General features: G+C 38.5%; 5 protein-coding genes and 1 pseudogene across 17 annotated transcripts; 1 reads left to right on the top strand and 5 right to left on the bottom strand.

Annotated features, from left to right (window-relative positions):
- The first annotated feature begins 15031 nt into the window (after window positions 1-15031).
- On the top strand, window positions 15032-30736 carry LOC148844803 (sm-like protein LSM7). The gene is made up of 6 exons (XM_088954114.1): window positions 15032-15179; window positions 15484-15565; window positions 15684-15765; window positions 18196-18267; window positions 18868-18920; window positions 30359-30736. The coding sequence occupies exons 2-6, from the start codon at window positions 15563-15565 to the stop codon at window positions 30446-30448; spliced, it is 300 nt and encodes a 99-aa protein (XP_088810240.1). The 5' UTR covers window positions 15032-15179; window positions 15484-15562; the 3' UTR covers window positions 30449-30736.
- Window positions 30737-33127: 2391 nt separating this feature from the next.
- LOC148844802 (serine/threonine-protein kinase UCNL-like) lies at window positions 33128-34907 on the bottom strand. Its single transcript, XM_088954113.1, has one exon. The coding sequence runs from the start codon at window positions 34582-34584 to the stop codon at window positions 33370-33372; it is 1215 nt and encodes a 404-aa protein (XP_088810239.1). The 5' UTR covers window positions 34585-34907; the 3' UTR covers window positions 33128-33369.
- Window positions 34908-60010: 25103 nt separating this feature from the next.
- Window positions 60011-61024, bottom strand: LOC148844801 (zinc finger A20 and AN1 domain-containing stress-associated protein 5 pseudogene; annotated as a pseudogene). The gene has a single exon (XR_016102114.1). The product of XR_016102114.1 is annotated as a zinc finger A20 and AN1 domain-containing stress-associated protein 5 pseudogene (transcript).
- A 2079-nt stretch (window positions 61025-63103) lies between these two features.
- Window positions 63104-66147, bottom strand: LOC148844800 (AP2-like ethylene-responsive transcription factor PLT2). Its single transcript, XM_088955561.1, has 10 exons — window positions 65865-66147; window positions 65583-65771; window positions 65155-65509; window positions 64992-65074; window positions 64849-64857; window positions 64636-64724; window positions 64439-64512; window positions 64255-64305; window positions 64085-64161; window positions 63104-63991 (listed from the first exon to the last, which is right to left on the bottom strand). The coding sequence occupies exons 2-10, from the start codon at window positions 65728-65730 to the stop codon at window positions 63219-63221; spliced, it is 1659 nt and encodes a 552-aa protein (XP_088811687.1). The 5' UTR covers window positions 65731-65771; window positions 65865-66147; the 3' UTR covers window positions 63104-63218.
- A 13532-nt stretch (window positions 66148-79679) lies between these two features.
- Window positions 79680-83487, bottom strand: LOC148844799 (Leucine-rich repeat receptor-like protein kinase family protein). Its single transcript, XM_088954112.1, has 2 exons — window positions 81002-83487; window positions 79680-80269 (listed from the first exon to the last, which is right to left on the bottom strand). Exons 1-2 carry the CDS (start codon window positions 83478-83480, stop codon window positions 79878-79880), a joined length of 2871 nt encoding a protein of 956 aa, XP_088810238.1. The 5' UTR covers window positions 83481-83487; the 3' UTR covers window positions 79680-79877.
- Window positions 83488-92147: 8660 nt separating this feature from the next.
- On the bottom strand, window positions 92148-102791 carry LOC148844798 (uncharacterized). 12 transcript variants are annotated; one of them, XM_088955297.1, is made up of 7 exons: window positions 102656-102791; window positions 101426-101921; window positions 98516-98823; window positions 98359-98415; window positions 93917-94392; window positions 93048-93331; window positions 92148-92473 (listed from the first exon to the last, which is right to left on the bottom strand). In XM_088955297.1, exons 2-7 carry the CDS (start codon window positions 101851-101853, stop codon window positions 92428-92430), a joined length of 1599 nt encoding a protein of 532 aa, XP_088811423.1. In that variant the 5' UTR covers window positions 101854-101921; window positions 102656-102791; the 3' UTR covers window positions 92148-92427. The 12 variants fall into 12 exon arrangements, with proteins under 12 accessions (XP_088811423.1, XP_088811429.1, XP_088811426.1 ...); XM_088955303.1 differs by having other exon boundaries at window positions 93048-93328; XM_088955300.1 differs by having other exon boundaries at window positions 101426-101937; window positions 102656-102717.
- Between the last annotated feature and the right edge of the window lie 14874 nt (window positions 102792-117665).

The raw sequence follows: 117665 nt of genomic DNA, 5'->3' as shown, positions 1-117665 counted from the left end.
GGTTGTTTGATCAAAGATGATATTTCTTATTTGAAAAATTTTGTGCCATTTTTGCAGCACCACCATACAATAAAAAAAAAAAAAACTTAATAGTTATCCTCAATTTTCAATTTTTGGTTCTCATATGTATAATGAATTAAAAGCAAATAAACATTGTGTTTTACATACAAAGATGGACGATGTGTCACAATTTGACTCGTCTAACCTGGACAGTTGAACTGTGACCTATGGCCTATGACCTTAAGGGAAAAACCATTCAGCCTTCAAGTTGGCTTTCAAAACACCGATTTTATTTGTTGGGTGAAATAAGTAATATTTATTCTGAAATGTAAATTACTTGATTAATTAACTTAAAATTAATTATTTTTTAGATGGAAGTAGATTATTTAGCCTAATAACGTGTCATTGAATATCTCCATTTCAATATAATTAATTTTTATCAATAATTACAATTTATTGTAAACATATGTAATGTATATTAAATTACAGTTAAATTGAAATTTATATAGGTATATATAAAGTTAATGTATTTTTGGCAATTTAATGAAGTAAAGGAGAGGAGAGAGAATTATGGCATGAGTTATTGACGGAGAGAGATATGACATAATTAATGAGGAAAGATAATTAAAATAGATAATGAAATAAAGTTAATGGTAAATTAATGAGGAGAGTTAAAAGTCTTAAAGGTGATTTACCATTTGAGTTATTTTGTTCAATTTTAATATTAGAAAAATAAAAAAACCCATGAAAAGGATAAGTGCCTTTGAGAAGAAATCAAAAAGCAAGAAAGTGCCAATTTGGCACATTCCATTTTAACATATAGATACTAGTTGGGGCTCGTCCGGTGCACAGGAAATCTGAAGGATTTAATAATTTTATTTACTATTAATTAATATTAAATTAATAATCAAAATTTGTTGTTAATTAACTAAAAGTATTCAAAGTTATTGTTAATATCTAAAATTTTAATAATTGTATTTTTCATTTATTGTCGATTTACAAAAAATAATTATTGTTAATTTAATATGAATAAATAATTTTTAACAAATTTAGTTTTATTAATAATTTGTAGTAATTTTAACAATTTATTGTTTTTAAAATAAATTTTAATTAGTTTTAAATAAATAAAAATAATTATAAAATCTAACACTTTATTAATTTCACTAATAATTAACAATTATATAGGAATGACTATAGGGTGGAGCACCCCATCCCTCTCCCTGCCCCATAGTCAAAACACTCTACTCCACCCCCGCCCCGACCAGAATGTCAGGCGGGTTCAGGGCAACGCAACCACTCCCTCCCTTGAGATAATTTGGCGGGTCGGTTCGGCATGGCCCACGGCCCGAGCCTGCACAGGCCCGTGCCATGCCATGGGCTGAGCCTTGGGCCATGCCTGGCTGCAAATCGGGTCAAGTTATGAGAGGTCCATTTTTAAAAAATTTGAAAAAGATGTTTAAATTTTTATTTCATATGATTTTTGATTTATACAATTCTTTATATATACAATTAGACCTACTCATGGGTCGGGTAGAACGAAGGCCTATCCTGGCCTGACCCATTATTTTTCAGGCTTGGACAAAATTTCAAGCCCGTGGGCTCGAGCTCAGGCTTTCTCAAATAAGCCCAGCCCAGTACTATTACATATATAAAAAAGCACTTATGTTATATAAATTAGTTTATTATTTTATTAAATTATTACTAAATTAATATAATATTAGTTTATAAAAGTATACTAAAAATAATATATTTTGTGTACAGATTGAGCTTCGGGCTCAGGCTCGAGCTTTGAGCATTATATAAGGGCTAGGCTTGGGCTCAAGATCTAGGCCCAATGGTCGGGTAGGGCTAGGGCTCGGGTTTGCACATTTTCTATTGATAAAGAGGCCCATGTTGATTATAAAACTATGATTTGTTACAAATTAAAATTTTCATTTAATTTACTATGGTTTAAAAATATATAACATTTCTATATATATTAATAAAAAAATTGTTATTTAAATATTATATAATAAAATTTACCATATATGCATATAACTTCTAAGTTGAACTTATTTGGGGTTATTTAGCTTGGGCCCTATTTGCTAAAACCATCATTGGACTCCAAAAGTTTGACACCCAATTAGACTTCATATCTGATTATCCCTCATAATGCGTGGGCATGGTGTATATTTGAGCTAGACCTAACTTAAAAGAGAATATTTGTTTGAGCATGCAAATTTATAGATCTAATAGTTGCTTAAGCTATAAATGATTTGTTACATTTTATTAATTATTAAAATATTGTTAGATATTAAATTATTGTAATTATTAAATTACTGTATTATTTAAAATACAGTAATTTATGGAAATTATCATAATTTTAGAAATATTGCTAATTTCTTGGCTAAAACTAATTAAATGTAATTTCCTGGTAATTAAATATAACTTTTTGGTAATTAAATGTAATTTAATACTATTTATAGCTTAAATTATGATTACTATTAATTACAATTAAAATTAATTATTGTTAATTATATTACTATTAATAATTAAAATGCATAATTTTGTCATTATTATTCAGTATTTTTTTGCAATAAAATACAATTAAATTTTAATTGTTTTTAGTATTTTAATTAAGCTTTAGGTTTTCAGAACTTTTTGATTTTTTGATTTTTCATTATTATTCAGTAATTTTTGCATATGAGTATTTTTCAATAGTTTTCGGTATTTTCAGCATTTAGTTTTGCATATTAGTCACTAAAAACTAATTTGCACGTACTTTCAGTAAAAATGAATTAAATAACTAAATAAATACCATAGTTAATAAAAAATGCAACTAATTTATGGCTTGGGTATTTTTTTAATAATTTTTTGTATTCTTTAATAATAAAATACTATTAATTGTACTTTTTAAATTATTTTTCAATAAATACCCTTATTAATATAAAGTATTGTTAAATTTCAATATTTTTTAATTATTTTTAGTATTTTAATTATGTTTAGGTTTTTCATAATTTTCTGGATTTTCAATTAATTTTGCAATAAAATATTGTTAATAAAATATATTCTTCATTTTAAATTTTCATTAATTTTTTCTCAACTCATAAAATTATTAATAAATTAAAAATGCAATAATACAAAGTTATCTAATAATATTATTAAAACTATTAATTAATATTTTCATATTTAAATTTCTTATTTTTAATTATTTGTTTGTATTTTTTTATTATTATTCAGTAATTTTTGCAATAAAATATTGTTAATAAAATGGGTTATGCATTTTTAATATTTGCAAAGTTTTGTTAATATTTGTTTTTAGTGAATGTTTAGTGGATTTTTAAATTAATAAGTTTTTTATTGTTTAACTTCAACTTATTTATATTATTACTACTCTGCCTCTCTCTCTCTCTCTCTCTCTCTCTCTCTCTCTCTCTATTTGTCTCTCTTAAATGTTTTTTTTAAATGTAATAATAACATGCATTCAAATAAGAGGCATTGGAAAACCCAAAGGTCTCTTTCTAACAGTGTGCAACTTTATTAATCTAATCAAGATAATCAATGATTACTGTTTTATATTTTTAAAACAAAAGAAAATAAGAAAAAATGCAAAAAATGAAGAAAATAGATGAATAGCTTCTTTCAAAGGAGAGACATGCTTACATGGACAGACCAATTTTAATATATATACTAGCGGAGACCTGTGCGATGCACGAGAAATCTAAAAGATTTAATAATTTTATTTATTATTAATTAATAATCAAAATGTATTGTTAATTAACTAAAAGTATTCAAAGTTATTGTTAATATTTAAACTTTTAATAATTGTATTTTTCATTTATTGTTGATTTACATAAAATAATAATAATTATTTTAATATGAATAAATATTTTTTAATAAATTTAGTTTTATTAATAATTTGTAGTAATTTTAATAATTGTTATTATTTTAAATGAAAATTTAAATAAATAAAAATAATTATAAAAGCTAACATTTTTATTAATTTCACTAATAACTAACAATTCTATAAGAATGATACCGGGGTGGGTTCAAGGCAAGGCACCCCATCCCTGTCCTTGCCCCATAGTCAAGACATTCAACTCCATCCCTGCTCCGTCCCTAGTGTCAGGTGGATTCAGGGCAAGGCAACCACTCCCCGATGTTAGGCAAGTTTATGGTCAAGACACCCCACTCCTCATCAAGGATGGGGAATCCCCGAATTTCCCCGCCCCATCCCCAATATTGGATAAGTTCAAGCAGAGGTGTAAATCGGGTCATGTTGGGCCGACACGGCACGACCCGCATGTGGCCCGCACAAAAGCGTGGGTCGTGTCGTGCTGGCCCATAGGGCATCCTAGGCCGTGCCTCCTTCCCCTGGATAATTTGGGGGATAGTTCGGCATGACCCACGGCCCGAGCCCGCATGGGCCCATGTCATGCCGTGGGCCAGGCTAGTCCATGGACTGAGACTTGGGCCAGGCTAGGCCGCGGAAAAGGCCAAGCTATGAGTGGTTCATTTAAAAAGAATGAAAAAGATGTTTAAATTTTTATTTCATATGATTTTTTATGTATACAAATGTTTATATATACAATTATACCTATTCATGGGCCGGGTAGCCCAACGGCCTGGCCCAACCTGACCCGTTATTTTTCAACGTTGGACAAAATTTCAAGCCCGTGGGCTCGAGCTCGAGCTTTCTCAAATAATTCCAGCCCGATACTATTACATATATAAAAAAGTACTTATGTTATACATAATATATATATGCTTCTTAAATTATTAATAAATATGAATTTACTATTAGGAAATATAAATTAGTTTATTTTATTAAAATATTACTAAATTAATATAATATTAGTTTATAAAACTATACTGAAACCGAACTAGCCGGTTTGGTTTCGGTTCGGTGTTTTTAAAAAATCAAAGGTATCAGTTCATTTTCAGTTAACCAATTTAAAAAACTAGTGATTAATCGAATTGACCAGTATACATGTTTTTCTATATATTTATGTATATTATATATATATATATATATATATATTATAAATTAATAAATATGTAGTATAAATATATATATATAAATATATAATAAAAAATTATAAATATATACCGATTCGGTTCACAAAAAAGGTTCATGGTTTGGTTACCCAAACCGTGAGCACCCCTAGTTATTTATCTTGAACCCTATCCGCTAAAGCCATCATTGCACTCCGAAAGTTTGACACCCAATTAGACTTTGAATCTGATTATCCCTGATAATGTGTGGGCATGGTGCATATCTAATCTAGACCTAACTCAAAAGAAAATAGTTGCATGAGCCTGCAAATTTATAGATGAATAGTTGTTTATGTTATAAATGATTTGTTACTTTTTATTAATTATTAAAATGTTGTTATCTATTAAAATATTGTAATTATTAAATTACTGTATTTATTTAAAAGACAATAATTTCTGGAAAGTATAATATTTTCAAAATTATTGATAATTTCTTGGCTAAAACAAATTAATGTAATTTTCTTGTAATTAAATATAACATTTTGGTAATTAAATGTAATTTTCTACTATTTATAGCTTAAATTATAATTACTGCTAATTACATTTAAAAAATAATTATTTATAATTATATTACTATTAATAATTAAAATTCATTATTTTTTTTCATTATTGTTCAATATTTTTTGCAATAAAATACAATTAGTTTAATATTATAAGTATTTTTAGTATTTGAATTAAGATTTAGATTTTTTAGAATTTTTGGTGTTTTTTCATTATTATTATTCAGTAATTTTTGCATATGAGTATTTTTTTAATAATTTTCAGCATTTATTTTTGCATATTAGTCACTACAAAATTATTTTGCATTTGCTTTCAGTAAAAATAAATTAAATAACTAAATAAATACCATAGTTAATAAAAATATAGCTAATTTTCAATATTTTTCAATAATTTATGGCTTGGATTTTTTTAATAATTTTTTGTATTTTTCAAGAATAAAATAATATGAATTGGACTTTTTAATTACTTTGAGTAAATAACCTTATTAATATAAAATATTATTAATTTTGAATATTTGAATTATTTTTATTATTTTAATTATGCTTAGGTTTTCTGAATTTTTAATTAATTGTTGATATTTTTTCATTATTATTCAGTAATTTTGCAATAAAATATTGTTAATAAAACATGTCCTACATTTTAAATTTTCATTAATTTCTATCATTTTAAATGAGTTCATTATGCACAATAAAGGTCTCAAATCATAAAAATTATTAATTAATTAAAAATGCATTAATACAAAGTTATCTAACAATGTTATTAAAACTATCAATTAATATTTTTATATTTAAATTTCTTACTGTTAATAAAATGGGTTATGTATTTTAAATTTTCATTAATTTTTATCATTTTTAATGAGTTCATTATGCACAATAATGGTCTCAACTCATAAGTTATCTAATAATATTATTTAAAGTTTAAAACTATCAATTAATATTTTTATATTTAAATTTGTTATTTTTATTATCATTTATTAAGTTTGATTTTTAAGTAGAATTGAAACACATTTTTAATATTTACTAAGTTTTGTTAATATTTATTTTTAGTGAAAGTTTAGTGGATTTTTAAATTAATAATTCTTTTTATTGTTTAACCATAACCTATTTATATTATTAATATTCTTTCTCTCTCTCTCTCTCTTAAATGTCTTTTTTAAATGTAATAATAACATGCATTAAAATAAGAGGCTTTGAAAAACCCAAAGGTATCTCTCTAATGGTGTGCAAATTTATTAATCTAATCAAAATAAGCAATGATTATTGTTTTATATTTTTAAAACAAAAGAAAATAAGAAAAACATAAAAAATGGAGAAAATAGATAAATAGCTTATCTCAAAGGAGAAACATGCTGACATGTATATATATATATAGAGAGAGAGAGAGAGAGAGAAAGAGAGAGAGAGAGAGAGAGAGAGATGGCGCCTAATGGCCCTTGGTTGTCAAAAAATGCTAAAAAATGTTTTTCAACCACTTTTTTCTCATTTTTTCAAGAAAATGTCTTGCAAAACATTCATTTAATAAATGATAGTGGAACTAAACACCCCCTAAGTAAGACCAAATAACTAATTGGAGGGGGGGGGTTTGCTTAATTGATGTACCATTGTGGATTAATTGATTCATGTAATTTAACTCTAGACGATGGATTGCAAGATAGTGTGGTTTTACATGTTATATTGTCAAATCAATGCTATTGAAGATATGATATGAATAGAAATTAGTCATCCGCAATCTAATCCATAGTACTAAACACCCACTAAATTGTTTCCATTGGTTAAAGTCTTAATTTCTTGGGCAAACAAAAAATTAAGAAATAGAATCCGCTTAGGAGTAGGAAAATTATCGGACCAAGTTTCATTAGCCAAAAATAGGAGTGAACATGAACCAAGTTATAAAGTGAGCTTGAACAGATCTCAAATTCAATATATAGCCTCATTTGCTAATTGAGCTATACTTGGCTCATGAAAAACTTGATTTAGCTCGGTATACAGTGAGCTTCAGGTTGAGCTCAAAACCAATATATAGTCTCATTTGTTAATTGAGCTAACCTCAAGCCCAATAAAACTTGTAAACCTAATTGAGCTCATATTATATATAATATGCTTTTTCTTTTTTTTTTTTATATAATTTATAGTTTTTTATCTGTATATGAATTTTGGTTCATTGTTGACCTTGGGCCAAGCTGAGCTCGAATATCAGAGCTTTTAAGTCAAGTCAATTTCAAGCTTTGCTTGTGAAAAGTTTGATTGAATTTAATATAAAGTAAACTTCGAGTTAAGCTCAAGCCCAATGAAACTTGTGATCCTAATCGAGGTTATATTATATTACATTTTTATATATAATTTTATATTTATAATTATAATTTCTATTTTATATCAATTTTGGTTCATTATTGAGCTTGGGCCAAATTTAACTCGAACATATGAGCTTTTTAGTCAACTCAAATAGCTAAATATATAATATATTTCTTCTATAATACATTGCATGACGACAAAGTAGTTTGCCTGTTTCAAAGGGGGAGGGGGCCGTTCGACGACTGTTGGTGTTGTTGATGTTAGTACATTTACAATGATTTTTATATATTAAAAATAAAAGAAAAACATTTATTTCTGTAATGTTGATGTTAATACATTTGCACTCCAACTTAATGCGCTTGGATTTTATATAAGAACAGTTACCAATTCTGGAAAAAAAATTAAAATATCAATATAATACATTCATATCGGGGTGTATCGAATTTCGGGTATTAGACAATTTGATATACATTAAATGCTTTTTTCCCTCTTTTTCACCGAGTATGAAATTTCTTGTATGGAGATTTATATAGAGAGTTTTGATATGTTCTGCATGGTCTGATCAAAAGCTGTTAAACGTTGAAGACAAAAAGCAATGCTTTTGTATGCTTTAAGCACAAGAACATGTCACAAGAGATTTCCCATTCACAACTAAGAATACATGCCACACTGTGCATAAATAATTCTCTGGGCATTAACAACTACAATATTTGGTTTGAACTTGCTTACTTCCAAAGGTACTTAGACATGTCACATGGTTCACTGAAAAATAATTTCTTGAAAGCTATAGCTTTCTTTGTCAACTTTTCATGTAATTTTCTCTCTTAAATCCTTCCATATTCCATTTAGTCTTTTTTTTTACCACATTTGATTGTATACAGGCATCCTTCTCATGTAAAGCACTTGGTTATGATATCATTCAGAGAAGAAATTAGCTGATCTACAGTATGTTAAGTTGAACTTCATGTGAATCTATTTATGGTTTAATAACCTGGTAATGAGAACTGACATAAAGCTGGCATTGTCTTATTGTCTTTGTTTTGTTATCTCTTGACTGAAACTTTTATACACTACCACTTTTTTATTATGAAAATTTTCATATATTTAGGATTCTCTTGGGATTTGAAATTTTTAGGATAGTTTGTTTTTAGTTAAGTTTTGTCTTGATTAACCCAAATTATGAGACTTGAGTTGTTAATTAAAAAAAAAGTTTTCATTACTTGGTTAACATGGGATATTTTAGAAAATGGGAACAACTGGAGTGATTGAACCAAATGACTTATTGCTTTGTCATTTATGGGAATAAGTCATTAAGTCCCTGTTTGATTTCACTTTTAAGAAGTAGTTATTTCAACAAGTACTTTTAAAATATGAGAACACACATTAAGTGGTTTTTAAGTACTTATGGGTGTTTGGTAAAAAAAGGGGTATGAAATACTTGTTGTTTAAAAAATTACTTAAAAAAGTGATATGGATGTAGCTTTTTTTTCAACACTTTTTGAAAAGTAATTCTTTATTCAAATGGGACAAACCTGTCCCTATTTTATTTCTTTAATGACAAAACTACCCTCACTCGAGTTTATCATCTTCTTCCATTTGAAACCCTACAACAACAGGCTGCAGCGGCGTTTGGTTGCAGGTCCACTGGCAACACTCGACGATGAGCAAAAAATAGCCGGCAGACCTACCGTTTTGTTCTTACCTTTATGTTTCTTTAGTATTCCATTGATTTGTGAATTTTTTTTTTGCGTTTTTCTGAAGTCTAAAATTCTCTTTTTCTCTATGGTCACAAATCTATGTTTGGGCGATTTCAATGGCATATCCCACCGTCTAGCCACTGGCGACCAAAGGTGAGGTCGCCCAAACTCCTCCCCTCCATGTTTGGTATTTTTTTTGGATGGTTAATTCTCTGGTTCGATTTTTTTGTTGACAAATCCAATATTCTTTAGGGTTTTTTTTTGTTATAAATCATGCAAACAATTTGCATGAGTTGGATGAATATTTGTGTGAAAATTTGCTGAAGTTGAATGAATATTTGTGTGAATATATTACATTCAATTGTGATTGATTTTTTTTTCTTTATTTGATATGAATATTTGTGTGAATATATTCTCCAAGTGTGAATATTTGTGATTTTTTCATGAATTATTGTTGGTATTAATTTTAATATTATCTAGCCTATTTTATTTTCTTGAATAATCCAAATTTAGTCATCCTATTTTATTTTTTTAATTTGATATTGGTGGTGTTTTTCTTTTTTCTTGAATAATATGAATTTCCTATTATTGATTTATATGTATAGTTAAAATTATCATATTTTAATTTTTTTGTTGATTTATATGCATAGTTAATATTATCCTATTTTATTTTTTTGAAAAATCTGAATTTAGTCATCCTATTTTATTTTTTTAATTTGATATTGGTGGTGTTTTTTTTTTATTTTCTTGAATAATCTGAATTTCCTATTATTATTATTATTATTATTATTATTATCATTTGGGCCTACATGTCAATTCACGTGTGGGTCCAGGTGGGCTCTCAGTTGTCATGATGTGGCATTTTTTCATTGAAATGTATAGTATAACATGTGAAAAGTATTGTATATATGTATGAGTGAAATGAGGGTCAAAATTGTCATTTGTGTCAATATAAGCACTTATGGGAAAAGTATCTTACCAAACATCCCCACCCCAATAAGTGCTTAAAAACATAATAAGTGATTTTGCAAGTAGGTCACCAAACAACCTTAAGTGATTGTTAAAATAAGTACTTCTAAAAGCTTAAAAATATAATAAGTGATGATTTTGCAAGTAGGTCACCAAACAGCCTTAAGTGATTGTTAAAATAAGTAGTTCTAAAAAGTACTTATTTTAACAACCACTTAATCATCAAATAGAGCCTAAATTGTTCCAAAGACCTTAATGACTAAACAGCACGTAGGATAACTATTATAATCATATAATATATAGGAGAATTAGTGTGCAATGTACTATTTTCTCTTTGTATTTTTTTCCTGTTTTTCCCCAAAACTTCTAATTATGGCAGATTTGTAAATTAAAATAAAAGCAAAATCCTCTAATTTTTTTTATACTGAAATGTCAATTTTGCCCTCCCAAATCCCAACTATTAGTCACATCATAAATAAATAAATAAATTTGGTTAGGTGGGACTCACAATAAAAGCATGCTTGGGAAAGGAAAAGGAATCATGAGAAGATTTCAGATGACGGAAAAAAATGGGTTAGGGTTTGGATAGAGGGGGATATTGATGAGGGCCCATGAAACGTTATTATTATTATTTTTTAATATTTGATATAACTTTTAGGGATGTTAGTGGGTCGGATTAAATGGTAAATCCGGCTTAACCTGGTCTTATAGGCTCGGGTTTTGTTTCTTCAACCTGAGTCAGGTTTGGGTTTTGGTTGACCCAGCCACCGGGTCATGGTACCCTGCATATATACAAAATATTCTTGTAACTTTTTGACTTGTAACTCTATAGTTTAAAAGTTTAAAATTTATTTACATGTTGGTTTTGATTTTTTTTTAATGGGAAAAGTGACATCTTAGATTCTATAAAACAATTTCCTAACTTAAATTGATGAATTTTATCATTTTAGGTCTTCAAAGTGTGTTAAAAAATATAATTAAATGCTACGGGTCAGGTAGGGTTGGTATCGGATTAGGCCCTATAGGGTCGGGTCGGTTTGAAAATCATGCATTTTGACACAGGTTGGGTCATGTTTAGGTTGATGCACTATAGGGTTGGGTTTGGGTTGAGGCAAGCCCGTGCCAAACCCAACCCAAAATTTTTGAACCGTTGTTGACTTGGACGGTTGGACCATTCGGCCTGGGAACTTGCCAGGCAAGCGGTTCCGTTTTACCCCAAACCCAGAATCTGGTAAAAAACTGTTGAAAAAGTCAACAAACCATTGACCTGAACAGTCGAACTATTGACCCGTCAACCCATTCAACGATTTTGACCTTTTTTATTTTTTAATTTGCTGTTAGAATGGGTTGTCATTCAAACCATTGACCCAACCTGGCTTCCGTGGGCCAAAACCCAATAATCTTCCAAAATGAAAGAAAATAGTTTTTTAATGGATTAAATATAAATATTCATTACATGAAAATGAGGATTTATATCCCAAGGCCTCAATCCAGTGTTTTCAAACCCGAAATGGACCGGACGGTCAGGTTGGAAAAAATGGGACTCAGTCACTTGATTGGTTTTGTTTCACCCCAAAATCATTTTTTGGTAAAAAATTGTTGATTTCTTCAGTAAACTACGGTTTTTTCGTCATTTTTATTATTATTTTATTATTTTTTGTCAGAGTGAACCATCCATTCGAACTGGACGATCGGACCATTCGACCTGGAAACCAAAACCCATAACGATACCCTGTCCAATCTAGTTTTAAAAACCTTGCCTCAACCTTACCTCTTAACTTTTTTCTTTCTTTTATATTATATAATTTGCATTATATGCTTAATTTTGAAAAGAATATAAATACAAATATATATAGTATAAATGAAAACAAAATAATACAAAATACAAGATTTTGCGCGCTACTGAGCAGGACTTTGAGACGAGGACAAAGCAAGGTACATGTAAGGCCTGCTGACTAGGGGTGGATTCAAGCCGAGCCGAGCCGAATAGTACTAGGCTCGAGCTCGAGTTCGGTTCGAGCCAGAACTTTGAGCTTGAGCTAAGCTCAAGCTCGATTTTGAGAAAAAATATTTTATAAAAATAAAAATTATATATAAAAATATTTTTTATTTGATATTAAAAAAATTAAGAATTATAATATTTTTATTATATATATTATTATATTTTATAATAGATATATATATATATATATATATATATATATATCTCGAGCCGGCTCGCGAGCCTCACGAGTCGAGCTCTAGTAGGCTTGAGCTCAGCTCGTTTAATAATCGAGCCAGTGAATTAGGCTCGAGCTCGGTTGAAACTGAGCCGAGCTGAGCTCGAGCAGCTCATGAAAAGCTTGGTTCATTGCCACCCCTACTGCTGACCATTTCAACTGCTAAACATTGACACCTTAACCAAATTTTCAATCAAACTCGATCCAATCCTACTTTTTCGAAATGTGTTTGGGCAAACCTAGTCCAAATTGTGCCTCTTGTTTACAAGTAGATGTGTTCATGGGTTAGGCTCGACCCTATTTTTTGCCAAAATTCTAATAGGCCAATATGAAGTCTGAGCCTAAAACAGTGTAAAGTTGAGCCAAAGCCTAGCCCGTGAACATGTTTATTCACAGGTTGTATGTTTGGTATCATTGCTACATATCAAAATAAATGTGCCACGCTAGTGCTAGAGGTGTAAATCGGGTCATGCTGCCTGTGACCTGGCATGATGGTCCATGCTGTGCTGGGGCTAGGGTTTTAGGTCCACAGGCCGTGCCGGTACAACACGACCAAAATTCTATATATAAGCAATTATATACATCAAAATTCATCTAAATTAAAATTTGAAGTTTTTCAATATTTTTTAAATAAATAGGCAAAAATAACTTTGGCTCGGTTTATGGCCCTGCTTGGGTCAAGGCTTGGCCCATGGGCCAGCCCGGCCCACGGCACAACACGACACGATACGGCATGGGTCCGCATACGCTTGGGTCGTGGGCCTTGCTAGGCTGACTCCCAAACTTTTCATTGAGGAGAGCGGCACGGCTCGTGACGGTCCATGGGCCAGTACGGCATGACCCGCACTTTGGCTCTTAACGGAGCATGGGTCCGCATAGGCTTGGGTCGTGGGCCTTGCTAGGCTGACTCCCAAACTTTTCATTGAGGAGAGCAGCATGGCTCGTGACGGTCCGTGGACCTTGCTAGGTTGACTCCCAAACTTTTCATTGAGGAGAGCGGTACGGCATGACCGGCACGGCTCATGCCGTACTGGCCCATGGACCGCCCGCAGGCCATGCCGTGCCGGCCCACTTTACACCTCTAGTTGGTCTCATACTCCTCTATTTTCGTGGATTTTCCATATGAGCATTTCAAATTATTGAAGAAGGAAGCACTATTCTGACATTTAAAAAAAAAACCTCTGTTTCCACAAGACCTGAAGACGAAGATGAGAAATGGGTTAAAATATGAACACAGTCCAAAATGATAATTTATTCTCTTTACCCCGTTCTTGGAAACCAACTTGTTGTCACTTTACCACCTAGAATCTTACATAGGCAACTCGTCGGAGGGAGAACTCCCAGAGATCGATTTGTGAGATTCTCCCAAAAATGTATTTTACAGGGACAAAAATGATAAAGAGGGATTAATTGAGATACCTCTAGCATGGTTTTCAAAACCAGATCGAAAACTGGGAACCAATCAGGTGATTGGTTTCGGTTTTCCTCAAAATTGGAAATTTGCCCAAAACCATTGATTTTGGTCAGCAAACCGCTGACCCGGGCATTTAATCGTTCAAATGGTTTTAACTATTTTTTATTTTTTTAATTTTTAAACTTTTTAATTTTTTTGGTCAAACTGTTTGGTTCGAACGGTCGGCCTGTTTGAAGTGGACAATCTAATTGAAAATCGACATTTCTCCTATCGGAGCTTGAAAGGAAATGCTGTTTTTTTTTTTTTAATTTTGGAAAAGTATGGACAGGCGACAGGCCCCATGCAGATTTCTGAATTCCAATGCAGATTTATACACATTTAAAATGTCAAATACTCACACTCTATGCATCAACACTCGCCCATGAATTGACATCAATTCCAAGCTGACACCTACCCCAACAATACTTTGAGCCTACAAATTCTGACCCTGGGCTGAACCGTCATCCTCCATTTTTTTCCTAGTTAATGTCAAATTCAATTAACACAGGTTAATTAAATATAGAAATCTCCCTTTTTAAATAATAAATGATAAATAATATATTATAAATATATATTTATATATAATATATATTATTAATTTATAATATATATAAAATATACATAAATATATATAAAAATATATAATATACATAAATATATAAAATATGCAAAAATATATGTATACTGATCGGTTCGATTAATTGTCGATTTTTTTTTTTTTTTATATTGGTTAATCAAAACTGAACCGATACCTTCAGTTTTATAAAAACACCGAATCGAAATCGAACCGACCGATTCGATTAACCGATTTTTCGATTCGGTTTCGACCGATTTTTTCGGCCGGTTCGATTTTTGTGTTTTTTTTTTGCTCCCCCTAGCCTCGGATTGTAAATTACCGCCTCAAAGGCTCAGTGTTAAGGTTAGCGTCGTCTTAACGTTACCCGTCACAGACGTAGCGGGAAAGAGAAGACGAAGCCTGCCGCTCGTGCTTCTCTCACTATAACGGAACACAGAAGTAAATCTCCAACTCTTTTTCCATCATCCTCCATTTGATCCCGTTTGATGAAATCTGCTCTGTCTATTTATTTATTTTTTTGTTACTAAGTTTCCTGAATTTCATCCAAGTAATAAGTTGATTATCAGTTCTTCTTTGTTCATCTTCACGAGATTATCACTCGTATAAACGGAGATTTTTCTTCATTTAGCATATTCTGTTTGCTTGTTATTGTTGGTTTTAAGTCTTCCACACATATATCATTCTTTTCTATGCGCCGTTGGTTTGTAAGGGTTTAGGGTTTATTGATTTATGTCCAAAACAGGGAGGGGCGGTCGCATTACGGGCAACCCTTTGTTGGTATTTTCTGAAGGCTCGAGTGGCAACTGCGAGTGTGCAAAAATATGGTACGTATATGTGTATGTGTATGCTTGTTTTTTAATATAATTTGGTCTATCTAGAACAGTAGAATTTTTCAGGTATTCCTGTTGCCAATTTATGTTTCTACTTGTACTGTTGTTTCAGTCAGGCCGTAAAGAAACTGTTTTAGATCTGGCAAAGTTTGTTGACAAGGGTGTCCAAGTCAAACTAACTGGTGGAAGACAAGGTCAGTTGTGTTTTTCTGGTTTTCCGTTTCTATATTTTGTTTCCTCTGTAGACATGCGGGCTAGTTTGTTCTGTTTCGTGAAAACTTAAGCTCTGCCACTTTTTGTTTTACTCTCAGTTATTAAACAGAAAATCAGATGCCCTTTTTTCGACAATCAACAGTAATAGATTAAAGGAAAATTAAAGCTCAATATAATTCTGCTGTCCTGAATGGGGATAACAGAAAACAACAAAAAACGGTATTATATAGGGAGCAGGACAAAACTTTTGTATCATACTCATAGTCCCATAGTTAAATAGTAAGTTTAAGTTCTTATTTTGCCTAAAAAAACAATAAAAATGGTATGCATCTTACGATAGAAACTTGATAAGTTTAGTCCTTGCAGTAGGGCCAACAGCTCTGCTCTTAAAGATGAACCAGTCCCGTCCGGGCCAAAGAAACTTAATAATATATTATCACCATCATTTCCTACTGCTTGGCTTATATTTTTTTCATACTCTCATTGTTAGACTTTTAACTACTCTTTAGACCTTTTGCATGTGGCAGGAATTAGATATTATCTGTGTTTGTAACTCGTAGAAAATAACTACAGCAATGCTTGCAGTTTTCAATTAGTTTCTCTCTCTCTCTCTCTCTCTCCTCCTCCTCCTCCCTCTCTTATTTTATCCCTTGAGAACAATAAGGTCTCATTGTGAATTTCTAAACTTAAGAAGATGGTTTTGCAAATATGTGGCTAAAGCATAATAACCATCCAAACATTGTCTTCAATGTGGTTAAAAAAGGGTAGGTCTTCTAGAGAAGAAGTCTAGTGGACTTGTTTTGATGGGGTTAACATTCCATGTACATTGTGCTACCTTGCAAGCATGGTTTTGAAAACTGGACCAGTCGGACTCTTTGACCCAGGAACCAGTCATCGCTCTGGGTCCGGTTTTGGACCCCCAAACCGTTTGACCAGGGTTGACCAGATGGTTGGACCGTTCGACCTGAGAACCAGTGGTCAAAGCGGTTCTGTTTCTGGGTTGTTTTTTAAAACCATGCTTGCAAGAGTTATATTTGAATTTCTTGGTTGTATTACTGTAGTTTTTCATGTTTATGCACTATTTAGTAATTTGAATATTCCCAACTTAGTTTTGGTCATGACATGTTATATTTTCTTGTGGATTTGACATTGCTTACTTCAGTATTTTTGTTCATTAATATTTCTCATGATGTTTGAAACATCTACGTCATGTCCTTCCAAATTTCAACTCTTGAGTTGACTCCAAAGGATGGGGGCCAAGTCATGGTGGTGACTCCTTTTGTGTATGTTTTCTTTGAGCCAAATGATACATTCCAGTGACTCCTTTGATTCCCAGGCAAGTCAACTTTCATTGATTCCTAGAAGTGACTTATTTCACTAGTCAGATGTACACTATGCAATTTAAAATGAATAAATTGGTGTTTGAGGATTTAAAAGCTCAATATAGGTTTTTTTGATAGGTAATAAAGATTTATTCCATTTTCTGTTCAAATAAATTAATGAAAAAAATCCTAATTAGATTAGTCATTAAAACCATAGATGATCCACCTGTTTTTGCGACATGGAAAACTGCCCATCAGATAGGGAATCCTCTTAATTGACCAGATGCACAATTTCACTGTCTACATTATCTATATATTTAGCCTTGTATTGGAGTTTTTTTTTTTTTTTTGAAAAGGTAAGGTAAAGTATTGTATTAAGTATCGAAAGTATAAAGATCTGTACAAGAGGCTGTACACACAGTATTAGAGCCCCCCAAAAAAATTAACCCTCAAAAAAGAACCGGAGCTAAACACATCAGAAGTAGACAACCAGCTCCTCAGCTCTTCCACTACAAAGTTGATCACCCAGCTTCAGATTTGGCTTTCTGTTCAAATAACCTGTTATTCCTTTCTAACCAGATTGCCCACATAACTGCAGCTGGAATTACAGATCACACAAGCTTCCCTTCTTTGGACAAACCATCCAATAAATCTATGATTTCTGATTTTGAGAACTTTAAACCTATTATGAAATATGAATATAAAATGTAATGCCACATAAGCATAACTTAATAAAATGGCTCCCTGAGTCAACTCTATGACTCCTAGGTTGCCTCGGCTATGATACATCTGTTCTTTTGTTTTTGTTTTTGTTTTTGTTTTGTTTTGTTTTGTTTTGTTTTATGGTGCTACACAACCGCGGGGGAGTAGCCTGATCCCGAACCTATAATCCCCTGAACCCTGGTTGCAGTGGGATTTGATCCTAAGTCTCCACTACAATAAGCAACAACCTCACCAACTGAGCCAGTTGGCACCATCATCTATGATACATCTTACATCCTTATGCATGTGCCTAAGTATATAGTATTAACTATTTTATCTTTTTGGTCCAGTATGTGGTATCTGATTGAGTACTATTTTCTCTTGCAGTGACAGGGACATTGAAAGGATATGACCAGTTACTGAACCTTGTACTGGATGAAGCTATAGAATTTCTAAGAGGTATTCACTTAATGCATATAAAAATTATTTGGCAACTTTTTTTTTGCAATTTTCTTGATCTTTTCTTTATCCTATCTATCTATATTTATTCATTTATTTGAAAAGGAAGGCACTTGATTGATTGCATTGAGATGTATCAAAAAAGATCTTTATGCACACATTTAAGAGCACATGTACCAATATACATCAACTTCATGTTATAAACAAAGGGTTGAAATAAAAAAAGGAGTGAGAATGAGGGAAGTTTTTCAACCGCAAAAGGAAGAGGTAGAGGGTGTTGGGCTGAAGGCCTCTTGGCAACATGTTTGTTTGCTTGTGTTAGAGTGAAGGTTTCAAATTTTGAAAAATTCATCCATTTAAGGCTCTACTATCAAAGATGGAACTTTTTGATGGTTTAAAATTTCGAGGGAAACATTGGGGTTTCAGTTTTGATCATTTTATTTCAAAACTCACTTTCTAGAGGTTACTGCAATTTTTTTCACTTCTAGCAGCCCTTGTTGCAACATTGCATACTTGTACTTTTATATTCCAACATAGTGGTTGCTTCTGATAGAGTGAGTAAAAGGTTAAGCAGTTTTGCTTGTTAACCTTGCACTGCAGATCCGGATGATCCACTGAAGACAACTGATCAGACACGTCGTCTTGGTTTAATAGTATGTTCTCTTCCACTATTTCTAATTTTTATTCACGTAGAATCTCTTTTTTTCTTGTTATGAGGAATCATTTTATAGAAAGTTCTTAATGATTGTAAGCACTTTAACCTTCCCAGTTCATTGCTGAAGCTATTTCATTGCACTCATAAGAAGAAGTGATTTGTTGCAAGTTGAAGGGATCTAGAAGGGCTAGGGGTAGACCAAAGAGGACTTGGGTAGAAGTAGTAAAAGATGATTTTAACTTCCAGGAGAGTTGGTTCGGCCTAGAAAGGAGTTGGAAAGAAAGAAAACAGGCTCGGGTGAGGAGAAAACCGAAACAGGGAGAAAGGGGGATTCAATCTTTTGTAAAGACCAGGGAATGGGTGCTTGTACGGTGTGTGTTGGCAATCTGGTTCCAAGCAGAGCTATAAACTGCCCGTTTCCCACTGCAATCAATCCAGATCTTGATTTCGAGGGTCCTATTCCCAACGAAAGTCAAACAAAAGGGGTTCAGGCTATTCCAGCAACTCATATTGCGTCTTCTTCCTCCCAAGGTTTGGATTGTTTTCAGGTTCAGTTTTTGGTTACTAACTCTGTTTCCCCAAGTCCTGTGTGTCTGGCCTATAGGTGATTCCAGCCCAGTTATGAAGTCTGCCAATTTGTTTGATTCAGGACAAGTGCCAGAGGTAGTGGGTGAGATAAATTCAGAAGCAGAAGAGAGAGAACTAGGGGACAAAATTTGGGAGTTGATCTTGGAACCATTTAGAATCAGAATGGAAGAGGAGCTGAATGTGAAAGAGGGTAGGGTTTGAGGAGGAGATTATTCAATTTCCCAATATAGTGGAGAAAAGTGGATATAGTGGAAAATCAAAAGGACAATGGAAAAAGAAGAAGGGGTCAGGTAAGAAACAAGAGGGAAATGAGAAGGTGGAAGAGTCTAGTAAGAAGGTAGGAGAGCTTTCTAAGAAGAGGAAAAAAAAGCTGAGTGAGGTGGAGAGGTTGAAGAGTGGGGTGGTTTATGATAAAGCGAGTACGGGTAGGAAGGATGGAAAAAAGGAGTATAGAGGGTGGTTGGGGCTACCTGAAATGTTTGTCCATGAAGTTAATAAGCTGGAACGTAAGAGGCTTGGGGAGTTCAAAGAAAAGGTGAGTGATCAAAGACTTCTTGAGAAGAGAAAAGCCAGATGTGGTCTTAATACAAAAATCAAAATTGACTGAAGTGGACAAGAAATGGGTGAGGAGCATATGGTCAACAAGAAATTTGAGTTGGGCCTTTGTACAATTGTGGGGAGCTTCAAGGGGAATTATTACTTTGTGGAGAAATGAAGACTAGGAGTGTGAAGAAGAATTAATTGGGAGCTTCTCGGTGTCAATAAAATTGAAGAGAAATGTAGATGGGTGGGCTTGGGTGCTAACTAATGTCTATGGTCCCACCTCTTACAAGGAAAGGGAAGGTTTCTGTAAGTACTAGTAGCCATTAGGGGTTTGTGGGATGGCCCTTGGTGTTTGGGTGGGGATTTCAGCCTAATAAGATTCTTGAACGAGTCCAATAACCCTAGTCATAGGATTACATCTAGCATGAGGAAGTTTAATCTCTTTGTGGAGAATTTTGCATTGCGGGACCTTCCTCTTCAGCAAGCAAATTTTACCTGGTCAAACTTCCAAGAAAACTCTACCTGTTGTCGATTGGATAGGTTCCTCTTTACAGTGGATTGGGAAGGTGAATGGGGGATTTTAGGTGTTACAGCATTGCCGAGACCTATTTCAGATCATTGCCCAATCAGGTTGTCTTAAGAAAGACTAAATGGAGGCTTGTGCCTTTTTAGGTTTGAAAACATGTGGTTACTTCACCCAGAGTTTCTAGCTAAGGTAAAAGAATGGTGGGAAGTGGACCAAGTGGAATTCCGATGGAAGGGGTATAGGTTTTACAAGAAACTACAACTCTTGAAAGCTAGACTCAAGATTTGGAATAAAGGGGTTTTTGGTAGATTAGAGAAAAGGAAAGTGGAAATCAGTCAGAGAGTGCAGGAGCTAGATGGACTAGAAACTGAAAGAAGGTTGGGGGAAGAGGGTAGGGTGGAAAGATGGAATTTGAAACAGGAATTGGAAGATCTTCTTAGGAAGGAGGAGATAAGTTGGAGGCAAAAATCCAGGTGCAAATGGCTAAAAGAAGGGGACATCAATACAAGGTTTTTTCATTTGTTGGTAAATGGGAGGAGAAGGAAGAATTTTGTTTCAAAATTGGAGTGGGATGGGTAATTGCTGATAAAGGAAGATGATATAGCTCAAGCTTTGGTTAATCACTTCAAATTAGTGTATGACAACCCAGGGAGACCTAGTGAGAGCTTAAAGGACTTGGAGTGGAGGGTGGAAGGTAGTGTCTTATTGGAATCTTTGGAAAAAAGATTTGAGGCCCAAGAAGTGAGAAATGCAATCTTCTCCATGGATCGAGCTAAAGCTCCTGGGCCTGATGGTTTTTCAATGGCCTTCTATCAAGATTGTTGGGAGATAATTAGAGAGGATTTGTTGGAGTTTTTGAAGAGTTCTATGAGAGAGGCAAATTTAACTCGGGAGCAAATGCAACTTTTATTGCCTTGGTTTGTAAGAAGAAGGATGCTCTCCAACCAAAGGATTTCAGATCTATAAGCTTGGCGGGAAGCATGTATAAGATCATCTCTAAGGTCCTAGCGCTAATATTAAAAAAGATTCTTCCGTCTCTAATCTCACCGTATCAAGGGCCTTTGTAGAAGGAAGACAAATTGTAGATCAAATACTTATTGCCAATGAATGTGTTGAGGTGAAGAGGAGGAGAAAGGAAAAGGGGTTGGTTTGCAAATTAGATCTTGAAAGGGCATATGAAATGGTGGACTGGGATTTTTACTAGAGGTTCTCAAGCGGAGAGGGTTTGGGGAGAGATGGTGCATTTGGGTAAAGGGATGCATTTCTTCATGTCATTTCTCAATATTGTTGAATGGTGTAGCTAGGGGTTTCTTTCCTGCAAGGAGGAGTATTAGGCAAGGAAATCCATTGTTCCCATTCCTCTTTACCCTAGTAGCTGATGTGTTGAGTGCCATGATTTCGAGGACCGATGCTAACAATTTGATAAGAGGTTGGAGGATTGGTAGGGAGGAGGTGGTGGTCACACACTTACAATTTGCATATGACTTCATCTTGTTTTGTGACGGGGAGGAAGGGGAATTATGGAACTTAAAGTGTCGGCTTCAATTTGAAAGGAAGTCCAATCTTAAATTGAAGTGGGGAAAAAGTTGTGTGGTAGGGCTTAATTTAGGGGGAGAGGAGGTGGATTCCCTAGCTAGGATTTTGGGGTGTGAAGTGGGGGGCTGGCCTTTACAATATTTGGGGCCTACCATTGGGAGGGAACCCAATGGTTGAGAGTTTTTGGTACCCTGTAATTGAAAGATTCTCCAAGAGGTTAGCAAATTGGAAGAGGAATTACATCTCTTTAGGGGGTAGGATAACCTTAATCAAGTCAACCTTAGCCAACCTACCAGTTTATTTCATGTCTGCCTTTAGAGTACCAATGAAAGTAGCTAACCAATTAGAGAAGATAATGGGGGATTTCTTATGGGAACCAGGGGATACTTAGAAGGATCACTAAGTGAAGTGGGAAGTGGTTTCTAGGAGTAGGGATGATGGAGGCCTTGGGCTAGGAAATATAAGATTTAGAAACACGGCTTGGCTGGGGAAATCGATTTGGAGACTACCGATGGAACATGACAAACTTTGGTCTAGAGTGATTGTTAGTGTTCATAGATTGGCAGATAACGGCTGGGATGTAGGACTTGACCCTAGGGCTTCTCAGTGTTCTCCTTTGAAGCTATTCAATGTATTTTGCTTCTTATGCTTCCTTATTTCAAATATGATGTTTGCGCTGAAAATAAAGTCTTGTTTTGGGAAGATGTTTGGGTTGGTGAAAACTTCCTTAGAGATAGATTTCCTTCTATTTACTCCTTGTTTGAAAACAAAAGGAAAGTGATCTCTTTAGTGTTTGTTGATAACTCCTGGGATTTGGGCTTGAGGAGAGGTCTAAGGGATTCTGAAATGGGGATGGTTGATGATTTGATCACTCAGTTGGAAACCTTCCCCCTTTGGTTTCTTCAATTGCTCTTCTTTCTATAACGTTTTGCTTCAGACCTCTAACCTTATAGGGAACCTTCCTTCAAAGGAGGTGTGGGGTAGCCCTGTACCCCCTAAAATTCAGGCCTTTTGTTGGGAAGTGGTACTCCAAAAAATCAACACCTTGGATTTATTGTGGAAAAAGAGGCCAAATATGTGCCTCTCCCCCCATGTTTGTTGCCTCTGTTTGGGCTCTGGTGGAACAATTTCACATTTACTAATCTCATGTCCCTTTGTGTTCTTTATTTGGTCTTTGTTCTCTTCTCTCTTTGGCTGTAGGTGGACTCCCTCCTTGAGCGTGGTGAACCTCTTTGATCCAGCATTTTACAAGCAACCAACGGTTTGTGGAAGGATTATGTGGAGAGCCACTAGAGCTATTGTATTGTGGTCAATGTGGGAGGAAAAAAACAATAGGATCTTCAAAGGCAATTGTAGATCGAAGGAAGAGGTTGTGGAAGGAATAACTACTAAGGTTAGTCATTGGTTGAAATCTTGTGATCTTTTTAAGGATTTCTCAATTGAAGACATTTATAGAAGTTGGGGTACTGTGGCATCTACTACTACTTCCAAAGCTATGATACAGGAAGTTTGGTCCCCACCTTCACAACAAAGGGTGAAATTGAACTTTGATGGAAGCTCTATAGGTAATCTAGGCCCATCTGGTATAGGAGGTGTTTTTAGAGATAATGAAGGCAAGATAATGGCTTTGTTTTCAGGTCCAATAGGAGTTGGAGATTCCTTAAGAGCGGAAATCTTGGCACTACATCAAGGTTTAAAACTGGGCAAACAATTGGGGCTACAACAGATTGAGATAGAGGGAGACTCCAAGTTGGTAATTGGGTGGATGCAATCAGGGAAGCTGGGAATTTGGCAATATAGACAAATGATAAGGGAAATTCTTAGCATAACAAGGGAGGTGGGTGTTTGGTTCAAGTGGGTAAGGAGATCAGCAAATGGTTTTGCCGACGCCCTAGCAAAACAAGGGACTGTAAGGGAGAGTCTTTATTGGGCAGTGCTGTAATGTTTGATGTTTATTGGATCAACCTTTTCTGATAAGGGTTGAATTCTGTATTTCATTTTAATTTATCTCTAGTGAAAGTTATCGTTTCTGATAAAAAAAATAATTTAAGAATGGATATGGCTTTAAAGAGAACAAAATGGCAAAATAGGATTCGTGTAGTTGATCCCATATAGTTGGAGTAAGGCTTGGATGACAATGATGGTGATGATGACCTGCATTCAAGTATCTATACATTCTCAACCATCTTTTGGACTATTTGGGATTTTAGTTTTAGAAGGAGCTTTTGGGAATGGAAGTGAGGAGGTGATGAAGCTCATCAATACCCCTAGAGTTGTTTTATGTGGCAAAAACATCTCTAGAGAATATCTGATTACTTATTTATGCTTTTCATCACCGAGTAGCATGACATTTTATTTAAATCAAAGTTTGGGGAATCCCTTGGTAATCTAGATCAGTTTGGAGCATATGGGGGTCAGACAGTGACAAGTAGAGGAAATTGGTCGGATGCCATTATAAGAATGGCACAGATCTTCATCATTTGGGAGAGAAAGAGAGAGCTGGATACAAAGAAATTGGGAAAGGTGCTTTGGGGTCAAAGAAATATAAGCATTTTCTAAAGCTCATCAATACCCCTAGAGTTGTTTTATGTGGCAAAAACATATCTAGAGAATATCTGATTACTTATTTATGCTTTTCATCACCGAGTAGCATGACATTTTATTTAAAGCAAAGTTTGGGGAGTCCCTTGGTAATCTAGATCAGTTTGGAGCATATGGGGGTCAGACAGTGACAAGTAGAGGAAATTGGTTGGACGCCATTATAAGAATGACGCAGATCTTCATCATTTGGGAGAGAAAGAGAGAGTTGGATACAAAGAAATTGGGAAAGGTGCTTTGGGGTCAAAGAAATATAAGCATTTTCTAAAACAAAGTTTGTTTGGAAGAGATGGTGGCAAAAAAGATGTGTTGTATGCTATATTCTTGGTTGGTAGTCTACAAATAATTCAGGAGAAAACATCCTACAATTATTTTCTTCTGAAAATTATTTGTGACTAATTAAAGCCTTGCTGTGAAAGTTCTTTTTCTACACTCGCATTGTACATTACCTTTTCAGAAAAAAAGGTGTTGGGGGCTTTGGGTCTCTATTTTTGGTGTTGGGGTTGGCAAATAATTTGGAATTGAACAATTGCTATGTTGAGCAGTGGCAGATGATTTTCTTTTGGTGTTGAGTGATGTACAAGTGTCCAAATGTCCAGCCTGGCAGAAGCCCACTTTGGAGGTTTTGTGAAATTTTATAAACAAAGGTGGGAAAAGAATTGTCAAGGGTTTCAGGAATTTTAATTTAGGTTTGGAGATAGATACAACCTAGACCTGTTCATGGACCGGGTCAGGCCAGGTTTGGGCTGGGCTTTGTCTCTATATTAACAAAATATACTCAAGCCTGAGCCCGGCCCGACTATCGGGCCTAGGTCTTGAGACCAAGCCTGAATCCTAGGCCCAAGCCCGACTCTAACTAGAAAATTGGAAAAAGATTTTTTTCTTTTTTATTCTATAAAAACTGTTGTTTATATTAGAAGACCTCAAAACCTAAAAAATAATGAAAGATCTCACTATTACTTGAAAAAAGAGAAGAATAATAACGAAAAAAATATTATGTATATGAATATTTACTATATAAAATATATTTTTATTATATAATACATTATCAAGTCGGGCTCTGGCTCGACTTTTTTGAGAAAGCCTGAGCCTGGCTTAAAAAAAGGTCGGGCCCGGTGTTTTAGGCCTGAGCCCGAGCCCGAGCCCAGGGGCCTGAAATCCTGTCCAAGCCCAACTTAGATCGTGCTAGGCCAGGCTGGCCGTCGGGCTACCCGGCCCATGAACAACTCTAATACAACCCAAACACATTTTTCTCCAGAATGCACACTCTACAAGGTCAGATTAGGAACAAGAAAGATAAAAACCTGGTTTGTTGTAAGCTTGATAGGTTTCTTACAATGTTGTAAGACTCATATTGGACACAAAACTAGAATGTATGCAGGGCCATGGGTCAAACAGTTTGAATGCCTGTGGGTCAAACAGTCTAACCATAATGGTTGGGTTGCTCCATTGCAACCTGGGTGACCAGGGTTCAAATCTTGGAAATAGCCTCTCTTATGTGCAGGGGGTAAGGTTGCATACATCTGTCCCTCCCCCAACTCCAGGGGGAGTTTTGAGGAATTAGGAAGGACATATCATTGCCACTTTCTAGGCCCGATGGGGGTGGGAGACTCTAATAGATCTGAGTTGTTTGCAATATTACAGGGAATGCAAATTGCAAGTGAATCGAACTTGGAGAAGTTGGTAATTGAATGTGATTCTAAGGTGGTAGTGGTGGGATGGTTAAAGGAACCGAAAGCTGTAATTTGGGGTTACAGAAATGAGATGATGAAATTTAAATGGCTTACGAGAAAGGAGAAACATGGCCTTGAGAATTCAGTGGGTGAGGACAGCCAATGCTTTTGCTGATACTCTAGCTAAGCAAGGGGTTACTAGGGCATGAATGTATTAGGTGCGGACGTAATTGTTTTTGCTTTTTTTGCTGATTGAGAGAATTTGCACCTCACCTCTCTTTGGGAAGCCTGTATTGGTAATACCTGTACTATATATTGTATTTTATAACATATGTAAGCAGTGGTTAGATGGTCTATTTCTTAACTTTTGATACTAAGTGACTAGGGTTCAAGTCTCCTAATTTACATTTTATTCAAAATTATCTGTATCTAATCAATATAAATATTAATGACACAGAATAAACACAGAATAAACACAAACAATGTAATAGATCAATGGTAGCATATCATCATATCTAAGAAATAGGTCACAGGTCCAAGTCACCTTAATGTTATTTTAAAGTTCATGCCAATTTAATGTCTTTGTTCAGCACAAGGTTTTAAAAGGCTAAAGGCATGGTTGTGGCGTAATGGCCCAAAAAGGTGAGGCATAAGCCTCAAGGCGTAAGCCACAAAGTTTAAGGGAAAAAATAATTAAAGTTTGTAAAATGATGAAAATAACATATAATATGCCAAATTAAAATGATATAAAGTACACAAATCCATAAACTAGAAGTTTATAAGCAATAATTTTCAGCATTTAAGAATTAAATAAAATAATAACTAATAAACTAACAATTATAAACATTTTACATTTCATGTAAAAAACCAATTTAGAAGAATGGAAACAACTTAGTTGATTTGATAAAATGAGAAAAATAACAAAATTGGGACATTACATTTAGTATATAAGAAAAATCTCACTTAATTTATCTAAAAGAAACTAAGAGCTTGATTAGTCCTTTTTTGCATTTAACTCTCTTAAAACATCCTGAAAAACTAATAGAATTTGATTTGCCTTATTGGTTTTTCTCTTTTATTTTTTATTTGGCCTATAATTATTAAAATGTTTTTCTTTAAGTTTTAGATTATAAAAATGTATATTTTTTTGCATTAATTCACTAAGTAATCATTGATACTTGAGCCTTATGCTTTTTTTATGCCTCAGGATACACCTCACGCCTTGAGGCTTGAGGCTTACACCTCATTCTAACAAAGGCTTAAGCCTCACATCTCACATCAAAATTGTGAGGCTTAAGCCTTGAGGCAAAATCTGTGCGCCTTGCCTCTTGGCATACGGCTCACACTTCAAGGCTTAAGCCTTTTAGAACAATGGTTCAGCATGTACTGAAATCCAATCGAAGATTTGATCGAGAGAATTAAATCCATATTGTGTGGGTCCATTTGAATTGATATCTAACCTATTGGGCTTTTAGAAATTAGCCCATTTTTTTGGAACTTAACTCCAATCATTGACTTGTTATTAGGCTTAAGGCTTGGTGGAGCAACTTTGTGGGCCCAGTGAATGGGCCTAGGTTCATATTGGATTTGTGAATACCTAATTGCTGGCTGGTCTTGATTCATGAGAGCTACAGGCCCTTAGCCTCTAGCACCACATAATTCATCCCTGGATGGTAAGAATTCATCCTCAAGTTTTAAAGAACTTTTAAGGATGAAAGTGAGTTTGGATCTGCTACCAACACAGGGTGCCAACAATGTCCCAGCCAGCCATTGCAGCTGCGGGAACATCTTCCCATGAATGACAAGGGAGATGTTCCCAAAGTGGGGCTACAGTGGATTGTTGGGACGGGTTGGTAGAGTTTTGTTGGTATCTGATCCCTGCCTGATGAAAACTGGCTTGCTTCCTAAGTTTGGTTGAAGAGTGATGCTAGGAGTTTCAAAAATGGTTCATGGGAAAGTTCAATATAAACTGTGGCTGTAACATAACCAGGAAAAGATATTCAAAACAATGCACTCCTAAATGACAATTTACTCCATATCCATTATTTTGTTGATTTGAGTCTTTTTCCTTGTAGATCTAAAACTTCTTTTTCCTTTTTAATTGATTCATCACCTTTTTTAGGTTAATATCGATTGTTCCATTACTTGGTAAATCTTCATAGTGGTTATCGACATATTCACATCTTGGTTTGAAGCCTTGTCTGCAACTTTAACTTTAGTTTCATTGCTCCACTACATTATGCCATCTTGTAGAACATCAATCATAGACTGGTCAAGAACTGGGAAACACTCTTCGAAAACAACTTCAGCCCCTTTCTTGTAGTACCATGCTGAAGATTTTGGATTCCTTAATGTTAGATCAAACCAAATTTCCTTTTGTAGAGCCATTGGCTCTTGAATGTTTTCCCTTGTAGGAAATGTTGGTGGTTGTTTTTTCCCCTCCATTAGATATTTTAGCTTTGACAGAAAGTGCTTTAGAAAACCCCTTCCTTTTTCCAATTATTCACACGTTGGTTCAAATTACCCACATGTTTAGTGTGTGATTCTGTTTGCTGTTAGTGAATCGGGACCCATGGGATTGCCAATTATCAATGAACCAAAGCCCATAGAATCTACAACCAGACAGACCCACAAGTTAAAAATGATGGCAAACCACAAAGACTTTTGCTTGTTTAGCTGGAAGTAACTAAAAAGTCTGAAGTTAATTTTTTTTTTCTATCAATAAAGTCTGAAGGAATTATTATCAAACTGGAAGCGGATGACAAAGCGGCATGGTTGTTTGACTTCAACTTACCCTCAGCTTGCTTTTTCTAGACTTGGCTTAAACTTAGCCATCAAAAATGCTGCATAAAACTTAGTCTTTGTTTGGTTTGTGGGATGGGAAGAGAACAAGGATTACTCTTGAATATTCTTCCCTTCCCATGTTTGGTTTGTGTTATGCCATGAGATGACTTGGGAAAAAGCTAGGATTACATTTCTCAATTCTTTAGTGGAATCACACCATTTTGGTGTTAAAAAGTGGGAAAGGAGGGGGAGACTTGTATCACATGAAAAAAACCCTTCCTAGCAGTATTTTTAAGACCAATCTGGAATGGGACCATATTTCTGTCTAGGTGTTGCTGCGTTGGGTTAGTGGTTCAACCATTTGGGTCAAATAGATCAACCTATGGATGTCATAATTAAATAATAAAAATATAATAAATAGATAAAATTTAAACAAATATGAGAAAATACAGAACTTTTACAGAAAAAATTAGCATATTTCTAATATTATATATTCATTATGTAAGACAAAAATAAGTGTGAAGAAGTAATATTTTTTGTTAATGATGAAAAAATCTAAAAATATGCAAAAAAGCAAGAGAGAGATGTTTAAGGATTTGGGAGGGATGTTCTGTTTAAGGATTATAAATACTTAATAACGGAAATACCAATGAACAAAGGAAGATAGTGAGGGAATAAGAGAGGAAGTAAGATTCAGGAGGGATGTTTTACTATTTAAAGAAAAAAATGTCAAGTGTATGTTTAATTCTAAGAGTGGCCACTTTGTGCCAAAAAGGGTAATGACCTTTTAACTTTCCTATTCAAATAAAATATTTTTCCCTGCCACTCCTATGCAACATTACAGAAAACCCACCATTAAGGAGTAGTTCAGTGAAGAGCATTAGTTATCAACTATTTCTATAAGACTTTATTAATCAGATGGCATTTCAGTCATATCTGAAATGTATATTGTGAAAGAAAGCAGAAATGTGGTTTCTTGGGAACTCAGACAGCATTCAGTTTTCAGCCTTCCCTGAAGCAAAGCAGTCACTAAAACTTATCCAGATATCAAAAAATAAATAAAAACTTTAAACACATCCCTATGGTTGCTCATTTCCATACTCAGACACACGAACACAATGAATGGAGAATTCATGTTAGCAAGGATTTTGTCATCAATTACTGCACTGACTGCTAAATTTATTGCAGGTATGTAGGGGAACAGCGGTGATGCTTGTATCCCCAACAGATGGTACAGACGAGATAGCCAATCCCTTCGTCCAGCCAGATGGGGCTTAATCTATATCTAATAATCCCTTTAATTACGAACCCTGCTAAGTAAATGCTAGTGTTCCCTGCTCTTGAATTTGTATCTATCAGTTAATTTTGAGTTGTCAGTTTGTTCAAAGGCAGGGGGAACCCAACTAGAACACACCTGGAATGAAATGATGTTGGGCCTCGTGATATTTAACATGCAAATATGCAGTACATTTTCTGATTTTCATGTAAATTGGTTGCTGAAATTCCAGTGCTGAATGAGAACTGTTCCCCGGCAGAATATTGATTTTGCTGGACGCCTTTGACTAATCCAACGGTGCCTAGAATATTTAAGATATGGTTATTTACTTATCAATCTTTTTTAAGTACCCCCTAAGTAGAAATCCAACTAATGATGTGCGACTTGTTTGCTAGGATCGATCTCTGTTCTTGGTCGTAGTTTATTCAATGGCATTAATTAATTCAGTATGCGATAATTGCAGTGGGATCAGGTTTCGGTTACGTAAATGTCAAGTCAAGGTTCCAAGCATAGGTTGTCAAATGGGAGCATTGCATTGCGGAAGCAAGCGTGGTGGTAGGGCAGTTAAGAATGGTTCTTGTCTGGTGATGCGTGTGATGATCTCTAGTCCATCCATCCGGTTGGCTTTTGGCTTTAATTGTGGAAGCACCTAGTTGTTGTATGTAGCTACTGGGGAAGAGGCAGAATTGATGGTGGAACAAGCTCAACAGTGTTAGGGGGTCATCGACATACACAAGACGTCGGAGATTCAGCAAACCATAACATGGTGGACCACCCCTTCCAGGGGAGTGTATACACGACTGGCTTTCGCTACGTGGCCGGAATTAGCCGAATATGTGCAGGGAGGAAGAAATGCACATGGGTACCTTTTAACCCCCTTTTTTGTACCTCTGAAATCAGGGGAAATTGGGAGGGATATTAGATGAAATGAGAGAGGGTGGGTGTCATAAAAGGAGGAGCAACTAGCAAGATATGAATGCAGACACAGGCTAGTGGGGACGTCTGTTGTTACCTATCAGGGAAATGCAAGGCGCCAAGGCCCAGCCTTCCCTTTGGGTCTTATGCCTTAATCAGATTCAAGTTGTCTGCTCTGCTGTGAGGTTTCAAGGCCCAATACATTGCTTCACACTTGCAACAGTAAGGAGGAAGACAACAGAAGCTTTTGGTTGGTAGCGGCTGTGGGGCATCATCAAACAGTGGCAAAGCGGAGTCACGAGAGATGTAATTCTTTGACAATCATCAATCACTGAGATATAATACCCGATTCCCTGATTCTATTCCCTGGTTTAGCCAGAATTTTTCGATGCTCAGAGACTCTCTCTCTTTTCTCTGCTGGAGAAAACTGGCGAATTCGCGTTGGAATGAGACCAGTCATCAGATGGGGGCCTCCACATATTTTATTTTATGCAACGAATCCGTTGGCACTAGGGACTAAAAACAGTCTCCCCCTTTTGGACCTTGGGAGTAGAAGTGTAGAACTGCTGAAAGTCGTTATGGTCTGTGCTTCAGTAAGCTCTGAATGGGTCCCTCCCGGCCACATGATTGCCTCGATCTTAACCATTTGATTGGCATGCAAAAGTGGGCCCTCTGAGTCACCGGTTTAACGGTTTGACCATCCGATCCGGGTCTGACAACACTGGTTCAGGTTGCTTGCCCGGTTGAATTGATTTAAATCATTTGGCGTGGCGCTGCTGCGTTTGCACAGTCTGCACTGCACGGAGAAAATAACTCATCAGTTCAGTCTTAGTTGTTTTAAACTTTGGTCTGAGCCGGTCGCCTCATTGGATCATTTCTCGATTTACTACTTTTCCTACCTTTCTTTCCTTTGGCGGAATGGAAGTATGGAACCGGAACTGGTGCGGTGGGACCAGCCCCAGGGAGAGAAATCATGCGCTGTTGGATGTGGAATTATGATGCCATATATGTCCCATAATAGCGTCATTATTCCCTCATCCAACGGCTTGCATTTTACGTGTGCATGGCTGAGGAGCGATTCCAAATGGACGCTCCACAGTGGGCCAGGATCCAACGGTGCAAGATCAAAAGTTACACTGAGGCGTCTTCTGATGAGGGTCGAGCTTATGTGAAGATGGTCCCGGACTCTCGGTGGATTAAAAAGGGGGACTTACCGTCCTGCCTGCGCGTGAAATGTGGGGGTGTGGGGACGACCTCTTTTGCCGTTAAAGGTAAGATAGGATTAAGATGTAAGTGTGCGTTGCCACCTTTTTACCGTTCGATAAAGCTGCCGATCGTCAGGCATGAGCTGGGCTCCACCCAGTTTTGGTGTATCGCTAAGCGCCAGATCGCCTCTACCTAGCCCTGAATTCAGAGTAGTACGTACTACGTAGTTCTAAAAGTTCTCTTCTCTTCTCTATTTCACCCACCCTAAGCTGTCCTACCCCGTGTCTCACTGTAGCCTTACCCCAGAGCTCAAAGAAAGTGCCAGCGGTACGACCCTCTTGTTCTAACTTCTAAGCCTGGGGCAGATACCAGATACACGTGGCATACGCTGCATGTATCCATGCAAAATGTTAGATGCGTACAGGTAGATCGAAAATATATCGCACACATCTGGAACATTTCGTAACGTCCCACTGTGGGTCCCACTTATGAGTGTAATTAGTGGTGATTACACAACGTATAATATTCCGGATATGTGGTTGTGATTAAGACAGACGGTAGGAGTTAAAAGAGTTAGAGGAGGATTAAAACTAAAAAGTAAAAAAGTACAAAGAGAGCTTTTTTAATGCAACATTAACACAGCCAAAGCCAAACTCTCCCTAACATCAATTACTCGCGTTCGTGAGTCGTGGCCGTGGTGGAGGTGGGGGGGGGGGGGGGGGGGTTGTACTTGCTCAGTTTGCTCTTTTTCTTGTTCTATGTACAAACCGGAGAAGATAACTAACTTTTACACTTGTAGGGGTTAGAACTCGGCCAACGACGCTTCTTTCCGGCACTCCGACGATGGCGACGGAGGCACTGACCGTGGCGCTCTTAGGTTCCGGAAGTAATCCCTAATGTCAATGGTGGTCGCCGGCATTTGCTCCGGTCGTGAGTCCTCGTCCTCCTCGTCCTCCTCCATTAACGCCAGAAACGGTGGCCGTGACACCTCCGTTAGCAGGTCCCACCTTAACCCGCGAAAGAAGGCATGCTCTTTGATCTCCACCGCACCCCTGTTATATCCTAAACGTCGAGTAGGGTCTTTCTCTAGCAACCGTCTGATCAAATCCGTTAGAGCTGTTCGTCTGCCGATGAACTCAGGGGATTTCATCAGTACGTTACGAAACGTTTCCTTTCGGTTCTTCCCCCGAAATGGGGTTTTCCCATACATCATCTCGTACGTCAAAATCCCGAGTGCCCACCAATCGACGGCGAACTCGTGCCCGTCACCTCTTACGACCTCGGGCGATACGTACTCTTCTGTGCCCACGAACGAGTTGGACCGTTCTCCATTAGAGAAGCTTGGTTTCCGGCGGCTCACCGGAGAAACACGGGCTGACCTTACTTTCTTCAACCCTTTCTCTGTCATTACAGACACGAGGCGAGTCAAATTCCGTCGATGCTTGGGCCTAGCATCAGGAACCACCACCTCCACGAAATCTGGCGTGTTTGTTGGCTTCGGCTTTCTGGGGTTTAGAGTCCGGGAGAGGTCGAAGTCGGTGAGGGTGACATGGCCGGATTGCTGTATCAGTACGTTCTCGGGCTTGAGGTCGCGGTATACGATATTCATACCATGGAGATGCTCCAGAGCGCATACGATTTCGGCGACGTAGAAGCGTATGACGGTGGGTGAGAACACGCGGTCGGTCTGGTGGTAGCGGAGCACATTGAGGTCACCGCCGGGACAGTAAGGGACAGCCCAAGCTAAGAACTCGCCCGTCTCGAGGCTGCCGAGGAGGGTTGGAAGGAAAGGGTGGTTGAGACGGGAAAGAACTGAAACCTCCCAACGGGCACGTCGATCAGCGTCGAATTTGCAGTGGAAGCTGCATTTCTCCACGACTTTGAGCGCGAAAGGGTGGTGCGCAGACGGGTCTGCTTCCTTTTCGTAAGCTAAGAAGACGGTGCCCATGGCTCCTCTGCCCACTACCCTTATCGCTCTCAACTTGTCGAGGTCCAGCTCCGGCGGACTTGTCTCCATTGCGACAGCGATGGAGAGAGACTCGAGCGACGATGAAGATGTAGAAAGACTCTCTCAGAGAAGGGAGGGAAGGAAAGGAGGTGGTTTTGATTTGAGGTCTCTCTCGTTACTGGGTTTCTATTTATTTTCTTTTTCTGTTTTTTCTGGCTTTTCCATAATAAAAGTATTTTAATGGCAAATGTTCGCTAGTCCCGTCACCATTGGAACTTATTCTACAACTGGGCTTCTAGGTGGCGCCACCTATGATAGTGGGACCCATGACTGACTGTCTAAACCGTCTGATCGGACCTGCTTAACTGATTGAACCGTTATGATGACGCGGATTGGCTAAAATTATGATCTTAAATCATTGGACGGATTCGGTGTATGATAGGTGTGAGGAGTTGAGGGTATGCTACAATGATTCCCAATTTTGGGGCTTTTTAGTTCCGGTGAGTTGGTTAAAGAGTAGGCTTTCGTTCTAGAACAAAGGAGGGAATGTACACGTGTGAGGTGGCAGGACGCACGAGGGCAGAAATGTCAAATTGGGATGGAGGCCTGGAGCGGGTTTTTTTCGTTTGGGAAACGGATTTTGGGATTTTACCATTTGTATCCATACGGGCTATACGGCATTAGGGTAAACCCGATCCTCCGGAGCCGTATATTAAATTTACTAAAATATTCGTATATTGAATATATTGAATTTACACGTGTGAGGTGATAGGATATATGAGGGCAAAACTGTCAAATAAGCATTGGAATGATCCTTCCCGATTTACTAAATTATGCGTATAATAAATATATTGAATTTATACGTGTGTTGTTGTAGGACATACGAGGGCAAAAATGTCAAAGTAAAGTTGTGGGGCCGTCACATGGGTCTCGCTATTAATCCAAGGGTCTCCATGGTGTACTGTGTGAGGGGTGGGGGTCCGTTACCTTAGTTTTTTAAGGCCATTTAATTCTTGCTTTATTGCTTTATAATCCCAATATTTCTATTTTTAATATTGCTATCGTTGTTGTTTCTAACAGTTTTTTTTTTCAAATAATTAGTTGGCAGCGGCACGTGTTTGCATTAAAACGAAATATATAAAAAAACAGAGGTCTGATCTCTGATCATAGAGATCTCAAATGGCTTTTTAGTTGTAATGTATTAGACAAATGGGGTGTTATTTTGTTCCTTGTAGTTAAGTGAGATGTAAATTTGTTCCTTCAGATTGAGTTTTTGGGTCTGAGTTTGTTCCTTCTAATTGGGATTTGTTTGGAATTTGGTGGGGTTTGGTTTAGTTAAGCAGGTCATGAACTCAAGGATTTGCTTGTTTTATTCAATTAGGCGTTACTGATTGAAAATTCTTCAATAATTAACCTACTAAAAGATAGCAATAAGTTGAAGCAAAAAACCAAAGGAAAAGAGAGAACCCATAATGCCTTGAGCTTTCTTGGTGGTGAGTTGTGCTTTTGCTTATGCCTTGAGGGAATTGGAATTTGATTCCTTTATTTGTGTAGTCTGGCCAATCCAACTTCATTCCTTGGAGTTGGAGGGTAAGAGGGTGTTCAGTTTACCAAAACAGAACAAATATTCTTGACAGAGGATTCTCCACTCATTTTTGTTTCTTCCCTTTGCCATCAGTAACTGACAAAAAACCTAAAGTAGAAGATTCCAAAATCCAAATACGAAATTCCCTGTCTTTTAGGTAGTGATTTGGGCACCCCTGTTTCTGATGATGAGAAGAGATAATGTAATAAAAGTACTACTCAAGAATAGGACATTTGAATACCCAATTCCCTTCTCTTAATAAGGGTTTGAGTTGCTTAACTAGAGAGAGAGAGAGAGTCTTAATCTTTGGTTACTCTAGTAGTTGCATGAAATGGAGGAGACATATCTAAGAACTTGATTCCATTTCTTTGATGTTTCAACAGTTGGTTCCACCATTTATTTTCTTGGGGGGAAAGCACATGCTATGCTTGAGATCATAAATGTGAGTTGGGCTTGAAGCAGAGCTTTTGCTTCACAAATCACAATCCAAATTTTAATTGATACCGAAAAGATGCCAGCTAGAAACAGTTGGTTAAGCTATGCTCAATAACAACCTAACCTGCACGGCCCATTGGCCCAACTAGGGGAAGGATTCCCATCTAGCCAGTGGGACCCACAATAGATCCAAATGTTGCCACTTGTTATGTGCCTGCTAGCTAGTCTCCTTGAGCCTTGTATTTGTACTTGGCCTACGGGGTTCCAAGTCTCCACTAGGGGCCAAAGCCACAATTCCCTCGAATCAAGGAAAAAGAATTCCTTTACACTCATTTGGTTAGGTTTTCTTAAATCATTTTGTGGCCTTATTTTATTTAGGCTTTCATTTTGATGAAACAAACTGTGTTGGGTTTCGTTACAACAAAACTATATTGAATTAGATTAATGGCTAATAGATGATTAACTCTATGGCCACTTTTCCTCTTTCCAAAGTCCAAACTACAACACAGACTGTCCTCCTTAGCCTAAAATCACTAGATTTGGATTTCTTAGGGGGAGGGGTTTATGGGTTGATTGAGGTTCTACTTCTATGAATGAGAATGTGGGCTTTGTGAATTGAGACAGAAGACTTCTGTAATCTGTACTTTAACAATATCCCTCAAGTAAAAAGGTCCAAACCCAGTAGTTTTGGCCTGAGAAGGACCTGATTTGTCCCTCCCCAGAGAAAGTATCCATCAGAGCTCATCCAAATCCTAAAGAAGGCATTTAGATAGATAATCAGTTACTACATCTTCCTAAAACACTTGTAGTAGGTTGGGTTATTAAATCAGTGTAATGATTATGACAAACCCAGAAAATTTTCACTTGTAGACTGACAAAGACTTTTCTAATAGGTTTCCATGTCCCACAGTTTTTTAAATCCATCAAATAAGAGATTCTAAGGTATCAATGCTATCATTCTAATTGTTTAAGTGAGTATTTAACAACCCAAATACCCGTGATTACTTTTGTTATTTTCTGATTTACATCTCTCTCTCATTAATAAGCCTACTAGGCTACTGCATAATCTATAATGCCACATTGACATGGTCTGCTTCATGTGGGTGAAAGGACCTTAAATGCCTTATATCAACCTAAATCTCTCAATATCTACAGAATAAACTGCTAAGATTGCCCCAGGCCCCCAGCATGAGGACTCAACCCTTGACCTGACCCTTCAATGAGTTCAATCCCCTTGAGGCCCTGCAAAACCTGCTTTTACACTTTGGTTACATTTTTCAACCGGGCCCACATAAGCATCTGGACTGAGCTAATCTCTTGCAGAATGCTTGAGCAGTAGCTCACTTCCAATATACCCAACTGCACTCTTTGCTACTTGAGTCCTGCATCTGATAAAACTGAGATTCAGTTTTCAGCTACAGTTTTCAGGTCAGATAATATTAACCATCTGATCTTATTTATTGTTTTGGATTGGATGTCCAAGATAATTTCATCAATTGTAAAGTGGGTCCACAAAAATCAGATTTTATTAATAATTCCTCAGCTGAAACAAATTGAAGAGAATCTGTCTGTGTGTTTTTTTTTTTCTTTTGTGGCAAGGGAGTTGGTTCTTACTGTTGAGGAATGTTCATCTGTTAGGGTTCTTTTGTTCAAAGACATGTGGCCTTGTTCCTCTTATCGGCCAGGGGTTTTTGTCTTGCTCCTTGTAACATTGTTCAATTATTCCTGTATTCACAAGATACCAATCAAGTCAGTTAAGGTGGTTTTATGGGCCCTATTGACTCACATGATTGAATCTATATCCCTAAGTTGAAGTAATCCACCACTTTATTACATATAAAATCTTTCTTTTGGCTGTTTTCAGCCCCATTAAGTTAATTATGCCTAAATTTGAAGAGTCAAATTTCATGTGAAATACAAGACAAGACACTAATATTGATTACTGTCTTGATTATGATTAAATAGACTAACAACCATTAACATCACTGAAGTAATCCATCCCTTTCCTCTAATCCTTGATAACTTTGAAATGTTACTCAGCCTGGAATTGCTAATTAATTAGTTTGAAGCTCCAAATCCTCAGTTCTGTTTTCCGGTTTCTCCACCAGTTTATATATTCTCAAAATTTTGACAAAGATTACACTAATCAAGGACGATGTGAGACCACCAATCTTATCTAAAAGGGAGTCTTCGTTAGGTTAGGTAATGGATTCTTGTTTAATTTTCGCAAGCTTACTTATGACTTCCAACTCTACCAAAGTTGCACAAACAATTACTTCTTTGTTTACTACAAAAGCCATGGGGTCTATTGTAGGCCATATCGATGGATTTCTATTGGTTTTGGCTGGAGAGAGAGAGAGAGAGAGGTGACCCCTATCTTTGTTCCATGTAATGGGTTTCTTTAACAATTTCTTCTTTGTTTACTAGAAAGCCCATGTGGTCTATTGTAGGCCATGTTGATGGATCTCTCCTTAGCCACTGTTGAGGACAAACTTAACATCTTCTCATTGGTTTTGGCTTAGGTTGGAAAGGGAGAAAGAGAAATGTGCGACCCCTCCCTCTTTGTTCTATGTAATGGGTTTCTTTGGAGAAACGGGTCCTCCTAGCTAGACCCACCTCTCCCCTACTTTATGTGACACAATATCTTTTAGACTGTTTTCTTTTTGGTGGCTTTCTTGAGCGTGTAATGAACATGACAACCCCACCAAGAAAATTTCAAAAACTCTATATGGTTACTAAGTTTCATAAAATGTGCTCTGGTCGGCCATCATTATGTGGGAGAAAAATGCAAGCTTCCACCTAAGTTAAAGTAACTAAACTTACTAATCTTTATTCCTCCATCCATGTCAAAGCTAGCAACTCTCTGTACTTTTAAAAATCTTTAAACAGAAGGGCATGTATTCGTTGAGGAGGATGCCATGGTCGGCCATGATTCTTCTCATATTGAAAAGGATTCTTTGTTTTATGATTGACAGTGTGCTCTCATCATGTAAGGGCAAACATCAGGAGATTATTTATACATGCATTTGATATATGTCTATTCCTTTCTTTCACCTCCTCTTGTCATTGCTGACCTTGAAGCCCACAGTGGAGGGCTGACATGGAAAATCTAGACCATCCCATTGGATACATGACAACGATTCTTTGCCACGTGTCGAATGCATTTTCGACCCATTTTTTTTAATACTTTCTAAGTGGAATAATTGGATCAGATGAGTTTAATCAAATTAAAAATTGATGAGGAAGACTTGGCCTAATAACACTCATTTGATCATTGAAAAACTATAAAAGAATGGTTTCATTCATTTTAATGGGTGGTTTCTGGTTTGGCTTACTTGAGAGGATCCTTGTGTAATGGCTAAAGTGGGCAACACGCATACATTTCTTACTTTCTTTTATCATGTCCACACGGATGCACGATGGGTCAAATAGGTACCCACAAAGTACCCTTTTGTGCTTGCATGTTCTGAATCTCAGCCTTGTTTTGCTTTACTCTGGTCTTTCTATTTCCAGGGTGTCCACAATCCAAATTGCTAACCAGTACAGCAGCAGTCTGAGTCTTCCGTACCCAAAGTTTTTCATCATAGATAGACTAGTCCATTAATGGTGGGTGGTCATCTACTGCTGAAGCCTGAAGAGGGGGGAGCCTCAAGACTTAAGAGCTCAACTCTCAGCCTAATTAATTAATATAATACCCCTTATTAAGCAAGTTGGATTAATTTGTTGATGGTGGTGAGCTGGTCCCTAGGCCCATCATTTGGTGTCAGCTGCTTGAATCTCGGCCACTGAAAACATGATGCATATTTTGGGTGGTTTAGATTCTAGGATTGGGCCCTAATGCAAAGAAAAAGGGGGAGCTAGTCAGCTAGCTTAGACCAAGTACAAACAAAGAAACCTGAATACAAGGAGAGATTTGTTAAAATATGTCCCAGAAACAAACAGGGTTACTTCTATTTCACGAATAGTACCCAAGAAACATTTTAATATGCACAGATAATCAAAATTATTTTTCTCAGGTAAGAGTCATTATTTGGTGTAATAAAAAATCTTATTAATTTTAGATTTATCCACATTTTTAATAATCTATATCTGTATCTACATTACTTATCAAATAATATCAAGTTCTTAGCTTATCATTCCTTGTACCAATCTAATCTTTGATTCTAATACTTTAAAAAAAGATCATTTTTAATTACACAAAGACAAAAGTTTCTTCCCCACAGGCTGGGTTTAAGGGGATGGGCCTTGGCCCATCATGATCACCATTGTCATCATCATCATTTAAACCCTGTCTCAACTCTCATCTATATGGGGTTGGCTATATTAATCCTGTTTTGTCGTTATAGGTGCTTAAATTATTTATTATTATTTTCATTCAAATCTTTTTCCATTTGCCCTTAGTTATTCTAGCCCCTTTAACTTATAACTTGTAATAGATCATTTTTTCTAATGGGTGTTATAAATGGTCTTTTATGCACGTGATCAAACTATCTCAACCTATTAGGTTCCTTTGAATGATTTCATTGAAATGATAATTTGATAAATTTTGAACTGGTCCAAGTGGGAGATTCCTGTCAGATGCAATTCAAATTCAACCCCAAACTATTTAATCTGATCATCACAACATTTTGAGTTTTCTTAGGCCCAGTTTATACAGTTTGACCCAAAACTTGTATTTTATTGAATTGTTTCATATGAACAATAACTTTTCTTCATTGTTTTTTCTGAGAAATAAAAAGAAAAACATATTCTCTTTGTTAAGTGGAAAGGGCTATTTTTCTGAAGCTTGCCACATGGAAAGGCAACAATGTGAGGTTGAGCATAGTGGGCCCCTTTGATTTTGATTTTGTCAGCTCAGCCACATGGATGAAGGAGCCCCCACTTCTGGGAATAGCCTCCAATTTCATGGAAAACTTCAGATCCTATGATTGAAATCAAGGGATGACAATCAACATAGCTGATGCTGAAAGAGAAAGCATGTATGGGCGGGCCTAAAAGGTCAGCCTATGTTATTCAGGAACCAGACTGCAGATTTTGCTTCCTTCAAAGTGAAAAAAAAAAAAAAAAACAAAGGAATTTCTGAAGAAAGTTGAGAGCAACTATCTTGCCTTGTAAGTCCTGTGCAATCAATAACGAGGGAGAGCGATAGTAAAAACGTAGTAGTTTTCACTCAGAGGTACAAATCGCCATGATTGGCTTGTTGCAGGGAGTCGTCTGTGCCACTCCTTGGGATCTAAGTTCTGAAAACGAAGATGTCTCAAGAAACTAGTCTAGAAGTTTCCAAGGCCTAGGCTACTATTGGGCCAGGCCTGGATCTGGTTTACCAAACCAAAACATTGTGATTGCTTTAGAGTTAATCTTATTAGCCATTAGATAAGACTGGGCCTAAAGGCCCAACTTATAGTTACTTTAGGTATATATGTATGAAAATTTGACATTTTATTCAGGGGGGAAAATGATTATTTTTTTCTTTAAAAATAAATCCCAACTTTGATCGATTTTAATTTTTTTTTGCTATTCTGTAGCAAAAATTTTCACAAAAAAAAATGTAGAAAACTTTTCAGCCCGAAATCTGGTGATTTTGATTTCTTGCACCTCAAAAGAAATGCAATTTGGATTCAAAAAGTCATTCTCCAACTCAAAATGTATACTCAGGATCAGGACCTACTCTCCACCAACTCTCAAACAAAAGGACACCCTTATCAAACCAAGACCGACATAAGTACTGATGTGGGCCAACACCTTCTAGGAAAAATAGCCCATCAACTGGAACAAAAGGGCTGCCTCAAGAGGAGGTTATAGAACTGAATTGACACCATGAAACCTGTGCCTTGATCCTTTGAATGTGCAAAATGCATAGCAAATGAGGGCCCAAATTGGTTGTAATCTTTCAGACCCAAACCATAGATTTTCTTTTTGGCCCACAGTGAAAGTAATGGCAATAGGCATACTAGACAGCCCGTTTTGTCGCCTAACATTGTGGCCCAGGTCTACCTTGATCACTGCCAAATGGGTCTCTGTGGAACATGTTTAGGGTTGACGAATTATGGTTACCTTCAAGTTCTATTTAGTCAGTAGAAAGAATGAAGTAACTGTAACAAAAAGAGAATAGTAACCTCTTGGCTCACGTTAATGAAGTTTCAAAGTAATCCGAGAGTAAATTTTGGGTTAAAAAAATCCATTGAAATCTGTCATATGTGATCCCTTTCATTTTCATCACTCACTCACATGACATGAGTGATGAAAATGGTAGGATTCCCATGTTTATTCAGCATGATCGATATGGAATCAGATTTGCTCCTCACAGAGTATTTCTTAAACCAACCTTACAGAACATCATAAACGCGAATTGGGAACATCTCTCCATGAATGATAATACATGTTCATAATGCATGGCTGTAAATGCTATAAGATTGGTGTGAGGAGCACTCTGTGAAGAGCAATTCCAATTTTGTATTGGTCATGCTGAGCAAATTCAGTTTGACCAATATCATTAGTCAAAAATTTGGATCATCATCATCATCATTTGTTAAAAACATCTAATTTGATTGTACTGTTCACTTTCTATGTTCAACTGTGCTTGAAACTGGCCATGTTATATGGAAGTAGGTTAGTCCCTTGCCTTAAAAAGGGGAACTAGGTTAGTGGGTTTCCAACCAAAGGAAGAAAACGCAAGTTGCAACAACAAGAAAGAGAACAGTGGGAAACAGTCCTTGTGCCTTGCCAAAATGTAGCAATTGACCATCAATCCTTCTGCATTTGCTGAGGTTTTCAACCTTAGATCCTTGAAAAAGAAAAGTGGGAAAAAGAAGCAAACCAAAAGAGAAAGAGACAAAAGATTTTCCTTTATTCTATAATTTTTTACAACTATTTTAATTTCCCTTTTCCTTTATTTGGTTCTAAGAAGCAAAGGAAAAGCAAACAAGCTAAGAAGAAAAAGGGGGAAGAAATAGTTTACTGGCTAGATGGAAGGACAAAATGCTAAGCATGTGTGCTATGTTTTGTTTTGGTTTTTTAGGCAGTTCAAGTTCAATTTCAAAAGAGAGAAAAAAAACCTAGGTTCTTGTGTTGTTTCTCACATATAGCATTGAGTTTTGAACCAAGAGGTCCAAGACAAAGTTTTTTTTTTTTTTTGAGAGAGAGAGAGATGAGAAAAGCCCAATTTTAAGGAGGGGGAGGGGTGAGATTCTAGGAACCCATCCATCAATCATGCATTAAATCATTTTCTTTTACTTCTTTTATTATAAGGACTCACGGGTTAACCCGGATGGGTCACTCATACCTGACCCTATTGGATTCGGGTTGGTCAACCTTAACAGGTCAGCTGTGGCCTATGGGTTTAGGTCGACCCATGCCTAACATGGTGTGTGGTATTATTCTTGAAATATTAGTAGATTTGATTTCATTTAGCTGGGTAGGGATCATAATCAGCACGGAGTGACTTCAGGTCAGGTTCGGGCTGACCCAAATCGTTGGCATCCAGGTTTAATGAATCAATTTATGAGATCTATAGAAATTCACATACAAGTTGTGTTTGTAACAGTAGATCACATAATGATTATAGTAAATGGAAGAGCTAGCTAACTTGGTAGAGAGGTTGATGGATTCTTATTTGCTTCCACTAAATAAGTATAAATATGAAATAATTAAGGTTGTATTTGGTATTATTGTCATTTGCTTTTAATGAGCTGATCAATACAAATCCGCCAGACATGTTTTATCACATCATATAACGAGATTCATTTCAACTAAAAATTGCATGTGCCATTGCTGTTTATTGGTAAAGCCTCAAACTCTAAATGGGACTGAATAGTCCTCCACATGCCTTTTCTAGTAGAGATGACTCTCTTATGTGATGTGATGACATATTTTTCTTATCAGTTTGTATTATTCAGTGTCAAATGTCTCGAGAAGAAATAATAATGGAATCAAATACAACCTAAATTAAAAAAAAAAACATGAAATAATACAAATTAACTTAGAGGCTATGTTAATGACTCAAAAAATCAGGGTTTTTCTTTAGGCTCAGTTTGGAAGGAGTATAAATGTAAACATGTAGAGTGCAAAATCTTATATTTTGTATTATTTTATATGTATTTATATTGTATATATTTGTATTTGTATTCCTTCCAAACTGAGCCTTAAAGATTATAAGTTTTGTCTGGTATGAGTCTTATGAGAATTGAGATAGAGATTTCGGGGCCATTTGACAAATCTTTTTGGGAAGGTCTTCTTGTAGCTCTGACGGTCAAAAGATGTATTGAACTTTTGCATTCAGATCTGAGCAGCCTGAAGCCCATTTAGTTAAGGTGTGTCTTCCCACATGAAGACGAATAAAAAAAAACACAAAAACTCCATTTAAAACTTCCCAAAATTGCCTGTTTTGGGCTTATAACATCTTTTTGACATGTCAATTTTTGGCGGTTAAATCTAACTGGTAAAGTCAGTGGACCTCGCATGATCCTGCTCTGTTCCCAGCCTTGAAGCCCAATCAAATGTATTTTTATGCATATACACTATGCTTCTTCACATATTGTATGCAAATATTTTGAGCTTCCAGACAAGATCATTCATTATCTTTAGTGGTTAACAGGTTAAGACAGCATTACCTCAAGTTTTAGGGTTTGGGTTTAATTAATCTACACTACTTTGATCATGTGATGTCTGTTTTAATGTTTTTGAAAGGTTTGTTGGGCTAACCGCCCGGTTCAATCATCAAACCCACTACCCAGGCAACTTTCTGGGTTGACTTCCGGGCTCAAAAAGACCTTGATTGCTAGACCTTCATTGATGAAATGCTACAGGTAAGCCCATAACTGCAAGAAAATTGTAGGTTAAACATTGGTGGCCGTTGAGGAATCAGAGTTCTTTCTAATGACACGTGGCATGAAAAAGCTGAATTCAAATGAGATAAGAATGGGCCGGACAGGCCAGACTAGAGAGTCGAGGTTTAGTAATTAAAGGTTTGGTTGGGCTGGGTCTGGACTGTACACCTACCTGCCGCTTGGCCCAATACAATTGGCATTTATTCAAGTTGGGTACCTGATTTCATTGGTCCCTTTAGAAGAAAATAAAGATCATAAATTTGAAATATTTGTAGATTCAATCTATAAGCATTGTTGGATGCTATACCAATATGACTTAAAAAGATTAGTTTCAGGCTTGGCTGTTTGGTTCAGATTTTCATGCTGGGCCGGGCCGGGCCTGGTTGAATTTTCTGATTTTCTGATTTTGTTCTTTACTGTCATGGAAAAGCGACAACGGCTTCCCTCTCAAGTGTTTTATGTTGCCAACTGGCAAAACTTTCAAGTAAATTCGCTCTGACTGTTCCTATGAACTTTCATCATTAGACGAGATGAGGACTGATGGGATTGGAGATGCTTCTGGACCCAAAAAAAAATAGTGGCTTGGCCTTTGAAATCTGGAAGAGGGACTTCTCCTATACATTAGAAGTTGCTTTGGTGGACTTTGTTGCGGCAACTGAGAGTCATCCCAGAACGTTGGACTTATATGGAGATTGAAATTTTCGGTAAAATCAGTATGAGCATACAATGAGGAGTTCCCCTGTCAATAGAATTCTTAACAATATATGGAGATTGAGAATCCCTCCAAATATTAAAAAAAAAAGTATTTTTGTATTGGTCCATTAGTAACAAGTTGCTATCATCAAAGGTTTTAATATTGATGTTGTTTGCTGCCATTGTAGAGATGAGGAAGACACTAATCATATTTTTAAAATCTGTAATTACACTAAGCAGATTTGGTTGGATTTGGCCGAATGATGATTCTTCCGACCTTGGCTTCAGCCGGTGCAAGTCCGTGTTAACACAGTTTGAACAGTCTCCTGCAACCTTGTATTGGGAATGTCTCTCCATGAAATAAAGCACATAAGTATGAAGATATTCCCAATTAATGCAAGACTGTAAAGGGGTGGTGGAGGGGAGTCATGGCCCCCCTATTGATTTGATGTTTCACTTATACAGTTATACATTGATTCCTCACCCTTGTTTTTGTTAAAGAGAAATGTGCAATTTTTCTGTTGGTTCATTAGGAAAAACAGGAATGAGAAGCTTTTTAACAACAAATCTGTTCATCTCCCTATTCTGCTTGATAAGGTACTTCATTATTTTGCTAATGCACTTTAAAGTTTGGAATCCAATCATTTGGGTTGTACTTTGAGGGGGGTTGTACTCCATTGCTTGTATTGCCAACGATCATCTTGGTGTGGTCCTTGAGATCTTAAAGCTTAGTGTGTTGGTCTCTCTACTATTAATTTAGCTGAAATTTAGACTACTTAGAAAATTCTCAACATCATTGTCAATTTCAAAGACTACCACGTTATCCTTGAAGGAGTGCTTAAGGAACTGGTCCACCTTGGAGATTGAAGAATATCATTGAGGAATGCCATATGCTTGTTTGAATGTAGGTATCACTTTTCACTAGGGGTGGCAAAGAGTTGAGCTTTTCATGAGCTGCTCGAGCTCGGCTCGGCTCATGTGGCTTGCGAGCTAGTTCGAATATATATATATATATATATAATATAATATAATAAAATTATAGAAAACAAAATATATAATAAAAATATTATAATTCTTAATTTTTTATATATAATTTTTATTTTATAAAATATTTTTTCTCAAAATCGAGCTCGAGCCGAGCCAAGCTCAAGTTTATGAACTTTTGACTAGAGCCGCACTCGAGCTCAAGGTTTTGGCTCGAACTGAGATCGAGCTTGAGCTCGAGCCTTGTAGAATAGTCTCGAGCCTAGTACTATTCAGCTCGGCTCGAATCCACCCCTACTTTTCGCCTTGTGTATCGTGAAGCTAACCAAGCTGTTGATTGGCTAGCTCGTAATGATCTTTTTGGAGGTCAAGTTAGTATGGATTGTTTTCCATGGTCTCTAAATTTTATCTATTTTTATGATGTTTGGGGAAGTGCTATCCTCATCTTGTGTACCTACGTCAAATCTATAAAAAAAATGTTGGACTTAAACTCTTCATCTCTGAGAGGATGAAAGTTGCTCTGACGGGTTTCTTCTTATTTTTGAGAAAAGTTTTGATCATGGTTTTCAAAATCAGACCAGACTGGAAAAATCAGGAACCAATCACCTGACCAGTTCTGTTTTCCCCAAAACCATTGATTTTAGTCAATGAATCATTAAACCGGGCAATTAACTGTTCAAACAGTTTTGACCATTTTTTATTTTTTTGATTTTTTTGATTTTTCTGTTAGAACGGGCCGAGTATTCAATTTGAACAATTGGACCATTCAACCCGGTAACCAGACCCCAAACCGGTTCGGTCACCGGATCGATTTTAAAAACCATGGTTTTGATGGTTTCTCTTCTTGTACCATTACTGCCAAAACTGGTTTGATATATAAACTGAGATACAACATTCAATTCAAAGCAATTAGAAGGTGTCTCTATCTAGATCTCACTTCATACGTTTTTTTTTTTTTTTTTTTTTTTATGAAAAAGGTAAAATATTAATTCTTAAAAGTAAAAAGATAGGCATACAAGGCATATACATCAAAGAATAGTAGCACACTGCTCTGCTTCTCAAGCCACAAAGGCTGGACCAACCAAACAAACCCCCCAAAAGGGCCAAGACCCAAACAACCCACAGGACGGGTTAGGCACTCAAGGCCCCATCTGAATAACAAAACAAGCCCGTACACAAGAGGCTCCAATTGGTACTTTGGGTTCCTCAAATAATAGGCTTAGCAACCACCACGTCATAAAATTTCTTGAGCTGCCTTAATCTTCTACACCTTGGAGGATAGTCCAAGCTAGGCTGTCAATGGACCAGATATTGGTCTAATCTGATCCAATCCATTACAAGTTTATTACAGATGGACCAGGTCCAATTCAATTTAATGAATATCTTGGATCACTCTAGACTGGTCCAATTGAATGTTTGGGCCATTCAAACTGTTCAAATTAATTTTAAATTAGATTGGGTCTAACTCAAACTTGATTCTTTGACGCCCATACTTTTATCTTATGTCAATGGATCAGATATTGATTCAATCCGATATAAATTTATTTCAAATAGATCAGATGATTCAAATCCAACCTAATAAATACTTTGGACCATTAAATTTGGACTAGTCCAATTAAATGTCTTATTGTTTAAATTGACTTTTGATTCAGATAGATCCAATCCAAACCCAGTCCACTGACACCCGTAGTCCAAGCTGTCAAAGGAACATCCGTAACAGAAACCGTCCAGATCCGACTCAGACTCCAAACTGAAGAAATGATCCAACAATGAAGCAGAGACAGAAACCGTCCAGATCCTTAGCTCTACATTACTCACGAACTTGGTCCTCTTGACCATCTGCGAAGGTCACCCTAAGAAACTTGCCAAAAGCCATAGGGTAGTCTTGTATATGAATTTGGACTCTCAATTTACAAGTATAGATTGCCCAGTTTTTTCTTTGATTTTTCTTATAAGTAAATGGTTGTTTAATACTTAATAGTTATAAATTTAACCTTGTGCATGCAGGCCTCTGATATATTTATTTATTTTTATGTTTAATTCGGGTTTGCATTTGGAAATTTTAAAAATTCCATAAAAAATTTGTCCAATTATCTCTAATTTAGGTTCTTGTTTCAACATAAAAATAAGATTAATGGCCTAAAATGTTTTTTCTCGGAGATTTTCATTTTTACTATATAGAAGCAATGCAGGCGGGCTCATTTTTCAATTAGAATACTGAAAAAAAGAAGAAGAAATAATAATGCTTAATCTATTTAATTTATGAGGGGTGTTTGTCTGTTTGATGAACAATAATAATGCTTTTCTAGTTTCTATTATGTAATCCATGTACTTGAGAATTAAAAAAAAATTTACAGCCAATCGACCAGTATCATAAAAAGAAGTTACGAATCAAGTGATATTCATCAAAATTCACGGGGTGCTTTGATTGGTCAGAGATCTTCCATTACCATGTCTTTCCAGTATTGTATTAGCTGATTAATTATGCTGCAAAACTTGCAAAAATAATTAGCAACGTACATGCATGAAACAGCGCAATTATAGATCTTTCTTTCTACTAACAACAAATTTAGAATTGATGTACATAAATCATGATTGAGTTGTTTGGTTATCGGCTGCTATACTTGCTACTCTTTTCTCGTTGTTTCATAACTTTCAGCGCCATTTGCAGAGATCTCTAGGGTACCCTCTCCTGGTGCTCAGTATTACTTCTTTATTGATCAACACTTTGATTTCTCTATTGGTGCTTTGATCTGGTTATCTCTTTTCTTGCTTGTTATTTATATTGCCATGTAATCTGAGCGTTTCATAGAATAAAAATTCATGAAAAATAAGACAATTACCATCCTGTATGTACAGGTAAAAGACATGACAGTTAAATGCCTCATCATCTGATTAGTGATTCATCTTGAGGAAATTAATAAGAAAGTGCATTATTGTAAGAAATTTTAACTAAGGTAATTGGTTAAAATGCCCAACGATAAAATATATGCCTCAGACATGGTTCAAAATCTGATACATATATATTTATTATTATATCATTTTTCAGGGTCCTCGAAATGTTAAATATTGAGACTTTGGACCTTTATTATTAATAAGTTTGAACCTTAATATCCTTTGCAACTTGTAACAAAACCTAGCAATCTTCAGAGAGTAAGAATTTTCTTAATTTAGTAAGGCATCAGGTGATCTCTTCCAAACTCCTGTGTTAAGAGATCCTTTTTCTTCCCACTAACAACAAATTTAATTAGAATGCCTATATACCATGACTGAGCTAATAAAAGCTCTCATTTCTATATAAAGGACAAAAGGTAAACCTATGATGCGGGGAAAGATATGGTATGGAAAGAGTTTTGACCAATCAAAACCCACCCATGAATTTTGATTAAAAAAAAACCCCTTATTTGCTATCATGTTTATGATTCTACTTTATTGGTCAGTTGTTTTTCAGATATCATATCCTTTTCATATTAAGCTTTTGTGCTTGTTCGGTATTAAGTTTCTATAAAACGTGGATCGTTTCAATCCATTGGGTTCCACTAGCATGATTGAAACCACAACACACTCTATCATTGCATGGCATGGATTTTTTATTAGTAGAGTTTTCAATAAAATACTTTAATCATTTATAGTAGGACCTTATAAAAATGATTGCATCTACTATTGCATGGATGGATCCAAAAGATTTGAGTAGATAAAAAAATATTGTGATATAAACTCAGTTCAATCCATGTTATCTATGGTGAATACTGAACTGATTTACACCCTCAAATCAATGTATTGAGTAATCATGTAGTACAAAACCATGATCATTGAGACGCTAGTCTTAACGCAAAGGGGAAGAATAGGTCAACAGCTCCACAGGAGAGACAGACGTTGTGGCAAATATCTATACAAGGAGGGGACGTTATGCATAGCCTCTAGGAGTTCTGCTCTATTCAAATTGTACAATCCACTTTACAAATTCAAAGTTGGGCTCAAGTGTTAAAACTAAAAGGATCCTCGGCAATTGTGTATCATTTATTTACAATATTTGAATTTGCTTCTATTTTATTTCTGTTAGCATCTTTTATTTTCAATAATCACCAGGTGTGGGTAATTAACATGATTTGATTCCCATTAGAAGCAGTCAAATAATGTTTGATCGTGTAATTAGTGATACACACAAATGGATTAACAAAAACATAGAGATTAGAGATTTGATTTAGCTAGTCGGTTAAAATGCCCATGCATGCCTCTTGTAAATTTGTGACAAAACCTAACAATCTCAAATGGAAGTGAACGTTTCATTCTTCATGGCCTCGATATAGAGTTTGAGTTTTCACACAAGATGCAGATGCTGTATATTAGATAATATAAATAAGACATGCTTTAATTTTTCTTTTTTCTTTTTTTTTTTAGGGTTTGGGGTGCAGTTTCCTGAGAGATACATGCAATCCAACTCTTTGCTTCAAATGGGAGAGACAGTTCTTGGCTTTTCTGGATGGAAAGGTAGAAAAATTAGTGGGCTCCCACCGTACTTACTTGATGTAAAGAGAGATTATAAGTGACCCTAAAACATTTTCAATTTACTTTCAGTGTAAACCCTATTTCACAAGATCAAGCTTTGAAATTTCGTCAATGCATTGGAGTATCGCATTGGTCCTATCCCAATGTGCTTAATATTAAGCATTTTATGTTTTAATTTTAATATATTTTCAAGTGTCCAGCCTTGCTAAAACCTGCCCCCTGTAAAATGCAAAATAAATAAAAAACTAAAAAAAAAAAGGAAGCCTGAGGTGAATTCGATGGTGGAAGTAGTAGATTGATTCCTTCATACTTCGGACTTAGAATTAATTTCCCAAGAAATAGATCAGCCAATTCTTATCTGTGTGCAGTATTGCTTAATGGGTATACTGATAAGCTCGAATCCGGATCTGCTGTTCAGCAGTCACACATAAAGAACATTTCATCCTCTGCTCTGCATAATATTATGCAGGGGTAAATGTTCCCAATTCACGGGATAGTGTATTGTGGGTAGGCCTCCGATAAGTTCATCAATATTAATTACATGTGGCAAGCAATGCCGCGTGGGGTCCATAATTTCAAAGTAGGGTTTTGTGTGGAACAATCGCGTTACAAGCTGCAGTGTCGTTGCCTGACAATAGTTGAATTCCGACTTCAATTCTCATATCTTAATAAACCCTGAATCTGAATCTGAATCTGAGGATGTCTGAGGATTTCTTTTTCAAACCTCTACTTAGTAATTAACAGAGACAGGTTAACAGTTATAACTTCCTCATCCCACAGTTGAAACGGTTGTATTTTCTGCAAAGTTTACCATTTGTAGACCATTGTTTTAAGGAACTAATATTACTACAACCTGGAGCTAAGAATGTAATTAAATGTTTGCTTTTATAAACAAAGGGGCTCTGATAAAGTTGGAGAATCCCTTCTTTATGTCCTCACTCTAGGCCTTTCTTCTTTCATTAATTCCATTTCTTACATTACACAATTAATAAGAAGGCTATTCTTTTGCTCATTTGATATATTTGATTTATGATTTTTGTCTCTGTGATTTCATGATTTTGGGAGTAGCAAATTAGTCCAGAATATGGTTTTATTAACCACTGGAATTCTTCATGCATGGGCCTAATTTGTCAAATTTGAGGGAAGAACACAGCAAATACTTGCTGGGAGCATTAAGGAGATTGCTCCTTAAACAATATAATAGATCCATCATCTTTTAATCAAAACCCTGATGGATTGAGCAGAAGGGAGAGGTCTCTGAATCTTCTATCCCAGTTATCAGTACTACGTACCGTGCTTAAAAATCTCACTGCATTCAATTCTCACCCAGGAGAGCTCGATCGAAAACTCCTATATAAAGGCTTCAGTTGGGAGGGATTGAGTTGAGATCATTTCATGATCTGATCAAACTTCTGTATCCTTTGCTTCTGTTTTTTTCTTTCATTCTCCATCCCATTACATACATCACCATGCTGGACCCAGAGACGTCCTCTTGTTCCAGCAATCACCTGGAAATTCCTCAAACCAAACGCTGGGCTTATAAATGTTTCTACTGTGGAGCGACGTTTCTGAATCCTCATGCACGGTTCAAGCATGAGAGTCGTGCTCATCAACGGGAACTCAGCAATCCATACCTTGCCATTCGCAGGGCTAAGAGGCAGTTCGTCGCCCGATGGCGTTGCTCCGTTGCAGATGAAGATGATTGCCCGCCGCTGAGTTCAACAACTTCAACAAAACACAGAAGTAAAGAAAGGGTTTCGCCATTCAATGAGGGCCAGGGTGATGAAGTCGACTCAGTTCTGGATTTGACATTACATCTCTAATTAACTAGAACAAGGAATCTCTCTCTCTCTCTCTCTCTCTCTCTCATTCTCATCTATTTCTGTGATAACCATATAGATTCTCGATTCATGGACTCCACATGAGATCGTAATCAAGTTTTACAGGTTAATTCCATTAATGGTGGATGTTTGTGCTTACATCTCTAGATAGTAGATACTAAATAAACTGCTGGGCACGAATTGAATGCTCCACAAAGGAAAAGGAAACTGACCATCTTTCTACTGTACAGTTTTATGGTTCATTTTGAAGATCTTAACAGTTTTATGGTTCACAATGTAGTGTAGTACCCCACCTAAAAATTTTTCAAGAGTTCTGATTTGTGCTGCTCAAGATTTCTAAAAACTGATCCCATGAATGTTTCTTATTTCTGATTTTTTATTCATTTTCTCTTTTAATCTTCTTTCTTGGTTTTTGGTTTCATCTTATATTGTCTGATAAGCTGGACAAAAGCAGTCTATGCCTTAACTGATTTTTATTTCCATTAAATAATTATGTAAACAACATCAGACATTTAAAGAAAACTGAGATTCTCTTCTGGTAATTCTGACAGAAGCATATAAATTTGATATCGTTTAGATATAAATTGAGAATGTATATGGAAGTGAAGCAGAATATGGGCTTATGTTATCCAATTCAATAAGGTTGATTTCTCTTGTAAAAATGGTTAAAATAGAATGGTATATTGAGTCTTGCCAGGAGAAGCCTAGTATTCACAATATATGGATATGGCATTAAACAGAATAGAATGGAGAAAGAGGATTCATGAGCCAACCCCATATAGTTAATTGGGGTAAGGCTCGGAGGACAATGATGATGATGACATATTCTACATTCACCAGTACTAGAATATGTAGACTTATTAACACACAACCTGCATCATATATAAAAATAACAGAAGGGGAGAGAGAACAAAATACAATATGCTTAAAAAAGATGAACTTTATTACAACATATAACATAGAGATGTAGTTTATTGTGAAGAATCTCAGCATCCATGGAGAACACTTGTTTCCCCTAATTGTCTTCAACCCTGCACATCCAGCTTATACCCTGATGGATGCGTTGGCCTTTATCCCTTTGAGCTGGTGTGCTCTCTTGTTGTTTCTTGTTTTCGATATTCAGAATGTCGACCTCATTCTCCAGCATTGGACTTAGTATCAATCTGGTCATCTGGGCATTTTTCATATATAGTATGAAACTCTCATGCTTTTGGTAATTACGCATCAAGCAAATCAAATATTAAGATAAGCACTACATTAGAAGTTGATTTCAAAGCAATATTTTTCTTGCTATTAGAAAAATATATTTGGGAGTTTCAGATGCAGGAAAATAGCTTTTTTTTTTAATTAAAGACAATAACACATCATTATCTAAATTTAATTAGTATTAGATTTAATTGATATTATTGCCTATGTGAAACTGTCCAACGAAGCATGGCTATTGCTACTACTGTTTGTTTCTTTTTTAACACAGGAAGATATCACAAAACTTCCTGAAATGTAAAATTCAAATTCTACTGTTCCTTTGACACAGTCTTAACAATTAAACGCTAAGACAAGATTAAGGTTTTGAGACAAGAGGATTTTGAAGTTCAAAAGGAGAGCCTGAAATGAAGTTTGATCCACACTTAGTCCTCAACCATCATATTCGGCTAGTACTGATATGCATGCATATTAATGTTCCAACTCCTAACAGCCCATTTCTTCGGTAATTAAGTACTTTACACAAAACGTCTCCAGAATGCTTAGTGATGAAGGAAGATTTGGCCCGACCCCACTGTTACGCGACACGTGGCAGAAACAACAGCTCGGCAAAAGGGGCCAAGCCTAAGGCGGGAACAAGGGGACACCAGCGGACTGAACTCTCTACGGGGGGCCCAAACTCACCCTTTGCCCAAAACCAGAGTAATCCGAACTGGCCAACCTTGTAACAGCTCGGGATACACCTCGCCGAACTGACCCACCTTGTAACAGCTTGGGATACACCTCGCCGAACTGGCCAACTTTGTAACAGCTCGGGATACACCTCGTCGAACTGACCTGCCCTATAGATACCTCCGAGCTCAAGACTTCGCCTCGCTCAGCACTCCGCATCACCTTCTGGGCACCAAACCAAACAAGTCGTACTATGCCTGACACTGAGGAAGTCCGTGCCCGAGGCCACCGCACCTGACTGACTTGGGATCTGACGTTTGGCGGCCGCACTCTAAACGGCCACCTGCCACCGCCACTGACACCGCCATCTCCAGTTAGAGAGACGGTTAGGCAGTGACGGTTCTGTCCCAGTAGAAAAGACGACGACCGAATTGACAAGCACAAGGGTAATCATACCCGACCTAAGAAGGGCCTCGGGGCGAGTGCACGAAGTGATTATAAGAGCCCCCTACCCCCAACAAACAAGGTATGCAAAAACTTTGCGCTATCTGGTATTATCTTGCTTTTAAAGGATTCTAACTTGAGCTTCGGAGCCGCTACACCGGGTTCCCCCCGGAGCTTCCTCATCTCCTCCGTTTCAGGTTCCCTGCTACCCCGTTCGGAAGCAAGGTCACGGACAGCTAAGACCGGCCGGATCACGCTCCATCACTTAGAAAAGGGAACAATTTCTTATTGGAGTCTTTCAAAGAGGAGCCATGCATCCTCCATCTATCTGTGAGAACTCTGCGAGATGAAGCTGTGCATATCAATATAATCCTAACTCCTAAGAACTATCAACTATATATAATTTTCATGTTGGTTGCGTTTTGATGATTAGGGTAAATTGTTCATAGATTAATGGTAATGGTTATTAGAATGTGCTAACCGATTGAGCTAAAGATTTCTTGGTTGTGTTTGGATAAGCTTCAGAATTTTTGCTTTTAAAGCCGAAAAGCGCAATACCCTAATTTTAGGCATTGCGCTTCATGGCTTAAATGTGTCGTCTTTAGATTATAAACAACTCTTATCAAACACACAAAAACACTTTTTGGCTCAACCTCATTTTTCACAGCCTCAATCTCAAAAGCAAAAGGTTATCCAAATAAATCCTAAACAACTTTTTTATGTAGAAAGACAAACTATATATTTTAATTGAAATATATATAGCTGTGGATTGAGGCTTCATATCCCTCCATTTTTTAACCAATCCAGTTCATACTGGAGTGAGTTATCACATACACCATTCCCCGTTCCTGGAAAATTTTATTGATACTGTATTTACAAAATTTAATGACAAATCATAAATTTATACTTTCATAGAGAGCCATTTAGAATAGATTACTTCCTTCTTAAACTTGTTTCAGATTATGTCATTCACAGTAGTGAGGAATAAAATTTTTTTATTAATTTCCAAAAAAGAATTCTATTGGAGTGGGGACGTAAAAACCCTACCCTCTAAAAAAACTATACAAATAGATCTTCCATTTCATAAATTACTAAAAGAGCAAAAAAAAAAAAAAAAAAGATAATAAGTTATCGCCATACATCTTAATTAAACAAGGAATCTGAATCCATTGGGGCTGATGCAAGTCTATGTGAGCTCTAAGAGATAAGTGCACAAAAGAAGTATATGTGGAACTGCAACTGTCATTGCAGGTAGGGGGTGTCAATGGACCGGTTTAGGGTTGGATCCCGTCCAAACCAAAATTGATTTGGATGGATTGGATGGATCAATAAGACATTGAATTGGACTAGTGAGACAATTTATAAGCGATGTTTGGTGAAAAATCCGGAAAGCCCAACTATGCCGTGGTTCAGTGAAAAAGTGGCATTTCGGCGAAGCTTTCTTAAGTAGTTTCCTCAAAGCGGCTAAGTGAAAGCAGTAAAATTAAAGCTTCAACCCACCCAAACCGGCCCAAATAGTAGAAAAAGAGCTTTTGTCCGAAAGGAATTCATCTCACTCATGAATTCATGATAAATGCCTGTGCGTGGGCCAAAATAGGACCACCTTCTCCCTTTAGCACCAACTTTCTGCTTAAAGACAGGCCCAGCCAAGCTTTGACAACTAAGTCATGGAGCTGCTCCAGATGTTATTGGTTTTTTGGTTCCCCTCCCACAAAAACTCCTTTTTTTATTAGAAAGGCAGTGACTATATTGCTCCACTAATGAACCCCTTTTTCTTTAAGGTCTCACAGAATATATGATCTTAGTTGTAGGGTTTCATCGTATTCTCATCGTCTGAGAAATCTGAAAAGAATGGAACAAAAGAAGATTTCAAAATGTGACGTGTTGGTTACAAAAAAAAAAAAAAGGTCTTCTATGAGTTATTTTATTGGCTTTATTTGATTCTCAAATCTGGTTCAAATAATTCATGCCCTTAAATGGAGCAGCTTTCCTTGGACAAAACCACATGAGAATTCAAACGAGAGGCTTCCATTAAGAAAATCATATTCACCCAATGGGAATTTGTTGTTTTCTTTCAGGTGGCCCATGCTACATTGTTGAAGGACGGGTTGCTGGGGAGTGGGAAAACATATCAAAGCTGTTTTTGGCTTAACCATTAAGTTAAAAACAGCTTATGACCCAGTAGTTGAGATGGTCACTCGGTATACTTTCGAAAATGGAGGCGTGGGATCAAACCCATATAACTGTGTAAGGTTTTCATGGTAAGAGTTATGGACTTCACATGCATCACCCCACAAGGGGGCGCCACATAATGTCCCACAGAACATCTCCGCCGTGTATTATGTAATATCAAAGAAAAAAAAAACAAGAATGGAGAAAAAAAGGCCAACACCACTACTTAAAAAATCATTTTCTATCGCTTTACTGGCGTATTGAGATCCATACAGTCCCTATCTTTTGATTTCTATTATAACTTGGAGTAGTTCTTTGTCTTCTCACTAAGGATGTACCCCTTCATCAAAAATATGATATGCCCAAATTTAATTTTTGTCAATTAAGGGGACATTTGGTAATGGCTGAAATTGCTTAAGTGGATGACTTAATGCTTTGTCCTTAACTTCCAAAATTAAGGTTGGCAATTGTTAAGGGTGTCAATGGATCCAAAATCAATTTGGATGGATTGGACAAACCAGCAAGACATTGGATTGGACCAATTCGGTCCAAAATATTTATTAGATTGAATTGAACCTGATCCGTCTGTAATAAATTTATATTGGATTGGATTGGATTAAACCAATATCTGATCTATTGATATAAAATAAGATTGAAACCAATCTAAGTCAAAACAAATTTGAACAGATTGGACAGTCCAAACATTGAATTGAATCCCAAAATAGTCCAAAATATTCATTGGATTGAATTGAATCTGATCCATCTATAACGGACTCACATTAGACTGGATCGGATTGCACCAAATTCAGTCCAATTGACACCCCTAATAATTGTTAACCATTCAGAGACTTATTCACTAAACAAGAAACCAATAAGCTTTTCAATTCAATCATTTCAGTTGGTATGTGCCTTTTGGGGGTGGCTTTTGCGCAGCAGCTTTTAACATTAATGAACTGCTAAGCCGGAAAATCACGAAGCCATGTTTGATAAATAAATAAATAATGAAAATGGGCTTATATATAAAAAAAAAATGACTTTCCAAGTAAATCTTAGTAATAGCTTCTCTAAAGCAGCTCAGTCATGCTCCCCCAAAGGGCTTTAGGAAACAGCCCCAAGACTCCTCACTTTCATTTCTCTTATACAAAGGTAAATTTGAAAATTGAAACAGATTACACCTATTTTCAAAGCAACTTGATATCTTCCATGAAGAAGATAGAACACGTTTTATTTTTTTATGGTAAAACGACAAAAAGCCTCCTCTTTCTTCACGGCAGACGTGGGTTTAAACCCCTGAATTAATTAATGAATTAATGGGCCAGTAGGCCCCAGAAATTACCCTCTGCACTGCTATTAGCCTTTAATCGCTTATTGGGACCCAAACCAAATAAAAAAAAAAAATCCCTTAAAGATTAGAAGATTTCATCGCATTCCATCGCTTTCGTACAAAGAATCCAAAATGGTTGTTTTCAAGGCCGTATCAATGGGCTTTTCCACCAGGATCCATCCAACGAATGCTACATGGGCCACATCCCTCTATTCTTTATTTAAAACTCTACTAAAGATAATACCCCTCCTAGTTGGGCCATTTGAGGTCATAGAAAAGGATGCCATTCCTACCCTTCTTTGTTTAGACAAATACATGTAACAAAGACCCTTGCCACGTGTCAAGGTAAGCAAATCCTTTTGGATGCCTTTGAGTGACGTGGACTAAGGGAGTGGAACGTGGCAAACCAGAGTCAAGTGATCGACTATTTCTTAGACGGTTTGAATCCTCTCCATCCTATGGTCCTATCTTCACACGCTACATCCTCTCTTAGACCCCCCACATCGAATCAAAATCCTCACTTTGCTTTGGCTCGGGTCACTCGGTTCGGATGTCGAGGTGGTGGACCAAGTGACTCACGAGATACGCGGTGAACCGGTGACCCAGTCTGACGAACACGGAACATCGAGTCATCGACTTTAGTGGGCAGTTGGAGTTTAGCGAGAAAGAACGTACTCTTATAAAAAGTCATCAAATTGGTCGGTTCTCCTTATCCACACGTGGCAGTTCCAGAAAACAGGAAACCTTGCCCGTAATGACGAGATTACCCTTTCCCCAATCCCAAATTTCTAGAATCATGCCATCAATATTTGTCAACGCTTACCATTTCGTTTTCATTTCCAGAAATTAAGAAAAATAAAGAGAAATAAAAATTAAAGTACAGCACCAGAAATTTTCACACAAAGAAGAGAGAAGAAATAAAATTTGATTAAAAAGAACAAGGTAAACCAGAGAGAATTTCATTATAGTTTTGTTCACAATCTAACAAATCCCTCTCCCACTCTCTCAATTAATCGATCGAGAGAGGCATCAGCAAGTGATCACCGGATCGAGCATCCATCTCTCCACATCGTCTCTTTTCTTTAATCCTTCACGAAACACAGTCATTTCGTTTCTCCGTGTATTATTCTCAGATTTTAACGATCTTGGCAGCTTTAACCACCGGATTTTCCCGCGATATCGCCTCCCGACCCGCAGCCTTGTAATCGTAACTGCACTCGTGCCGGTCTGAGTACCTGTGCTCCGAACAGAACAGATCCCCGCAGCGGCACCTGAAGCCGGTCAATCCCACCTTCCTCTGACAACCCGAGCACCGGTTCACCTCCCGCCTCACGACCGAGCTTGTCACCTCAGCAGCTGCCGTCGTGTCGCGCTTGGTTACCTCCCTAAGAATCTCCGGCTCCGCTGGACGATCCGATCTCTCCGGCGACCGGACGGAGCTGGATCTGAGCTTGTCCTTGCCGGAGAACTTGAGAGGAGTGAGGACTCCCGCGGAGGCCTTGAAGCAGTTCTGGCACATGTTGTTGGTCGTAGGGTTGCCGGGGAACCCGCAATTGTTGATGCAGAGGGTTAGGGTTTCGGGGACCTTGAATTCGGTCTCTTCTTTCTCTCGTTGAGCCATTTCTCTTCTTTCCGATTCCGATCTGCGTCCGTTCGAAGAGGGAAAAAGAGAATCGCGCGGGTGAGACGGAGCTGTGGTGGTGGTGGGTTCGTTCGTTCTTTGGGGTTGAACGACGAAAGAAATTTGGGGCAGAAATGGGAGAGCTGAGGGCTCCTTTAAGGCATTCGAGGATGGGTAATGGTGATGCCATATGGGCCTGGGCCCTCTTTGGAACGCGCATCAGACGTTGCCTTTATTGCTTTTACTATAATACCCCTACTCCCTTTTCTTTTGATTTTACATCATAATGTCTGCGTTCTGCTCCTTCTGGATCTCCTCTGACACTCTGACGTGTTGTGACTTGTTTCTCCGTTAAAAGTAATTGGACGATGCAGCGTCATCCACGGGAGCATCGTAGAGGTTGGCACGACGATGGCCACCATCCGATTTGATTGATGGATCACCTATCGAGTTCGAGTGGGTCCCCTCTGTGCCAAGGAATTAGTTTAGTTCAGGGCTAACGTACCTACACTGTTGAACAAAAAACATGAGGGGTAAATGTGGAATTGTAACTTAGATTTGATGGTATCTTCGTATTCTCCCCTCTGGCTTTTAGCCGCCCAGGCTGACCGCCTCTTTCTCTTTCACGGGGGGTGTGGTGTGGGGGTCGCTCTCATCCCCAGCCATGCCGTACACGTGGGACGATGCCATTTGTACACGTGGCACGCGGATGTCCCATTACCAAGGTACTCGCTGCCAAGGCGGAAGAGTCATCGCCCCAGCAGCAACTCCAACTCCTTCCGCGGCTGTTGATACGACTTCCACTTTTTCAAAGTTTTCTGGACAGGACTGAAGAATCCCCCACCCCATCTGACGCATTCGCAAGTTGCAACGTGCTGGTGGGCTCCACCAGATCGATTGGGTCCCACCGAACCAGTCTCATAAATCCATCGCCTCATGATCCGCCCCGATTCCAATCATCCGTGCGAGGGAGGATCATAATCGTCCCGACCACTGCATTGGCGGGTCCCACCGGTAGCGTAAGGCATTACTAAGGCGTAACGTGAGCTAAGCCGAATGATAAAGGTTAAAGGGGGCATAATATGATGCATTGCATTCCGCCTTGTTGGCTGCGTTATGTCGGCAAATTCTCTGACAACATCGTGGGGCTGGGGATGTAGAGCCGAGCCTAGCTGACGCGTCCGTCGAAGCGAAAGGATATAAGCATCGGACAAGCATATAAAAACAACGCGCGCATGGCTTACGCGCAGAAAACAACGCACTAAACAAAAGCATGTGTGATGGATGAGTTGGTGGGGGCCCATTCAGAATGGGCCTTAAATAGCCAATAGATGCGTCGACGCCCGTAGTCGTAGCATAAACAAATAGGTATAATGTTTCTTGGCTTGACGTGTGATTAGGCATATGGCTGCCTTTTCCCCAATAAACATGTTGTGGTGGGTCGTCGAATACGTGGCACTGATTTGGTAGGTTAGTTGGTTTTTTGGGGTACTGGCCTACTCGGTTAACTCATTGACTCGGGTGAGTCATGAATGGATGGATAATTGGAGAAAGGAGAGCACAATTACGTAAGAAAGAAAAAGAGATGGTTTGGATAATTGGAGAAAGGAGAAATGGACGACGGACAGGCTTTTCTGATCTGGCTTGGGCCTTAAAGCCTATATTGCCATTGGTTGGGGGTTGCCTTTCCCACCTCCCCCCCCCCCCCCCCCCTTCACTTTCGTCCTGTGAAAAGGGGGAAGACGGCCAACCATGAATCGGTGTAGCTTCCAAGCAAACCGGTCCCAAGCCGGGTTTTTTATTTTTATTTTTTAACAATAAATATATTGGTTTTGCTGTATTTGTGGGCTTGGGCTATAATAGGCTCTACAATATTAAATAGGCCGGCACAAGAATGGCCCAACAACATGAACCAAAATTCTCCATATCATATCATCTCTCTCTCTAAAAGACAAAAACACCCATAGATGAGTATCAATACTAATCTGAGTTGGAAGGAACATACAGTGGATCTTGATCAGTTTCCAAGAAGATTTGGATCACTCCAGAAAATGAGGCTCTGTAGATTATTCATCACCCCAAACAACCACCACTAATAGAAACTCAACAACAATATATCCATAATATTAATAATCAAAGCCTCTATAGTATTAATAAGTATAGGAAATTTGAAAATTAGCTTTAATTTGTACATGATAAAATTAGCTTATATTCGTGGGGTTGGGTTATCTATGTATAAAAAAATTATTGTAGCAAATTTGAAAATGAAGTCAGAAAAATGAACCATATCTCATCTCTTCTGTTGGCCATATACCAAATATTTGATCAAATTAAACATTGCATCAGAAGAAAATTTTCAATTTAATGATAAAAGCCAAAAAATCAACATAAACTCTCAATTGTCGTCCCACATTGAAAAAACACCAGCATTTGAATTTTGAACCGAATCTGCCGTCCACCCACCGTAACCCGCAGAACTCATCTCATCGTAATCAACCTTAACCAGCCCGGCGCCAGTTTCCGGACCTATTCCTCCTCCATGCACGGTGGCTGAGTTGGGTGCCATCATTATCCCGTTGCACAAATACCCACCTCCATTGTAGCTAACTCCGGTGCCCACATTTCCATTGTAGTTGGCAGCAAGGCTTCCTCCGTTGTTCTCCATTACAGGCAAGGCCGTCGGTTGTCCCATGTTCATCATACCATGAAGAAAAGCAGGATGGCTGGAAAGGTAGCTCTGGTTAAACTGAGACTCTTGACCAGCAGCATTAAACAGCGAAGTGGGTTGTTGGTGCAACTGGAGGTAATTTTGATGAAACTGAGTGTCATGGCCGCCATATTGAGGACTACTCAGCTGGTTTTGTAAAGCCAGTAAAGTCTGAGGCTGAGCTTGCTCAATTGGTTGCAGTAATGGGTATCCCTGAAAATTACTGGAGCTTGTGCCGTAGAAACTGGAACTGCGAGTTCTGATTTCCTCTCTGTTCCTCGATGACTCAATCGCTTTAGTCTCCTTCAACCGCTTGGCTGCTCCATTTCCAATAGGTAGTGTGCTGCTTTCGAGAATGCTCTTGACATCATAACGGTTCATGTCGAAGTTGGTCACAGCATTCAGCCCTCTGAACTTGATAGCAGCGATATCATAAGCCTCTGCTGCTTCCTCTTCGGTGCCTATAAGAAGATAGAGGAATATTAGTTCACATTTCAGAAAAGCTAGCTTTCTATCATTCCTCTCTTTCCCTGTGATGTTACGTTGCTACTTACTGAAAGTTCCTAAATAGAGGTCTTTGTTCCCAGCAACCCTTCCAATGCGAGCTTGCCATCTTCCATGTTGATGATGCCTAGAGAGAGAGAGAGAGAGAGAGAGAGATAAGTATGCCTGTTTGTAAAAAGGGAGAGAAGTGAGGGACCAGGGAGAATGCTCCCTATAATACCTTGTGACCCCACGATACATGGATGCACCCCTTGAAAAGCCGCTGCTTTTCCTGAAAGTTCAAGCAAGAAGAAGAATTAAGAGAGGATTATGAATATAATGATCACTAGGGTTTTAAACAAACAAGGATTGATGACCATATACTTGAGCATGAACACCAACTGCACTTAATTAATGGTGATTACCTTCTAAGAGATGCCACAAACTCTTGCCTTGTCATATTCTTCATCTCCTCCAATTCCTTTTCATAGTTACTAATCTGAAATGTCATAGACATGTACACCCCAAGAATCAATCAGCATGAACAGAAAAACGTTAATGTGGGCACAAATTAAAGTTTCTACAGTTCACCATTCTCAAGCAACATATGTGCATGACATACAGGAAAGTTTGTTGTAGTGGATGTTCCCCAGTACTTGAGTGCAGCCAAATCATAAGCCCTAGCTGCCTTCTCTTCCTTGTCATACCCACCTGCTCAGAGAAAAAAAAAAGATGAGGAGGAAAATAGGCAAATCTTCAAAAGCCGATCTTGTTTAGCAAAACTGGGAACCAGAAATGACTAAATTAATGCATGGAATCAGTAATCTATACTCACCCAAGTAGACTTCAAAGATGTAAAGGGATCCGAGCAACAAGAACACAATGATAGGAGATAAAATGAATCGTCAGTAACTCAACAAAAATATATTTTGTTGGCGGCCGTGATCAAAACCCTAAAGCTAGAAACTGAAGTCTTACCTTGGCGACCTTTCCTTGATTGTCCCTCCCTTCTACAACTGTTATCCCACAGATGAGCTTCATACCTTCCTGTCCATCTATGCCTGCAATCACACCGAAAGCCATTAGATTGTTAAGAAATTGCAGCATAAGCAAAGAAGCAATAGAAGGTTCAGGGTTGTACCTTGTTACACCTCGGTATATCGATGTTCTCTGCCCAAATGTATCCATAGATCTTCTGGGTGTCACATCAACAGCACTACTGCTACTAGTACACTCAGTACCCTTAGCAGTTCCCATGGACAACGTCAATGACTGTATATTGTTACCAATTCCACGAGGATCGTTACTATTAGCTGATGGAGCCTCCAAGCTCTGCATCGACTGTAGGTTGTCGTTGGATAAGAGGTAATTAGGGTGGGTTGCCGTAATTTGGTTAAACGAAGCAAGGTTGAGCTCGTTCTCAGGTTTGTTGACACCAAGAAAATCTGCCACCTTTGGGACTTCCTCGCCGCCGTGAGAACTCATCGGATTCCACTCTGCAAAACCTAAGAGAGTCACAGAAGGATAACGAGAGAATAGAGGAAGAAGAATGTGGGGAATTTTATATACCTTGGATTTGGAAGGAATGACTCACTGTATCGTTTACCAATCCCAGAGAGAATTGAGATGGAGATGCATGGAGATTATTAGTAGGCATGGTTGAGGGAGTAGGAGAGATATTGAAAGCCAGCCAGCTATTTGAATTCATGGAGCCCATTTGTTCTTTCAAAACAGACTTGGAACTGTGTTAAGATCTTCCTGCATAGATCACAAGAAATTATGAGAAAACCTTGTTGAGGAAAATCATGACAGATTGAGACACCATAAGTTTTTAGCCGTGTAAGAAGGTACCAAAATGAAGAAAGATAACAAAAAAGAACTCTCTATCTACACTTTTCATGTCCAAGTAATGCATGATTGTTGCTCAGAAAGGGGTGAGAGGGACAGAGAAAGATGGAGTATCATCATTCTTCAATATGTAACACTTTTAGCAGCTCTCCCCCTCTCCCTTACAACTTGAACCACGAGCTTTAAGGGAAAAAAAGACTGGTGGAGGAGGGGGGAAGAGAGAGAGAGAGAGAAAGGTATGTTTTCTCTACATTTGGTGTAAGGAAGAAGAAGAAGAAATATTTTCACTAAGCAGGAGATAGAAGAGGAACAAATAAACTGATCCTCTCAAGTAAAAATCTTCTATCTCTCTCTCTCCCTCTCACTCTCTAAGAAAGCTAGGGAGAGCCTCCACCATTGGTCATTTTGGGTGGTCGACCATCAACCTAGTTGCAACTATAATATTGTAATGTGAATAGAATATATCAACAAAATATAGTAACTACAAAAATATTTTAAGGAGCTAGTACGACAGAAAATTAAAGCTATAGTTATGAGGTCCCTAAGTATTTATAAAGATAAAATTAGTTAATCACACTGAAAAAATCCAACAGGTCAAAATGGAAAAATGATCCTTCAAAATTCAAAAAACCATCTCAGATCGATCATAATCATAGAAAGACTTATAAATCACATTGTAAGTTGATAGCTTTACAATGAGTATGAAATTGAGATCTACTAGTGAAATATACAATATATAGGATCCCCTCCGTAAGAGATTAAAAAATTAATTGTGTGTTTGCATGTTGAACCAAGAAAAAACAAATTATAGTTTTTCCTCTATAATTTATATTTTTCACACCCAATTTGGTTTCTTGGAACTGTAGTTCTCGGTCTCTGCAATAAGTGACTCCCCAAAGCCCAGCATTCCCACTCTCTGCAAATTTGTAAACCCCCCCTTAGCCGAAAAGTCGCCACCCCTACGTAAAGTTTACTAAATCTCTCTCTTCACCTGTCTCTTTTAGATCAAAAAATTCAAAAAATAATAGTAGTAAGAATTGATCTATCTATAATCTCCGTACCCCTTAGACATGGCTCACATGCAGACCACTTCATGGGTTCCTACTACGGAACGATCATAGCCAAGTTATATACTAAGTCTCTCTCTCTCTCTCTCTCTCTCTCTCTCTCTCTCTCTCTCTCTCATAATGGCACCCATCAAATGCCAAATGTTGGGTACTCAGCCAGTCCTGCATGCATGTGTTCATTTTGCACTAAAAAATGAAATTCTTTGATACGGGCACCTTTGATTTTCGAAAAAAGAATAAAACAAAACTCGACAGATGAAAATAAAAACTTTATAAAACGAGTAGTAAATAGAAAGTTAGTCAAAAAACTGTACTACATTGACGATAAAAAATTAAATAAAAACAAACTTCAGAATGATTAAATGATTCATTAGGTTCCCCAAGTAGAAAGGTGTTGACCACTTAATAACTGAAAGCCAGTATGCATTTAAAAAGGAAAAAAAAAAAAAACAGTAGAAGCATGCTTAAAATACAAATGATACTGGGATAGGTTAACTGATCAGAAACTCAGGACCGCGGAACTAAAGCAGTTCTTTTTTCCGTTTGCTCCGATCATCTGGATTTCTTGGTTCAATGATGAAGCTATAAAAATGGAATGGAGAAGATGAATTTGGGATCAATCTGTATTCTTTTTTTTTTACTTTTTTTTTATGGGTTTAATCTCTACTACACAATTACATTGTTTACATTCCAAACCAGATTCTACCATTTAGTTAGGATCTTAACTCCAATACTAATAATTCTCAGATGATGTTCCTGCTTCCTAATGGCTTGAATAATCTGGTGAGGTCCTGGGTCAGAAGATCTACATTTCCTCAGTAGGGTTTAATCTTTATGGATCAAAAAGGCCTAGAATCAAACTGAAAACCGAGTTTCAGTATGCCTATTCGATTAAAAGACTCAACAATGCAAGACCACAAAAGAAGTGATCAATAAAAAGAAAGATAAACCTGCCTGTTGAAACTTGAAGCAGTCTCCACACGTACGCCGTTTGTAGAGAATAAAGTGCTAAAAAAAATTAAGGGAGAAAATATGTTATCAGGAAGTGAGAAAAATATAGGTTCAGGTTGACTGAAGTGCCCCACAATAAGGAGGCAGGACCCACGTCTCTCGCTTTTCAACCCAGAAGCCTCCAAAACCCTAAAACCTGAAAGCAGAATTAAATTAGAGACAAAACCAGAAGCGAAAACAGAAACCAAAGAAAAACCCACTTTGTCCAAACTCCAAACAAACACGAGATACGAAAAAATCCATAAAAATAGAGACGAAAGATGGAATTTCAGAGGGAAGACAAGTGCCCTGTACACACCTCTCGTTGACGGTCAAACGAAAGACACCATTTTTTTTCTTCCTGTTGGATTCTGTCTCCTTCTTCTTATCAGAGAGAGAGAGAGAGGGAGAACGACCTCGAAACTGAGGAACAGAGAGAGAGAGAAAGACTGTGACAGTGGTGGTTGGGATTTATCACCGGCTATGGCTATCTATGTATCCTACTGTGAACTCTCTTTTTGTTGTTCATTAAATGTATTGTCACGCCGGTTCGCATTAGTCGGCCAGGTTCCAATGAACGGCGACTTTCAGTCTTGCTGACCGTTGGGATTGTTGATTTTATATACAACCAGCGCGCCTGTCTTCCCCATCTTACCAGAATTACCAAATTGACCTTTCAATCCCGCTTTCTTAGGAGGGATGAATCCGGTCTGGCCGGCAGGAAGCCGCATGAGGCAACAGCCAGCCAGCAGTTCATCACTTGAGTTCGAGCCTAGTTAATAAGGGAGCTACTGGCCCCAACTCTAATCTAGGCTGTGTTTGGCTCGATAGAAGATAAGAAATAAGCAGAAAGTTGAGAACTTTCTCTTAGTGCTGTCAATGGGTCGGGTCCATCCGGTCCAACCAAATTATATTGATTCTGGTTCTATGATTTAAATTTCAATTGATAATTGGGTTGGAATCCATCGGTTCTTGCTGATCAAACCAATTATGTACTTAATAATATATATATATATATATATATATATATATATATATATATATATATAGAGAGAGAGAGAGAGAGAGAGAGATTTCATTGTTTTCTTTAATTTTTGTTATATCTTATGTATAGGGGTAAATTTCCTAAACAGTATGTAAGATAATGTCGCTTAAAAACACTAATTTATCAATATATAAGAAAATGGATTCACTATGATACCAGAAAATTTTAACCAATCAATTGACAACACAAATGCAGTTACGAATCAGGTCGGTTTCATCAAAATTCGCAAGGGGGCTTTAGATTTGATTGATAAAAGTCTTTTCCGAATCATAGATTTTTCTATAAATGATTTAATATTTTTATCATAAATATTATGAAACTTATATTATAAATATGAAGTTCTAAATTATTATTATCATTGGTAATTACAAATGCCAAATATAATCGGGTCAAACATGATCATCTCGATAATATCCAGTTGAGTTCTAGGTCTTTTTTATAGTCCAGATCAATAAACAGTTCAACCAGACCTGATACACCTTATCCCATAATCCCAAATCAGACCCGATCCATTGATAGCTCTAATTTCTCCCAATTCAATGAAGAGCATTCTCTCAACATTTTTTATTTCTCTCTTATTTTTTATTAAATCCAATATAAGTTCAAAGTTCCCTTCATTTATCTGGGTAAATACACTTACCAATTACTATGGTAAAAGATGATAGATAATAAAACAATTAACAATGTCCGTTCAATTATCTAACAAACAGGCTAATAAATACTTCAGAAGAGAAGTCCCATATTAAGCTCCTTATGTAAACAACCGCTAAAAAGATTGCTACAGAAAGGACGTGCACGGTCATTGACCCATAAATCTGCAACAAATAACAAACAGATATTAGTCTCACAGTAGTAGCTCTTCCAGATTTGTAGTTGCATAAGTATTGTTTCATACACAGTTTGGTTTCAGTAATGCCCTTAAAAGCTTTGATATTCTATAACAAATAGTTCTAATTTCACATAATCCTTTAACATGTTGACATGATTTGTTGAATTATTCTACTTCCTTAACAATCATTACTTATCTTCATTCAAAAACCAAATCCTCAAAATATCCCAACATAATAAATCAAGAAAATAAAAACACAACAAGAACAGATAAAGAATAATTATGCTAACCAATTACATATCTAGGATATCAGTATCCAACTTGAACTCGGCTAATCAAATTCCAAACTGGATTAAGACATCACAAATTCTTAACAAATGAACTAAAAAAACTTTCATTAATCTTTGCCTTGCAAATTTACAAAGACACATTTCTTGAATCAATTCTACTAAAAAACATGTAAATCACATTCAGATATCTTTATGGTAAGATTGTCAGATCTGGGTTCTATCAAATAAATTTGAGTGCATCTGGACTCAAACCCATTGATCAAATAGATGTATTATTGATATCCATATATGACTAAATAGATCCAGGCCATGATCTGATTCACAGAAAGACTAAAGTAAAGCACATGTTTTGATTACATAACCTACTTTCTAAATAAATTTTAATCAACTTGGCAACTAACAAACCAACAGTATATTTGGAAAGGTCATATTTTTTACAAAAGCCTAAGTTCCAAACAAGTCTCTGACAAGTAATTGTTACTAATCACATAACCACCCAAAGAAAAAGAAAAAGAATAAAGAATAAAAAAAAGAAAAAGAAGAATTGAAGAAAAAGCTTAATATTTGGCCATAACATTGGCCTTAAAGAAATTAAAAGCTAAAAAAAATACAAGTTCTGATGATTTTGTAAATTAATAGTATGGAATAACACACCTTTAATAGTGTCTGTTCATCACCATTTACATTTCCAATTTTCCTATCTCCAAGTGCATCAATATTGCTCAATATTTAAGAACCTCTGTCACAACCAAACATGGAAGACTCACAAGGTTTTAATCATCTTTTAAATGGCTAACTAACTTAATTCTCTACTAAGATGGGACTATTAGCAAGGTTTTAACCGTATACCTGCATCCTGACATTCTGCAAGTAATTGTTAGCAAAGACTCACAAGACAAATCTTAATCATCTGGCTCTCAAAGTGTAACAAGTTCCTTTTATGTTTTTTTTTTTCTGAGGTTATATAGGGACAACTAGAATACAAAAATAAGAACATATGTATTGATCAAATTTTAAGTGAATCTGATCTGGCCAAATTTTAAGAGCATAGGTATTTATTGAGATTATGTTTTAATTCTTAATCGTAGATAAGTGAATTTGATCTGGCCAAATTTTAAGTACCTAAGGTTGCATTTGGAAACGATGCAAATAAGTGTGAATGTAAATATGTAGAGTGTAAACCAGATTGTATAAATTGCAAAATTGGGTTAGTTTTGCACTGACAAATTTCTGCATTTGGAAATGATGCAAATGGAGTGTAAATCCTGGTTCAAGATAAATTTACACTCTAGTTCACTTTTGCCTATGTTTGGAAACATTACATTTATGCATTGACAAATGACAAACCAATGCATATTTACCTTGATACTAAGATGTAAAAGTACATCAACAAAAAATAAGTAAATTTGCATTCAAGTGGGCTTTTGATAATAAAAAAAAAAGCATATGCTTTATTGAAATTTATGTTTGCATCCATTACAATTAAAAGTCTGTTTGGTAAGAAGGTAAATTTGTCAGTGCAAAACTAACCCAACTTTGCAATTTATATGAACTGTTTTACACTCTACATATTTTCATTCACACTTATTTGTATCATTTCCAAACACAAGCTTACTAAATAGACTTTTAGCTATAATGGATGCAAATATTAATTTCAATAAAACATATGCTTTTTTGTATCAAAAGCCCACTTGAATGCAAATTTATTTCTTTTTTATTGATATACTTTTACATCTTATTATCAATATAAATATATATTGGTCTATCATTTATCAATGCATAAATATAATGTTGACAAATACAAACAAAAGCAAACAAAGTACAAATTTACCCTGAACTGTGATTTACACTCCATTTGCATCGTTTCCAAATGCAGTCTAATGAATTCAAAATTAAAATATTAAGAAAAAACTATGATACGAAAAAGATATGATATAAAAATGTATTGACGAATCCAAACCCACCTATGAATTTCCATAAATAACACCTGATTGACTACCATATTTATGATTTCAGTGGGATATCATATCTTACATTGGGTTGGAACAAGGGCCCCACGTAACCAAAGATTTACATCCTTGAAGGGCTGTGATTAAATGGGAGGGAGTTATGCTTATGCAATATGCATGGCAGCACGTAGGGTGGTCGTTGAGGGTTAATTTGGTAGTTTAGAAGAGAGAAAGGGGCATTTATGGTGTATAATATTTTAAGCACAAAACGTCTCTCCAAAAGGAGCGCGCGAAAATCCAAAGAAAGGGGTTGCCGGGTTGGTGAGGGTTACGAAGAAGAGGAAGAGATGGAATTCGGGCGGGGGAGAGAGAGAGCGAGCGTGGGAGAGATCGCCGGAAATGCTCGTGCCTCCTCGAAATCGAACACACTTGATGAGGAAAAACACACATACACAACTCTCCCTCTCTTTCTTTCTCTCTCTTCTTATATATGTGCAAGTGCACCAAATCCCATACATGGGGTTACGAGTTAGGAGCTAGAGTTAGGGTTAGAGTTAGATCTAACTCAAAACGAAATTAGTTAGGGGGCCCACCATCCAGTCCATATTTAAGCATGTAATTAGCGGGTGGTGACATGTGGTAATGGTGATGAGAATTTCCGGCTGTTAAAGCATCCAGTCCATATCACCTTCTTGTCCATTTCCATTGGTGGAGATGAGCCTTAGTAGAGGATCTGGTCGGGTTAACCAAACCGGCTGAGAATTTCATGGGTATGGGTCAGTTGTTGACCCATTTCCACATATCAGATGAGGCTGGATGATCATGTAGATGGACATGGCCATCCTGTAAAAGCATCTGTCACACCCACCCAGATAATGCATTACAAAATTGAGAATGAGAACCAATTATTGAACTACCAAAATGCCAAAATTAAAATAATTAATTTTGTTTAACAAAACTCAAAAATAATTCTCAGTAGCAGAAGAATAACCCAAAATGATTCTATATATAGAAGCAGTGCTTTAAGATTCAGGACGGAGTAAAAACTGGAATGCTCTCCAGGTCCCCATTTTACTGGTTAACCAGGGCGATTTGCTCATCCAACCCACCAAAACTGTTACTTAATGAGACTCGGGAAAGCCACCTATTTCCAGTTTTCATGGTCTGATCACCCGGTCCGGGCAAGTCTTAAAACACTGTATATGCCTGGCTATACCAATTAAATGTTATTCCGTGCCACAATTGTTAATTAGAACCAAAATGATCGCTTGGATTAGTTATTAGCATATAGAGTGGATGCCATGATTTTGACATAGCAAAACAACGACAATTATATATAGAAACTAACATGTTTTTTGTCAAATAATTATAAATTAAAAGGCCGTTTGGCAAGTCTTTTTTGAAAGATCTTTTGGAAGCTCTAACAATCAAAAGACGATATAAACTTTTGCATCAAGATCTTAACAGTTTGAAGACTGGTTGGTTATCTTTCCGTGCAAAGATGAATTGGAAAAAAAAAATGAAAAACTTCATTTAGAGCTTCCCGAAAATAACCTGAAATGAGTTTCTCGTATCTTTTTGGAATTGCATCTTTCGATGACTAGATATTTTCTCAACCAAACAAAAAAAGACCAAAATAAAAATTTTCGGACTTCTAAAAAACCAACAACCCATCCAAAAAGATACACCAAACAAGACCTAAGTTATAAAGCTGAGAATGTGCATGAACATGGATTGCACTTCAACTTATACAAAACTCTCTAGATTGTACTTGAGCTAACAGATTTGGTCATCGATTAACTTCAACATATATATTATACATAAAAGGGAACAGTTGAGCTCCAGATGAAATTAGTAAGACAAATTGTTGTTTTTATCTTTCAAGCTTTTGTTTTCCCGGTTAAATCTCCATGGTGGAACCTACTTAGGTAGGTCTTAATTATATAGGTTCCTATGATTTTTTTTTTTTGGCTTTAATTTATATTAATATTTTCTTGAACAAATTATTGATGTTATCTTAAGTTGTTTATCGTCCTACTTAATCTCCAAGATGGAACCACTCATTTTATAATGCGATTTGCATATAGAATTATTTAAGACCCTCAAAATTTGCTTATAGGTCTTATAGGTCTTATATCCTAATCCCAAGAGATTGTTTTGTTGCTTATAGCTCTTAATGGATTAATTAATCATGGCATGAATATATCTTCTTCGGTCATGTAAATGAGGGGGGAGAGAGTTAGGCTTGTTATAGAATAAGAATCTACCAAGGGATTTCACCTAATACATTATGTTCGTTCTTTGAGATGGTAGCCAAGTATGTTTGACCAAGTGGGCTCAAATTCCTTAGGTTGAGTTTGGAAACGATGTACATAAGTGTGAATGTAAATATGTAAGTGTAAAACAGTTTATATAAATTGTAAAGTTGGGTTAGTTTTGTATTGATAAATTTGTCTTCTTACCAAATAGACTTTTAGTTGTAATGAATACAAACACGAATTCTAATAAAGTATATGCATTTTTTATCAAAAGCCTACTTGAATGAAAATTTACTTCTTTTCTATTAATATACTTTTACATCTTATTATCAATGTAAATATGCATTAGAATATATGTTTTCTGTCATTTGTTAATGCATAAATGTATTATTACCAAACACAAGCAAAAGTGAACCGTAGTACAAATTTACCCTGAATCGGGATTTACACTCCATTTGTATCACTTCCAAACGCAGCCTTAACAGTCTAGTGTTCGATCTTCATTGTCCTTGTTATAATTAATTACATTTCAACGAAAGGTAAGTGTGGGTCTGTACTTATCCATGTTTTAAATCCATGGGTTTTCATGTGAAGAGGTATCGAGGATTAAACACTAGACCGCTTAATTGAACCTAACACCAAATCCAACTTAAAAGCTTAATCTGTCAGGTGAGGTTCCAAAAGCTTCAATGTTCAATATCAGAACCTAGGTGGTAATTGGTTGAGCTTTCTAGCAAGATATTTCAGAGACAAAAACTCAAAAGATATTTTATGTTGGAGTAATTTGACTTCAGTCCATCTCAAACTCATAATGCTATTGTACAATTCGGGTCAGTGTCAAAGGGGGAAAGATTCCTAATTCACAAGGGATATTGTTTATAGAGAGTGGGGGCAAATACATTTGGGGAACAAATAAATGAATTCTAAGCGAGAATGGACTATAAAAAGGCCTTTTAAGTAGGGGTGTTCACGGGTCAAGTTGAATTGGTTTGAATCATTTTCTTCAAATGAGACCTAATCGGTTTACTTGTTGACTAAAATTGACTGACCTGACCCTGAAGCAAAACCAACCCAAACATAAAGGGTCAATTTGGGTCAATTTATTGGTTTAGTCGGGTTTTATATATATTTTAAACTAAAATATCTATTTATATTTTTAAGTCTATTTCTTTTTAGATTTTATGCAAAACCAAATATATATTAAAATCGATTAATTTTTTTATGAAAAACTGATTTTTTGTATATATATAAATTAAATTAAATATTGTACCATTGTATTATATTTGTACTGGTTTTGCGGTTTTAGTTTTTATCATAAATAATCATTTCTTAAGTTCAAATAAAACACAAATAAAATATATCAACATTTAACTTATAGGATAGGGACTAATTAGTAATTACTTAAACATACAGAATCGATTCGGTTTCAGTTTTTATGTATGAAAGCTGAAACCAAACCGAGTTATCGGTTTATTTTCTCACACAAACTGAAATCAACTAGTGGTTTTGAAAAACCGACCAACTCGGCTTGGATCAGGCTGGTCTAATCGGTTTGACATTTAATGTGAATACCCTTACTTTTAGGTTTCAAAAATTGAAAATAAAGTTTCAAACCGTTTTTTATAACAGTCTGAATTAGAAAGATTTGGTTTTAGAATGGAAGGTCAAAATAGAAATTGAAAAGGCTTAAGCTGAAGTTTCCTGTTTTTTTTTTTTTTTTTTTTGCCTTTTTCTTAAACATCTCACACTAAAATTATAAAAGATCTTTTCCACAGCTTAACCAAACAGGGCCTTAGGACAAGACCCAACACGAACCATGAGATGAGAAGTGAAATGGAATGGATTATGGACTTCTTTAAGAGAAGAGACGGTGGAGAAAGCTACGGATGAAGCGAATTTGGGCCACCAGTTGTGCATCTACTTGTAGGATTCTAGGTCTTCCTCTTCCCTAAATAATTCATCTATAAAGAAATGTAATATAGGCAAAACATGTGCTAAGCAATGTCTTGTTTTAAGCAATTTTAGGGCAATAAATAATCATTATCATAAATTAAAAAACTAATATCCACTTTTAAGATATTTGGCCTTGGTTGGAGTGAACAATCGCCTCAAATTTGACTTTCTTCATTGAACCATGCTGGATTTTGGTTAAGTTTAACCCAAAGATTGGATCTGCTGGTTAGTTCTCTGGAGTGAAAATAACTACATTTAACCTAGTTTTTAGTGCCCTAATCAGCAATAAGCTTTAATGGCAACAGTAGCCTTCTTAAATCCCAATCCTTGACAAATTCCTTGGAAGTTTAAAATATTCAGCAATTCCTTGGTAACTTCACAGTATGTTTAAACTCCATTAGTAGTAGTATTTTTTATTATCTTAATTTGTAAATAAATAAATAACCCACTTAAAAAGTAAATTTTCATTTAATATTGTATTGAAAATTTCAGAAAGAAAGAATCATTTTTATCAGGGAAAATAAATCTTAAAAACACATCCATGAATTTTACTTTCTCTCTCTCTCTCTTTCTCACTCTCAACTTGAAAATTATATAATATTATAAGGCTGTTTGGCAAGACCCATTGGAGAAGTAAGAAGATGAATGAGACTTTTTAATTTGAAAATCTCTTGCAGTTTCAGAGAACCCATCCGTTCAAACATTCTGTGTATCAGGATGCATGGACCATGTTACTTACCTACTCTCTCCCAGGAATTAAAACATTTATACCAAACATAAAAGCTACTACTCCGACTGCGTGGGTGGTAAGGAATGTGGATTCATCTCTGAAGCTTCATCACAGCAGAAAAAGCAAGGAAAGAGAAGAATTACGCCAAAAGAAAAGGCTGACAGTGAGGGCCCTGAACAAATTAATATGCAATGGGAACGAATCAATGCAGGAAATATTATCTTGTAATTAATTAATTAAACATAGGAAAATCGCCTTGTTATGACCAAGATTCTCTTGTAAGTTGCACCCTTTTTACACTATATATTTTTGTTAATGGTATAGGCATTGAAAGCTTCTGTGTTCAGGCCAGTTCTTATCCTTTGAGATGCTGCTCCTTTTAAGGGATTGGATCACCTTCCTCTGGTGTTTCTATGTAGGTTGATCGATGCATGAGCGATACCAGTTTACCTGATCTAAGCTTGATTCTTAAGTTTTTAAGTTTTTATTCATATATAATTCTTCTCTTTGTGGATACTGGGCAACTTATGTTTGGATGCTTTCCGTTTTTTGAAAACATAACAAAATATAATCAAACTTCTAAGTCAGGCCAGGATAGTGTGATCTGAAACCTACGTCAACCCCATGTATTGAACTCTCAGTCTTGGTTTTCAAAACAAAACTTTATGAACCCACCCATTTAATTTACTGATTCTGAAATCCTCTTTGTGGATTAAAGGGCTATTGGCTGATACGTGTGGTTTTGCTTTTCTTCCAAAAAACGACTACTACATAAGTAAAATCATTTAAGTCGATGAGGAAGTTGTTTTTGTTTTGAGATATTGGTGTGGCAATGGCATTTGTTCAGTGTTTCTTCCTGTCCTCATCCAGTTTTTAACCCCAAGCCAAAATGCAACTCAGCCAATTGGACCACCAGATTGATTATGGATTGCGGTTTTACGGGTCAACCGGATGGTTAATTAGCACATTCTGACCATGAAAACAGTTAATTAACCGAGAGCTGAAACCAAAAGGTCGCTGGGTCAAGGGGTCTTCAGTTCAACCATCCGGTCTGGTCGCCAACACTGGTTCATCCTAACAGGATTGAGGATGACAAGAAGCTTGGCAAGTTAGGTCAAGATTGATAATACCTACAGTATTCACCCTTTAATGCTAATCTGCAAGCCTTTCCTGTTGGAAAATAAAAAATTATTCAGGAACCTTACCTAATAGTCAATAAAATTGTTAGTTGACCAAGTGATTAGTGTTTGAAGTTCTAACTTAATCACTCCCATTATAATTAAAGGTTTGACTATGATGTTAGAAAGACATGATACTAGAAAAACTTATAACCAATCAACCGGTATCATAAAAGTGGTAATCAATCAGGTGGGTTTTCATCAAATTCACATGTTTTGATTGGTCAAAGTCTTTCCCGTATCATATCTTTTTTTTTGGATCCTTATAAATAATTAAAATTCAGCATAAGGTATGGGTGGGCCTGTGTTTGCCCACGCTTTTCACATAGAGAGACGTGTTAGAAGGAACCTCACCTAACAGTTTAAAATGGTACCAAATCCAACCCCATCATTTTGTCATAACCATGGATGATAGATCTGCAAACTATTTTCAATTTAACCAAAGGACTCATTTGACAAACCATGCATCTAAAGGATATGACAGTGTTTCAACCCTTTTTTGTGTGGAGAAGGGAGTGCTCAGGATGCCTCAAAGGTCACAACTCTCCAAGCTATAGGTCCTGGGGTTGAAATTTTGAAATTCATGATTAATGGGACGCAAGAAGAGCAAATTTCTTTGATTGGCTTGGGCTGTTTTCTTTTCATTCTTCTAGCTTCTAGGCTGTGAACTGATGTACCAAGGATCTTCAGCCCCAAATGGTTCTTGGGTCAGGGTAGGATTTGGCAAATAAGCCTGTTGGACCATGCCACAATCAATGATCGGCTGAGCTTTTGGAAAATGCTCTTAACAAACCAAACACATTCTAGGTTGGGCTGATAATGAGCTCATATCTTGATTACGATATTCTACTGGATCTGGCCCAGATTGCCCCGACTTCTTGAAATGCCACCATCAAGACAACAGGTTACAGGATTTGCAGTAGTTTGGGGATACTACATGATGTTAAGGATTTGTAACAATCTTAGTAGACCAAAAAGTGGGAAAGAATGATCTGACAAAAGAAATGCCAATGTGAGGATGTGATTATGTGAAGGGAGGTTTGGGATATGACTTAAGAGATTGAGTGGGCTATGCCCACGGCCCACACCCTACTCAAGGGATGAGTAATTATTTGGTCAACTGGAGTAATAAGATATCCTCCTTTGAACCAAAAAAAAAAAACACTTTTAGGCATAGAGCTAAAGCTGTTAGTGGAGGTCTGGACACAACACATCAATAAGCAATTTTGACATGCTAGCTGATAACAAACAGCAATTCTGAGAATTGTATGATGAGTACAGTATTGTCCCAAATGGTTCTCATAATTTAACTATTTCTATAACTAGCCTCTTGCCTCCCTTTCTCCTTCAAGAGAATGCACCCATGTTACAATTGATTACAAATAGCAATTCTGAAATGGTATTCATGATTTGCACTGATGTGGTAAATACTGTACTGCTATTGATGGAAATCCAGAAAGAAACTGCATGTGGAATTGTGTTTCCCTTCAAGAAATATGCACCTACATCACAATTGATAACAAATAGCATTTTGGAAATGACACTCACAAGTAGTTTTAATATGGTAAATACTGTATAACTATTTAACAAAATCCTGAAAGAAATTCTGGTGTTGATTACAAAGGAACCATGTTCGACAGGGTAGAACTTGGAAAATGAAACAGTGCAAACTCGATTTAAATTTACAAAGGTTGCTGGAAAATCCTGAACCAACTGCTGTTTATCATTCAGGTTCTGCTTTGGTCTGAATGTTCATCCAAGGTGGAGAATCTGCCACCAGTGAAAAATGAACTTGGAAGGTGGGTCTCAGAATCCAGGGACTGAAGTAATCTAATGACTTCAAACATCGTTGGCCGTTTCTCTGGCATGACAGAGGTGCAACGGAGAGCAACTTCTAGAGCGCCCACCATCTCTTGCTGCGATGAGCTGCAGATCCTGGAATCCAGGACCTGAGAGGCTCCATTGGTCATGTTAATTTTCCTACGGACCCACTTCACAACATCTACTGAATCCCCAGCTTCTATCTGTTCACCTTGCCTCCCAGTTATGAGCTCTAATAACACGACACCAAAACTGTAGATGTCCATCTGGTCAGTCACCTTCTTACAGTATCCATGTTCTGTGAGCAAGCAACAGTCACTTAGGCTATTGCATTATCTAAATTCTCATAAGAAACTAAAGACATTTGTAATGCTCATTCATATGACTGATCTGGGTTTATTTGTCTTATAGTATATTCTTGTTTAAACTAGCAAGTTGCATCTCAATATCTCATCTCAGTCTAGCTTATGTGAGTTTACAGAGTTCATCAGCAGGATCATCAAGCAAAATTTCAGAAATAGTACTGACAAGAGTATAACCAAAGAAGAAACGGAACTCAATCTTTAGCCAAAGCAGTTTTACTAAAATAAAGGTACAATTAAATAAGAAAAATCTAATTATCTATGGTATCCTAGCAGAGCTAAATCACACGAGGAAAGGAATGCAATTCATTTATTACATCCCCACAACCATGAACCATCCCTCCAGTCAGTTTTATGCTCCAAATTTTCAGTATTTGATTTATAAAACAGTTTCCATTAGGTCACTTGTAAACCAGTTCTGTTTGCCTATTGTGCAATATCTTGGTTTTCTCCTTTGATATATAGATTAGAATCAAACCATAATTGCATCAATAAATAGCCCTTAGCCCCTGTTGCAAAGCAATATAGTTTCTCCAATATATTGGCAAACTCCAGAAGTACTTAAGGAATCCAATGAAAATAATTGACAACAAATTCACTATCGCTTTAAGTTAAATCAGATATCAAACATATTTATCAATAAGTAATGGTTTCGGAGATCTATATACCTGGTGCTATATAACAGGAGGATCCTGCTTCAGAAGCCACTGCTGACTGATAAGCAGACTCACCAACAATTCGATCAAGTGCAAAGTCGGTGAGTTTTGGTTCAAAGTCCATGTCCAGAAGAATGTTCCTTGATTTGATATTCCTGTGAAGTAAGTGTGGACTGTAATCCTTGTGAAGGTAAGCCAGTCCTTGGGCAGCTCCCACAGCAATCTTCAATCTAATACTCCATTCTAATTGAAAGTCTGATCTGCATATCAAATCTCCTAAACTCCCTCTTTGTATAAATTCATATACCAGGAGAAGTGAATCATCAGAATAGAAAAAACCCAAAAGCTTTGTGATATTCTTATGTCTGATCTTTGCTAAATTCTTGATCTCAGCCTTCAAAGTTTTCAAAGATTGACCTCCCACACTCTTTAACTTCTTAACAGCTACGAATTCACCACCCGGCAGCCTGATTATGTAGACTCTGCCAAAAGCTCCACCACTACATATTGCACCTTTCTCGTCCATTCCCATTATCAAGTCCTGTTCAGTAATTCTCAGAGGATAGAAGAACACCGAGCCCCATTTGCCCAGATGAGATTTCTTCTTGGAGGAACGGTACAATACAAAGAAACCAGCAGCAACAACCATAAGAGAGACAGAAAAAGCAATGGATATCAGCACAAATGTCAATTTGGTCGGCCCAGCAGACATATGCTTAGGCCCGTCTTCTGAGCAAGAATTGGGTAATCCAGGTCCGCAGAGGTCTGGATTTCCCTGAAGGAACGAAGCTGGAAGACCGGATATGAGAGAGTACGGGACCCTACCTGAGAGCTTATTGAAGGAAACATTGAAAAGGGCAAGCTTCAGGTTCTGTAGCTCTTGTGGAATTGGTCCAGTGAGATTATTATCGGAGAGATCCAGGTAGGTCAACACTGGCAATTCAGCTAGAGAAGACGGGATTTCTCCGATGAAACTGTTGTCTGCCAAAGACAATGAGACTAGTTTTCTACATTTTGTAAGCTCGGGAATCTTACCAGACAGAGCATTGTGAGACAGATTGATTATACTCATGATGGGTGAATCGCAGAAGTTTGGAGTAAGGTCTCCATAGAAATTATTTTGAGATGCAGAGAATCTATAAAGGCTCTTAACCATGCCAAGACCCTGAGGTATTCTACTAGTAAAGTTGTTGTTATCTATCTGAACTTGCTCCAACTCAGCAGCCATGGATATTGAGTCGGGTATTTCTCCTGAAAAATTATTATTTTCAGCTCTGATGAGCTTGATCTTTGGCAATGACCACAACCCATTAGGTAAATTCCCAGAAAATCCATTGTTCTGAACTTGAAATTTCTCCAGATTCGAGCACTCTTTGAAAGAATCGGGTATGGAACCGGTGAAGAAATTTGTATGAAGGCTAAGATCAATGAGGCCTTTTGCTTGGCAGAAACCAGTAGGGAATGACCCAGATAGCTTGTTCTGTGAAGCATCAAAGGATACCAGATTCCCAAGACCAAGCCCGAGTTTCTCAGGAACCCCACCTGTCAAATTGTTCTGAGAGAGGTCTAAAATCTCCAACCCTTGTAAGCCCAAAAATGAATCTGGAATCCCCCCATAAAAACCAGACCTCTGCAACAACAGTTTCTTAAGTTTCGCAAGCTTCCCAATCTCGCTAGGTATCTCACTCACTAGGAACGGATTTTCAGACAAATCAAGAACAACAAGCTCACTCAAATTCCCAAAGACAAAAGAAGGAGCACTACCTGAAAGCAAGTTGCTTCCCAAATTGAGAACCTGCAAGCTCTTCAGAGAACCTAGGCCGTATGGAATCTTTCCCTCCACATGGTTTCTGCTGAAATCAAGCACTCTCAGTGAACCGAACTGAGAAATCTGATCGGGGATTGTTCCCCATATGAGATTGTTGCTGAGATTCAACGTTTGCAACGCACTGCACTGTGAAAGATGAAGAGGGATGGGCTGGTTGAAGAGATTGTCTGCAAGATTGAGATTTGAGAGGCTAGGTAGTTGACAGATTGAAGGAGAGATCTCACCAGAAAGATTGAGACTTCGAAGGTTGAGAGAAGAAACTGACAGAGAAGCCGTAGCACTAGCAGTGCAGGCAACACCAGTCCAGTTGCAATGGTGGGTAGCAGAGGTGTTAGACCAGGTAGAGAGAGAGTTCACGGTGTCTTCAATGGAGGCCTTAAAGGTGAGAAGTATCTGTGCTTCATCTACAGCAGAGCTAAAGATAAAAGCTGAGAAAAAGAAGAAGGGAAAGACAAACAGTGGACGAGTGAAGCTAGCAGCCATGGACAATGCAAGAATGCTCTTTGAATCGTTCAAGCTTGATTGCACATTTGCTGAGAAGCTGCTGTAGCCAGTAGCCTGTTTGATGGTATAAAGCTCAAGCTCAAGAGACTGAAACCAGTGGCAGTGAATGGAGTGGAGTGGAGTGGAGTGGAGCGACTTTGCCAGGAGTTCATATATCATACAGTCATACACCAAAGTTAATGATAGAATTGTTAAATTATAAAAAATGAAATAATTATTGATAACTTTGACTTTTTCTGGATAGGGTTAGATTTTGACTCTTTACCAACCAAAATTTCTCTGTATGAGAAATCTCTACCCTACGTATCATCTGATCAGGTGAACACCCTGATCAAAAAACCAATTTTTGACGGTTAGGATCACAAGATTAACCCAGGGGAAAATCTAAGATGTGGGTCCTCCATAAATGTCCTAATAATCAAATCAGAGAGTATCCAAAGTGGTATTCCGCGAGGTAGCAAATCATTAAAAAATAGAACTGAATAAGACAAAATTAAAAATCGATATTAAATTAGTTAATTGGAGAGAGAAACGTAGAGAGAGAGACAGAGGAGGGAGAAAGGTTAGGGCTCCCGTCCCGTGAATTGGCGCTGACAGGACAGTGGTGGTCTGAGGAGAAAAGACAAAAGTCCAAGCTCGCACGTGCCAAGCTTCTCCTTTTTTCAACGCGTAGCAACAACTAACAGAACAAGAGTACAAAGGCAACAGCAGAGCAGATCAGCTATCCCCACCGCAGCAACTCTATTCCTCCCGTCCTATTCCTACACACAGACTTCCCGTCCGGTCGCTTTCATCGCTACCATCGTTTTCTTTTTCAATCGAAAAAAGGTCACCCGCTTTTGCCGCTGAGTCACACTGTAGAATTCCCATGTTTGGAAAGCGATGGAGTGGACCAAGGGTCTCCCTTTTGAACCCTGAGACCATCTCATAGGCCATTGGATTGGAATCGTCTGTCTTCGGATAAACAATCGGGCCCATATGAGGTAGCCCACAAATCCAGCGGTCAAGAATCAAAGATTAGTATGCATCAAGTTAGATAAGAAAGGATTTGGATTCTGATGACTTCTGATAGCGTTCCAAACTGGGCCTTGAGGAGTTAATGGGCCCACTGGGTACTGACAATGCAGTGATGTACCAGTACCACCCTCGGTACCTGACCTGTCTACTGAGTACTGGATCAATGAGTTGTACATCTAACATCTTTCACCTTGTTCATTTCCAAAGTGGGGCCACTGCTATCATTCATCAAAAGACTACCTTGGGATTGGGATCTCCAGAGGATAGTTTACAAGGTCCAGGCCCACCTAGCATCAAGATGGGCCCCACATCCACCAGCATTTCCTAAAGAAACAATGGGAGAACTGAACACCAAGTCACCAACCACAGGCTACAAGTGGGCTTTGTTTGTTTGCACCTAAAAAAATTAAAAATAAATAAATTTGTAGAGTACATCATCATGAAGAAAAAAGAAATAGTCTTTGTTCAGTTAAAATAAATTAAATCCAATTCATTTTACAGAAAATAATTTCTTTTCTTTCTTTTTTGCCCTTTTTATTGTTCCTTTATTAAAGAAAAGACCATGATGATTCCAATTCTTTGGCAAGTCAATAACTCATTGTCGGCTCATGAAGATGCAAACAAACAGGGCATTAATTATAAGGATATGACTGGAAAGAAAAGCCAAAACAAACAACAGGGGTTATACTTCTACCAATAAACAAAAGATGGGTCCTGCTCAAATTCACCAACATGGTGAATTCATTTTACCTTCACTGGAATTTTTGAACTTTGATCAATTAATCCATTCTCTCAACTTCCAACAATATGAGATCGAATATATAAATCTTTGGCCTTTCATTAAAATTAAATTATGGGTGTTTAAATCATTTTTATTATTTTTTCTTAAAAATAAAAAAAAAAAACATTTTTTATTGTTGTATTTAGAAAATTGGACCGAAATGGCTAGTTGGACTGGTTAAACCATGACCCAGCCCCTGGCCAGTTTTGATCATACTCCAAAATCACATTGAGTAAAAAAACCAGCCAGAACCATTGATCTGAATGGTCGAACCGGAAAATCACTGACCCAGTTCCAGTTTTAGAAAAGCCATTGGTTTTTTGAAATATTTTTAGCACATAAATGAAAAAGTTTAATGGCCATAATTTTATGCTTAGATGTTCGATTGGGGTTTTTTTTTTTTTGGTAATTTTTTGAGATCTACATGTTCCCAAGGAGCAAAAGACACCCTGCCCCTCTTTTTTTTTTTTTGCCAAAAACACCTTTTTTGGCCTTAAATCTTAATTTTTAATATAAAAAATTGAAACTAAAAATAAAAAGAAATATGTTATAGAATAATATAATTAGATATTTTAAATATATGCATATAATTAATATTATTATTCTGTAATTAATAAAAAATGATATTATTATGTATATATTCATATATCATATAATTATGCATATTATATAATTTATATATAAATTATATTACATTACATTATAATATAAAATAAAATGAAAAAAATATGTTATAATAGAATATTATTATATATTTTGAATATATTATATATATTATATTATATACAGAGATTATATTTATTACATTCCACCTTAGTTGAATCTTTAACCCGTAAGCATTTCCATTTTTTGGGTCAATGCCTAATACGGTTCTCTAAAAATTGGAAATTTGATCAACAAGGTCAAGGGTCAAAAGGGATATATTGAAATTGGTACACGAAGGCTCCACTATTTCGGACTTGAACCTAACGCTTTTTTATCTTCTTAATTTTTTCTTAATTTCAGAGGGACAAATAATGTTATTTAACATTTATGGAAATTGGGGCTTGAAAACTCATGGTGCGTTTTCAATATTTCTCTTAAACTCACCATAACTTTTCAAAATGTCTAAAACTCACCATGTCAGTAAGTTTTTATTTTCCAAAACTCACATTCAGTTAGTGCACCATTAGTGCTTCCTAACAGAGGTGTCCATGTCACTGTTTTTTTACATTTTTCTATTTTCTACAATCTATAAATTTTCCTATATTTTTTGTTATTTATTTGCAATTTTATGTTTTTCTATCATTTTTGGTGTTTTTCTACAATTTTTTTCTGATTTTGTTTTTCAATTTCTATAGTTTCTATAATTTAAAAATAATTTTTTATTTTGTTTGCAAATTTTATATTTTTTGTAATTTCTATATTTTTATGTATTTTATATTTGAAAATATGTTTTGAACCTTTTTCCTTTTTTATGTCTAAATATTAAAATGGTAATAGATTAACTCTCGTTAATTTATCTTGTATATTGATGAAGGAAGATTTGGCCCGACCTCTTTATTATGAGACATGTGGCAGAAACGACAGCTCGGCAAAAGGGGTCAAGCCTAGGCGAGAACAAGGGGACACACTTCGCCAAACTAACCCACCTTGTAACAGCTCGGGATGGACTTCGCCGAACTGACCACCTTGTAACAGCTCGGGATGGACTTCGCCGAACTGCACCTTGTAACAGCTCGGGATGGATTTCGCCGAACTGACCCACCTTGTAACAGCTCGGGATGGATTTCGCCGAACTGACCCACCTTGTAACAGCTCAGGATGGATTTCGCCGAACTGACCCACCTTGTAACAGCTCGGGGTAGACTTCGCCGAACTGCCATGTAACAGCTCGGGACACACTTCGCCGAACTGACCCACCTTGTTACAGTTCGGGATACCTCCGAGCTCAAGACCGCCTCGCTCAGCACTTCGCATCATCTTCTAGGCACCAAAGCCAAACAAGTCGTACCATGCCTGGCACCAGGGAAGTCCGTGCCCGAGGGCACCACGCCTGACTGACTTAGGATTTGACGTTTTGGCAGCAACACTCTAAACGGCCACCTGCCACCGCCACTGACGCCGCCATCTCCAGTTAGACGGTTAGGCAGTGACGGTTCTGTCTCAGCAGAAGGGACGACGGCCGAGTTGACAAGCGCAAGGGTAATCATACCCGATCTGACAAGGGCCTCGGGACGAGTACGCGAAGCGACTATAAGATCCCCCTGCCCCCCAACAACGGAGGTATGCAAAATTTGCGCTATCTGGTATTACCTTGCTTTTGAAAGATTCTAACTTGAGCTTCGGAGCCTCTACACCAGGTTCCCCCCGAAGCTTTCCCATCTCTCCCGTTTCAGGATCCCTGCTACCCCGTTCGAAAACAAGGCAGCGGACAGCTAAGACCAGCCGTATCGCGCTCCATCAATTGGCGCCGTCTGTGGGAAAACGCTTCAAAAAGCCTCCCTCCAAACTTCTATACCCCCTTTCTTCTTCAAAAATCCCAACACTCATGGCCTCCTCCAGCAACACCGGATGCGGCACGGAGACAAACGCCACCGGGGAGCAACTTCAGGTCCCCGTAGTGTGCGTTGGACAGTTCACCATCCCCCTTTCGGCGGATGGGATCCCCATCCTGAACACGCCACAAGCAGTGGCACCCGTAAACCCTCCTACCACAAACGTCCCCTTTCCTCTCCCCGTTGAGACAACTTCCACTGAACCAATCGGGGTCCCCCACTATTTATAGCTACAGTAACCAAGAATCGACCGTGCAGACTGAAGACGATCCGACGGCCCACGTTCTTACCAACCGCGCAACCCTTAAAGTCGAGACGTGATTGGCGCACGTCTTTCCGAAAAAAGTGAAATGTCAGCACGTCTTTTTGAAATCGACGTCGCTTCGACACGCGTCTTTTCGAATCTGACGCGTCGCACGTCTCCCTGACAGTCGACGGCGTACGTACAGCAATGGTGTGCCTTTTTGAAATGACCCACTATCATGTCCTAGCGGCGCGAGTTGGTTTGAAATTTAAAACGCACGGTCACAACCACCAGCGTTCTTGAGTAAGGCACGTTTCCAGCCTTCTTGAAAACCGAAAAAACCCTAGCAAAAGCGTCTCGTACAGTGAAGGTTTGAAGGACGGGACAAATCTACAACCACCTCGTGAAAACTCCCCGCACCATGGCAAGGCCCTCGGCGCAAGGAGTGGGGGGCAACTGATGAAGGAAGATTTGGCCCGACCTCTTTATTATGAGACACGTGGCAGAAACGACAGCTCGGCAAAAGGGGTCAAGCCTAGGCGGGAACAAGGGGACACACTTCGCCAAACTAACCCACCTCGTAACAGCTCGGGATGGACTTTGCCGAACTGACCACCTTGTAACAGCTCGGGATGGACTTCGCCGAACTGCACCTTGTAACAGCTCGGGATGGATTTCGCCGAACTGACCCACCTTGTAACAGCTCGGGATGGATTTCGCCGAACTGACCCACCTTGTAACAGCTCGGGGTAGACTTCACCGAACTGCCATGTAACAGCTCGGGACACACTTCGCCGAACTGACCCACCTTGTTACAGTTCGGGATACCTCCGAGCTCAAGACCGCCTCGCTCAGCACTTCGCATCATCTTCTAGGCACCAAAGCCAAACAAGTCGTACCATGCCTGGCACCAGGGAAGTCCGTGCCCGAGGGCACCACGCCTGACTGACTTAGGATCTGACGTTTTGGCAGCAGCACTCTAAACGGCCACCTACCACCGCCACTGACGCCGCCATCTCCAGTTAGACGGTTAGGCAGTGACGGTTCTATCTCAGTAGAAGGGACGACGGCCGAGTTGACAAGCGCAAGGGTAATCATACCCGATCTGACAAGGGCCTCGGGACGAGTACGCGAAGCGACTATAAGATCCCCCTGCCCCCCGACAACGGAGGTATGCAAACTTTGCGCTATCTGGTATTACCTTGCTTTTGAAAGATTCTAACTTGAGCTTCGGAGCCTCTACACCGGGTTCCCCCCGGAGCTTTCTCATCTCTCCCGTTTCAGGATCCCTGCTACCCCGTTCGAAAGTAAGGCAGCGGACAGCTAAGACCAGCCGGATCGCGCTCCATCATATATATTTTGTATTTTTCTATAAAGGTTAAAATGACAATATAAGGTTAAAATGACAATATATTAATACCCGTTAGTATGTCTAAATATGATGAGTTTTAGACATTTTGAGAAATTGTGGTGAATTTAAAAAAAACAATTGCTCAAAATTTATGATGAATTTTAGACAATTTCCCCAACATTTAAAACAAAGACTTTATGGTGGAGGGAGAATACAAGGAAGTAAGCATTAGCATCCAGCGTAGAATTTGCAGGGGAGGGAATTCCGATGGAAGCAAAGATTCCATACTGAGACAGCCCAGATTGCTCCCGTCACCCAACGCCCTTCCCCATAATTTTTTTTTTTATATAAAAATCCATTCATCGATGGAAGCGCTGCATTTAATTTTTCAAATCTGCGGCCCAATCAACAACTAACACGATAGAGATCACACCATTTATCCAGCGTGATCGCTCCCGCTCAATCTACCACCCTTTTTTTATCAACTCGTACCAAGGGAAAAGGTAAAGATAAAAGAAAAATAAGACTTTAAGGTCCAATGCAGATTTCTAATTTGTACTGCAGAGTTATAACCATTGAAAAGGTCAAAAATTTTTATTCCATACATCAATGCTCCTCTATGAATTGGCATCAATTCCGATCTGGCACCCATCCTAATTATACATTGGGTCTAAAAATTCTAACCCTAGGTTGAACCCTCATTCTTTCATTTTATTTTAGAAAGAATGATTGTTTCGCCCATCTCAGAATTCTTAACCCTATAATGGAATTAATTTGAACGGTGGATTGATGTCATATTCACGGATAGGATGCTCTTTATAGGAGGGATTACTAATAGATTATGGGAGACTAATTTTAAAATTCTGCAGTAAATTATACAGTTTATTTTATCACCTTTTGTTACTGTTACTTAACACAGTCATTACACAAATAAATTTGTGTAGGTGATTGGAATTGGGATCTAGTCCTAACAGAACGTGCCTCATACCAATCTCATGGCCACAACTCACTCTCTCCATAAATACTAAATACAAGTACAGGACACTCTCTTCCAGATGTGTGGCCAAGAAACGCTATAAGGTCGGTGTGAGGCTGAGGAGCAGATCCGGACTCAGGTGATTGGGCGTCCAATGCTTGAACCCACAGCATTGCAATGATGGACATGGACTCAATTCCTTGGATATCACATCTCTTGCAGGTAGGAGTAGGACCCTTTTAGTGGTGGGCTCAGATGTGAATGTAATGTTGTTCTGCTAGCTCATCCCCAGACTCTAGGACAAATGTAATTGATTTTTGGGAGAATAACTGTTCAGCACACAGCACACCCAGAATTCTTAACCCTACTTACAGGTGGGATGAATCTGGATTGTGGATTGATGCCAAATTTATGGGCAGGATGCAAAATTTATAGGGGACTATCACCGATATCGGCGTATCAGCCTATATCAGCCTATATCTATATTTAGAACCTTGACTATTAATAAACTATGAGAATTATAATTTCAAATTTCTGCTGTGGAGTGCAGTGTTCTTCATCATTGATTTTTCTGAAAAGGTCTTTTATAGATGGTCTCAAATGCTACACGTGTTGTACTAAGACGGTTCCACATGTCTTCTTGTTGAACTTTGGGCTGGACCTGATATCCTACCCACTCCTCTAGACCATCCCAAGCAACGCCAAGGTGCAATACCCCATTGATCAGTTAGTGGAGCTTCTATCAATTGGCCACCAGCTCACTTTCTATCCTTTTAGCATAATGGGAAATAAATTCTAGGCTTTACCACAAGTCGCTCTCTCTCTCTCTCTCTCTCTCTCTGACTATGCTTAGCTATAACCAAGAAATGATGTTCCCAAGTGCACCTCCATTTGGGTCGATTCAAAAAGTTGAGAGCATGTCCTCATAACTTGATAGTCAACTTCAAAATCGAAGATTGGAAGGAAAAAGAAAATAAGCAAGGACATAGATGTTTGTGCTTTTTGTCATTGTTCTGGTCATATAGATTTGCAAGCCCAAAATGACCCCAAAACATGAAATCTTGAGTGTGGCCTTGTATTGGTGAGCAAAGTTGCTGACCAGGCATGATTTGGTATGTGAAAGTGATCTTGTGCTATTATCAGTATTCACTCATTGCAATGGAGAAAGCAAAAAAGAACCACAAATTCTCTCTCTCTCTCTCTCTCTCATCCCACTGAGCTCTGGGGGTGCTAAGTGGGGGCCATTGCTGCTGATTTTGCTTGCCATTTTCTTGCTTTAGCTATTGCCTTCCTTTGGGAGGGTTTTTGGTTATATGGATGCAACTGTGAGGAACCTGCTTGTGTCATTGCTGGGGTATTTGATACTTTATTTTTACTGTGAGCATGAGTGCCAATCCAAAGTCTGAAAGGCATGAACCAGAAAGCTCAACAGTGGAGTTCAGGGCATATTATACTGATGCTATCTAAGTCTAATACCCCAAAAGAAAATCAAGACAAGATCATTGGATTCTTTCACCCCAAGGAACACCAAAACTGTATCTGGGTATCAACAGCATTCAATACAAATTACTTTGCTGTTACTTCTTAGTCATTGTTTCCTCGTTTGGTTACATGGAAACATGGATCTGCTTCTTTGCACGCTAACTGTAACTGGGTCTTGGAGTAGAATGGAATCCAGACAGTGGAGATTGAATGCAATTTTAATCATGTTATGAAAAGGCCGGGCCCGGGCCCATCAAGTGCAATATGCTCATATGCCCATACATTATTAGTTAAGGCCCATCCCATTTGAGTGACAGACATGGCATCTGCTCAACTCTCACCATATGCAGGCCCACGTCTCTGATCATCTTGACTAGGATTCTCCCACCTCCACTCAGAAAAGCATTCCCCATTACTCAACTCGTAACAAAAGCAATATTTCAAATCGAAGAACCACACCTTGAATTATTTCAAATCGAAGAAAAGTTTTATTTCAATTGACCAGATTTCAGACTGCAAAGTGGACGAGGCTCTGTTTCAAGGAAATAACAACTGTTCCAGACTTCCAGTGTTCGGTGCCACGCAGTCTCCACCAAATAGTTCGGTTGTGATCAAGATGGGCTCTATATTTGGATGTTCCATCTTGAGAGCCAAATGGTAAATAAATGAATGGGGCCCATCTTTTGAAGATTCGGGCATGCCATGAATCTACCACGCTCTAAGCCTGCAGGCTGCAATTAGAGAAATCCAGTCGAGGATTGAATCTGCAAAGAACCCAAGTAGCAAAAGAAACGAATTTGGCACTGTTTGGAAATTATTTTCTTCGCAGAAATGTATAGGAACTGGAAAGTTAATGGAAATGACACCAACAAGAAACTAAGATCAGCTAAGAATCAACTGCAACACTTTGCAGGGGAGCTAAAAAATCATTACTCAATTCTTACCAAAAACAATAAAGATTCAATTCCCAAAATCCTACTGGATTAGATGACTTCTAAACATCCTCATTGTTGTGGGCCATGGAGGCAAACAAACCTTAAATTCATATTTTCCCCTTTCCCTCTTTTGGATTTATTGGAAAGCAAAAATTAAGGGAATAAAATTTGGGCGATCACAAAAAAAAAAGGATACTTAGCTTCACCTTCTCTTCAACATATCTTACAGGAATCAGACAAGAAAAGAGACTTTTGAAGTAGTATAAATATAATTTATAGATCATCCTGTAACAATCTCCAGCATTTCCCCAAAGATACTATTCTCTCAAAGAAGAATATCATATCTCCAATTTGGTAAAACCAATTTAGACAAGCAGAAAACCGTGATGGTTATCTTTCTTACCTATGGCTCCAACTACCCGAACAAGCTTTGCGCTCTCCTCGCCTTCTTTTGTTCTTGGGAACTTGAAACTCGGATGCTAAACAGGAATTTAGAGTCAACTGATCCTGTGTTAAGGTTTTTGAGGCCAGTTCAGGTTCTTTTGCTGGAAGTGGAGGAATCATGCTCTCCTTTTCTTCTTCTTTCACTTGTTCCTGAAGCTTCTCTGGGGGCTGAATAGTAACCTCAAAATTATGCAAATCTTCCTGGGTTACCTGATTATGTATCAAAACATGGTCTCCAATCTGCTGACATTAAAATAAGAGAAGAATCAGAAACTTCTGGTTGTACATTTGCCATTTTCTATATTAAAATTGAAGATAATTCTGTTAACACTAGAAACCTGTGAACCATGACAAATGTTCAAGGTTTCCATATGGGTCCAGTTAAAATGGTTTGGTAACCATTCCCCCCTATAAGTTTAGAACTTTTTCAATCTATAATGAGGGTTAAGTCCTTGGAATAATTAACACATAGAGGAAACAAATGATTAAACTTATCAAAGAAGAACATAAAGCATTTCTCCAGTACCTCTATTAGAGCAAGGAAGAAACATGAGGGGTGAGTCATTGGATTAGCATCCACGTTCCCCCAGTACCTCCATTAAAGCAAGGAGGAAATATATGATTGAACTTATGAGAGGAACATAAAGCATTTCTGTCACTTGTAGAAAGTATACGGCAATATTTCAAGGTAAGTGGTCCAGAAGAAAACAGCGGATCAACTAAAATAGGTACCACACAGTTTCATCTTCACTGCATGACAAGTCCAGCTAATTCTAAAATATAACAAAGAAGAAAAAGAAAAGTAAACAAGAAAAAGCACTTACTTACATCTTCACAAGAGTCTCCAATCTGTGGCTGATCCATAGCAACATCAGTAGTAGATAATAATCCCATTGTGCTTTCAAATATATCGGGAAGAGGAGCTGCTTCCCCGTAACTAGAAACTGCACTCTCAGGCATAACCAGGTCTCCTATATCATATTCTGACATATGCTGCGTGGGGGTATACAAAACTCCAACTGGCATAGTTTCCCCATTGCCAGGAGAACAATTAGGACTTCGAGCAGAGCTAGTGGGCACATCACCTGGCACAAGAAGGCTTAAATTCTCAGTGGAAGAGAACTTCCCAGCATTTCCAGAAATCACCTTGTCAATTCGAGTTTTCAACTTTTGAACTCGAGACTGCAAAACTTCAATATTCCAAAGGATTTGCTCTGAGGGATCATCATCCTTGAACTCAGGTTCACGCCACTCATAACCAACACCAAACTCTTCATTGCTGTTATTTTGATCTGCTGCAGGAACTGCCCGGAAGTACAACAAAATAAATAAGCAGTTAGAAGTCAACTTAATAATAATCAAGGTTCAAATTTTCGATACGATACGCCCTGTGTCGGGCGTATTGTGTCATATCGGTGGCTTCATGATATGCCTATTTACAGGTGTTTCGAGACCTCCCCCCCCCTCTTTTTAATAAAAAATATGGTTAAAAATAGGCCCAAAACCAAATTTTGAAAAAAAAAATAAAAACATAAAAGCATGTTATTTTAAGTACCGATACGCCCCTGCCGATACACAGGGGCGTATCAATATTTTGAACCTTGATAATAATAAGAGGTCTATGGGAAAAGAAACTACCATTACCCAGAACTTCTACCAAACATACAACATAGAAAGAGAAGCGTAAATAGCAAAAGTATATCCCAAAGCGTACAAATACATAGAATATAGATGTGCATGGTACTGCATAGGAACTTGTCATGCTTCAACAAAATCCACTTTTTGGTGCCACAAGAAAAGAGCTTTGAAGAATTTTACAGATCTTTGGTTGCAGAGAGAGGGAGAGAAATATGGTGAAAACTATTTTCCATGGTTCAGTTGTTCAAAGAAATTGACAGAAGAGAAAATAGAAAACAAATAAGGTTTATATCTTTATCTATCTATATATTCACTTTCTTTGATCTTTTCTGAACCACTTTTGTGTCAGATCTCCGTACATGGATATACGCACAAGGCCAATTAGCTTAAGTATTTAAATACAAAGACCAGAAGATTGTGGTGATTTTATATATCATGGACTCAACTCAACTAAGCATTGTCCCAACTATATGAGGTCAGTTACATGAATCCTGTTCCAGGATTCCACTCTGTTCAGAGCAATCTCCATTATGGACCCTTCATTTTAGTTTTTCACTACTTCAAACCATTTCAATTTTTGGTCTGCCCTTAGCTCTTCTAGACTCTTCAACTTGTATCAGATCACTTCTTCTAACAGCCTCACAGGTGCCTGTAGAAGGTCTTCTATGCACATGAACAACATACCATGGAACCTCATAGTCAATTCATCCATGATTTAATACATGACTCTCCTAATTCCTATTCTCACTCTGGTTGCCATGTTTCTTTTTGCTTTCTATGCTCATATCCTACCACATAGGACCATTCTACATAACACTATTAACTTTCTAGCCACCCATTAGTTGCAGTTGTGAATACTACAATTTTGAATTGATTTTCTTCATTTTCCCATCTGAACATCCTGCTGGCCAGTTTTGCAGACAATACATTATTGAACTGTTGTCAACTCCCCCCTCCCCCTCCCCACAAAAGAAAAAAGGCATGCATACATACAACAGATCAGACCTAACATCCAAATAGGATTGTGCATTGAACTTTTTTTTATCAGCAGAAAACGAATTTACTGATGAAAATTTAGGAGTTACAAGAGCTTGTTTAAATTCCATCCAAAACAACAAAAATTGCAGATTTGCCCAAAACATTTGCTGTCTCACAGTCCCTTGTTTGACCAAAGAACCTGCCATTCCATTTGCTGTTCTTACCCACTTAAAGGCAACATTTAGTTCTCTTGTTAGGCTTACAATCTCCCTGAATTTATACTGGAATACCCACAGAATCTGGGAACTGTTCTTGGTCTATGAGATGACTACTTGGGAATCCCCTTCCACCTCTATATTGTGGAAGCCCAATTGTTTTGTAAGCCTTAACACCTGCAGTAAACCAGTTCTGCTGTCAATGCATCACCATGCTCCAAGGGTCCTGAATAAAGGGCCACCACTCTACCTTCTATAGTTATGGGAAGCATCTTTATCCTTTTTATTTATATAGATTACAAAACATACTGAAACAGTAGATGGTTGGTGCAATTGCTTTCCCTCATCATTGCTGTTCTGTGCCCTCACTCTGGCCCTTTTTCTTTCATCATCATCATCCATGCCTTATCTCAATTAACTCTGGCCCTATTTCTTTAACTGTATAATTTAGATTCCCTCAAATGGACAAAGAAAACTTTTTAATTTAGATCCTCTGCCCAGAAGACTGCTCATCTGCGGGCCCTGTTGGTTGGGCATTTAGGATTGCCACCAACCTGCCAGCTAGTTGATCAACTAAGCAGCCACCCAAACAATGGTTTTATTTCATAATCAATAAAAATGGGTTTATATGTGATATAACTAGTCAGCATTCTAATCATATTTTTTATTCCTTATTGATAGTCTTTATTAGCATATACATGTGACGGTCTCCTAATCTTGATTACACCACCGAACAACTTCGATTACACCAATTCTAAATTATCAATGTTTTCCCTACTTTAATCATCAACATCATCTAAGCCTTGTCCCAACTCCCAACCATATGAGGTTGGCTACACTGTTTCACCATTCCGTTCTGTTCAGTGTCATATCATCATCAAATTATGGGCACTTATATCATATCTTACTACTTCCACCCAAGTCCTTTTTGGACTGCCCCTATCTCTTCTAGACCCTTCAACTGGTTATAGATCATTTCTTCTAACAGGTGTTGAAGATGGTCTTCTATGCATATGACCAAACTACCTCAGTCTATTTCACTGATAAAAAGAAATGGTCTTCAGTCTTCCCTACTTTGTTTGATCTTTTTCAATGTTGTCCACATTGATGAATGATATTCTGCTCTTCTCTTATCTTCTTTGAGTTTAATTTTTGTATCAGTAACAAACTGATTCTTTCATTAATATTGAAATGGGACCCATCATTAGTTTTAAATTCACTTGGTGTCCATGGATTGTTTTAAGAACGTAAAGTATAAATTTATGTTGAATTTCTGTATGAAATCATAAATACATCAGCCCCACAACAGGGGACTGTACAATGGAGATATATAAAATGCCCATCTCATCTACTAAATTTCATTTACAAAAAAAAAAAACTCTTTCTAAAAAAAGGTATAGGGCATTCCCTTAAACAGTTTGTGTGCGTACTCCTAGCTATGAAAATTGCAGGCCTTGTATCTTTCTAGCAACCACCTCTCCTGTTTGAATTATGTTTTTGAAAATCTTAGCATTCTCTCAACTGACAGAAAAAGGGGCAATCTTCCACACACTACTTAACTGGACAATTTTATTTACTTCATATTTTTCCTTTGTTTTTTCTGATGAGTTGCTTCATAGTTTTCATTTTAAAAATCATGACAATAGCATGCCAGTAAAGATATGAAAAGTCTTTCTGTTCATTTAAAGCTTAGTTTAAATTTAACCATGAAAAAGTTCAGTTTAAGCTAAGGATTTTATGGATGCATCCTTAAATTCCATAAAGAGCTTTGTGGTAAAAGGACAAAAGTGATTTTCATCATATTGACTAAATGGTTCACTAAGTATTGAGTGCTTTAGGTTAGGTTTGTCTCTAGCGTGGATTGAGTCAGCCTTTTGTTCAGTGGGGCTACTGAATCCTCAACCACATCCCAACCCAACTTGAGAAGTAGACCCAATTTTTCAGGTCTAAGTGCAGCACATGACCAAATCCCAGTCCAACATTTGCAAAAGCTCAGGCTAGGTTTAGTTGGGTTCAAATTGGACACCCAAGCTTCACGCCTACTTTTAGGTCAATATGCTGTGAGCATCTCTCTAGCAGAAAAAGACTATGATTGAACAAATTCAGTTTTGTAGTCTTTTCTCTTTCATTTGCTTCTCCTATCAATTGTACTTTTAGGTCAATATGCTGTGAGCATCTCTCTAGCAGAAAAAGACTATGATTGAACAAATTCAGTTTTGTAGTCTTTTCTCTTTCATTTGCTTCTCCTATCAATTGATTCACAAGAAAATTCAGTTTTGTAGTACAGATGGTCTGCAGCAGAATCATTGAACAAATAGCAAGAAGCATGTAGTAGTAAAAAAAATATCATAAAAAATACCTCAAATTGCATAAAAAATCATGATTATTCTCCAATCATAGAAGACTATCTGCAGTAAAAAAAACAGTAATTGCTCTTACCCTGATCACCACAATCATCATCCACAGAAGCAACATCTACATCAGACTTCTTATTTTCTGAAAGATATGAGGTAGGTAATTTAGATACTATAAAAGAGAAGGAAAAGAAAAACCTGATGCACAAAGGGTAAAATATATGACTAGAAGCCATCTGTACCATAGTAGGAGAAAAGGCTATGATGTGGCATATATGATGGAACATCAATGATGTCTTCAGCTCTCTTTCTTTTCCTCCTCTTCATGACACTATTTCCCCTTTGTCCAGTAAATGGTAATGACCTCAATCCACAACCTTCTGATGTATGGTCTCCTAACTCCCACTGCTTTCTTTGACCATATGCTGCAAGTTCTCGATCATATTTTAATGCCTGCAACTGAAATTCCTTGAGCCGCAATTCTATCCACTTACACCGCCACATTAGAGGCCGTATATACCTCCTCCAATGAGCTGTCAACTTCTTCTTCCTGGAAATTTAAGCGGAAGAGGTTCGAACTCATATAAAGCATAGCAGAACAAGCATGAACATCTAATCAAAATATCATCAGGCAATAATGTCAAATAATCAACTAATATATGCAGAAACAGTTTACCTTCCACAGTTTTTTACTGTTGTGAAGGAGGATTCAAGAAGAAATGAGACAGGAACATAGCCTACCGAACCAGTCAAAGCATGCTCAAGACAGTAAAATACACAGGAAATAGATGCTCACCATACATTACCCCCCCCCCCAACACCACCTAGGCTAATCTCCACCTCATCAATACCAATTTCAACACCCATCAGAAGGAAACATTCATGGATTTCTTTTGATGAATGGCATGGAAATTATATTGTAATAAGATAAAAAATATATAAATTGTATAAAAAAAGGGGTTCCATAAGCTCTTAGTTTTATAATAGCACAATAGGCCTACAATGCAGAGCCTCCATTTAAGCTTCTGCAAACTCCTGCAAGTTTGAATTAACAAATCACAAATACCTCGATGCATCAGTGAGGGTGACTTGAGATGTGTAGTTCTTTGGGAATGATACCCTCATGCCGTTTCTTCCTTATTTTAATCTGATCATTTAACCTAATCAAGGAAAGGATGTATTTTTTATTTGATTATTACAAATAGAATTTGATACCCAAAAAAAAAAGTGCGTTGTCATGATCTTCAATCCTCCATGAAAGCTTTGACAACATTGGCGATGATAAGATCTCTTTGTTAACAAGAAACTTGATAAGATCTCTCAATCCAGATTATTAATTCCTTATCATACGATGTCGGTGACATCTTGACTTCCATTTTGAAGAAGGGAGAATTCTAGACATACTAACTATAGGTCCTTAGTTACTAATGATATATTGCCTATTATCCTTTTTCTATCTGCCTGCAGGAAAGTACTGAGGATCATTATGAAAAATATGACACCCTATATGTTATAATGTTAATTTAATACATTGTAGGAAGGCAGCAGTTGTTTTGGACCTGTTTGTAAGACTGCCTTTGACTAAGGGCTTTCCAATCGGCCTATGGATGGTGGCAGTTGTAATCTTTAGTTCTCGTTATCAATGAAAGTTACCATTTCCTATAAAAAATATATATATATTGTAGGAAAGCAAGGTTAAGATCTTCATGACGCACTGATCTTCTCACCAAAGAATGGGAAGCAAGATAGATTTCAGAAAGGAAGCACTAAGGACTAAGAGTAAAGAGACAACTCTTTTCTGTATAAACATAAAGCAGAGATAAGAGGACAAAGAGAGAGGGAGAGAGAGAGAGAGAGAGAACTGGTTAGAACCAGAATTCAGTAAAGCAAATCAACTCCTCTGATTTTCAGCTACAATGACTCTATTTATAGACTCAACCTAAGGGCTTGGGTCTCCCTTAACAAGCTCCAATTTGGATTAGGAAATTGACCAGGAAAAAAGAAAAGGAAAAAAAAAATCCATTACTTTATAACTAAGAGAAACCCCGTAAGGACACTCAATTACAGACATCCAACTCTAATCATATTGAAATTAAATAAACAAAAGACAAGTCAAAGATGAACCAAGAATAGAAGCTTCTCTAACCTGTCATAAGCTAACACCTTTTGTGAGGAAAAACATGAGAAACATAAGAATCTCCAGATTGTGGGGAAGGCATAAAAAACATACACTTACCCCAAGCAATTAATAAGAAAAGTTACATTCAACTAAACACATGATTACTTTAATCTTTCAACTTTATGAGCAACAATATGATAAAGAATATGATGCATTTGTGTCTATGTTCATGCATCCGGATCTTTGGAAATTATGAAGGCCATAACTATTACAACTCATGGCTCCAACCCAAATTGGTATGTTTTAATGCAATCGTGCAAAAGGAGTAGAAAACACTATTTTCATTGTATAAGGGGCAAAATATATCTGAAATATTTCAGACCAAAAAAAATCCACCCATTTTACACCAAAAACAAATGGCCCCTAAATTGATCACAATAGTTGCAACAACTTCCATTTATGAATACTGAACAGCTGAGCTGATAGCCTCAAATAAAATTTGTATAAATGATGAGAGTTTCACATGTTTCTTAAGTTGGGCCTCCTGTGATACACTTAAACCTGGATTTTGGATTCTTTTAGTGTCATCACTTCATTTAGTAATACTGCAGAAAGGAAACAAGTTCCGGTAACATCAAAATCTTTGTTAAGCATATGCATAAAACCTTTGATAAAGCTTTCAAGATATAAATTATATGGAAAGTGTCACAAAAATGGTACTGGATTATATATACACATATGCATGTGCATGTGCTAAATTATAAAATGGTCTAAGATATTTAAGTGTTCTTTCTTTCTTTCTTTTCTATTTATTTTCTTTTTTTGTTGGAGATATATGGGGAAGCGTAGTGATTAATAGGTGAATATGGGTCCTAAAGACAGATTAATGCATCAGCACTCACAAATTCTACCACTGAAAATGTGGGCGTCTTCAAAGGCTGACACTATAGGCATCCCACTGCTAATCACCATGAATGAAGATATAGTAATTATGATAATACCCACACTAAACACAAATAAAAGGGAAAAATACCTTTTTCGAAAAAGACTATCAAGCCCATCAAAGAAAGTAGAAGCCAAATCATTGTCATCACAGTACCGAGACTCCACTTCAGCATCACTCAACCTTGAATTATCCTCAGTTCCCGAAATTGTGTCACCAAAAGAACTTGAGTATTCAGTTGCATCTGGATCGTCAGCTTCATCCAAGCTATTAGCATTAGTGTTCATACATTCAATTATATCAACTTCCACATCCATGGCCTCATCTTCTACCTTAGTATGTTGATCCAACAAACATTCAATATCAAACGTGGTGTCCTCACAATTACTCATACACCTAAGCCCCTGTTCATCCCGGGTCGCCAAGAATACTCCATTCGCTTTCTCCAATGCAATTTTTACATTATCCTTTGGTTTACTTTCTGGGTCTGGATCAACAAAGATTTGGGAAGGGTCCATGCTGCAATTTCACCCAAACTCAAGTCATCTTCCCAACAAGAGACTCAAAAATTTCCTTCGTAGTTTACCTGCAATTAGATCAAACTGCTCGAGTTTAAGTCCACTGTGCTATTACTGGAAATGTAAGAAATCGATTTCCAAATTCAATTCAGTATCTAAAAGTATACAAGTACATATATAATGTAGCTCAAAAGAAAGATATATGATGTATGACCGAATAATGATTCAAATATGGATTCCACTGGGAAAACCTTCCAAGCTTCCATTTCTTTTACTTCTGAAAAAAGTGTGCAAAAGAATATAATTCCTTTCTGGTTCACCGCGGACCAACCAGGAAAAAAAGAAAAAAGAACAGTGTATTCATTAGAAAATGGAATGAAAGCAAAGAACAACTGAAATAAAAGTAAGAAACACTGAAATGCTAACGATTAGAATAAACTAGAAATCAGGACTTCTAAAATCAGAAGCCTCTAATCACTGGACCCTAAAACAAACGTGGTAATCCATTAATTTCACAATACAGAGGCAAATGATCTAAATGAGTTCACTGTGTGCAACCAAAGATTCAAGTGAAGACCAAATGATTTCTTGATTGTTCTCAGCAATTAAAAAGTAACTACATGCTCAACCCATATTATACTTAATAATGACAACTCTAAAAATCAAGTTTAATTGATGTACTATGAACTGAGCCGATGGGAACACGGAAAAAGCAGCTAAATGAGCTTCGTTATGCCCAACTGAACCCTTGAAGTTCAGGCCAATAACGAATAACTTTCGTTTCTGAAGAAGAATACGTTACCGAGAAAGCCCGAGTAGTCAAGCAGGACTCTAGTCTTCCGCCTCCTCTGCCGCGTTACTGCAGTTACTACGTAGCTTGCTCCATGACAAGAAAAGGCATGAACCCTAAAACCCGCCAGTTAAGACAACCCGGTTTCACAATGGGTTCGACCGGTCCTACGATCACTATTTTGTCTGTCCATGACTATGACTCTGACTTCTAGGTTATAGCAAAGTAGCAATGCATCTTGGTCTTGGACGGGTTGAATCGGGTTCAATGCTACCCAGACCCAACCGATCCAATCATAAGATTATAACGTCCGATTCATATCTAACCCAAACCGATGTTAAGCCCGAATTTATCACCCTAGACTCACCCTGGATTGAATTGGCTGAAATGACTCATTGTTTGGGTAATATCACAAATAACCCAATTTCAATTGGATCTGGCTCACAACCTTCTTAATAATTTATTTCACTTAAAAACAAAAGCAATAGAACATAATGGGTCATTCGTTTTTTTTTTTTTTAATTGGAAACCGTTAGGCAACTAATTCCATTTTACTTCAATCCCAGTCCCTGGCCAAAAATCATTGAATCAGTCAATGGCCCATTGACTTGAGTGTTCGAACCGCCAACCTGCTGACCTGTTTAATGGTTTTTTATTTTTATTTTTTTTGTCAAAACGGGTCATTTGTTCGAACAGGACGGTCAAATCGTCTACTCGAAAACTGGCCAGAATGATTCCATTTTCGGGTCGTATGAGTCGCACACTCGAATGACATAACATGTATAATACTGCTTAATGGACCTCATACACACAATATTTTGCCTGTAATTTTTATTGTCATAATGGATCGTCCATTCGAACCAGACGATTAAACCGTCAACCTGAAAATCGGTGGCCATAAAGGTTCTGTAAATTTTTGCTTATATTTTTTTTTGTTGTCAAAACGGGTTGCCCATTTGAACCGAACGGTTAAATCGTGGATCCAAAAACCGATGGCTAGAATGGTTCCATTTTCGGGTCGTATGAGTCACATGCTTGAATGACATAACACGTATGATACTACTTAATGGACCTCACAAACTCAATTTTTTGCCTATAATTTTTGTTGTCAGAACGGACTATCCATTCGAATTAGATGATCAAACAATCAACCTAATAACCAGTGGCCATAATGGTTTTTTTTTTTTTTGCTTGTAATTTTTGTAGTTAGAACGGGCCATCCGTTAGAGCCAGATGGTCGAACCGTCGGTTGTCAAAACATTATTAACAACGTTTATCAATAATAGTAAGTAGTTATACTATTTAATTAAATAATCATTAATAATAGTTTTAATAATATTATTTAGTTATTTTTAATATAAAAGTAAATATTAAATTTATGTTTATGATTTATTAACAATATTCGTTAAATTAATAATTACCAAAATTAAATTATATTAACAATATTCGTTAAATTAATAATAGTTAGTAATTATAATATGTTATTAAATAATCAATAACAATATTTTTAATAACATTTTTTATTATTTTTAATATAACAATAATTGCTAAATTTATTAACATTATTTATCTGTAATAATGAGTAAATTTTATTAATTATTGTAATTACTGGAATACTCTCACGTGGGAATCTACTCGCACCATTTCTTCCACGGAGAGAGAACCCTTATTCTATTAATACATATAAAAGATTGGGCTGGGATAAGTCGGTGTCAGGATACCAAAGATCTCATCTCAAATCCAATCCAAAAGGTCAATGACTAAGTTTTCTAAGCCCACTTCCAATGTAAAGTCCACCATGTGCAGCGTTTGGGTTGGATCAAATCGGGTTTTGGTTAGGTCCACCCAAATTATACCCCTAGTGATTTTGATCGGATGTCTAATGGTCTTTTATTTTAAATGGGTATAGCAATTTTTCCCATTAAATTCAGGGCCCACCTCACCTTGCCCCATTTTGGGGCGGGTTTTCCCAATCTTAAACGGGGATGGAGTGAAAATAGGGAAAATATTTACATATGATAATTCTTTGAACCCAACCCAACCGTGCTGGTGAATTATTAAAATACTTCATTATTAAAAATGTTTTTATGTTTAATATTAATTTTTAAAGTATTTTTGAATTTTCCCCAAATTCCAAAAAACTTAAGATTTCATAATCATATATCTAAAATACCCCTAAAAGTTTAATGTATTTTAAGAGTTCGTTTGCTTTTCCAGGTGAAATTAAAATAAAATTGAAACCAAAATCCTTTCGAAGCATAACGGGAATGGTCTATTTCAGTCTGGAATGATCATGGTATAGTTCTATAGTTTGGAATGATATATTTCTATAGTCAGTTTGGTTCAGATAGGAATTGATGGAGGGTGATTTGGCCCGACCTCATAGCCCGGGTACACGTGGGCGTGACCTTGCTCGAACGATGACTCAGTGCGACAGCACAGCAGGCACATCCGCAACTCGGAGGGAAGGTTCCACCGAGTTCAGCCCGACAACTTGGCGGGATAGACTACTTGCTGGGAACCGCCTGGCCTGCACCCCCTCCCCGGGGCTAAGGCACCCCGAGCTCGAGGTCCCTTGACCTTTTCTAATACCCGAGCTCCTCCTAGTGGACCTCGGGCCACTCCCAAACAAGAACACACTGACCCGCCTTTAGATGCCCCGAGGTGAAGACACCTCGGGTCAGACAGCTCGGCATAACTTGCCACAGGCAGCTCGTTGCTTATGGGATAGCCCAGCATAGGGAAACTCGTAAAAAGGGTAGTTCAGCATATCATAGGAAGATCTCCTGCCCGACCACCGTACCCGACAAATCTTGGGACAGCAGCCATGTCCCTCGTCAGACAACATCGTGCCTGCCACCTTTAGAGGGCGCCTTACACCTGACAGGCAAATCTTGATGCTTCTTGGAGTCTTTCTGTTATAAGGAAGACGGAGGAAATCTGGTCTCATTGCTTTATTCTGAGACGAAGGAGAGCAGATTTCCTTCGATTTTATTCTGAGACGAAGGAAATCTGGTCTCATTGCTTTATCTTGACGGCACCTTACACCTGACGGCCCCGCGTGTGCCACCTCAACCTTGCCTATAACGGTTGCGGCAGGTTGACAGTGGTGGTTATACCTACCTTGTCAGAGATAAGTAGGCTTGATGCAACGGATTTCTGTTATAAGGAGCTTATTCTCAGGGAATAGTGGTATGATTTTCTATCACTCGTGCTATCCGCACTCTTAGCCATCTTTCTCTCCTTGCTTATTCCACAGAATACTAACTTAAGCGTCAGAGTGTTCCCGCCGGGCAAGCCCCCGGGGATTCTTCTTCTTCTTCTCCATCTCAGGTACTTTTCGGGAGCCACGCAAGTGCCAATTAGGAGTGACCGGATTGCGCACCATCATTTGGCATCGTTTGTGGGAATCACTTCTAAAAGCCTTCCTCTAAACTTTCACAGTTCTTTCTTCTCTGAAAACTCGGCACTCATGGCTTCCTCAAGCAATATCGGACGTAGCATGGAGATGGATAACACCAGGCAACAACCCCAGGTCACCACGGTCTGCATTGGGCAGTTCACCATTCCCCTCTCGGTGGACGGAGTTCCCAGTCTAAATGTGCCACAAGCAACAGCGTATGTGGGTGTTCCTCTCCCTTCCTCTGTAGAAACGACTTTTGCTTAACTGACTGTCATCCCTTTGGCGACCAGCCAGAACCAGCTCAACGACCTGATGCAATGCATGCGGGCCATGCAAAACTAAGTGCAGTAGCTCCAGCAACACCAGCTTTACCAGGAGCAAGTGTTGCACCACGTCTCCCAGTGCCACTACCAGCAGCAATCCCCTCAATTGCCTCAACCTCAACCTTAGCTTCAGCAGCCGCAGCTTCCTCCTCGGCACCCAGCCTCACAGCAAGCTAGGTCTCGCCGCCAGGATGAACGCCCTTCTCGCCAAGAAGAAGCCTCCCAAAACCCTCCTAAGAGCCAAGCCTCCTCCCGCGGCAAACAAGAAAGACCGGCCACCCCGGTCTCGCCGCGGGCGGTCAGGTCGGGAGGACCCCAGCTCGCCAGGTCTACATCACCTTGGCAGTCGAAGTCTGAAACCTCGCTCCTGGAGAACCGGTTTGAGATCCTGGTTGCAGATTCTAAGCAGGATCCCTCTGTCTGCAGCCATCACCAGCCGCTCGAGCTACTTCTTGCACAAACCATTCCTGACAGCACAGAGGTGAGCAACACGAATGTGGAGCCCGCCAAGAAGCAGAGACGTCGCCGCTGAGCTCGCTGATCTGCCACCCACAATCTGCTCGAGCTCGGAGGTAGAGAAGAGGTAAGCTCGGGCGATGTCAAGGCTCCCCTCCTTTCAACTCCATCCCCCTATCTCCTGAGCTCCTAGCAGTACCAATGCCTAATGACTTCAAGCTCCCCCCTCTCGACAAGTATGACGGGTCGTTTGACCCAAATGACCACGTCGACGCCTTTTAGTCACAGATGCACCTGGCGAGAGCCAGTGAGTCGTGCATGTGTATGGCATTCTCCACCACTTTCAAAGGAGTGGCCCGTACGTGGTACCGGAACCTGGCACCCGGATCAATAAGAAGTTGGACGTAGTTCGCGCAGGCCTTCACGTCTCACTTCGTCACCAGCAAGCGGTGCCCGCGAATTGAAGAAAGCCTCCTCAACATAGTACAAAGAGAGGGAGAGTCCATCCGGAGCTATATCAAGCGGTTCAACGATGCATGCATGTAGATACAGCACCCAGACCCCGCCGTACGCCTCGCAGTAGCCAAGAAGGGTGTGACACATAAAGAGTTCAAATGGCACATGATCGTCAACCAACCGGTGACCATAACCGGATTCCTTAAGCTCGCGAATAGGTTCATAGCCACGGAAGAAGAGATCAACCAGAAGGGCGAGGGCGCACCCGAGAAGAGGAAAAGAGAAGGAGAGCCTTCCAGCCAAGGGGACAGCCGAAAGAAGACAGCTTGGGGGGCAAAGCCGGGTCAATCATTCCGAGCTACTGTAGCGGACCGAAGTGATTATACCCCACTGAATGCGAAGCGGGCCGAAATCCTGATGGCGATCAAGGACGCCCCATATGTGAAGTGGCCACCCCATCTGAGGGGGAATCCCAACGAGAGAAATAAGAACTTGTATTGTAGTTTTCACAGAGATCAAGTCACAATACCGAAAATTGTAAGAACCTTCGCGACGAGATAGAGGAGCTCATCCATCGTGGATATTTAAGGAACTTTGTACAAAATAATAATAAAACAGGTCATCGAGGGGAGCACGGTAAGGACGCTCCCGAGTCCAACAGCAGGCCGACCGAACAGTCACAGAAGCAGCCTCCGAAAGAGAGGCCGATTCAGGGCACCATCCAGAGCCAATTTTCTTCACAGAAGACGACGCACGAGGGGTCCACTACCCCCATGACGATGCGCTTGTGATAAAGCTGAGAATCAACGACTTCGAGGTTAGGCGTGTACTCGTTGACTTAGGCAGCTCGGTAGATATTCTCTTCAAAGCCGCGTTCGACTAGCTTCAACTGCAAGGAAGTGACTTGAGGCCTGCGAACACTCCTTTGGTGGGCTTCAGCGGAGAAGAAGTCAGACCCCTTGGGAAGGTGATAGTACCTGTGGAAGTCGGCACATGGACCTGCGTAGTTAGACTCAACCACGACTTCTTGGTGATCGTGAACCCTCCCCATACAATGCCATAATAGGTCGGCCAATCATCCATGTCCTACGGGCGATGGTCTCCACTTATCATTTGGCAATGAAGTTCCCTACAGACTTCGGTGTGGGCATAGCGCGGAGCGACCAGCTTGAGTTTTGCAAGTGTTATGTCGCCACCCTAAAGGGAAAGACCAAGGTGGCCGATGACCTCGAACTGGAGCGACCTACAGAGCAAGGCGAAGAATGAGCTGCACCCACAAAAGAAACAATCACTGTTCCAACTTCAGCAGCAGACCCAGCTCGAACACTTCAGATCGGTGCTTCTATCCAGGAATCTCTACGATCCGAACTGGTAAGTTTCTTACTTCAAAACTTATATATTTTTGCATGGTCTGCGGCAGAGATGCCCAGTATAGTCCTTGACCTTATAACTCACAAGCTTAATACTGATCCTGTTGTTAGGCCCGTTAGACAAATGAAACGTAACCTAACCCCGGAGCGGTGGAAAGCGGTTGACGAGGAGGTCGTGAAGCTCCTCGCAGTTGATAGCCAACCCCGTTCTGGTGAAGAAGGCCAACGGCAAGTGGCGCATGTGCGTTGACTACACTGACCTAAACTGAGCCTACCCAAAAGACTGCTTCCCGCTCCCTAGAATTGACCGCTTGGTGGACGCGACCTCAGGGCACGAGTTGTTGAGTTTCTTAAATGCCTATTCGGGCTATAACCAGATTAAGATGGACCCGACAGACGAAGAAAAGACTGCCTTCATCACAGAGTTCAGTCTATACTGTTACAAGGTTATGCCCTTCAGGTTGAAAAACACAGGGGCAACCTTTCAAAGGCTTGTAAATAAGTTGTTTGAGCCATTAATTGGCAAAAAAGTAGAATGTTATGTAGACAATATGGTTGTCAAAACCCAATTTTCACATGAATTAATCTAAGATTTGCATTATGTTTTTTGAAAAATTGCATAAATTTAATATGAAGTTAAATCCAAACAAGTGTGTCTTCAGTGTTACCTCGGGTAAATTTCTAGGGTACATCGTTAATCGGCACAACTTTGAGGCCAACCCGGATAAGATTAAGGCCATCTTAGATATGAGACCACCCCGGAAGTTGAAGAAGGTTTAGAGGTTGAATGGCCGCATAGCCGCCCTGAGCCGCTTCATGTTCAAATCGGTGGACTGTTGTGTGCCATTCTTTAAGGCAATTAAGAGCAAATGGTTCAAATGGACCCAAGACTGCCAGCTCGCATTTGATGAGCTCAAGAAATACCCCGCTAGTGTGCCAATATTAACCCGGCCCAAGGAGGGCGATGTTTTAGAATTGTACCTCTCGGCCAACGACGAAGTGGTCAATTCGGTACTAATAAAAGAAGTAGATCGGGTCAAACGACCCATCTATTATGTTAGCAAAGTATTGCAGGGAGTAGAGACGAGATACTCGGAGATAGAAAAGCTAGCATACGCATTAGTAATCGCAGCTCAGAAGCTTCGCCCGTAATTCCAGGTTCACACTGTTACCGTCCTCACTGACAAACCCCTGAGGCAAGTCTTACTTAAGCCCGAGGTCTCTAGTTGAGCTTAGCGAGTACAACCTCCAGTACAAGCCACGAACTGCTCCAAGTGCACATTCAACTTCGAAGTCCCCAGGCCGGTTAAGCACGAGGTCCCTAGTTCGGGTGAGCCCGAAGCTCCCAGGCCGGTTGAGTTTGAGCCTCATGAGGTAGCAGCTGGTGTGGCATCTCTCCTAGTTAGGCCAAGCGTGAAGTGGGATGAGGATCCCTAGATCCTTCACGTATATGGCTCCTCGAACCAATAGGGAAGCAGAGCCAAAATAGTTTTGCACGGCCCAAGTGGCACGAAATTGGAGTACACGCTACGCTTTGAGTTTGTAACATCCAATAATGAAGCGAAATACGAAGCATTGATAGCCGGACTAGCTTTAGTTAGAGAAGTAAAAGCCAAGCACATCGTCATCTACAGCGATTCCCAGCTCGTAGTGAACCAAGTCACAAGAGGCCTTGCTCAACTTCCGGTCACACTTCATCAGGCAAATCCTTAGATCGGAGAACGCTGAGGCCGACGCCCTATCTAGATTAACTAGCACGAGCGACATCACCATGAGAACCATGTACATAGAGGGCCTGCCTCAGCCTATCATTCCCCAGGGGGGCAGGGGCAGAGGAGGTCGCTCCCGTCATTCTAGCAGAGTTGAGCTGGATTGACTCGCTCGCGAGCTTCTTGCTACACGGGACCCTCCCTGCAGATCGCAATGCAGCTAGAAGGGTGCAGCGCTAGGCAGCCAAATATGTCATAATAGATGAACGGCTGTACCAGAGATCCTACACACTCCCCTACCTGCGTTGCTTGCGACCTACTGAAGCCGAGCTCGTACTCCGTGACACTCATGAGGGTCTGTGCGGCAGACACTTGGGGGGTAGGGCCCTAGCCCAAAAGACACTTCAATAGGGGTATTATTGGCCAACAATGAAGGCGGATGCCATTAAGCTCATTAGAAAATGTGACAAATGCCAGAAGCATGCCAATATTCACCACCAACCTGTTGCCGACCTCAAGTATCTCACCAACCCGTGGCCTTTCGCGCAATGGGTCATCGACATTCTTGGACCGTTCTTGCCAACAGCAGGCCAGAGGAAATTCTTAGTGGTAACAGTGGATTACTTCACCAAGTGGGTAGAAGACGAACCCCTTGTAACGATCACAGCTCGGAAACGTCCAAAACATCTTTTGGAAGAACATTGTGTGACACTTCGGGTTACCTCGGGTACTGATCTCTGATAATGGAAAGCAATTCAAGGACATCAAATTCCATAATTGGTGCCAAGACATGGGAATCCGACTGAATTTTACTTTAGTTGCACACTCTCAAGCAAACGGTCAGGCAAAGGTCACAAACAGAGCCATCCTCCACGGACTGAAGGCACAGTTGGACCAAGTTAAAGGGTTGTGGGCAGACGAGCTACCCAGTGTCCTATGGGCTTGCCGAATCACAGAGAAGATCGCCACAGGAGAAACTCCCTTCAATCTCACCTACGGCACTGAAGCAGTCATCCCAACTGAGATTGAGGTTCCCTCGCTACGACTAGAAGCGAATGATGACAAGGCAAATGAAGATGAGCTACGTACCAACCTCGACCTACTCAACGAAGTAAGGGACCTTGCATATATCAGGACCGCAACTTACCAACAAAGAGTAGCTCAGTACTATAACGCCAGGGTCAAGAAGCGGAACCTCCGCGTTGGCGACCTGGTTCTTCGAAAAGTTATGGTACCTGAGCCCGACGTTAGTAAGCTCAAACCAAATTGGGAAGGACCTTTCCGAGTGAAACGAGTTCTCGGGGAAGGAACATACGAGCTCGAGACCCTCGAAGGGAAACAAGTACCTTAGGTATGGAATATTGTCAACTTAAGACGATACTATCTGTAACAATTAAATAGGCCACGAGCCACTCCCCGAGCCTAAGGGCCAAAATGCCGAGCTAACATGGTCTCGACACTATAAGACCCTGTTGCCTTTTCGGCATAGGAGGACTCCAGGAGAACGGACTATAAGTCGCTCCTCCAGCCTAAGGGCTAAGATGCCGGGCTAATGAAAGACCTCGGCACCATATAAAGCCTAGTCACCTCATCAGCATAAGCTAAGCACTTGTAATTCCTAAGGCGTAGGCGGTTCAAACACGAACCTTGTGACGTATAGCCCGCCCCGGGTGCAAACAGGTCGGGCATCTGCCCTACTATGTTACTCACCTTGGTGTGCGTAAGGCTACCCCTACTAAGTATTGGAATACAGTTCAGGATCACGACAGTTGAGGAACCCTCACTTCGGGTAATTAGCCTGATAGCCTAACAGTTCAGAACAAACAACCACTTTAGCAAGTAAAAGAAAATTGCACAAGTATTTGGCGAAGTGAATCTCTCATTATGAAAATTTTCGTTACAAGAAAAAGATAAAAGAGAAGACTAAGCTTGAAAATACAAGGACCGAGCTATTTTGGAGGCTCGGTGTCTCTGCTAGGGACCTCTTCGGGGGCAGTAACTGGGCTAACAGCCTCTACTTCATTGTCGACACCTTCGTCCTCAGAGTCCGGATCATCCACCGACTAACACACTATGTCATCGGTGATCCGAGAAGTGGTGATAGCGCTTGTGTCCAGATCGGGGTAGAGGTGCCTGATCAGCCACCGACTGAGCTTGAAGCCCTTGCGGTAGGCCTTGGTCATCACATCGTCAAACTTCGACGATTGGACATAATCAATAACAGCCTGCACATTGGTCTCCTAGAGGGAGTCCTCGAAGATTTCTGTCTTCTCCTTGATGTCAGTTCGGAGGAACTCCACCTAGCGCTCTAGCTTTCCTTTGGCCTCCTTAAGGCCCTGCACCTCAAGCTTTAGGGCATCCCAGTCTGCTCTGAGCCTATCCCGATCTGCCCTAAGGCTGTCCCGGTCTGCCTTGAGACTGTCTACCTCGAGCTTCAAAGCTTCCTGGCCGACCTTGAACCCGCTCACTTCAGCCCTCAGTCTGTCCTTGTATTGGGCCATCTCGTTCTTCTCCTCCAACAACACCTTAATAAAGTTCTTATGAGTTGAGGCGTCATTCTTAAGGCGGTGGATCTGACCCCGAGCTGCCCTTAGTTCAGTATGGGCTTCACGGGATGACTTCTCGGCTTCCAGAGCCTGTCTCAGGTGCTGATCAGACTGGAAGGTCAGGGCACGTAGGCGGAGTTCATCTACAAGAAGGCAAGACCAGTCAGTAAAAAAAAAGAAGAAGAAGGGGGGAGAATCCTTCACAGGGAACTCACCACCATGGTATGAGAAGCGGTCCAGGCACCGAGCTGACCAGGAGTGAGATCGGACCTCCTCTGAGTATGCGACCTCCTTGCTCTTCTGGAGACTACACCGGGGGTTCAGAATACTCTCACCCCCTTGACTCTCTGAGTTAGACGCCATCATCTCTACCACATGGATGAACTCTTCGGAAGCCCTGGCAGTGGCATCCACAGGACAAGCCCCGGCTGAAGCCCCAACCGGACGTGCCTCAGGAGCGGCTTCTGTGGCACCTTTAGTAACTATCTTGGCAGGCTCAGTGGCGGGCTCTACTGCCGTCTTAGGTCCCTGAGGCGCCGTGTCCTCCTCCAAATCGATGACGGGCTGGACGCCAGGGAGCTCGGGCTCCAGAATCGGAGTCTGTGAAGGCTGAGCCTCGGCAGAGGCCGGCTGAGGCTCAACGCGTGCCTTCTTGGCTACCCGCTTCTTCCTCTTCATTTGGCGAAATAGCCTATGGCCGTCGATCTTCTCTGCCTCCATAGGACCTGCAGTGAAGCTCGGCGTTAGTAACCCCGAAGTAAATATGCAAACAAAAAACCGAAGTGGAGGAAAACCTACCCGGGCTCAAGCCGACCTGGATGAGCTTCTCCTTGGTTGCGAAGTCTTTGTAATTTAACCTGAGCTGAGACAGCGATTGGAGTGCCTTCTTGGTCTTCCCGTCTAGGATGACACCGTGGCCTTGAACGGTCACCCTCTAGTTAGTAGGGAAGGGCCACCCCGTGCTGCTCTGAACTATGAAGTAGTCCCGCTTCCAGGTCGGGACTTTACTCTAGAGCTTGTGCATAAGTTTGAAACTCGGGCGGGGAGACAAGTAATAAGACCGCTGGTGCCCGGGGAGAGTGCCCGAAGCACTCTTCTTTATGGCCAATGTTGTACTGATAACGTCCAGGTCAATGGAAAGAGATCGGTCAAAACAAAGGGAAATGGACCCCACCACATTTTGTATGGAGTTCGGGTGAAGTTGGTCCAAAGTGATGTTAAAGTGCACCAGCACCTCAACAATTAGGGGGTGAAGAGGAAGTTGGAGTCCGGCTATCAATTGCTCCTTGAAGACCATGATCTCATCAAGACCGTGCTCCCATGGGAAGTTGTCGGTAGGAAGGCTATAAGAATATTGCCTAGGGAGGTTGAACCTCTGTATGAGGTCTTGGAGCCTCTCCGGGGTCATGGTGGAAGGGCCGAACTGATCTGGCACCTGACATCGATGGGAGGTGGATGCCAGATGACCCGAAGCCGCACGTACATTGGACAGCTGGGTGGTAGAGGAGCCACCCTGAGCCAAGGTACCCACCTCGGGCTCGTCGATGAGACTATCTACATCTACGCTAGACGACATTATGAGACAAGAAAGGAAGGATATTCGGAAAAGAAAGAGGAGCTCGGGGACTCACCACAGGAAACGCGAATCGACGAGAGAAACGAACTGAGCTAGAAGACCCGAGATAGGAACCTTAGAAGCGAGCTCAACTCAGATGCTGGAGACTTTGTGGTGAAGAAATGGCCAAGGGTCCCCCACTATTTATAGCCGCAGCACCCGAGCACTAACAATCAAGATCGAGACGATCAAACGGCTCTCAGAAAAACCTGCTATGGGTTCCTTGATGTGAAATCAGTTTAGTGCGTTTTTTTCGTGTCCACGAAGTCCAAACCACGTGACGTCCGCGCGTAAGCTAAACACGACCCGGGTTCCTTTTGACTGAGTCGGGATCTAGACCGGTCTAGCTGGGCGAAATGCGTGATGAAGCGGCATGAGTACCAAAGCCAAATCCACCCGGCACGACATGAACTCCCCACGTTGGGTCAACACCGCTAGCATAGGGAGTGAGGGGCAATTGATGGAGGGTGATTTGGCCCAACCTTGTAGCCCGGGTACACGTGGGCATGGCCTTGCTCGGAGGGAAGGTCCCACCGAGTTCAACCTGACAACTCAATGGGATAGACTACTCGTCAGGAGCCGCCTGGCCTGCCCCCTGGGGCTAAGGCACCCCGAGCTTGGGGTCCCCTGACCTTTTCTAATACCCGAGCTCCTCCTAGTGGACCTTGGGCCACTCCTAGACAGGAACACACCGACCCGCCTTTAGATGCCCCGAGGTGAAGACACCTCGTGTCAGACAGCTCGACATAACTTGCCACAGGCAGCTCGCCACTTATGGGATAGCCCAACATAGGGAAACTCATAAAAGGGTAGTTTGGCATATCGCAGGAAGATCTCCCACCGTACCCGACAAATCTGGGGACAACAACCATGTCCCTCGTCAGACAGCATCGTGCCTGCCACCTTTAGAGGGCGCTTTACACCCTGCCTGTAACGGCTGAGGCAGGCTGATAGTGGCGGTTATACCTGCCTTGTCAGAGGTCAGTAGGCCTGATGCAACGAATTTCTATTATAAGGAGCCTATTATCAGGGAACATGGGTATGATCTTCTATCACTCGCGCTATCTGCACTCTTAGCCATCTTTCTCTCCTTGCTTCTTCCACAAAATACTAACTTAAGCATTGGAGTGTTCCCGCCGGGCAAGCCCTCGGGAATTCTTCTTCTTCTTCTTCTTCTTCTTCTTAGGTACTTTTCGGGAGCCACGCAAGTGCCACCACTTAGGAGTGACCGGATTGCACACCATCAGGAATCAATAATAATTGGAATGGAATTTCCAAAAAGAGGGGGTATAGGAATTTAAATCCTTTGGAATCATAATAGAAATGGTTTATTTCCATTATATTTGGTTTAGATAGGAATCGAACATAATTGGAATAATCAGGAATGTGATTTCATTCCCAAGGAAGGGGGAGGTAATAGTCATTCCCAATGGGAACTGCCCAACCTTGGTCCAATTCCATATCCTATTCCTGCAAACCAAACTGGTCCTAAGGTTTTTTTTTCTTTTAATTTGTTTTTATTTGCTTTGATTGAAGTTGGAAAGAGCTCATTTTCTGATAAGAGGAGATTTTATAAAATGATTATCATAATTGCACTTCCATTTTTCTGTGGGTATCATAGAGGTGAATGTTATCAATTGGTGGCTTGGTGCTTGATATTTTGAAGGGAAAAAAATTACTTCCCAAGTGAGAATTGTAATTGAAATGTTCCACCAATTTCTCACTCCAATTGACCCATTTCTAAGTCCAGGATGACTGAGAAAAGCTTGAATGTCGTTTGAAACTGTGGGGAAAACAATTGCAAAAAGATTCGTTTTTAGAGAATATTGAATAGTAGTGAATGGATTAACTTGAAGAATGGTAGAAAATCAGAGGCATGTTGGCCCTGTTTTCCTACCCTATCACAATTAGAATTTAGGGAATGTAAAATGGGTGGGCCAGGCATGATGAGGTGCACAAATAAGAGAGATAGGCAGGAGTGATGAGGGAGTAAGGAAGGCAAAAATGAGAGGGGGCTGAAAGTGAGTTATCCGAGAAAACTCATACCACCTACTTGGCACCTTCTACTTTAGAATGTATGTATGTATATATATATATATATTATTATTTATTTATTTATTATTTTTCCTTTTTAGTTATTGAGCTTCCAACTTTCATTTTTATATAGCTTATATATTACGAGAAGCACATAAATCAAGTGATAGTGGCTCAATTGATACATTATTTAATTAGTTGTAGTAGAGATTTGGGTTGGGGCAATGGGTTACCTCCCATTGTGTAGTCCTTATAAAGCATAAAAATGTGCTTATCATGAGATTAATAACCAAGTTAAAAAAAGCAATTTCAAAATTGAATTAGTGAAGATAACCAAAAACTCACATTTAGTTATTTTTACTACATTTTATTATAAAACCATAACAATCCATTAAACAAGTATACATTAAATTAAATAAATAAAAACAGAGGAAAAAACTTGAACCCAATGAAATTAGAAAAATATAGGAAAAAACCTAGTAACTCAAATAAATGAGCAATTATTTGTTTAGATTGGTTCACCCTATGTATTTGTGGGAAATTTTGGATCCAAGTTAAAGTTCATATTTAGGTTTATCCTTAATCTAACCCAACCTATCTAATTTACACCCTATTTTATTAGAGAGAGACAAAAGGGATATTTAAGAGGAAAATAATATTTAATGGGGAGGGGAAATGTTACAATTATTAAAGAAAGAGAGAGAGAGAGAGAGAGAGAGAGAGAGATTTATTAAAGAGCAAATATGGATTTTATTAGAGACAATAAAGACCCATTAGGTTTTTAATGATTTAGTATAAAAATAAATGTGCACGTGTGATAAATGAGAGGAATTGAGATACGTGTGAGCTTTTTTTGTTATTTTTTTAGTAGAAATAGGAGGAGCTACACAAGATGAGGGGGGGGGGTATCTCGGCCCCAATCATCACAAAAACAAAATAGAACTTAAGACTCTAGGGATAGAAGGAGGGCAAAAACTGAGAGTGCTAAGAGAAAAAGAAAGAGCTTGGGTTGCCATCCAGTCCACAGCTTGATTGACCTCTCTATAGACATGGTTGTATGTGACACCACAATCCAAACACTCATTGATGATGGTCTTCAATCTCCACGGG

Source organism: Nelumbo lutea, chromosome 7 (genome assembly GCF_056320005.1).
Source record: "Nelumbo lutea isolate HS-2025 chromosome 7, American lotus-T2T, whole genome shotgun sequence".
Taxonomy (NCBI): Eukaryota; Viridiplantae; Streptophyta; class Magnoliopsida; order Proteales; family Nelumbonaceae; genus Nelumbo; species Nelumbo lutea.
Note: the sequence above shows the minus strand (reverse complement) of the source record. Positions and strands in the feature narration are given on the sequence as shown.

What these genes read in the sequence shown, in the direction of transcription:
- LOC148844803 (XM_088954114.1), top strand. An exon ending in ACTAACTGGTGGAAGACAAG is followed by an intron (nt 15,766 to 18,195) that starts GTCAGTTGTGTT and finishes TTTCTCTTGCAG; the next exon opens with TGACAGGGACATTGAAAGGA. An exon ending in CACGTCGTCTTGGTTTAATA is followed by an intron (nt 18,921 to 30,358) that starts GTATGTTCTCTT and finishes AATTTATTGCAG; the next exon opens with GTATGTAGGGGAACAGCGGT.
- LOC148844802 (XM_088954113.1), bottom strand. Translation starts at nt 34,584, where the DNA reads ATGGAGACAAGTCCGCCGGAGCTGGACCTCGACAAGTTGAGAGCGATA.
- LOC148844800 (XM_088955561.1), bottom strand. Translation starts at nt 65,730, where the DNA reads ATGGGCTCCATGAATTCAAATAGCTGGCTGGCTTTCAATATCTCTCCT. An exon ending in TTTGTGGCATCTCTTAGAAG is followed by an intron (nt 64,306 to 64,438) that starts GTAATCACCATT and finishes TTGAACTTTCAG; the next exon opens with GAAAAGCAGCGGCTTTTCAA. An exon ending in ATGTATCGTGGGGTCACAAG is followed by an intron (nt 64,162 to 64,254) that starts GTATTATAGGGA and finishes CTCTCTCTCTAG; the next exon opens with GCATCATCAACATGGAAGAT.
- LOC148844799 (XM_088954112.1), bottom strand. Translation starts at nt 83,480, where the DNA reads ATGATATATGAACTCCTGGCAAAGTCGCTCCACTCCACTCCACTCCAC. An exon ending in CTCCTGTTATATAGCACCAG is followed by an intron (nt 80,270 to 81,001) that starts GTATATAGATCT and finishes GCTTGCTCACAG; the next exon opens with AACATGGATACTGTAAGAAG.
- LOC148844798 (XM_088955297.1), bottom strand. Translation starts at nt 101,853, where the DNA reads ATGGACCCTTCCCAAATCTTTGTTGATCCAGACCCAGAAAGTAAACCA. An exon ending in TAGCCTTTTCTCCTACTATG is followed by an intron (nt 98,416 to 98,515) that starts GTACAGATGGCT and finishes CATATCTTTCAG; the next exon opens with AAAATAAGAAGTCTGATGTA. An exon ending in TTGGAGACTCTTGTGAAGAT is followed by an intron (nt 93,332 to 93,916) that starts GTAAGTAAGTGC and finishes TTTTAATGTCAG; the next exon opens with CAGATTGGAGACCATGTTTT.